At 42.1% G+C, this 104237-nt stretch overlaps 2 protein-coding genes and 1 pseudogene across 7 annotated transcripts; 2 read left to right on the top strand and 1 right to left on the bottom strand.

Moving 5' to 3' along the window:
* Nucleotides 1-3805: 3805 nt before the first annotated feature.
* Nucleotides 3806-70063, bottom strand: DMGDH (dimethylglycine dehydrogenase). 4 transcript variants are annotated; one of them, XM_049108346.1, is made up of 16 exons: nucleotides 69946-70063; nucleotides 67530-67704; nucleotides 61853-61951; nucleotides 60063-60227; nucleotides 56866-57070; nucleotides 50386-50634; nucleotides 48438-48636; nucleotides 41336-41505; nucleotides 40050-40203; nucleotides 37365-37530; nucleotides 36757-36887; nucleotides 35288-35505; nucleotides 33542-33699; nucleotides 30433-30492; nucleotides 16165-16299; nucleotides 3806-5159 (listed from the first exon to the last, which is right to left on the bottom strand). In XM_049108346.1, the coding sequence occupies exons 2-16, from the start codon at nucleotides 67587-67589 to the stop codon at nucleotides 4944-4946; spliced, it is 2385 nt and encodes a 794-aa protein (XP_048964303.1). In that variant the 5' UTR covers nucleotides 67590-67704; nucleotides 69946-70063; the 3' UTR covers nucleotides 3806-4943. The 4 variants fall into 4 exon arrangements, with proteins under 4 accessions (XP_048964303.1, XP_025293059.3, XP_048964302.1 ...); XM_025437274.3 differs by lacking the exon at nucleotides 69946-70063 and adding an exon at nucleotides 68847-68991; XM_049108345.1 differs by lacking the exon at nucleotides 69946-70063 and adding an exon at nucleotides 68199-68236.
* BHMT2 (betaine--homocysteine S-methyltransferase 2) lies at nucleotides 68248-83340 on the top strand. 3 transcript variants are annotated; one of them, XM_035714316.2, is made up of 8 exons: nucleotides 68248-68378; nucleotides 72817-72949; nucleotides 75247-75338; nucleotides 76721-76912; nucleotides 78759-78906; nucleotides 79344-79526; nucleotides 79753-79981; nucleotides 82160-83340. In XM_035714316.2, exons 3-8 carry the CDS (start codon nucleotides 75261-75263, stop codon nucleotides 82239-82241), a joined length of 912 nt encoding a protein of 303 aa, XP_035570209.2. In that variant the 5' UTR covers nucleotides 68248-68378; nucleotides 72817-72949; nucleotides 75247-75260; the 3' UTR covers nucleotides 82242-83340. The 3 variants fall into 3 exon arrangements, with proteins under 3 accessions (XP_035570209.2, XP_025293061.3, XP_025293062.3); XM_025437276.3 differs by lacking the exon at nucleotides 68248-68378 and adding an exon at nucleotides 69048-69205; XM_025437277.3 differs by lacking the exon at nucleotides 68248-68378 and adding an exon at nucleotides 69296-69465.
* Nucleotides 83341-92401: 9061 nt separating this feature from the next.
* Nucleotides 92402-92845, top strand: LOC112653998 (proteasome maturation protein-like; annotated as a pseudogene).
* The last annotated feature ends 11392 nt before the right edge of the window (nucleotides 92846-104237 follow it).

The following is a 104237-nucleotide window of genomic DNA, read 5'->3' as shown; positions in this document are numbered from 1 at the left end:
GTTCTCTCTCTCTCTCTCAAATAAATAAAATCTTAAAAGATTTTTGTTGTGTATTTTTATTATATAGGGTTTTTCTTCATCTGCTAAAATCAGAGAAAATGGATGAATGATAACGGTGTGCCAATATTTGATCTACTGCTTTACAAGTGCCCAACCATTGGTGAGAAATATCAAGGCACTCAAATACTGCTCTGCTGATTCCTTCCAGCAGTGTAAGACCAGCACATTTTGTTGTTTCTCCCGGCGTTTTTGAAGTTGGATTGTTCATTCTGAATAAATGACCATTTCCTGATATTTTGTTATTGCATGATTAATAACCTCCTCCACAATTTCTATGTATTGCTCCTTTGATTGGAGTCTGATATATTTTATGTAAATAGTTTGTCCAGTAACTAACAAGGTACTGAAAAGTCACAACTTAGGTAGTGATTAAACTATGCCATTGATGATTACATTTTCTTAACATTCTTTCTTTAGTTTCAACAAACATTTAAAAAGAATAAATATGAATTTTAGAGATACTGTTCAAAACCAGTAAGCTATTTCATGTATGAACTAAAATCTGCACTTACTGAGCACGATGTTATACCTCAAAACTTGCCCTCTGTTTCATAATAAACATCAATAGAAACTCTAAGTGATCACATAGAATGACAGGATTGAGCTCAACTTCTGCTTCTTCATATTTACAATTGCTCTACTGTTTCATTGTGAGCTAACTAGCTCCGCAGGGATTGAAGACCCAAATTATGCATGAAGTAAGCTTGAATGATTCCAGCAGTTAAAGAACTTGCTCTTGAAATGAATGCATAAAGCTGAGCCTGCTAGTGGTAAGGGCCGGCGGTATCACCCAGGGCCTCTCTAAATTGATTTCCATATGGAACACAATATTTAATAAGGTTAGCAATAAAGATGGTGCTAATTTGAAGTAGATAGATGGTCGAAACATCAACAATTGCAACAACAAATTATTTAAACTAACAAAGTGTTTTACAGGCAGGAGAGGAGGATTTGACATAATGAAATAAAGAGAACAGAGATACTTGATGGCATCATTGAATCTACCTCCAGATTTAGTAATTGCTTAAACTGCTGTTGATGGGATATTTTCTTACCCGCAGCTGAAAGCTTCCTAACTGCTACCCTCTAGCTTAGTAGGAAGCTGCTCCCGGACAGTTAGAGTCTATGTTCCCTGTCTCCAACTCCTTACTTCCTAGTCGTTTTTCAGTAGGGCCTGCCTTTGCGCCCTCCCCAGTTCCCTGGAAGAGCCCATGCCCATTGCGCCCACAACACTCAGGTGCTTCACCTCAGAGGCACTGCTCAGCCCTTAGTCTTACGTGACATCTCTTAACTTTGGACACAGTTTACCATCCTCTCATTCTCAAGAACATTCTCTCCCCTTGGTTTACATGACACTTCACTTTGTAATGAAATATACTCCACTTTTTTTTTCATTAAATGCTTGACTACTCTGGGACCCCTGAGTGGCTCAGTGGTTGAGCATCTCCCTTGGGCTCAGGTCGTGATCCTGGGGTCCTGGGATCGAGTCCCACTTCGGGCTCCCCATAGGGAGCCTGCTTCTCCCTCTGCCTGGTCTCTTTTTCATGAATAAGTAAATAAAGTCTTTTTAAAAAAAAAAGCTTGATCTCTCTGGTCTATAAACTCCACAAACTCAGGGAACATGTCTGTTCACTGCTTTTCCAGTGCCTAGACTGTTGGAAGTACTCAAGGAACATGTGTAGACTAACAAACATTTCAGTAATGAAAGCTATTACTCAGAGAACTTTAAACACAGGAAAGGCTTTAGTGGATGATTATGTAGTCCATTCTTGGCTGGCAGCAGAGCTGGGAAAAGCAAGTCTTCTGGCTTTCTTTCCGGTAGCTTTTTACTACCCTGTCACTCCTATGCTTCATGCTAATACTCCCAAAATGTATACTTGAAGGAAATATAATTGAGTAATGTGTTAGCCTTTTATAATTCATAAGGTTGCTTCTATAAACTACTGAACTATCCTGGGGATTCATTAATGGCAGACAGATAAGCAAAGGCAGGGGGATTTTCACCTTGATATGATGAAAGAGTAAGACACAGGTTAGAGGTGAACATCAGCAACATAATTACATAAATGTTTCAATAATATGTAGACTAGAAAGTGTTTTTGCAGTTCTAAGAAGATTTCCTAACTCAAGAAAGTACCCAGCATTCACCATCACATTCTTGAGAACGTTTTTCCTAAGCCAAAGACACGGGCTTCTGCGCCTCAGTAGAGTACTTCTAGACATACTGGTTGTTTGCTCTTCATGGCTGACACTAATCCTGAGCCCCATCCCTGTGTGGCCTCTCTCCAGCCTGGTGGTTTTAGGGAGGCTCTTTTGAGTCAAGCTTTTCAGCTAACAACTGGCTTATAGGCCATGGGGAACTGAAAGCTTCAAGAACTGGTCTTTCTCTCAAGGCTTCTCCCTACTTGTCAGGAGTTCTTGTTACCCCAAGGCTTCTCTTCCATCTTTTGTCCATCTTCTCAGCTTCAGTTTTTGGGGCTCATCAGTCAGTTTACTCTGATATTTCACAGTTCACATTCCCATGGGATGAAGTCTGGTTAACTTGGTCCATCTTTTATTGGCTAAGTTGTATAATAGGTCATTAGTCAGCCTCTGCATTGGCTGATGCCAAACTTCGTACCTAGGCCAGGTTCACTGGCTGGGAGGGCATGGGAATGCCAGGGTGATTAATAGCACCCAACAAAGCACAAAAGGAGGAATGAGTACAACTTCTTAAGGAAATTAAGAAGTATATGTCCTTCATACTACGGGTAGGACTTCTTTAATAGTCATCTAAATGTTCTATGTGTTTTATTGATCTGTTGTAGTGCTCTATTAAATGGAGGAGACGAATTCAATGTTGTGCTTTCATTATTGATTTCGGTATCAAAAAACCTGGAATTGTCTATGTTGCAGATAAAGAATTCAGAAATGGTAAATAAGTATCTCAACAGTTATAGGGCTACAGAGAGGCAGAGAATGAGAAATGGGGCCTCCAGGCAAAGGCTTGAACCAGCACCTACCTGAAATGAAATAGTAGATATGGAGGATTCTTTTATTAAGGGAGGTAGAACTGATTTATAACATTATATTAGTTGCAGGTATATAATTAATGATTCCCTGGTGTAAAATGATCCCACCAGTCTAGCTACCAATCATTACCATATGAAGTTACATTTTTTTCCTTGTGATGAGAACTCTTAAGATTTACGCTTAAAAACTTTGAAATATTCCATACTATATTAACTATATTCGCCATGATATATATTAGGTCCCCAAAGTGTATTTATACCTGGAAGTTTGTACGTTTTCACCTCCTTCACCCATTTTGCCCACCCACCAACACCGCTCCACCCTGGCAATCACCAATTTGTTCTCTGTATATGAGTTTTATAGTGTTTGTTCATTTTGTTTCTTTGATTCTACATATAAGTGAAATCATATGCCATTTGTATTTCTCTAATTTCACCTAGTATAATGCCCTCTAGTTCTACCCACGTTGTCACAAATGGCATGATTTTTGAATTAATGCTTTTGTTTCCTTCAGATAAATACCTAGAAATGGAATTGCTGGATCAGATGGCACTTCTATTTTTACTTTTTTTGAGGAACCTCCATACTGTTTTCCATAGTGACTACACCAAGATAATATTCTTGATAATTAGGAAATTATCAAGATGATCAAATTTTATTACCAAGATTTTGCTCTTTTCTCATACAAAAAGATACATTAAAGAGAAATGAAGGGCCTGCTGGAATTCTAATATATGATTGCTTTAATGAAGTATTTTATTTTTTTAATGAAGTATTTTAAATATAAACTTGGTACCTTTGTAAAACATACAAGAAATTATTTTAAAATTCTGTAATTAGAATACATTTTATGTTTCACATTCAACTTTAATACCTAGGAAAGATTCAATAAATGTTTAACAAATGTGTATATAACAAATTTTAAGTGATAAGCCACCTTTTACCAAAGGAAAAAAAAAACATTTGATTTGTTCAGTCAACTAAATTCAATTTTGAAAAATTTATCAGAGAATTACTTCTAAATAATTTTTTTCTTGCTGTACACAGTACTAAGGGCAATCCTGTCAGCTCTTAAGCTCGTTTGACCTGCTTTGTCAAATGCTTTGTGAAATGATATTCAGAACGGCACATGTGATGTCAACTTGCATTAATTCTTTCCCAAAGAGAGGTGTTCAGTATTCAAACTGTGTTTTTACTGGCACAATCTATGTTTCAGCTTCATTTCAAAAGGTCTGCAAGCACTGCTTCCTTTGGAAGACTGTTCTTTTTTGCAATTACTCTTCTAAAACAACCTTTCAAAGGACAATAATGATGCTCCATAATACTGCATTCAGGGAATTCATTAGGAAAATAAGCATTTTGGAGAACTGAATAAAAATTTATGTATCAATATTAAATTTTACTATTTTCACTGTATATATATTATAAAATATTAAAACTATCCCTTGTTCAACTACTGCTTCTCAATGAAACAAATCCATCAATAGTACTGCATTTATTTTTATGTAAAACAATTTGTTTTCAGGTCACAAGAACCATATATTCCTAAAATTACACAATGTCCTCTAATTGAGTTATAATAGTGATTATATACTAGCAAACACCTAAATGTTTTGCTGAGTTTCATTAACAATATAGGTTAATAAAAACATTCATTTCCAACGTCTACATTTTAAAGAACAATGTTAATCACTAATCCATTATTGTTTCTCACTTAGGAAAGAGCTGAGAAAGGTTTCATCAAGATTATAAATCTAGATTTTGAGGGGTTGAATGAATTCTTGATTTCTTATATTCTCCCAAAAAGCAGTTATGATTTTTAGTACAGTCATAGAGCTAACATAATTCAGTTGCCTGCTGAAGGTCTTTTTTCAAATTTTGTCCTTTCTGCTTTTCTTCCGAAGTCGGTTTCTGGTTGGTTCAGTCAATACCAAGGGCTCCTGTATGATGCTTGCTGGATAATTTCTGCCTAACAGTTCAACCTCCACCTGTTGTCCTACTTTACTTAGTTCTATAGGGACATAGGCAAACGCCAGACTCTTCTGTATGCTGTAACTGTAGGTTCCAGATGTCGTGTTGCCAACCACCTGAAAAACAAGAGCCAGTAACCCTCAACATCTTGGCCATCAGCTTTATGGTCCTCTTCTCCAGATTAAACACTTAAAACATAGGTTTGATTTACAATCTGCAAGTTTTAGGGATTATTGCCCATGGGGCTAACGCCAGGAAGTAAACTTTACTTTTGTGAATATTAGGTTTAAAAGTTATGAAAAATTATTTTCAAAATACATATCAACCCCCTCAAACTTCTCAGTTTTAAATAGCACCTATTTTTTTTTAATAGCCGGCACTATTTTGCTCACTTTCATGCCAAGAGATCAGAGAGGAAAAGACTCAAATACTTTCATTTTAAACTAAAAAAAAAAAAAAAAAAAATCCTCTTTCGTCATGGTAATAATAGACACCAGGGGAAAAAATTCTAAATATCCAAATGTAAATGTAGTCAACTGTTCCTGCTGGGGTTGAGGAAATGGCTTGCCAAAAGAGTGCTGAAACTATTGACATATCAATAGTCAATGTGAAGTGAACATTCTATGAATATATAGCATTTAGCAATTCCTGGCATTTGTTAGGCACTTAATGTTAACTTTACCCTCTCTAGATCTACCTCATACAAAACACCTCTCTGGACATTCTAGAGAACGAGTGAGGTTTAGTTCCTACCCTCTGGTACTTCCAACCTGGTTGAGGAATTAGCATAACATACAAGAAAATAGAGCCGGGGGTGGGGGGCAAGATGGCAGAGGAGTAGGGTCCCCAAGTCACCTGTCCCCATCAACTTACCTAGATAACTTCCAAAGCATCCTGAAAACCTATGGATTCGACTTGAGATTTAGAGAGAGAACAGCTGGAACGCTACAGAGAGAAGAGTTTGCGCTTCTAACGAGTACAACTTGTTTTTAGCCACTCTGCACTGAGCAAAATGACTAAAAAGAACTCACCACAAAAGTAAGAAGCAGAAACAGTACTCTCTGCCACAGAGTTACAGAATTTGGGTTACAATTCAATGTCAGAAAGCCAATTCAGAAGCACAATTATGAAGTTACTGGTGGTTCTGGAAAAAAGCATAAGGGATTCAAGAGACTTCATGACTGCAGAATTTAGATCTAACCAGGCTGAAATAAAAAATCAATTAAATGAGATGCAATCCAAAGTGGAGGTCCTAATGACGAGAGTTAATGAGGTAGGAGAGAGTGAATGACATAAAGACAAGTTGATGGCAAGGAAGGAAGCTGAGGAAAAAAAGAGAAAAACAAAAGACCAAGAGAAAAGGTTAAGGGAAATAAATGACAGCCTCAGAAGGAAAAATCTACGTTTAATTGGGGTTCCAGAGGGCGCCAAAAGGAACAGAGGACCAGAAAGCATATTTGAACAAATCATAGCTGATAACTTCCCTAACTTGGGGAGGGACACAGGAATTCAGATCCAGGAGATAGAGGTTGCCCCCTAAAATCAATAAAAACCATTCAGTACCTCGACATTTAATAGTGAAATTTGCAAATTCCAAAGATAAAGAGAAAATCCTTAAAGCAGCAAGAGACAAGAGATCCCTAACTTCTATGGGGCGAAATATCATATTAACAGCAGCCCTCTCCACAGAGACCTGGCAGGCCAGAAAGGGCTGGCAGGATATATTCCAGGTCCTAAATGAGAAGAACATGCAGCCAAGAATACTCTATCCAGAAAGGCTCTCATTCAGAATAGAAGGAGAGATAAAGAGCTTCCAGGACAGGCAGAAACTGAAAGAATATGTGACCACCAAGCCAGCTCTGCAAGAAATATTAAGGGGGACTCTGTAAAAGAAACAGGAAGTCCAAAGAAATAATCCACAAAAACAGGGACTGACGAGGTATTATGATGACACTAAATTCATATCTTTCAATATTAACTCTAAACGTGAATGGGCTAAATGATCCCATCAAAAGACACAGGGTTTCACACTGGATAAAAAAGCAGGACCCATCTATTTGCTGTCTACAAGAGATTCATTTTAGATCTAAGGACACCTCCAGTCTGAAAATGGAAGGTTGGAGAACTATTTACCATTCAAATGGTCCTCAAAAGAAAGCAGGGGTAGCAATCCTCGTAGCAGATAAATTGAAGTTTATCCCAAAGACTGTAGTAAGAGACAAAGAGGGACACTGTATCATACTTAAAGGATCTATCCAACAACAGGACCTAACAATCATGAATATTTATGCCCCTAATGTGGGAGCTGCCAAGTATATCAATCAATTAATAACCACAGTAAACATACTTAGATAATAATACATTTACACCAGTAAACTTCAACACGGCGCTTTCTGCAAATGACAGATCTTCTGAGCACAACATCTCCAAAGAAACAAGAGCTTTAAATGATACACTGGACCAGATGGGTTTCACAGATTTTTACAGAACTTTACATCCAAACGCAACTGAATACACATTCTTCTCAAGTGCACATGGAGCTTTCTCCAGGATAAACCACATATTGGGTCACAAATCAGGTCTCAACCACTACCAAAAGATTGGGATTGTGCCCTGCATATGTTCAGACCATAATGCTTTGAAACTTGAACTCAATCACAAGAAGAAAGTTGGAAGAAATTCAAACACGTGGAGGTTAAAGAACATCCTGCTAAAAGATGAAAGGGTCAACCAGGAAATTAGAGAAGAATTAAAAAGATTCATGGAAACTAATGAGAATGAAGGTACAACCATTCAAAATCTTTGGGATACAGCAAAAGCTGTCCTGAGAGGGAAACACATCACAATACAAGCCTCCTTCAAGAAATTGGAAAAAACTCAAATACACAAGCTAACCTTACACCTAAAGGAACTAGAGAAAGAAAGGCAAATAAAACCTACACCCAGCAGAAGAAGAGAGTTAATAAAGATTCAAGCAGAATTCAATGAAATAGAGACCAGAAGAACTGTAGAACAGATCAACAAAACCAGGAGTTGATTCTTTGAAAGAATTCTTAAGATAGATAAACCAGTAGCCAGACTTATTAAAAACAAAAGAAAAAAGGCTCTAATTAAAATCACAAATGAAAGAGGACAGATCACAACCAATATCAAGGAAATTCAAACGATTTTAAAAACATATTATGAGCAGCTATATGCCAATAAATTAGGTAGAAGAAATGGACACATTTCTGGAAAACCACAAATTACCAAAACTGGAACAGGAAGAAATAGAAAACCTGAACAGGCTGATAACCAGGGAGGAAATTGAAGCAGTCATCGAAAACCTCCCAAGACACAAAAGTCCAGGGCCAGATGGCTTCCCTGGGGAACTCTATCAAACACTTAAAGAAGAAACAATACCTATTCTACTAAAGCTGTTCCAAAGATAGAAAGGGATGGAATACTTCCAAACTCATTCTATGAGGCCAGCATCACCTTAATTCCAAAACCAGACAAAGACCCCACCAAAAAGGAATTATAGACCAATATCCCTGATGAACACAGATGCAAAAATTCTCAACAAGATACTAGCCAATAGGATCCAACAGTACATTAAGAAGATTATTTACCACGACCAAGTGGGATTTATCCCCAGGATGCAAGGCTGGTTCAACACATGTAAAACAATCAACGTGATAGATCATATCAACAAGAGGAAAAACAAGAACCATATGATCCTCTCAATAGATGCAGAGAAAGCATTTGACAAAATGCAGCATCCATTCCTGATCAAAACTCTTCAGAGATAGAGTAGGGATAGAGGGAACATTCCTCAGCATCTTAAAAGCCATCTACGAAAAGCCCACAGCCAATATCATTCTCAATGGGGAAATACTGGGAGCCTTTCCCCTAAGATCAGGAACAAGACAGGGATGTCCACTCACACCACTGCTATTCAACATAGTCCTAGCCTCAGCAATCAGGCAACAAAAAGAAATAAAAGGCATTCAAATTGGCAAAGTCAAAATCTCCCTCCTTGCAGGTGACATGATACTGTACCTAGAAAACCCAAAAGCCTCCACCCCAAGATTGCTAGAACTCATACAGCAATTCAGCAGTGTTGCAGGATACAAAATCAATGCCCAGAAATCAGTGGCATTTCTATACACTAACATTGAGACTGAAGAAAGAGAAATTAAGGAGTCAATCCCATTTACAATTGCACCCAAGAGCATAAGATACCTAGGAATAAACCTAACCAAAGAGGTAAAGGATCTATACCCTAAACACTACAGAACACTTCTGAAAGAAATTGAGGAAGACACAAAGAGATGGAGAAACATTCCATGCTCATGGATTGGCAGAATACTGTAAAAATGTCAATGCTACCCAGGGCAATTTACACATTTAATGCAATCCCTATCAAAATTCCATGGACTTTCTTCAGAGAGTTGGAACAAATCATCTTAAGATTTGTGTGGAATCAGAAAAAAAAAAAAAAAAACAAAAAACAAATAGCCAGGGCAATATTGAAAAAGAAAACCAGGGATCCCTGGGTGGCGCAGCAGTTTGGCGCCTGCCTTTGGCCCAGGGCGCGATCCTGGAGACCCGGGATCGAGTCCCACGTCAGGCTCCCGGTGCATGGAGCCTGCTTCTCCCTCTGCCTGTGTCTCTGCCTCTCTCTCTCTCTCTCTGTGTGACTATCATAAATAAATAAAATTTAAAAAAGAAAGAAAGAAAAAGAAAAAGAAAACCAGAGCCAGGGGCATCACAACGCCGGATTTCAAGTTGTACTATAAAGCTGTGATCATCAAGACAGTGTGGTACTGGCATAAAAACAGACACATAGATCCATGGAACAGAATAGAGAACCCAGAAATGGGCCCTCAACTCTATGGTCAACTAATATTCAACAAAGCAGAAAAGACTGGAAAAAGGACAGTCTCTTCAATAAATGGTGCTGGGAAAATTGGACCGCCAAGTGCAGAAGAATGAAACTAGACCATTCTCTTACACCACACACAAAGATAAATTCAAAAGGGATGAAAGATCTAAATGTGAGACAAGAATCCATCAAAATCCTAGAGGAGAACATAGGCAACACCCTTTTTGACCTTGGCCACAGCAACTTCTTGCAAGATACATTCATGAAGGCAAGGGAAACAAAAGCAAAAATGAATTATTGGACTTAATCAAGATAAACAGCTTCTGCACAGCAAAATAAACAGTCAGAAAAACTAAAAGACAACCTACAGAATGGGAGAAGATACTTGCAAATGACCTATCAGATAAAGGGCTAGTATCCAAGATCTATAAAGAACTTATGAAACTCAACAGCAAAGAAACAAACAATCCAATCATGAAATGGGCAGAAGACATGAACAGAAATCTCACAAAAAAAAAAAAAAAAAAAGAAATCTCACAGAGGAAGACACAGGCATGGCCAACAAGCACATGAGAAAATGCTCCACATCACTTGCCATCAAGGAAATACAAATCAAAGCCACAGTGAGATCCCACCTCACACCAGTGAGAATGGTGAAAATTAGCAAGGCAGGAAACAGCAACTGTTGGAGAGGATGTGGAGAAAGGGGAACCCTCTTGCACTGTTGGTGGGAATGTGAACTGGTGCAGCCACTCTGGAAAACCGCGTGGAGGTTCCTCAAAGAGTTAAAAATAGAACTGTCCTACGACCCAGCAATTGCACTGCTGGGGATTTACCCCAAAGATACAGATGCAGTGAAATGGCAGGACACCCGCACCCCGATGTTTCTAGCAGCAATGTCCATAATAGCCAAACTGTGGAAGGAGCCTCGGTGTCCATCGAAAGATGAATGGATAAAGAAGCTGTGGTCTTTGTATACAATGGAATATTCCTCAGCTATCAGAAATGACAAATACCCACCATTTGCTTCAATGTGGATGGACCTGGAGGGTATTATGCTGAGTGAAGTAAGTCTATCAGAGAAGGACAAACATTATATGGTTTCACTCATATGGAGAATATAAGAAATGGTGAAAGGGAATAAAGGGAAAAGGAGAGAAAATGAGTGGGAAATATCAGAGAGGGAGACAGAACATGAGAGACTCCTAACTCTGGGAAATGAACAAGGGGTGGTGGAAAGGGAGGTGGGCAGGAGGTTGGGTGACTGGGTGATGGGTACTGTTGGGGGGGCACTGGATGGGATGAGCACTGGGTGTTCTGCTATATGTTGGCAAACTGAACTCCAATTAAAAAAAATATACAAAAAAAGAAAATAGAACCAGGAAGCCAGAATTTGTTCTACATTTGGAAGGTGGATGGAATTAGGGAGGTGGAGAAGGGGGATGAAACTTCCCAGGATGAGTGGAGACATGGAGTCAGGCATGAGCAATCAAAATTAGGGAAGATGAAACAGAATCACATGGGATGGCCAACTAGAGAAAAGTACTGAGCAAAGAAACAAAACCGAGGAGATCAAAACAAAGGCTTTATGGCAGCAAAAAATCTAATCAGTCTTGTTACAAAGATAAGAGGACGAGTTGAAACCAGATCTAAAGGAAAAGATGAAAGAGAAACTGTAAAACCGCGCACACACACACACACACACACACAAGCGATAGAAAATGTCAAGTTAAAACACCGTACTTAAAAATTGTAAAAGGAAGACAACAAAAGCAAGATATGATATATAGCCCTACTCCTGCCGGCTTCTCCTGGCTACACAACGCTGCACTAACCCTTAGAGCCGCACTGTTTCCCACAGCAAGCAGCTTGTAGCTGGTGCTCAAAAATATTCATGGGCATGAATCTGCCTGGTGATCTTTCAGCTGCCTCAGCAAAGAGTCCCCTACAGTCAACAGTCTTATTACAGCATTTCTCATCTTTTAGAAGCCGACACATTTATAACAGTAAATATAGACTCCTGGCTCTATAGCCTCAGTTTGTAATTATCTCATTGAAACTCCACATCAGAAGCTCTCCATATCATTTCTGAACTCATTTTTTTTTTTAAGATTTTATTTTTTACTCATGAGAGACACACAGAGAGAGGGAGAGACACAGGCAGAGGAAGAAGCAGGCTCCATTTAGGGAGCCCGATGCAGAACTCGAACCCAGGACCCCAGGATCCCGACCAGTGCTGGAGGCAGACCCTCAACTCCTGAGCCACCCAGGTGCCCCGTCATTTCTGAACTTGTTATGAGGGTTTGATGAAAAAAAAAAAAAAAAAAAAAAAAAAACAACCACATAAATGTATTCATTAGTAGAGGCTTCTCCTCTGGCAGATTAACTACCAAAGTGTTGCTGAGACAAGGCATGTGCTTTAAAGTGGTTTATCTCCTCTAGATCATTGTTAAGGAACATAAGGCAGGGATTTGGGTCAGGAAGGTTGGAGTTTTAATCACAGCTTTTGGAAAGACTTTCTTGGTAATCTTGGTTTCATGCCTTCGTCTGTAAACCTGAGGTCTGTATTTGGAGCCCTGGAGAAGTAACCCGATTTGCTTGCGCAAGCGTCTTAAGAAAACAAGAAGAGGCCAAAGCAAGGCTCTTGGCTAAATCCCCTAACTCACTGGGTCAAAAATCTGCCAATGGAAATGAACCATTTCCCCAGGCCTTCCCATCTCTTAAAACCCTAGCAGTGATTCATCTTGCAGTTATTTTTGCATCAGTAATGTAAAGAAATAGCATATTTATTTTAGGAGTGTTATTTTTAATATATTTAATATGTTGCTTTCTGCTAAATTACTTTCATTTCTCCTTCGATTTCTCTCTAATGCAATGCTGAGTAGCCCAGAGTATTTTAGAAGGCCAGCCTTTCCTTTTATCTTATTACTAAATTTCTAAAGAAAGGTTTTCCCTAGCAACAGCCTTATATCATTCTACCTTAAAATCTTCCAGATTCAATTAAATCCATTTCTTCTTTTTGCTCTGTGAATCACAAGAACAACCTGTGCCTACCCTCTGCCTAGACGTTTTCAGATCCTGTTTTAAACACTGGCTTTCCCTTTACCAATATAAGCAATCCTCACTCGTGTTTAGCCTCTTCTCATTCCTCTCTTTATGAGAATTCAAGACCCCTCTGACTTTCGGAGCTGAGGGTAGATGGCTTTGGAGGAGAGAATGTAATTTAAGTCGGATGATATATTGTGTTTCTTTGGCTGTCCTGTTTTTGTTTCTAAGTAATAAAAAGGAGACCTTCCTCAACTCTCCAAACACATTCCCACAAAACATCTTTCAAAGTTTCCAGCAAAGCTGCTTTTCTAACAGAAGCCCTTTTCATACCCACCCTTATGCCTTGATTTTTATGAACTAAACCTTATTTAAAATTGTAATCTACCCCGGAATCACTGCCCATCTCTCCATTGGACTTTCCTTTTCCTCAGGGCACTCACCACCCTCAGATGTGCCATTTCTCTTATTTAGTATGTTCACGGTCTAGCTTTCTCTCCCCTGGAACGTAAGATACATGGAGGCAGAGATGTTCATCTGTTTGGTTGACTGCCGCACCTCCAGTGCCTAGGGTATCTTTGTCATGTTGTGGTAAGATTTGTTGAATAACAAATTTGTACCTTATAAATTTGTACCGTATCTCTGCCACTCACTGAGTATTTGCAAGAATGGAATATCAAAGGTAGTACAAATCCCAACAAAGTCAGGAAATAAAAGCACAAAGTATTTCCTATCATTCCAGAGTATATAGAGGATCCAGAAAATTCATCTGCATCATAAGATGATGATCCTACTAAGCATCAAAGAACAGACAAGCGGGTATCAGGAAATTCAGGGGTTATTTTATTTATAAAGGCAACTACAACTGGAGTAACAGCTCTGTAAGCAGATGGCATATGGGAGGAAAGATGAAAAATATAGCAGGTAAACTCAGCACACTGATACAGCAAAAGAAGGAAAAAGTAGAACTCGGGTTTTCAGCAAATCCCTTCCCATCTTTGATACAGTTGGCATGGAATGTTCTGTAAGTTTAAGATATAAGTTCCAGGCTTTTCACTTAAATTTGGGAGTCAGGTGTATACTGTGTTCATCAGGGTTGGTGTGGGGTTGCATACAGAACATGATAGCATAGGGGAGCCTGGGTGGTTCATCGATTAAGCATCAGACTCTTGATTTTGGCTCTGATTGTGACTTGAGGTCATGGATTGAGCCCTGTGTAAGGCTCTGCACCCAGCGGGGAGTGTGCTTGAGGATTCTCTCTCTCCCTCTGCCCCTGCCCATCCCCCTCCTCCTCCACCACCACCACCCCCTCCCCACGCCCCCACCCCCACCGTAGCCCCTTGGCTCACACATTCCCTCTCTCTCTCTCTCTCTCTCAAGAAAAAGAAAACAAAACAAAACACAATAGCATAATGTGTCATCCCACGGCCAGAACAGAAAGCCAGTGCAAGGGCTGGCGTGGACCATATTAGAAAGCAGGATGAGAACAGAGTAAAAAAATGAGAACTAGTAGAAAGAGGAGATGGGGAAATTTGCTGACTACAGAAAAAATTAATTAGAGGTGCAAAGAACCTAAGACATGATCTCATCATTTTGTAGATGAGAAAATGAAGGCCCAGAGAGGCTAAGATCAGGTCAAGTCAAGCAGCTGGTTACTGACAGAGGTGCTTATCAGTGGCAATTGTGGGCAAAGGTGAAGTATGAGGAAAAGCCTATTAAGAAAAGAGGTCTGACCCAGGGATTTAGAACAGAAAGGAAGGGGAGACAGTGGGGTAAGAGTCAGGATGGCTCAAAGAGAATGAACTCAGCACAATTAAGGGTGAGATACTTAAGAAAGAGCTTGAAATCTGAGAAAAGTCTGTTACCGTCACGGTGTCTAATAACATCCACCTGCTTCTGGGGATGTAGAAAACTGTGGGTCTACGATTAGTGGCTGAAGAGAAGACAGTAGGACATGAACAGAGACAGGGAGGAGAGCCAACATGGCTTAGAAGGAAGGTTAAGCAATTCAGTGGCCAACTATACCTGGGTCAGAAGTCAGTTCTGTCCATCACTAGCTGTGCAACCTCAAGCAAGTTACTTCACTTCTCTGAACCCCAAAGCCTCATCTCTAAAATGGGATGATCATACCTATCTGGGAAGGGGGTCATAAAATTAAATGGGTACATAACAACTATCCAGCACATAGTAGAGCCTCTGCAGATGTTAGTTCTACGTCGGGCAGATCCATGCCTCAGCCCACATAGCCATTTCTTTAGTCATCCAAAGACTGAGATGTGATGCCACTGGCCTTCCCCCACGTCCAGGGCTCTTTCTGCCACTGAAGAGAAGAGGGCAATGGAAACAAGTATCAAGTAGGCTGCAGTGTCGGAGAGAAAACCCAGGCTCCGAATCTCTGAGTCTTTGGGTAGTGGTTCCACAGGGACCAGCTGTTCAGACGAGACCTGAAGGCCACGTGCTCACCCCCAGCCTAGGCAGAAGGTGCACATCTGCCTCCAACACCAACCAAAACACAGCAAAATCGTAAGCCAAACTGGGTCTCACAAATAGTCATAAAAAGTCAAACACCCGAGGCTCTGCTGGTGAGTTATCTGGTTTTACTGGACACCGACAGGCAGACTAAGATACAACATCCCCAAAGGGGAAGAAGGCACATTTACTTTCTGAAGAACTAAATGGTTTCTACCTTTCACACCACTTTCTAAGGCTCTGCCCTCTGTTGTCATGGAGATTTTCATTTGGAATTTTTTTTTTTTTCTGAAGATGTGCTAAGGTTAGAACTACTTCCTTCTCAAAGATCCCTTAAAAGCGCAACCAGAATGCCAATTTTTTAAAAAATAAAATCCATCTCCTGCATTCACAGATATCAAAGTGGTGGAAAGGAGATCATTTGATCCTCTCAATTATACCTTCCTCATTGTCCATTGTATTTTAAGCCTTGGTTTTATTTTCTTTCATCAAGGCATAGAGAAGTTTATGTTTTTAAAAATGAGCAGCATTTCATTTTCCTTTCAGTTAACTGATTTCTGCTTCTTGAATGTCAGCTCAGGAATCAAAGTGTGTCACCCAACCAGTAGATAAATAAGTAGCAAAACAAAACAAAACCCCAAACCCCAAAACACAGGATTCCAAAAGGAAACAGGGACAAGTAGGGTTTCTGGTGCAGAAAAGCTGCGCTGGCCCCTGGCCACAAGGTCCTCAGCACTCACCTTGCCATCAAACCAGATGCTTTCATTTCCCTCCGGATCAACATCATCCGTTGCCAAGGTGAGGCAGACCAGTCTCCGTTTCAGCCCCTTGGCTTTAATCTGTTTCAGTGCTTGCTTTCCTATGAAGTCTGCTGGCTGCAGGAATCCAAGATAATGATGATGAATGAATGCTCAGACACTGTGACAAGGTTAGAGATGCAAGCATTTAAATTTGTCTTTGTGATTTTCTCGCCAATTACACATCAAATAAAAATACAGATTAGATCAAACATCTAGACAAATATTTCTTAGTCCTCAAATGACAATATCTGCCACCCTTTCCTTCATAACAGGTTAGACCTAAACGTAATAACTTGTGATAACAATTTTACCAGAACCACCTGGGCAGAAAACCATAAGGCACGATATTGCGATGGTAGATTACAAAAGCGACCCTTATATCTAATGGCTCTGGACAGCAGTACTGAATGGTAGTGAGCAACGTACTACTCGATTTCTACCTTTAGTAAGCTTCTTCCAAGAAGGAAACCTGGGTTTTTGAAATGTGATGTCAAAACAAGCCCAAAATGTTGCACTTTTCCCCTCTTCTTCAGAATAGTGCTCCAATAAACGAGTCAAACCTTGGATTGCACTCAGTTCACTCAGGAATGTATTGACTGCCCTACTATGTGTGAGGTATCATGCTAGGCCCTGTGTGGGTTCCAAAATTAGATATAGACATTTTGATCAAAGAGCTTATTCTCTAATACTACGGTTTTCAACCTTGTTTTTCCTCCTTCTATCTAACACATGATGGATGACGTTCCTATTCCTAATATGTTCCCCTGGGCACACTCAGGGTTATTCCCAACGCAACACAAGTGAGAGTGACATTGCTCTAGTGATAACCTTGAGTCCATTCTTATGTGTTTTAAAAAAAATTAGGAATCATGCAAACTACAGGACTTCTACATTTATTAGTCACACACTTTACAACAAACAGGTGAGTGATGACTCCTCAGTGGAGACACTTAACTAATAAAGGAGGCTCAACAGATCTATCTAACCAGGATGCCAAGGATACGGGCTAGGTAAGTGTGAGAAGCTAGTCAGAGGCCAGGAACAGGATCCCTGGGTGGCGCAGCGGTTTGGCGCCTGCCTTTGGCCCAGGGCGCGATCCTGGAGACCCGGGATCGAATCCCACGTCGGGCTCCTGGTGCATGGAGCCTGCTTCTCCCTCTGCCTGTGTCTCTGCCTCTCTCTCTCTCTGTGAGACTATCATAAATAAATAAAAATTAAAAAAAAATAAATTCAGAGGCCAGGAACAGTTAGAGTAGGAGGGAAGGCTGACCCCAGAGGGGTATGGGTAAGGCTCTACGTAAAGAAGCCAAACAAGCATCTCTCATCTTACCCAGGAAATGGGGGATCTGTGATATACAAATCACATCTCTACAGAGGAGATTTAATTAGAGATTACAATATGAAAAAATAAAATAATTGAAAAAAAAGAGAGATTACAATATGATGGGGGAAAATTCTCAGAAGAGTTCTCATGAAAGAAGAAACAACTTTAATTTCCTTATTGGCCAAAGAAGAAAGGAAACAGTATCTCATGCCAAAAATGTCCTCTGCCACCAACATTTAGGAATTATACAGCTCTTTCTGCACACAAAACCTTTAGGATTGAGAGCAGTGAGTCCTCCTAACCTCTCAGTGAAGCAGCGGGAGAGATCCTCACATACCCTCTGTTTGACATCTCCCAGTTCACTCCTTTACTGGTTCAGACTGCCTAGGCTAAGCCCACAATGAAGTATGATTTCTACAGATATTACAACTTGAAATTACTGACCTTCACAGGAAACTGAAAGTTTCCATTGGCCAAGGTTAAAATAATTGCAAAATGAAAGTCCGATTATCTTCCCCAGTGTGATCCAGATGGTGAGAACAAACTATAAAGTTTTATTATGAAGCCAGATAAAAATTCAAAGACAGCTGGACTTGATGTTATTTAAGACAGGACTGCTGGGGAAAAAACAAAACCACCAACCCATAGAAAAGGCCTGATTGATTGGAATTCCTACGTAGGATAAATTCATGATAACAGAAGTCACTAACTTACTGTTACTGCATTCCAACAGGTATTAAGGGTTAATTGGCTTCAAGCTTACACACTCCTTGCTTGCTGACTTATGTCCCTTAGTCTGTAGCCAAACTAACTTACCTGAGATCTGCAGATCACCAGCCTTGAGGACCAGACTTTCCCAGAAGGTAAGGCCTGACCACATTCATAAACAGCCACCACTGATGCCAACCAATCTCCTCAGGGTCATGTCAATGTACAATAAACCACCAGGGCACCAGCATCAGCCACAGGCAACCCATTCACCCCACCCCCCAGGTCCCTCACCTTCCCCTTTAAGCTGTCTACCTTTGCCAAAACAGGGAGATGGTCTTTATAATGTTAGTCCACCATCATCCCAGGCTGCTGGCTTCTTAAATAAAACAGGCATTTTCCTCTCCCATCATCCCTTATCTCTCCAGTATTAATTTTCCAGTGGCAAGCAGCCAAACCTGACTGCAGAACCAGTTCTAATAACAAAAACAAAATTCATTATAGTTAAAACATGTATACCTAAATACAGAAAGAACTTTAACAATAATAAATTTTGCTATCTTTTTAAAAAGACAACTTGCTATCATGGATAAATGGTGATGAGGGGTGCTTTTTAGAGTTATCTATATAGGAATCAATATAAAATGAAAAAAAAAGTTTCACACTTTGTGTGGAAAAGCATTTTATACTGAACGGCCAATGGGCTATTTTGTGTGATTTGTGGAGTGCTAGGAGATGAGGAGATTGCTTCAGAATGGAATCTGGATCTTCCCCATTAGAAAGCCATATAGATCTTGAAGGTTTTGGGTCTTTCTGAAAACTATTAAAGAACGTTATCAATTATCTACTCAATTATCTACTCAACCATTGTTATGCCCCTGGCTGTGTTCAAAAACTGTGTTAGACAGGAAACATTTGGAGATAAGTAGACTACGTTCTTATGGCTTCTAGGAGATTTGACTCCTTCCCTCCACATCACAACATGCCAAGTCCTGAATCACTTAAGGCCAGTGTCTGCTCCACCTGTGCCAAAAGCTGGTCACGACCAAAGCTTTCAGAAATGGGTCCCTTCATGGGGAGCCTGGGTGGCACAGTTGGTCGAGCATCCTACTCTTGATTTTAGCTCAAGTCATCATATCAGGCTCATGAAATCAAGCCCCATATCAGGCTCCATGCTCCTCTCAAAGTTGGTTTGGGATTCTCTCGCCCTCCCTCTGCCCCTCCCCACAATGTGCACACTTGCACTCTCTCTTTCTCTAATAAATAAATACAAAGAAGAAAGAAGAAAGAAGAAAGAAGAAGAAGAAAGAAGAAAGAAGAAAGAAGAAGAAGGAGAAAAGAAATGGATCCCTCCAGAAGAAACAAGCTTGACCACGATGCCATCATCAAGTTCCCCCTGACCATGAGTCAGCTGTGAAGAAAATAGAAAGCAACACTCTTGTGCTCACTCTGGATGTCAAGGACAACAAGCACCAGAGTAAGCTATGAAGGAGCTCCATGACTCTGATGTGAGCGAAGTCAAAACCCCCATCAGGCCCGATGGAGAGAAGAAGGCATATGTTTGACAAGCTCCCGACTTTAATGCTTTGGATATTGTGAACAATATTGGGATCATCTAACCTGAGTCCAGCTGGCTAAATCTAAGTTTTTCCACCCTGTTTTAAGAAAAGAAAGAGAAAGAAAGAAAGAAAGAAAGAAAGAAAGAAAGAAAGAAGAAAAGAAAAGAGAAAAGGAAAGAAAAGAAAAGAGAAAAGAAAAGAAAAGAAAGAGAAAAGAGAAAAGAGAAGAGAAAAGAGAAGAGAGAAAAGAAAAAGAAAAAGAAAAAGAAAAGGAAAAAGAGAAAAGAAATCCCTTTGGGATCCTAGGCAAGAGCTACCTGGGCATGTGCTGTGGGGTGAGAGGAATAACATGTGCTAGAAGGGGGACCTAACTCCACTTCTGCCAAAAATTACAATTTAACCCAAGTCTAAGCAGGAACATAAGATATCAGCTATGCATAAGAAATAGGAAAAGTGGAGGAGGGACCTCAGAAAATTTCTTCAGGAGAGAAAAATTAATAAACTCAGGGAAAATAAATATAAAGTACTATTTACAACTTATTAGACACTTGCTATGTGCCAGCCACTCTGGAGGGATAAACATTCATGACCTCCTTTAATCTTCATGACATTGCTAGGAGATAAGTAATTCTCTGCCGAGTTTATGGAAGAGAAAGACCCAACCAAGTTAAGGGTCTCTCCAGAACCTTAGTTACATAGACACCAAGTCACCACCTTTAGATTTTATCCATACATTTTTTTCAAGTGACTATACCTAGAGTCTATCATTGGAAGGCACAGTTTATATAAATACTCTCAAGAATGTTTCTTTTAAATTATTTCTGGCTACTCTGAACCTGTTTTGAACCTGTTGTGAATAATGTTCATGACACAGAATGTTTGTACTATGAAGGAGGATTCAAAAACACTCTGAAGGTTACTGTTAATGAAATCTGACATCTCTATCTGCATGTCCCAGAATTAGGAAGTGATCCAGTCAGCATTACTGCCCTCAGGCCTGAATGAAAACACTCCAACAACAACAAAAACCTAATTGAAAGTAAGGAACACCTACTTAAAACGATAAAAGCTAACACCTGCCCCTGGAGACCGCTCTCCCTTCTCAAGCTAACTTTGTGCCTGACATGGAAAGATTTCAAGTGGGACAAGGCCATTTCACTCTCCTTTACTTGGCTTTTCTTCCAAGATTGTAGATTTTAATCTATTACATAGCTTTTAATTACAAATGAGACAGCTGAAAATATGTCTAAAGTTAAGTGCTGTGATTAAAACTGGTGCTATCAGGATGACCTGAGAGCAAATACATTTAATGAGTCACAGCCAAATTAACTGCAAAAATAGCTTTTAATATATTTGAGAAACAAACATTTCTGGGGCACTGAGACTATAGCTGAAAAATAGTCTTGGCTTATTAATTTTAAAAAGCAGTAAGAGCCACTAAAATAGCCATCTGTAATATATTCTAAATACAACATCCACAAAGATGATAAATTAAGATTTTAAGTGAAATATAATTACTCATCTTATTAGCTCTGTTAGAAGCACTCATGGTGCACCCGAGTGCCTCACTCAGTTGAGCCTTCAGTTCTTGGTTTTGGCTCAGGCCGCGATCTCAGGGTCGTGGGATCAAGGCCTACACCTTGGAGGAGGGTCCGCTTAGGATTCTTCTTCTCCCCCCTCTTCCCCCTCTCCCCACTTGTGCACTGTCTCTCCCCCCACTAAGTAAATAAACATATCTGGGGTGGAAAAAAGATACTCATATTCCCTCAAAGCACATAGAAATGAAATAAACAGTCTATTTTTGGTTGTGACTCTTAGGTCAAAGCTAATTTAACCGGAGCTGAATTTAACTGGAGTAGTGTTAAGAAGGTTCTGATATGCACAGAGTAATGGGTTTTCATAGGCCAGGTGGGACTTCATAAAAACCTAGTTCGGAACATTTTCTATATCATTTATTTGGAGTCAAAACCCAACAGAAAATTCACGGAAGTCATCAGTTTCATTTAATTATCCAAAATCCTTTTAACCTAAATATCAAAAGTATCCAAAGGCATAAACAAGACAATCATTGTAACATCCTGGGTCCCAAGAGAGCTCCCCTTAGAAAAGAGGTAAGCCCCAGTGGGAGAATCATGCTTCTGTGCTGACAGGTGTGGAGAGAGTTGGGAAACCAGCTAGTCACCTGTCACTATTGGCAGAGTGGAGATGGAAATCCAGGTGACAGACTTCTGCCACTTGTCCCCCAATACTTTACTCAAATGTTTCTTATTTTTCATTTTTAGATAAGGTTTATTTTAGAGCACACACAGGAGTGGAGGGCAGAGGAAGAGGGGAGACAGAGTCTCAAGCAGACTCCCGCTGAGCACAGAGCCCATGCAGGGCTCCATCTCACAACCCTGCCATCATGACCTGAGCTGAAATCAAGAGTTGGACCCTTAACCGGCTGAGCCACCCAGTACCCCAAAACATTTATTTTAAATGGGGCTCAGGGATCATCATTTAAAAACAGGGATAGGAATGCCTCTGTAAGCATGTGGTCAATACTAACCTACAGTCTATGTAAATCTTAACTTTCTTTGGTCAGTTGATGAATACCAGGTACGTCTGTGCTCATCTTACACTCAAACTGATAAAGCCGTACAGGGGTTCACTTATCTAGGGGTGAATCAAGTGACCCACCACCCCATCAAGACAGAGTAGACCATCATTCATTTCATCTTCACATCATTAGGATCACAGCTTTTCAGCAGGCAGGAAACTTTAGGGCCTTGCCTGGAGTGATGAAGTGAGTTTAGCACCAAACCTTGAGCCCAGGCTTCTCAATTCTCCATTCCTTTTCCACTATGCAGAGCTTTAGAACATTCCACATATGTTTATAATGACTACAACTTCAATATCTTTTTATTAGCAAAATATTAAATGATTAGTGTAGCAACTCAACTCTTATTATTGGCTGGAAACCAATACTCTCACCTACCAGGTTTTCAATCTCTGCTCTCAGCAATGTCAAAGAAACAATTCATCTAGCATTTTCTAACCAAAATTACTCATCAGTTAAGTATTATTTCTCAAAGAAGTCTTTAATATAACTAGAAAAGTGACCCTCTTAACTAGAAGAATCCCGGGGATAAACAGAAACCTGGAGAAAATATTTAAAATACTATTTCAAAGTCAGGCCAAGAATTAGGTTAGTATTCAAACCAAACCAGATTTTTCAAAACTAAAATAGCCTCCATTACATGTGTGTTATGATTTTTATTAGATTCTGGGTTTTTTTTGTTTTGTTGTTTTTTTGTTTTAGATTCAGTTTTAAAGAGAATATTTACTTTTCAGTTTTTGAGTCTAAAATCTAATGGAAAGCCATGGACTGGAACAGACCTGTGGCTTTAGATGTACTCAATGTTTAACTGCATTACCAACAATTACAATATACTTTTCATAATAGTTTTCACCTCTAGACTAGAGTGAGGAACAAATGCCCATTTGGTGTCTTAAGTATAGCAACTCAAGCCTAAATGCAAAGTCAATAATTATAAAAGGAAACAGGAAAATCATAAAGAAATGAGGCTTCAGGGGGTACCTGGGTGGCTTAGTTGATTGAGCATCTGACTCTTGGTTTCTGCCTAGGCCAGGATCTCGTAAGTCATGGGATCTAGCCCCACATCACACTCCATGCTCAACGTGAAGTTGCCTTGGGATTCCCTCTTCCTCACCCTCTGCCCCAACCACTCATGCTGTCTCTCAAATCAAGAAAAGAGAGAAAGAAAGAAAGAAAGAAAGAAAGAAAGAAAGAAAGAAAGAAAGAAAGAAAGAAAGAAAGAAAAAAAAAAAAAGAAGGCTTCAGCAGTTCAGCAGGGACCCAGGATCTATCTTTCTGGGGTCTTCAAAAATCTCAAAGGGTTTTTTTTCTATAGCTGTTTTTCCCTAGGTAGTTTTAGATTCAATTCAGTAAGATGGAAGAGACTAACTTGTACTGAGGTACCAGATGTTCTCTATCTCACCTAAAAAACTTATGAGATGGGTATTTTCTTTTTACAGATGAGAAAACTGAAGTGTTGATAGTTAAGCACCTTGTTTACTTCTAGAACAAGTGGCAGAGCCATAACTCACATTCTTCAACAAATACTTACTGAGATCCTACTAGTTATCAGACACAGTGCTAGCCCTAAGAATTCTCCACCTGTCCTCAAAGAGCTCACAGGCTATAGCTGAGGCAGCCAGTATTATGGAATGTGCCAAGGACCACAGTAGATCTAAGTACAGGGTGCTCGAGGAGTGGGGTTCCCAACACACCCCTGGCTTTAATTACTACCACATACGAATGACCTAACCTAAATCCATGCTTTCGGAGCAGAGGTCCTCAAACCCATGTACTCAGCTGTCACTTGTCTGCCCCATAGCCCCTCAACACCACAACTCCTTCCAATCTGCCAATTACACCCTTTGTGTTTCCCTGTTCATTATCAGGATCCTGGATCCTCCTCGTCATTCCCTTCACAGACACTCCCTCATGTGGTCTCCATCCTACCTTCTTCCTATCACTCACACCTCTTTATTCTCCATCCTATTTGGCCACTGCCTCAGTTGAAGCCCTCATCTCTCCACTGGATTTCTTCAGTAATTGGGAAAGTGCTCTCCCAGTCAGCAGGCTAATTTCCTTTCAATTTGTTTTCAATCATCTGAGTGTCACTCCTTTCTCAAAATTCTTCAGTGGCTCCCCAGTGCCCCGAGGACACACTCCAGACTCCCTAGCCTGGCAGACCAGACCCTTCATGGTGAAGTCTCAGTACTCTCAACATCAGCTCTTGATACTACGTTCAACAGCAAAGTATTTGCTGGGCATCTGTTCATGCCAGCCTGAGCTGGGTGTTAGGGATAAAAAAGTAAACATCTAATGTACACTGCCAAACTTGTACTCCAGAAGCTTCCATTCCTTTCAGAAGAAAACGAAAAAAATAATTGCAAGCTGTGACACATCCAAAAGGATGATGTAGCTGCAAAATTTCTTCTAAAATTTATCAAATATGGTGCATGCCTGGGTGGCTCAGTCAGGCAAGTGTCTGACTCTTGATCTCAGCTCAGGTCTTGATCTCAGGAACAGGCGTCAAACCCCATGTTGGGCTCTGTGCTAGGTGTGGCACCTACTTAAAAAATTATCAAATAAAGTCCAACAATATAGAAAAAGATAGCACATCATTACTAAGTGGATTCTGCCCTTAAAATGAAAGTTGGGTTAACATTTGAGTATTAAATGTAATTTATCATTTGACAAAGTAAAAAAATAAAAACCATACGATCGTCTCTGCAGATGTAGGAAAAGCATTTGCCAAAATCTAATATCCCAATTAAAAACAAAACTTTTGGGGGCATCTGGGTGGCTCAGTCGATTAAGAGTCTGCCTTCAGCTTAGGTCATGATCCCAGGGCCCTGAGATTGAGGCCCCAGACAAATGTTTCAGGAATGATCAATTCTCTCTCAGCCTAGATTTTACTTCCTCTTTTTCTATTTCCTTTTGTTTTTCCTTTATCATTTAGCAATGGAAATGGGTAACAGAATAAGGATGGCTTAATTAAAATGCACAGTTATGTGGCTCATATGGATAACAGTACCACGGTCTTTCCTTAACTACTCTGCTGGGTGGTACTTCATAGGATTTTAGACCTATATGGGAGCCCTTGTTTTATAGACCAGCAGCCTCAGGAGTAAAATTAAATTAAATGGCTTTCCCAAGGCCACACAGCTAGAATTTGGCAACTTTTTAAAAAAATTCATTTACTGCCCATTAATAAAAATAAAAAAAGAGTGCACACGTGAGAGAGAGGTATCTGAGGCAGAGTATATTAACTCTACCCTAGCCATAGTAGGTCACAGGTTTACTTCCAATTGATTCACTACTGACTCTATAACACCTTCCTCTGACCCATCCACTTGTCTTTCCATTCTCCTGTTTACTGACAAGACCACAGCAGACAGAAGGCTGAAAGAACTAAGAGTGAGTAGTTCTTGATCTTCATTGTATAATAAAACCAAGAAACCCAGACCCTACCCCCAGAGTTAACCCAATTGGTTCGGGGTAGATCACTGTTCTAAAACTGGAGTGAGCACCAGAACCACCTGGAGGGCTTGTTAAAACAGGTTATTGTTATTAGGCCCCATCGCCAGTTTCTGATTTGGGGATGGTACTCAAGAACTTGCATTTCTAACCAATCCCTAGGTAACATGGATGCTGCTACTCTATGAACTACACCTGAGAACCACTGGGGGTGGGGGGGTGGAGGGGGTGGGGGGGTATGATAATTTTTAAAAAGTTCTCCATGACAGTTAAATACACTCAGTTGAAGAGCATTGGTCTAATACAATCACTCTCAACTTTTTTTGGAATCATCTGGGGAATCAAAAACACAACACAACACCACTGTTGCCTGAATCCCTACCTCCAGAGATTCTTTTTAAACTGCTCCACGTTGCAGCATGAACCTCAGATTTTTTGAACATATGATTTTTTAAACATATGATTTAAACTGCTCCATGTTGCAGCATGAACCTCAGATTTTTTAAACATATTTTCAAACATATGATCCAGATGATTCTAATGTACAGCCAAGACTGAGAGTCATTGACAATTTTATGCCTCAATCCCTATTACCATAATACTTAAAATTTCCCCAGAGGTAGGTACTTATACATCTTGAAAATCCCTTCCTAACTTGTCTGTGAACAATGATTTATTTCCACTTTGATGTTTTAATAATGCTAACGTGTATCGAATACTTAGAATCTAGTAAGCCTGATGATTCTTTGCCTGTTTTGCTTACCAGTTATGCTTTAAATAATTTCTCAAAAAGAAACATTGTCTTCTACCTTGTGGTTATTATCACTTTATTCTGCTTCTACTGGCTAGAAGCCCATGATACAGTAAGAGAGGGAAAGAAAGAAATTGGGAGTATCCTTAAAAAATTCTCCTTATCTGCTTAAATATGGTTACATTTGTACTTCAGTCTCTGAATCTTGGTTCTCTCCAAATGGACAAAGATTCAGTATTTCCAAGAGGAAAACTCCACTACTACTTATGATTCCACCCTAAGGCAGCTGATTTTCCTTTTGCTTGTCGTTAGTGCACTTTGTTTCTACCTAAACACACACACACAACCATTAATTTTTCCCCAAAAGTAATTTTTGTAATTTATAATACCATTAATAACAGTGATATAAGTTGTTTCAGATAAAGGAATTTTAGTTGAGATTTTAAAGTCTGTATTTAATTATTTTTGCCTGTATCAGCGCTCTGGTTAACGGTTCCTTTCCAGGCTCCATGCTCATTCTCCACGAGATGGCACTGTTGTGTACTGCTCAAGACCCTCCCGGAGCCGACTGGTATTTTCAGAATATTGAGGTTTCCTACAGTTTTGTTTCAAGCCTCATGAGATCAGAGACCATCAGGAGTTATGTCTTTAACTGGGAGACCTGTGGCCTAGCCAGGTGTTTGATAAATTGTACTTACTGTTGCCCAGGAGGAGAATGACCCTGTGCACAGCTCTGTCTTCCACAGAAGCCAACGCCAGAGGCTCAAACAACTCTAGGAAGTCAGCGAGGCAACTACCATGCACTGCTCTTCCTTTGCCATCGATGATCTCTCAATACTCCACTTTTCTTTTCCTTACTTTCCTATGGGTTTTTGGCGAGAACACAGTTCTCTCCTAAGAGGCCTGATGGCCCATCTCCTCAGCCGCTCATTTTCCTTCTTATTATGGCTAAAGCAGCTCTTCTGATCCTACCATCCAGTACAAAATCAGTTACAACAAAAACCATGTCTGTGGGAAGCATCAATGAATAAAATGTTGTCCATGCATATCTTGGGGTCCTGTTGCCAGAAAAACCTTCCCGGGCAATTATTCAGGGCTCATTAGCCCGTGAAGGGAAAGGAGCTTGTTGGGGGAACTGGTGGGTGAGAAAGCCCCCCAGTGAGGTCAGAGCCCCTTCACCACTCTCTGCTGGTTTCCTCACCCTCAGGGGGGTACTGAGCCATCCCCGGGGCCCTCCCTGCTCCCACACAACCTGCGTCCTAAAATACTTCCCTTCATGTTATGGCTTATACAATTGCTGTGTAAATGTTTAAGGGCCAAGCAGGGAATTTTACATGTTTGCTTCAAAGGGAAAGAAAGAAAAGGTCTTTAAACAATTGTAAAACACCAGGATTTTTTTTCTTAAATTTTGTTTTTATTGCTATATTTATGGAATGTAAACATTCCTCTGTCTTAGCTGCTTCAGTTTTCATAGACCATCAACTTTCCAAAGCAATTTGAAGTGGCATGATCTATTCTTTAAAATGTAATATGAGGCCAGATTGGTACCATTTTTGTTTTTAGGCACAGAATGTGAATTATGAAGTTACACAGTTTAGCTTGTAATGTTAATCAGGTTTTCAGAAACCTGTTTCATACTATAGACTGCTAAAAAACAGAGATGAGGTTGTTGTGAAACCACATACAGGATCTGGACAAAGTTGATTTAAACTAGTCACCGGTCCTGGAAATAGGGTAGCATCACTAGGATATCCACTAACTAGCTCAGGCCCAGCTCCTGCTACATGGACCCTCACCCAAAGAAAGCATTAGAAATTAACTCCATGACACCAAAATGAGAACCAACAATTCAGAAATCAATAAAAAGCCTACCACAAATCAAAATCATCTGTTAAACGACTTAGTTCTGAGCTGGGCTTTGGTTATTGAAATAATTTAAAGGAACTAATAAATACACAATCCACACCTGCTTATGATCATAAAGAGAGTTTCAAAAACCCAATTTCAACACAAAGAGCTCATTTATCTATGCCTTCTCCCCAAACAATAATACCCAAACACTGTGAAGCAAGAGAGTCAGTTACCTATTTACCTATTGGTGACCAACCACAGAACTTTAGTGCTTTCAAGAGTCAGGCCATTTTTAATCCTTATTTTAACAGCTAAACCAAGACTTCTGTTATCAGAAGGAGCAATCTGCTGCAAGGGTCTGCCCAAATTCCAAGCACCTGCTTTCTCTGGTCTGGAGGCAGATGGTACACCATAAAAATAAAAGTCATAGGGAAAACATACAGAAAGATATTCCCTTTAAAACCCTTAAGGAGCTTCTTTTTCCTAAAATCTAATACTATAAATATACATGTTTATGTTAATATCTTAGCTTAGAATTTGGGAACTTGAGGCAGGGGCATTAAAAAAAGTTTCCTTAGCCTGATTCATATGCATGCGTTCACATATTTCCATAGAATGGGAAAACGGCCTTTAGCTTATTAGCACCTAAACAGGGCAGTTTATTTCTGGAATTCTAACAAGTAGCCTACACAGCAGCAGCTGTTGTCCTATCCTTCAATATTACCACTAACTGCATCACTATTAAGTTCTTTTCCAGTAACTAAGACACTAGTAGGTGGGTGTCTGAGTCAGCTCGAGCTGCTATAACAAAATCTCACAAACTTGGTGGCTTTAACAACAGGAAATTATTTTTCACAGTTCTGGAGCCTGGGAAGCCATAGATCAAGGTGCCGGCAACTCAGCTGACCTGTGAGTGTCCTCTTTCTGCCTTGCAGACAGCTGCCTTCTTGCCACGTCCTCACAACCAGAAAGAAAGTGAGCCCTGGTGTCTTCCTGTTCTCGTAAGAACACCAATTCCATCATCGTGGAGATCCCACCCTCATGAGCTCACCTACACCTGATTACCTCCCAGAGGCCCCACCTCCAAAGAGCATCGAATGGGGGTTAGGGCTTCAACACAGGAATTTTGGAGAGATACAATCATCCAGTCCATAACAATGACATCACTTCATTTATAGCTGTAGGATGTGTATAGGTGATCCGGGCTGTGATAAATATGGTTTTCCACCATAATTATTTAGGATGGTGCTTCTCAAACTTTCGGTGCATCAGAATCCCCTGCAGCTTCTTATAACAAAGGTTTCTTGGCCTGAGCACCAGAGATTCTGACTTAGCAGGTCTGGGATGGGATCTGAGAATCTGCATTTCTATCAAGCTCCCAGGCGATGCTGACTTTATCTGTGTGAGGCCCACACTCTGAGAACTGCTGATATAGGGATTCCTTCTGGAATGCTACTATCAGTTATCATATTTGTACTGGCTTCTCAACAAATAACCATTTTACGCGGAACACATTTGAAACGCTGCACTTACATACAATAGGGCTTCATAAGCAGATGGATAGATCTGCTGAGGGGAGATTGTCTACGCTGTGAGCACGCAGGGAGAGTCGATTAATGCTGTATGTTTGATTAGCTACTGTGTGGCTCCACAGATCACCAGGATTTCCAAGGTCTACTGACATCTTATCCTTAGTAATTTTTATCTCAAAATTTACATTTAGCCTCAAGTTGCTGGATTCTGCGATCTTACATCTATAAGCACACTGCAATATTTTGAACCGATACCCAATTTTGACAAAAGCTTAATACAAAGCACCTGAGCAATGATTAGTATTTATGTTCATTTGTCCTATAATCACACTTGGTTAAATTTTCAAGGATGGCTCTGTCCATGCTTGAAATTTTCAAATAGCCCCTAATTTTAAGATTCACTGCAAGTACACTTTGGAATGTAAACATACCTTATTTAGCTTTATAAAATAATCCAGCCCAGCTTCCAAGGGGTTTGTATCGCAGTTCATCTAAAAGGGAAGCACACATTTTTTTTTTAAGATTTTGTTTTCCAATCACCTCTACACCCAGTGTGGGGCTTGAACTCACAACCACTAGATCCAGAGTCACATGTTCTACTGACTGAGCCAGCCAGGAGCCCCCCGAAAATATCCATTTTAAATCTTAGATGAGTGAAAATCATTTCAGTAACATCACCTTCCTATGTTATTTTTTTAGGGAAGAGAAACACTTTTGGATTTTGAACATAGATTCTGAAAGGAAAGTTATAGACTGGTCTTTAAAGTAATTTTTTAATCTAAAATTGAAATGTAGCCTGTCAGCAAATATTATCTATCATTTGAGTAGCATATTAGATCCTAAAATTCAGTTTGTTCCTGTGGCTCTTTTACTGACAAAAATATCTGAAAGACACCACAACATGCTGTTCCTCTCCGAAATGACTTTAATATGCTTTTATTTAATCGTTTTACATAGCTAGGTTTTGAAAAGTTATTAGGTAATTTACTTATTTTACAATTAGCCAGGAATCAGGACAGGTGGAAGAGAAAGCAGGTGGTAGCAAAGTGGCTTCAGTAGAGTTCAGGAACGATACTGACTCTCAGCCCTGTCATATGTGGTCGAGTAATTACAATACACTTTAAGTGGAAGCTAAAGCCACTCTTTGGGACCCAAGTCACTGGGTTTTGTTTGTTTTGTCATTGTTTCCTTTTGTACCAAGAGAACAGTCTCAAGTCCATGAAAGGTAGCCAAACTTTTTAAAAAGACAACATAGCACTCATATAAACGAGATGAGTAATATAAACTTGTTTCATAGGATGTCAAATTTGATCAATTTGAGCAACTCTAAACTTCTCTTTTATCTGCTCAAAATTTCAGAATCTTCTCCAGGAAAGAAATGAAAGCACCGAGACTGCTAGCGACCGCTAGAGGGCGCGCGGGCGCCGCCGGGAAGGCGGGGAAGCTGGGGGTGCGGGGGTGCTGGGGGAGCTGGGCGGGGGCGGGGGGGCGGGGGGGGGACGGGGGGGCGGGGGGGGGGGCGGGTAACGCGGGAGGGCTGCGAGGGGCGGGGGTGCTGCGGGAGGCGAGGGGTGCTGGGGGTGCTGGGGTGCTGGGCGGGGGTGCTGGCGGGGGCGACACGGGAGCGCTGCGGGGGGCGGGGGGATGCGGGGGGCGAGGGGTGCTGGGGTGCTGGGGGTGCTGGGCGGGGTCGACGCGGGAGGGCTGCGGGAGGCGGAGGGTGCTGGGCGGGGGGGACGCGGGAGGGCTGCGGGGGTTGAGGGGTGCTGGGCGGGGGGTGCTGGGCGCGGGGGGCGCGGGAGGGCTGAGGGGGCGAGGGGTGCTGGGGTCTGGGTAGGGGTGCTGGGCGGCGGGGGGACGCGGGAGCGCTGCGGAGGGCGAGGGGTGCTGGGGGTGCTGGGCGGGGGGTGCTGGGCGGGGGGGACTCGGGAGGGCTGCGGGGGGCGAGGGGTGCTGGGCGGGGGGCGCGGGAGGGCTGAGGGGGCGAGGGGTGCTGGAGTCTGGGTAGGGGTGCTGGGCGGCGGGGGGGACGCGGGAGCGCTGCGGAGGGCGAGGGGTGCTGGGGGTGCTGGGCGGGGGGTGCTGGGCGGGGGGGACTCGGGAGGGCTGCGGGGGGCGAGGGGTGCTGGGGGTGCTGGGCGGGGGGGACGCGGGAGCGCTGCGGAAGGCGAGGGATGCTGGGGGTGCTGGGTGGGGGTTGCTGGCGGGGGGGGGGACGCGGGAGGGCTGCGGAAGGCGAGGGATGCTGGGGGTACTGGGTGGGGGGTGCTGGGCGGGGGGGTACGCGGGAGGGCTGCGGGGGGCGAGGGGTGCTGGGGGTGCTGGGTGGGTTGCTGGCGGGGGGGGACTCGGGAGGGCTGCGGGGGGCGAGGGGTGCTGGGGGTGCTGGGTGGGGGTTGCTGGCGGGGGGGGACGCGGGAGCGCTGCGGAAGGCGAGGATGCTGGGGGGTACTGGGTGGGGGGTGCTGGGCGGGGGGGTACGCGGGAGGGCTGCGGGGGGCGAGGGGTGCTGGGGGTGCTGGGTGGGTTGCTGGCGGGGGGGGACGCGGGAGGGCTGCGGGGGGCGAGGGGTGCTGGGGGTGCTGGGTGGGGGGTGCTGGGCGGGGGGGACGCGGGAGCGCTGCGGAAGGCGAGGGATGCTGGGGTACTGGGTGGGGGGTGCTGGGCGGGGGGTACGCGGGAGGGCTGCGGGGGGCGAGGGTGCTGGGGGTGCTGGGTGGGTTGCTGGCGGGGGGGACGCGGGAGGGCTGCGGGGGGCGAGGGGTGCTGGGGGTGCTGGGTGGGGGGTGCTGGCGGGGGGGACGCGGGAGCGCTGCGGAAGGCGAGGGATGCTGGGGGTGCTGGGTGGGGGTTGCTGGCGGGGGGGGGGACGCGGGAGGGCTGCGGGGGGCGAGGGGTGCTGGGGGTGCTGGTGGGGGGTGCTGGGCGGGGGGGACGCGGGAGCGCTGCGGGGGGCGAGGGGTGCTGGGGGTGCTGGGTGGGGGGTGCTGGGTGGGGGGTGCTGGGCGGGGTGGGGGGGGACAGGGCCAGCTCTCCAGCTCTGGCCCGGGCCTGCGGGCGCCGCCGGCCCCCCGCACCCCCTCACCCCCCCCCGGGGGCTCAGCGCCCCTCCAGGCCTGCCGCCCCCCCAGAGCCCAGGCGGCCCAGCGGCTCCAGGAGGCCGCCCCGCCCCGCCTCAGCCACACCCGCTCGGTTGTGATTTCCCCCAAAGGTGCAAGAAGGAAGCGGGCTGGGCGGCACACGCGGGAAGAACCTGAGGGGCAGCCGCCAACACTGGGGGCCCCCCGCCCCCCTGCGGAGATGCTGCCGGGGCCCTGCGCCCCCGGGGGAGCCCAGCAGGGTGAACGGGGTCGTAGTTCCCCCGACTTTCAACTGGGAAATGAATGAAGGGGGGAAACATCTTCCCCTAACGAAAGAGTCATCTCACAACACGGAATTTCTCTGACAGCCAGAGCCGGTGTTAACGCGCTTAGAACGAGCCTTTATGCAAAACTCAGATACAATACAGAAAATTTGGGTGAAGACGCTGGCGTTTCAAACCTCTGACCCCCAGGCTCTGAAAGCCTTCTCCAGTCTTAGGGCGTTCAAGGCGTACGTCCCGAAGTTGTCGATTCCCTCCTCCTGGCCTGCGTCCATGACAATGTCATAAAGGGCCGCAGAATCTTCTCGCCTATGGTACAGCTCCCAGCCCAGCTCACCTGCAACAAACCCACAAGGACCGCACTAGGCAAGACCAGTGATGATGAGGCCTAACGGGCATTAGCTAAGACACGTAAAGAAACGGAGAGAGTCCACTTACAAAACAGGGACACGGCTGAGTTTTAAAAGATGAGTTCACAAAAAAGTTGCAACAAACTCCTGCTACTCCAAAGACACTGCTGTATCCCACGGGCGGTGGGTCGTGCCCCATCCTGTCTCCCACAGGGTGGTATCTAGGATACCTCCTCTCACCACGCAGAAAGATGTTAATACAGGAATTAACCTGCACTCTTGACCTCAGCTTCATGATGCTAAGCAAGTCATCAGCATGGCATAGTTAATCACGATCAGGGTTTTTAGAGACCTGGGTGGCTTAGTCAGTTAAGCGGCCTCTTAGCTTCAGCTGAGGTCTTGATCTCAGGGTCCTGGAACGGAGCCCCAGGTCAGGCTCTGTGCTCATCAGGGAGGCTGCTTGTGGATTCTCTCCCTCTCCCTTAGCACCCCGCCCCCGCCATGCTCTCTCTCGAATAAACAAATCTTTATTTTAAAAAAGAAGAAAGAAAGAAACCTCAATTCCCACTCATTACCCTCAAATCACAAGGCTTAAAAATATAAGCAACTGACAATTATTCAAATGGTCTTCAGTGTGGGACAGCATTTATCTCTAATACTCTTCTTCCCCACTTTTATTCACCATTAGAGCTGTGGGCAAAGACCAAAGGAAATGAAACCCAACTCAAATAGTTGGTTTATTACTTATTCCGCTTATGTTTTATTCTAGTCACCATTTTGCCAAGGTCAGGTGAAAGGACAGGGAAGTGTACAGCGGAAGCCCAGGGAGGAACTTTAGCCTTCATACTCTATGTACGTTCTCCTCGTTCCCTTGTTGAGGGCTGACGGTGATCGGTTTCTCCAGGACACTGCCAGAACCTGAGTCACATGTAACTGAAGGGATGCCTGAGCACCGAGGACTCTTTCTATGAAAGAACAAGGAGGGCTAGAGGGAAGTTGGAAGTGAGCTCACGGCACCAAGGCGGACTGAGAAGCATTCATTCATCTCTATTTCAAATACCTTCTATGCACAAGGTTAGGTGCTATATGAAGACTTCCCTAAAAGAGCCTTAGTGGTAATGCTTTAAGAGAAGGGCCTGATACATTTAAGAGATTATTATGAGAGATTCCATGAGAGACCATCTTGAATGTTGCTAGATAGAGTCAGGCTGGCCTGAATAGGCTGTCAAGCCTTCCAACTATTCTACAGCTGGCCTCTTCCAACTTTTTAATCCACCCTTCCAACTAGTAAGCAGCTATGGGATTAAAACAACAATTGGAAATCTGGGAAATGACCCTCCCAGACTAGGAGGGAAGAGCCAGAATTATTGTAAGAGTTGGACAGGAGGAAATCTTCCTCTAAAGTTATCCTGACAAGACTATGTGTGTGCGCACACATGTGTGTATGTGTGCACGCACCTGTGAGTGTGTGTGTGCACAGGCGTATATGCATGTGCACATGTTCATTTGTGCTAGCTTCTTTTAAATTTTAGAGACTTTCTCTTAAATTTTAGAAAATTGTTTTCCAGTTCTTACCAGTATAAGATATCCTAATAGCAGTGACAGGAATGTCTGAAACCTTTAGAGACTTGGTTTGAAGAAACTTGAAAACATCATCACTAAGATCTTCAGCAGTCAGTTTCTGCAGAACCTTCCTTGCATGGGGCCCTGCAATACCAAGGACTCCAAGCTCATCGGTTATGTTTTTAATTTCAACATCATATCCACCGTTGACTGCCTCTTCTTCAATCCATCTGCATTTGAGTCATAAACATTGTGTTAAATCTTGCTTGAATAATGCATGGTGGTAACATATTAATTCTCGGAAGACATGCTCTGTGTCTAGAATTACCAGGAAGCCCCAAGAGTGTCATCTCATATAATAACCTAATTTTTTAAGTTGAGGAAACTGAGTCCCAGAGATGTTAAGTGATTCTCTTTAAACCACTCACTTATAAATTTGGGGATAATTTTTCATAGTACAGAAGGATCCTTCAATTTAAATAGGCTCTGCCACATAATTCTTTCCAACAGTGACATCCCTATTGCATTTAAACTAATGATTCAATCTTCAAAAATTAATTTAAACTCAAATTTTCTCTAATACCTATACACGGAAGGCACATTTGTGCTGCTACAGGTTAATAATGTGCCTGCCACCAGACACTTAATTGCTTTGACAATCACAAGGAAATGATAAAAACTCTAAAGACTAGTTTCAATTCCTAAGGCTTGATGAGTTATTGGAACCCAGTTTTAGGGTTTGTTTATCATTTACTGAGCAGTCCCTGGAGCTACATAAAATGATCATCTGGATTTACCAAAGCTAAGCTACTAAGACACATCTTGGGTTGGAGGATATAATTCGCATCATTTTACAACCATAGTGAGAATTTCAGAGTACAACATTTATTAAACAATAACATTCCAAATGTTTTTGGAATGCTAAAGACTACAGATTTTATAGTAGACTAAATCATAGACCAAAGATTCACGTGAAGGATTGTCTTGGCAAGTCAACGATTTAAATCTTGCAGTGGGCCAGAGAGCACAAAGCATCAAAAAGGAAGATGATAACCCCAGGTAGGCAGCTTACTCAAATGTACTGAACATGGGCATCAGAATCAAAAGGACTGGCTTAAGCAAGTTACTCTAACTCAATCTTCAGTTTTCTCATATGAAAGTGGGATTATAGACCTTGCAGATATATCTATTAGAATTAATTAAGATAATGTCTAAAAAGAGTTCTGACACATTGGTGTTATCTAATAATTGGGAATTAATATTATTAGAACCAATAAACCCTATGGATGGACTACCTTTTGAGGAAGTGGGGACAGGGTCCCCACTTCAAATAATTTCCTATAAAAGATATGAAGTTTATTTGAAATGAAAAGGTTTAAGAATTAAAGTTGTAAATTCAACTCTTGGTAAAAGAAAATTTCACTGTAAGATTGAGTCAATACCTAATCAATATAAAATTTTCTTATTAGGTGTGCACTTACCTAAGATCATGAAGTTCTGATCCAGAACCAGTTATTAGTAAGAACTCCCCAGGAGTTTGGTGAGAAACAGTCAACTCAGCATACACTCGACCTTTCGGCGTCAACATGTGACTTATATTTGTAAAACCCACCTATGCAAAACAATTTAAAATTACCTCAGGATGAAATAAAAATTTTACATATTCTTTTAACACAACATGGAAATAAAAATGCAACTGTCAACAATGAAAAAAATCTGAATCTTATCATTTGTATCAATTGTGTGAACTATTTTTAAACCTAAACACAAAATTAATTTTGAAGTTCTTGGTTTAAATGATCATTATAACTATTCGTCATAAAAAGTACACTTCAGTGAATTTTGCAGTCCCCTATTGACACAATTTAGCAAAGTCATAAGGTCCTTGGATGATAATTTGTTCAACAAAAATTTAAATTAGAAAATTAGTTAGAATATTCATGGTCGGGTGAGGAATTCCAGCATTCATACAGGAATCATTAGGCGGACTAAAGTAACATGCTAATTATGCTAATTGAAAAAAAAATAAGAGGACAAAGAATTAAGCAGGCCAAAATCCTGAACCTTGTACCCGTATAAGGTTATTTACCTTTGGAATGACATTTGCAAAGAGATGGTCCAACAATCTAACAGAGTCTTGGCCTTTGATGTTAAACTTGCCAAAGGGAGACAGGTCAATAACCCCTACTTTTTGCATAACCTGTTTATACTCAGATCCTACAGGCTCAAACCAGTTTGTGCGGCGAAAACTGGGCCTGAAACACAATATTTGTCATAAAATAACTCATTCATTTTCAAAAAATTACAGAATATTTATTAAATGCTATTAATCAGGAAATCCCATGGGGGGGGTACCAACCTAAAGTTCTGTTGTGTGAATCATACACATATGGTAGAAACTGATTTTTGTTGTTGTTGTTTCTTTTTTTTTTTTTTAAGATTTTATTTATTCATTCATGAGAGACACAGAGAGATAGAGAGAGAGGCAGAGACACAGGCAGAGGGAGAAGCAGGCTCCATCCAGGGAGCCCGACGTGGGACTCGATCACGGGTCCCCAGGATCACGCCCTGGGCTGAAGACGACACCAAGCCGCTGCGCCACTGGGGCTGCCCTAGAAACTGATTTTTTAAAGTTACTCTTCTATTCCTTTGACCCATTTTACAGTGAATGAAGTAGTATTAATTAACTAGAAATTAAGATAGGACATATGGGCTCTCAAATCTGGAAGAAAGCATAGAAATCTACCAGTCCTGAGGTTTTCAACCTTGATGCATATTAGAATTGCTTGGGTGGGACGCCTAGGTGGCTCAGCAGTTGAACGCCTGCCTTTGGCTCAGGGCCTGATCCCAGGATCCAGGATCGAGTCCTGCGTCGGGCTCCTTGCATGGAGCCTGCTTCTCCCTCTGCCTGTGTCTCTGCCTTTCTCTCTCTCTCTCTCTCTCTCTGCCTCTCTCATGAATAAATAAATAAAATCTTAAAAAAAAAAAAAAAAGAATCACCTGGGGAGCATTTAAAAAATACCAAATCTTTTTTGGACCTAATTAAATCAGAATGTAGTGAGGTAGAGCTATCTTGTCCAGTGCTTCTCAAACACTGATGCAACTACAAATCACTTCCACTTGTTAAAACGCAGATTCTAATACAGCAGGTCTGGGTTGGGACCCTATATTGTGCATCCTAACAGCATCCCAAGTGATGCTTATGCTGTTGGTCCACACCTAGAATAAGCAAGGACCTGGTCCAACATCTTCATGTTTTAGAGAAAAGGCACAAGGTGATTTCCAAGGCTTTTGCCTAAGTAAATGACAGAGCTTGGGCTGGAACAAAAGTCTACTGGCTCATTTAGGGTCCTTTCTACCTGACAAAGTCATCTTCTAATGTGGTATTTTAAATGCAGAGCAGAATATTGTCTGCTAATGAGTTTTTGGCTGTTAATTATTAAAATAAAAGAAACAGGTCAGATCCAAAGACCAAAGGTGATCTGGCTTCTACCCGAGTCATTTAGAAAAAAATGAACCAGTGTTTTGCCCCCAGATATTGTAGGCTGTCTACTGAGCCCAAATTCATTAATCAACAACTGAGCCTCTACTATGCTTTCTACCATTTCTACCATTTGGATCTGGTCTTAAAGTAGACATCAAAACCTATTTAAATAAGCAAAATGACAAGACCAAAAAAAAAAAGAGGTAACAATTTCTAGATTTTTAAAAAAGATTTTCATTTATTTTTGAGAGAGAAGGAGAGATCAAAAGAGAGAGCTGGAGCTGGGGGAGGAGCAGAGGCAGAGGGAGAAGCACAATCCCCGCTGAGCAGGGAGCCTGATGTAGGGCTCGATCCCAGGACCCTGGGATCACGAGCCAAGCTGAAGGCACTTAACTAATTGAGCCACCCAGGAGCCCCACAATTTCTAGATTTGCTATTTGTTTTCTCTTGGTTTATGAATTCTTATGAGAAAAAATACATAATCACTATTAATCCCAAATGACAACAATGGCATATAATCCAAATACAACAATGACAACAACTTTAGAGGAATTCGGAGAATTGTTTTAGTGACATGGTTTATGCTTTAGCTTAATGTAAAATGCTAAGTAAACGATCTTTCCCCCTAATTTATCAACAGTACGTATAGTTTGCATGACTCAGTGCACACACATTTGAAAGATGTTGCTATGAGCTCTTCCTTGATAAACAGGAAATCCATATATTTTTAAAAATTTTTTTATTTATCCATGAGAGACACAGAGAGAGGCAGAGGCAGGCAGAGGGAGAAGCAGGCTCCCTGCGGGGAGCCTGACAGGGGGCTCGATCCCAGGACCACGGGATCACGCCCCGAGCCGAAGGCAGACACACAACCACAGAACCACCCAGGTGCCCAAAAATCCATGTTTTCATACTATTTCCATATGATGTGATTTGAGCAAGCATCCCAAACCAGGACGCATCTTTAGGAGCCAACTGAAGCCATGTAGGGGTTTAGAGGGGATGGGGAAGGGTCCCCTGAGCTCCTGGAAAAATGCCAAGTGGAGGCTTCACCTGAGCTGGCTGTAGGACTCTGAAAGCCACATGGGGCCTAGATGCGAACCAATATCACGTGGGAAAGATTAATGCTTCCACTGCCAGAAAATAATTTTTATAGGAAAGGCTCAATGCTCTTTGGAATGGGGTGAAGTGACTTGGGGAGGGGGAGTAGCATTTCTCTTGTCCCTCCATTCTATCTCTAAAATTTCATTCTACATTCAGAGCCACAGGCAGGTTACGGCATTTGCTTACCTGTACTGAGTGTCCTGACCCGGTTTGTAGAACCAGTGTGGCTGCTCCCAGCCTGCATGAAACCCCATGGAACACTTAGACTCCAGGGTTTTATAAAGCCCACTGACTCGCTGAGTTGGTCTCCCCGCAAATCGTTCTTCTTTAGGATAACCAACTGAAAGAGGAAAATTAGTACCTAAATAGCATATAACCAAAACTATAAACAACTTTGAAGGGAATCAGAAAATAGAAAACTCAGTTCTTAACATCCAGCAGCATTTATTTATGAAATTTATGTAAAAGATAGTAACTACAGGGTCTCCTGGGTGGCTTAGCGGTTGAGCATTTGCCTTTGGCTCAGGGTGTGATCCCAGAGTCCCAGGATCGAGTCCCACATCGGGCTCCTTGTGAGGAGCCTGCTTCTCCCTCTGCCTGTGTCTCTGCTTCTTTCTCTCTTTCTATCTCATGAATAAATAAATAAAATCTTTTTAAAAAAATAAATGAAGTCTTAACTTAAAAAAAAAAGATAGTAATTACACTTTTGTCGTGACCATTTCACAATGTATACAAATGTCAAGTATGTTGTAGACCCGAAAGTAACAATATCATATGTCAACCACACTGCAATTTAAAAAATTATGTAAAGAGTGCTTGGGCAGCTCAGTCAGTCAAGCGACGGACTCCTAGTATCAGCTCAGATCATGATCTCAGGGTCCTGAGTTTCAGCCCCAAGTCCAGCTCTGGGCTTAGTGCATGTCTGCTTGGGGTTCTCTCTCCCTCTGTCCCTCCCCACTTGTCTCTCTCTCCTTCTGTCTAAAATAAATAAATAAATATTTTTTAAAAATTATGTAAAAAAAGCCAAATGGTCATTTATATTACTGTCCAAGGATAAAGTAAAAGCAGGTTTAGAACTTAAAATCGCTGACGCACTCTACAAATCAAATATACACATTCATATAGATTCTTTGTCATGTCTTAAAGTCATAATGCTTAAAGATTTTTTACTCAATTCATTTGATAAACAGAGAGAGAACAAGCAGTGGTAGAGGCAGAGGGAAAAGGAGAAGCAGACTCCCCGCCGAGCTGGGAGCCCAACACGGGGCTCCATCCCAGGACCTAGAGATCACGCCCTGAGCAGAAGGCAGATGCTTAACAATCTGAGCCACCAGGCGCCCCAAAGCCATCATGCTTATGAGAACCCCTAAGTACTCCTACCACGACGCACAGAATAACAAGCATCCAAACTCAGAGGCACTGCAAGTCGATTCTGTACCCACTTTGTAGACAGCGGTGAACCCGCACTTTACCGATATTGTTGAATCCATAGGACTCTCTTGCTTTGGCCTCAGTGTACTGAGTAGTTGTCCATTTGCCATAGCGATTGGGATCCAATTCTATGAGGTCAAATGGAGGCTCTCCATGCAGGATCCAGTCACTGAGGTATTTCCCTACCCCACCAGCGTGGATTATGCCGTACCTTTCAAATACAGAGATGAATATACTGTTATTAACATACATAGTTTTCAAATAATGGGACCCATCCAACTATTTTACAGGTCTGCCAAGTTGGAGTGTTCTGTGCTACTTAGAACCCTCAACAACATAATGTTTATACTATAGTTTTTTTCCTTAAAAATACATATTTAGGCATAAAAGAAGCTAGTTTGCACCCATAGTTTCAAGAGATGCATACCTGCAAAATAGCTTACGATTCTCAGCTAGGAGAGATGCTCACTTTAGGAAAATGGAAGAAAGGAACAAAAGAGGAAGACTTAGTTGTTATCTTATCAGCCCTCTGGAGCTAGGATTATCTTGACTGATAGGAGCCTTGCAGGAGAAACTGTACACTGCAGAGTGGCACATCCTTCTCTTCTCAGCCTCAGTTTAGCTCAGGTAACCTTGGGCTATGACCTCTGGGCAGGAACCTGGAACCTTTCTCTTAGAAGCATTCAGAGGAAGAGGCACTTACCCAGGGACTTGTGGGGAAGGGAGGGAAAAGAACATCCCCTTATGTTTTGCAACAAATAGGTCACTTGGTGGCAAGGGTAGGCTTGTTTTCTAGTTCTATATGAAGATGCTTTAAAACCAAGAACATGACTGTGGCAAATAATCTGATATGAGATGAAGGAATCACAGTTTACCATTGGCCCTATGCAGTTAGTTCTACACACTCACTCTTGTCTAATGAAGGACTCTCCTGTAGGTTTATCTGAGGTTTAAGTCAAGAGAAGCTTCTGAGTAATTGGACGAACAGAAAGGCATTGGGGGATGACCAAGAAAAGGAGCTACATGAGCAGATCTGAAGATACAAGAAATTCCGGTACCCAGAATGACCACAGTCTAACGGCAGGAATCACTCTAAGAGCTTGAGAGGACCTTAGCAAAGACTGTAAATGTTAACTAACTTTTCTCACAAGATACCAGTTTTGCTATCTTATAAAAAATGAATGATTGAGGTGCCTGGGTGGCTGAGTTGGTTAAGCGGCTGCCTTTGGCTCATGTCATGATCCCAGGGTCCTGGGATCAAGCCCCACATCAGGCTCCCCACTCAGTGGGCAGCCTGCTTCTCCCTCTCCACTGCTTGTGCTCTCTCATGTTTTCTCTCTCTCAAATAAATAAATAAAATCTATTTAAAAATGACTAAACCGGGCAGCCCGGGTGGCTCAGTGGTTTAGCGCCACCTTCAGCCCGGGGCCTGATCCTGAAGACCCGGGATCAAGTCCCACATCGGGCTCCCTGCATGGAGCCTGCTTCTCCCTCTGCCTGTGTCTCTGTCTCTGTCTCTCTCTCTCTCTTTCTCTGTGTGTCTCCCATGAATAAATAAAAAAAAAAAATCTTTAAAAAAAAAGACTAAACTTATGAGGATATTTCTCAAGTAAAATAAAAAGGCAACAATTTATACTTCTCTGAATCTTCTAAAAAAGAGACATGGGTCACCTAAATCACCCATAAACAAGTTCAGTAAATTTCAAGAAGGCAATAAAAATTATTAAATATATGCTTAAAATTCATTTTACCAGGTGCAGGTAGGATATATAAAAAGCTGTCATTTTTGAAAGCTAGATATACTCTTTATAAGATCTGAATTTGTGTAAAGTCTTATTGACATTTATTGAGTGCTTGCTCTTTGCCAGGCATTGTTTCCAGCTAATATGTACCAGCTGATTTATTATTTAACAATTTTATTTTCCCAATGGGAAAGTCAGCCCCCACATAGGGGTTGAATAAGGTCACACAGTAATGAAGAGCAGATTCAGGATACACACTCAGACATTTGACCCCAGTGTACACTTCCTATTACTGGACTTTACTTCTTCAGTGTTTCTCAATTTTTTTCAACCAAGACATACATGACAGACAGTATTCTCATTCTTGACAGACTCTGAGCAAAGCCAGGACTGTGCTTTGGTTTCCTTTGGTCTCACTGCTACACCATAATGTTCTCTCCCTATTACTGTGTATGAGCTAACAAATGGGGCAGAGTGCTGTTAATTGGAGATAATTCTGAATCAAGTCTAATTTATTTTCAAATAGTAAATCCTTTACAAACATCAGTTCCCTAACCATTAACAAGTTATATATAAAATGCCGTACAACTGAGTGTTATGAAACATCTATTGAGAGCCTCTGGCTTACTAGCTAAAAATAAGCATGGAGTAAGAGAGATCTGGGTATAATTTTTCTTTTGCTGGTATTAGCTGTGTGACCTTGGACAAATTTTGTAACCACCCTGAGCTTTAGTCTTCTTTTGTGCACACTTTCTTTATGGTGCTGGTGGTGAATTCATTGACATGGCATTGAAAAGCACATAGTAGGCAAGCAATACATGGTGGCTGTTGAGCTCTTATATAACCAACAACAGAGTATGCCTAAGCCCAGTTGATAAGATTTTCACAAGGAACTAATGTATGAAGTGGAAGTGGAAGGGAACTTGATGAGGAAAGGGAATTAGGTTCTCCTGTTGCTAGCATTAATCTACAAAGCCCACTACTTCTAAATGGCCCAGCTACTATGCTTTTTGAGTGTTTGCGTCTGCTTTTTATGATAGCTCTGTTAAACTGTCAGATGTTATATCTTGTAGCACTCTCTCCTTCTTAAATTTGCTGTTTACAATCTGTTCGAAGCCAAGAAAAACTACATTCAATTCAATATAATCCAATCTAGGGATGCCTGAGTGGCTCAGTGGTTGAGCGCCTGCCTTTGGCTCAGGGCGTGACCCCGGGGTCCTGGGATCGAGTCCCACATCGGGCTCCTTGCAGGGAGCCTGCTTCTCCCTCTGCCTGGGTCTCTGCCCTCCTCTCTGTGTCTCTCATGAATAAATAAATAAAATCTTTTAAAAGAAAAGTAAACAACTACTCTATCTGCTTGTTCAGGATGTTTCCGATCATCTATATATAATTTCATGTTTATCTCTTTAAGATCCACACAGGTTTACAACACCAAATAATCTGGCCCTGTCAGCCCAGCTGCGTCCCTCTGGATGAAAAACTCCTTCCCCAGCTTCTAAAAGAAGCAGGCTACACTACCCATATGGTCGGAAAGTGGCACCTGGGAATGTACCGGAAAGAATGCCTTCCAACCCGCCGAGGATTTGATACTTACTTTGGTAATGGAAATGCACATGTTCGTTTTACAACTTAGCCGAGCTGCAACCGTCTCATAAAACACACCCCAATGTAATCAAATGAAATAACTGGAAACTTGAACACAGAATGAATCAGCCAGCACTGCTGTGGGCAGCTTCCTAGGACCACCTCCACGCCCGGCTCTGCTCAGCGCACGGTGGGCAGCCGCCACAGGGGGCACTTCCCTTTGCCAACATATTAAATAGTGTGCTCAGGGTGTGATCCCAGGGCCCTGGGATCGAGTTCTGCATCAGGCTACCCCATGGGGGAGCCTGTTTCTCCCTCTGCCTATCTCTCTGCCTCTCTATGTCTTTCATGAATAAAAAAGTCTTAAAAATATATATATAATCCAAACTATTAAACATTTGGGGGGCATGGGTTAGTCACCTAAAAGCAGAAAACCTTATTAGAATTGTGACTAAACAAAAGTAAAACAACTTTGACTGAGAGTGCTCTGCAAGTAAGGTAAAAGAGCACTGGCAGGGATCCCTGGGTGGCGCAGCGGTTTGGCGCCTGCCTTTGGCCCAGGACGCGATCCTGGAGACCCGGGATCGAATCCCACGTCGGGCTCCCGGTGCATGGAGCCTGCTTCTCCCTCTGCCTGTGTCTCTGCCTCTCTCTCTCTCTCTCTCTCTCTGTGACTATCATAAATAAAAATTAAAAAAAAAAAAAAGAGCACTGGCATATATGTAGACAGTTTGCAAATTACCCAAATTCTCTGAACTGATTGTACTAGAATTACAGACAACAATGAAATGCAGATCCTAGGCCCCTATCCAGACCACTGAATCAGAAGCTATAGGATCAATAGCTATAGCTATTCCCAAATGTCTGGGAATCTGTTTGCTTATTGGTTTTCTGACTCAACACAACTTCACGGGTTCTCCTGACAAATAGGAATTTCACAGATAGGATGTAAAGAAGGATGAAACACATGCAAGTGACTAATCACAAGGCTGTGATTGTTTTTTTAAAAGATTTTTATTTATTTATTTATTTATTTATTTATTCATGAGAGATACAGAGAGAGAGAGAGAGAGAGAGAGAGAGGCAGAGACACAGGCAGAGAGAGAAGCAGGCTCCATGCAGGGAGCCCGACATGGGACTCGATCCCAGGTCTCCAGGATCACGCCCTGGACTGAAGGCGGTGCTAAACCGTTGAGCCACCCGGGTTGTCCCTGTGATTGTTTTTTAACATGCCCATTGGATGATTCTGCTGCTCAGCCAGGCATGAAAACCACTGGCCTCCAGAACCAGGGAATGGATCACTGATGTAAGCCAGGAGAGGCAGCCAAGGTGAGCATTCCATATTACATAAGAAATGTCTTAGCAATCTTAACTTTTAGATAACAAGAAGTCCTTTTCAGTTCAGACCAAATCTGTCAGAGAGTGAGGCACTTTGCCTGTCCCCCACCTGTCATCTTTCCTATCTACATTTCAATGTCTACAATCAGAGCAGGATTGCAATCTCAGCCCCATGCAAGTAGATACAATTTCTAGGTAATCAGTAACTGGTATTCTAAAGAATGCACTTCCTAATTTCCTTGGCAGGAAATAGGCAATAGGAAAGAACAATCTTCCACAAATGGTGCTTGCCCAAGAGAATGAAGTTGGACCCCTACCTCACATTTCATACAAAAATTAACTCAAAATTGATCAAAGATTTAAATGTAGGAATTAAAATTATAAAAATCTTAGAAGAAAACATAGTTTATGAAATTGGATTAGAAAATGATTTCTTAGATATGGTACTAGAACTACATGCTAAAAAAGAAAAAAAAACACATTCTAGACTTCATCAAAATTTAAAACTTTCATGCTTCAGTGGACACTATCAAGAAAATGAAAAGATGACCCATAGAATGGGAGAAAAAATTTGCAAATCATGTATCTGATAAAGGTCCTGTATCTAGAGTATATAAAGAACTCCTCAACCTAACAATAACAATACAAATAATTTGTTAAAAGACTTATTAGAGAGAGAGACCATGTTGGGGGGGGGGGGTCAGTGAGAGACAAAAGAAGAGGGAGGGAGATTCTTAAGCAGACTCTGCACTGAGCACAGAGATCCACAAAAGCTGGATCTCACAACCCGGAGATCACAACCTGAGCCAAAACCAAGAGTCAGACGCTTAACTGATTGAGCCACTCAGGCGCCCTGACAAATAATCTTTTTTTTTTTTTTAATGGGCAAAGAATATGACTAGGCATTCTTCCAAATAATATATTCAAGCCACACACACCAGAAACACTCCTACATGCACATGGCTGCATATGCATATGACTACCTAAACCCTCACTTACTTTATACCTTCCAGCCCTCTATCTCCTTCTGGTTTTCTCCTTCTAGATGTCCCATAGATGTCCCACTTAACACTTCAGGGACACATGTGGGGGCTCAGTGGTTGAGTGTCTGCCTTCGGCTTAGGTCTTGATCCCAGGGTCCTGGGATTGAGCCCCACATCGGGCTCCCAGGAGGGAGCCTGCTTCTCCCTCTGCCTATGTCTCTGCCTCTCTCTGTGTATCTCTCATGAATAATAAATTTTAAAAATATTAAAAAAAAAAAAACACTTCAAACCCAAACTTTCAAAAATGTAACTCACTGTTTTTCTGGTTTTCTCTCCCGATGGCCCCGGCATCCACCCAGGAGTCAAGTTAGATAGTTTGGCATCATTTGCTGTTTTTTTTTCTCTTCCTCAAGACATAATACAATCAATCACCAAGTCTAAAGAATTTTACCTCCTATCTCTCAGTACACTGCTGCCCCCTCAGTTCAGAGCACAGCTTCTCTGCTGTGTTGGCAGGACAGCACCCTAATCAGCCCTGTGCCTCTGGACAGACCTCACTGCCTTGTCTTCAGTGTAGCCCAGTGCCTACCAAGAGACCTGGCACTGAGCTAGTGATCATTAAATATTAGTGAATAAATGGCCAACTAAAATGGGAAAGAAAAATAGAATATTAGAAGCTGTGACATGATAGTAAAGTGGGGTTGACATTAATAGTCACCAAATTAATGGGACAAATATTAAAGATGAAGCATGAAATGGGTCACAGAATCATAAATAGTAAGCAACCTGAGGAATGATAAAGAAGCAAATTATGTTGGACAAACACGAACTATGGTGAAAAAGGCATCAGATACATTACTCATTTGATATTTTAAATTACGTTTGTCACATTGTGTTATGAAAACATCCTTGTAAAATTGGGGTAAATTGACCAATCTGAACTTATAAGACATGAAAAGAGACATGAATAATGAAAATGGCAGGAAATATGCAAAGAGAAGTTTCCAGGAAATCACTGCCCTATGTGTGATAAGCTTTAAAATCTATATAGGTGATTAAACCATGAATAATCCACAGTACGGATTTTAAAATTGAAACATTTTATTCCTCAGGGTACCTGGGTGGCTCAGTTGGTCAAGCATCTGCCTTCAGCTCAGGTCATGATCCCAGGGTCCTGGGATGGAGCCACGGGCTCCCTGCTCCATGGGGAGCATGCTTCTCCCTCCCCCTGCTCCCCCCACCACTCATTCTCTCTCTCTCTCTCTCTCTCTCTCTCTCTCTCTCTCTCGCTTTCAAATAAATAAATAAATAAATTTTTTAAAAGTATTTTATTCCTCATATCTCAATGGTCATGAAAGGAAGAAAACTCTCTGCCCCTCCCTCCATTCTCCATTTTGGCCTGAGATTATGAGACAAGACTTACTTAAAATACTTGACTCTATTAAAATAAGGAGAAAAAATTTTAAATAAATATTGAACTAAATGGAGATACTCACCCAAAGCCTATTGCCACCCAGTAGTTTCTGATTCCCTGATGGGGTCCCACCATAGGCAGAATGTCAGGAGAATAGGTGATAGGACCATTGACGATATTGATGATGTCAGCCTTTTTCAAGACTGGAACCATTTCCATGGCAACTTCAACATGTTCCATGATTCGGTCAAGATCAGACTCAAAGAGCTCCTTTCCAAACCCTGAAGAGACATACCACTGTGGTCAGGATGCTGCAGCTGCCCTGTCATGTACTCTAAAGTGACTTAACCCTGAATCAGCTCACATTTAAAGATGGTCTTTAGGAAGGTACTTCTTTAAAAAAAAAGTCTAAACTTAATATTCATTATCAACAGATAGGTCTCCATCACATTACTAAGAACAATGTTATTTTTGTTGAAACAATAAAATAATGAAAGTTAATCCTTTTCATTAGTAATAAATTTAAATCTAGGTATACTAACAGTTTCTAACATTTAATCCAATCATAATTTTAAAAAACAAACAATGATTGGCTTGTCAAGAGAGTTTTTATCCTTCAATAAACCATAAAAGTCTGCTCTGTCCTGTCCTCCCAGGTAAGGGCAAATGGGAGCTTACAAAGTCATGTCAGGACACAGGGGATTAATGAAAACTACTCCAGGATCTAGGATAATGGGTTCTAGATGCCTCTCCGCTCTCAGCAGAGAAGGAAAGGCCTGGGGCCTCCTTCCTCAAGCCTGCTCACACACGTATGGGAGGGCTAGAATTACAAGGGAAGGGTGTTGGAACACAATCTTTCTCTCAGTCCTCAGAGGTACTGTGATGGAAGGCAGGCCTGCAGATGAGTTTCTGAAGGAATTTCTCCACCAGGGCTGGTGACTTTCCCACACAGTAGCCAGCCAGGTGCTGTTCCTCCTGTGACCTGCATGTTGGGTCAGTTGCACGGAGACCTGGAGACCACTAGGGTTGGACCAGGACCAGCACCCAGGGCTAGCGGACAATCTGGCTCTCCCTCCAGCTGAAATTAAGTATCTGTTCAACATTTATTTGAAAGTGAAGCTGCCAGCATGAGGGAAGAGCAGAAAGGAAGGCTCTCAGGTGACGAACAGCCATACCTCGATCAGGAGCTATTTCCACAGGCCCAAATATGCAGAGCCCACTCAACAAAACAAAAGCCTAGCCGAACTAGGTGGGAGGCGGTTTAGCGATCATTTGCTGTCACATGGGCATAGGTGTACTGAGGAGTACAGGTTCACTCCCTGTCCCAAGATTTCCTGTATTTCTTTACATCCCCTATAATATTTTAGTGCCCCAATGACATTTTAGTACTTTCTATAGATTGCTTTGTTTACCTGCTTATGTAACCTCCATCTTTAATCTAGTTCTGTAGAAATATGTCATGAAAAACAAAAACAGGTCCATCTCCCTTACAGAACCTGAAAGAGACACTATAGTTCCTCCCATGTCAGCAAAGGGCTCTTCTAACCCATTTATGTAGTTTAGGGGAAGGCTTCAGTTTGCAGGACCTGCTCTGTGACACACTCCGAAGCTTTCATCCTTAGCAGGCTGGATGTCCAGTCTCTGATTCCTGCCACGTTTCCAACCATCAAATCACAATAGCAGCTACATCCGAATCTGGAAACTAGACCAAACAGGTGGGGGAGTGAGGAGACGGGGGTTAGGCAGGAGGTTGGAGTGGGCAGATGAACCTGAAGCCTTCCAAACCAGCGGAGGGTATGTTTCTTCAGCTTCTCCATCACCCACTGCCTCTTTTCCCTTTCCTCACTTCCTGCTGTGATTGTTCAAAGGGGCAGGAAAACAGAGCTTAGCTCAAACTGCTCACCTCCAAAGTCCCAGATATTGGATACTTTAGTATTATGACACCGGCTGACTCTACAGCCAGCCCCCAACCACAGAGAAGACGAGACGGATGGGCCTGACCCGCACACACTTGCACTCGTGGAACCCACCTGCAGGGACGCCACTGGTGACCCACGAGTCCTGCACTTTCATTTTCTCCTGACTTTCGTATGGACCAAACAAAAGCCCATCTCTTTCCTGTCGGAGATAATAGGATCCTTCCAGGTCACGGAGCACTGGCAGTTCTCGTTTCAAAGCTTTCACTTCAGGTATAGTCGATGTGACAACATATTGATGCTGGACGGGAATGAGTGGATGCTCTAGTCCTACCATCTTACCTACTTCACGAGCCCAAAATCCTTAAAGGAAAAAAAATCATTTAAAAATGTTACCACATATGTAAACATACCACAACTGGCATTGATAGGGCAATTTATTTTATTTTTATTTTTCATTTTTCAAAGATTTTATTTATTTATTCATGAGAGACAGACAGAGAGAGAGAGAGAGAGAGAGAGAGAGAGGCAGAGACACAAGCCGAGGGAGAAGCAGGCTCCATGCAGGGAGCCCGATGTGAGACTTGATCCCAGGACCCAAGGATCATGGTCTGGGCCAAAGGCAGGCGCTCAACCGCTGAGCCACCCAGGCTTCCAGCAATTTGTTTTAAAACAAAACATTTAAAAGACTTTAGTACTCATGGCAAAGTCAAAAGAATGTTGCAACGACTTTAAATTTTTTGTCATTGCAAAACTGAACGGGGGGAGAGAAGACCATATTCTATCCTGCCCCAGCGTTCTGAAGATGCCTATAATCTAAGGAAACTCCATTCCTGAAAAAGCATTTTGCCCATAAGCAGAAGCAGGCAGGAAAACAACAACAAATTTATTTGAAGGAAAAAATAAACAACCCAAATATATAAAAGGTACAAATGTTGCTAAGAAAGACAGTACTGGACTGACACTACTCCCGAAAGAGATGCTGAAGCAATAAAGGTTCCCCGTGTGATGAACATAATAATTGTGTATAAGAAAGCCCTGCAAGTCACTCCTGCATCTCCCAGGCACTCCTTTCTCCCATTTACTGATGCCGAAGATTCTACAAGTACAGAATTGTTTTGTTAACTTAAAATTTGAAAATGTGTATCTTTTGAGAGAGATAGCACAGCCAGTTTTATCTGTTATTGTAAAAGTTTAGTTAGAATGTGTTTGTAAGATCCTTTCTTGCAAAGAGCATGGAGAACCAGGAGTCCAGAGCAAGAGGGAAGAGGTGCCACAGCAAAGAGGAAAGGGCTCATAAGTAGGTGCAGGTTCCTACATGAGAATGTGTCACTTCACAGTGTGTCCTGAGACTCTCTTATTGGTGGGGACGAATGTTATCTTCACCTTTGCAAAAGAAGGAACCACACTGTGGCTGAATGTGCCCTCGCTTCTGCCCCATGTGACTTCAGTATACAGATGTGGAGCTAAAGGCCAGAGAAGGAAAGAGACATGCCCAAAGTCCCACTGGAAGACCCCAGAATCATCACACCTTATCGGTTTTCTTGCTACGGAAAGACTTCGTTTTAAAAATCCAAGACACTTTTACTTGTGTAAACGTATTTTAGAATCTAGAATGATTATATGGCAGGGAAGTGCTATCACCTGACCCATTGGTGGATTATTTGAGAGGAAGAGGTTCTATTTGTTTGTTTGCTTCATAACAATTTTAAGTAGTCATTCAAATGATTAGAGAATCTTATTCAAGTTATTTATTTAGAGGCTATGCTCTTAATTTTCAACCATTTCTGTTTCTGCTTTTTTAGGAATCTAATAAAGACTTCTGGAGCCTCTGTCATTATAAGGTTCAGAGCTAGAACCAGAATCATCAATTATAATAAACTATATAGTCTGGGAATCCAGACTATATACTCTTATGTGTCCAAGTTTATTTCTATTTAACTATCTAAACATCATCCTATGTTCTGTTGTTTTCTTTTGGCCTGATGCCTAACTGGCTATACTTGTTTAATAGTTCCAGAAATGGGTGTCTATTTGCAAACCAAAAATCTTACCTCTGGGCATTAGAGTCTCTTGTTGGCCTTTTAATAATTTACAGATTTAATTTATTTTTGTTAGTAGGAAGATGTGAATTTCTAATGTCAGGACTTTGTAGAAAAACACAGGAAAGCCATATATTCTAGTTATATGCAACTACAGCATATTTAAAATATTTTTTAAAAACCCAAAATATTTAGCCTAGCAATTCAAACCACTGCAGTATCCTCAATACACTTGTTTCTATTAAAAACAGAAATTGAAGAAATAAATTCTGCCCTATTCAAACATATTTATGAATTTCTGAGTCTAATTGCTTGCTTATTAATGCACTTGATCATTAAAATACAGTGGAAACATATGCATAAGTATTATAGAGCTACATGATTTCAAACTCCATAACAAGTTCCCTGCTGTTTTACCCTATGGTGGTGGTGTTTGTTGGAATTTTCTTCCTCTATATGTCAAGCAAGTTAACCTAAATCTGGAGGGATTATACTTCAACTCTTGTTACATCACTCACCCACCATGTTCAAAGGTAAGAGAGACAAATATGAAAGAATCACTAAAATCTACCACTGTGACCTGAGAAGCAAATGAATGGTCAATAACAATGTTACTGGAAATGGCTTCCATTAAAAAAAAAAAAAGGCAATGATTAATAGAAATGGAGTTAAAATGAAGAGTGAAGATTCATGGATAAGTTTACTCGTACACGATGGTTTATACAGTGACATTCTTTGATACAGAGTACCAGGCAAAATTAAGAAATTCTTTTTTGGCTGAACAGTGGGTTTCATGTTGGCATGATCCAATCATATTTCTCATTTACCATGTTAGGAAAATTCTTAAGTAAAGTTTACAGAGTTATCTCAGGTTTAATGAGTCGATTAGAAATGAGGTCAAGAGAAACATTCTTCACCATGCAGAGAGAAAGCTTACATCCTAATAAATAGCTTTCGTCCATGTCCCTGAACTATACATTAGGTTGCGAGGGGGGGGCAGGGTGGAATGAAGCAAAATTTAAAAGCTTCAGGTAACAAAGGCAAGTTAGTCTATTTCATCCCAAGACGTTAGGAGTGTATGAAACTGGTGTTCAGCAATGCTTGCTCAAGGATAAGGTTACTGCGTTCTCTCTCCTGTAGGAACATGTAGTAGCATTCCTCTAAAGATGTTTTACGGACCATGTGGAGCAGACACTACAGCCCCTGGAGTACTTATTTAAAGTACAGCTCTGAGTCCCCACTCAGACCACTTTATGTAGGATCTTTCTGAAGTCTGGGATACTGCCTATGGCGATTCTCATGCACATTAGCTTGAGAACCAAATGTACCAGCAGAATGGGTGCTGTATGACTATAGAGCAAGTGAAAGGAGGGGAGTAATCTTAAAGCCTGTACCAAGAAGTTATAGTAAACTGATCCTAGTGGCCCTGGGATAGGAGGTGGGGGAGGGTGTGGATAGGCTTTCAAAGAAATAATTATAATCATAATTATTATACTTAATTTTTTAGTGCTTACTGTGTGCTACTGGGTCTGTTCTGGGTACTCTACATTATTAGCTCATTACTGATCATAACAACTTTTTGAAATGGGCTTACTATCTCCATTTTACAACTGAATAATTTGCCCAGGTCATAGGACTGGTATACTATGTGTCTCCAGGCCAGGGAGCCTTACTGACCTTGCTAATGCTGGAGACACATCAGTAAACAGACACATTTTTACTTTTAAACTCTCCTTTTCTTGAATATCCTGAAGATTCAGCTGCTTTCTGTTATGATTTCATATAAAGAAACTTCTAGCAGGTTATGGTACAATTGAGTAGATAATAGTGGTGTCTGTAGCTTTTACATTGTGATCATATTTCCAACTCTATATCCTGGTTACTTAATTAGATTTCAGAGCTAGCCTGAAGGCCTTGCCTGAATTTGTGAGACATCCTGGTCTCACAGAGTAACTCTGGGATACATTCCATCAGCCACACATTCTCAAATCATGTTAGCATGATGCCTTCTGCTGATGGCTGCTCTATTCATAATACTGACGTTAGCTTCAATTCTAGAAGCTGGTATACTGAAACCTTTGCCCTCAGTTACAGAGGCTTGCCTTTAAATCAGATTTTTTTGAAAACAGACTCACAAATAATTAAACACACACCTTTCTACACTTTCCATGGACTACAACTATGCAATCAGTTAGATTTCATCCAGTAACTTCTTACCCAGTAGAAGAGTTGGAGGAAGAAAAGAAAAAACAAGACTATGGGCCACAGATATGATCTGAATGAGATAAAGAACTGAACGTTGAGACAGCATAGTTCTTCACACAGTTTCCAAGAAGCAGCTGCTTGGATTACCAAGAACTGAGGATGGTGAAGGGAGTAGATGTGGCTGGGTAAAAGGCTTCAGGGACAAAGCACAAAGAACGACATTGTGTAGAATAATCCCAGGAATCTGGTTCCATGGAGTGGTAAAAACATGGAAGACCACACTGTCAACCTAATTCCAGCGATTTGTTTTCTCAGGCCAGGACCAGAAAAGCTGTTTGCCAAGACCTCTTGCCATTGGCCTCCCCTACCGCATTCAGACCATAAGATTTCATAGCTGCATAGAAAACGGCACCTGGTAACCACTGTCCTGGGTTTAGGTGAGATCTCTTTGAGAATTATCCTATCTTTATCTTCAGTGATTCCTTATTCCTGTTTGTGGTTTAGAAAAAAATGAATTATGTAAATAAAAACTTACCATTTTAGGAAAATGATAAATAAATGTGTTAAATTAAGTTCTACATTATTTCTCAAAGTATCAGTTGAGAGTGGTTGCCTGAAGCGCTACGTTGAGAGAAATGGTAGAGCCCAAGCCCACTGGAAGTGAGTGATCAGTTAGTGATGTCTGCTCAGGTGCTGATTTTGGAGGTCAGAGTGTGTTTGTTTAGTTTGTTTGGTTTGCTATCACTATAAAAACAGTCCAGTATTTTTAGGAAATAAATTTGTGACACCGGAAGGTTGCAAGATTACAAAAAATCCTTGCTACATGGGAAAAAAATAGATAAAGATTTCATTGTCTTCGATCTTCTAACAGAATTTAGGTCAGTGGTGCCTAAGGATGATGATGAGTGGCAGGGGGAGGGGGGGTTATCAGATAGGGATTAGGGGAATGGGGGTGAGGCATAAAACAAAGCAGTGTTTTATGCCTTTGCTTTTACTTTTTAGGCAAGCCCTTTTACATTATTTTTGGACTTCAAAAGATATTGAAGAAAGCGTGAGATTTCTATGCTTTTCGAATGGGGGACAAGGATTAGAAAAATTCATAAATACTTATTTAAACTCTTAAAGATTAAAGACATGACTTTTCTAGAACCACCAACTGTTTCATTAAAAAAAAATTTAATAACATCGGGGCACCCGGGTGGCCCAGTCCGTTAAGCATCTGCCTTTGGCTCAGGACATGATCCCGTAGTTTGGGGATTGAGCCCCACATCACACTCCCTCCTCAACAGGGAGTCTGCCTTCTCCCTCTGCTCCTCCCCTTGTGAGCAAGGGCTTGTTCTCTCTCTCTCTCTCTCTCTCTGAAATAAATAAAATCTTAAAAAAAAAATAACATCAACCAAAAGTTACAATTTAGAGGAAAGAACTTAAGGGTCCATGGTTCTGACCTGTCCTTGTGACTTAGCATTTGACCTGATAAATAATAAGGATTGTTTTCATTTATAATTTAAGCAATAACTCAAAGAGCAGACCTCAAGAAAATCAGTTACTGCCTCCTGCTTACTTTGGGTTTTACATTAACCACTACCAACTACAGGTAAATACAAATTATTAGTCCAGTTTAGACTGCATAAGCATTTTCAGTTGCACGAGAACTCAATTTTGTATGTGTGATGGTTGAAAATGACTTCACAGGTAAATGACCTGTTATAAAGTGTATTAACTCTAGAGTCAAAAGACCCAGGTTCAAGTCCTAACTCCAATATAACTGTGTCACTTTGCCAAGTAACATGACCTTGGTCTTCACAATGGAAGATGAGTGGCTTGTTAGATCATCTCAAATATCCCTTCTGACTTCACTACTCTACGTTGTAACAGAGAAATTAAAAAAAAAAACAGGTTATGAGATATATTTAATAATATTCTGAAAGAAAAAGGGTTAAACATATTTAGACTGGAGTCAACTAATCAGAAATGGGTGAGAGAGAATACAAATGACTAAATCTGCCCCAGAAGCAAACTGAGAACAAAAAAGATGATTGCGAATTTGCACACTAGACTTTGGTTACTAGTATAAAGAAAGTAAATACAGAAGGGGAAAAGCATCATTAGCAAAACATGATCTGGAGTAAAAGAAAATAGAATGGAGAAGAACATGAACTTTCTATGAGTAACCAAGGGCAGGTGGCATCACACACCAAAAGCAAAGTGATGACTTTGTAGCTTAGCAACAGACAAAATGTTCATCTTGGGAACATTACAATAATGTGCACAGTGTAAGACGTTACTCTATGGCCGAATGTCTTATTTTTTGGCCACTTGAAAAAACTCACTAATAAATGATGCTTACCTGCAGCATTTACAATTCTATTTGCTCTCACTGATCCCTGTGGCGTTTCAACGTCCCATGTTCCATCTGACCTGGGTTTCAGAGAAGTCACCGGGGCGGGATATTTTAAAAGGGCACCATATTTCCTAGCCCCAGCAGCTAGGGCCATAGTTAGAGAGTAAGGATCAATGTGACCATCTCCAGGATTATATAGTCCAGCTAAAATCTAAATTGATCATAAAAGAGTCAATGTTTAGACAAAAACATACCCATTATTCAGTGTAATTATATCCTGCCAGGGAATGTTTAGTAAAACTGGACTTTAAAAGTGCATCATTGCATCAATTGATCAGTCTGTACTTCTTATTCCTTTATCAAAGCTCAGGCGGGGGCAGGACTCACACTGAGTGTTGAGTAGCCAGGCAACTGTCTCCAACATCCATTCTCTCCTCTACCCCCATAGCAATGGAAACTGAATGTTTCCATTTAGAAACTGAATGTTTATTCAGACACAGAGCCCCTAGGAAGAGTTTCCAATAGTTGGCAGTTATGAGTTCCCACTGATAGCTATAAGTATTACCAAGTTTTGGTCAGTGAAATACAAATTAAAGTGTCATGTGGCAGCCTTCATGAATCGTTTTGTAAAAACCACTGGCATGGGGCGTGTAGGTGGCTCAGTCAGGTAAGTGTCTGACTCTTGATCTCAGCTAGGGTGTTTTTTTTTTTTAAGATTTATTTATTTATTTAAGAGAGGGGGAAAACACAAAAGGAGAGGGAGAGGCAGACTTCTCACTGAGCAGGGAGCTCGATGCAGGGCTTAATCCCAGAATTTTGAGATCATGACCTGAGTGGAAGACAGACACTTAACCAATTGAGTCACCCAGGCATCCCTCAGCTGAGTTCTCAGGGTCTTGAGTTCAAGCCCTGAGTTGGACTCCACATTGGCATGAAAAAACAGACAAACCACTGGCATATGCCCTTTGTCCCTTCATCTTTGTCCTTCCTCCCTCCTATTGTCTGGAATGCAGACATGATGGCTGCAGCTCTAGCTGCTGCCAACTTGGAATAAGGACAGAAGAGTCACGCCCTAGGACTGACAGTGCAGTGATCTAGAAGGCAACTGGGTTCTAGCCACCATTCATGGAAAATAGCCACCACTCAAACCCTGGACTGCCTAAATGAAAGAGAAACTTGTATTGTGTTTAAGCATTATCATTTTGGTTTCTGACGTTTGCAGTCAATCTAACACTAATTGATCAATTATTTATATTCAGTTGTTCAATACTATGAACAACTTCACATGCTATGTGTATATAGGGGTCAAGAAGATGTATACTTGACTCAGTCACTCAACAGCTAAAGCTTGAACACCTGTGTCGTGCTAGGACTTCAGGCTAGGTACCACGGGGAAACCAAGAGTAACAGTCTGATGAACCAAGTTGATAGAGGGAACACTGTGCAGTATTATAGTTAGGTCTCATGCATTCAGTAGAAATCTGCTGAGCACCAAATATGAGCAAGGAGCTTTTGTCAAATGTCTTTTCTGCATCTACTAAAATGATCATGTGTTTTTTACCTTTATTCTATTAATGTGGCATATCGCATTAATTTTCAGATGTTCAATTAACCCTGCATCCCTGGCATAAATTCTACTTGGTCATACTGCATTATCCTTATAAGTTGCTAAATTCAGCTTGCTAGTTAAGGATTTTTGCACCAATATTCACAAGGGATACCCGTCTTTCTTTTATTGTGATGTCTTTGTCTGGTTTTGCTATCAGGGCAATACTGATCTCACAGAATGAGTTGGGAAGTGTTCTCTTCTATTTTTGGAAAAATTTGTGAAGGATTAGTATTAATTCTTCTTTAAATGTCTGGTAGGATTTACCAGTGAAGCCATCTGAGCCCAGTCTTCTTTGTGGGCATATTTTGATTACTAATTCAATCTCTTGTTATAGTTTTAGCACAAGAGACTTGTTTTGATTTTAACGGAATTCATATTACTGTAGACTTCCAAATGTCACATTGGTGTTTTATAATAGATACGTCCTCATTACAGTAATCCTGTATCTATTTGCTTTGGCACCCTGCCCCAGATCCAGAGAATATTCTTCCCACATATTTCCATTGCCTTTGAGAAAACTTTGTGATGGTAAGGACTTCCAGCAAAGCATTCCAAGAGTGACATACAAACAGATATAAGCATAATCTTACAGTGATGGAATTTCAGTGCAGACAATGCAACACCAGTCTGCCACCACACAGTCATCACACAGAACTAGGGACAGGAGAATGCCAGCAGCCGTAAAGACTCATGAGAGCAAACAACCCCAGCACCCAGATCAATGATAGAAGGTGCTGCGGCAGTTCAGGTACTGCAGTAGTTCCTAGGGAGAAATGGAAGCCCCCACATCCCTCACCAGCCCCTTCTGGTGGTGTACTTAAGTAGTGTGCACAAAGGGGTCAGAGAGCCTGGCTTCATCTCTTTCCAGCTAGATGAGCTTGAGACCATTATGTAATCCATCTAAACTGCAATTTCCTGTTTAGTAATAATATATAGTATATAATATTATTGTGAAGACTAAATAAAAATTATGTATAGAAAAAAATTCTGTATATAAAGGATCCAGCATAGTATCTGGTATGTAAATCTGTGCTATATTGTGGTTAATCATTCTTATTATTCAAATGAGATTATTGCCCAGCCAAAAAAAAAGGGACACTAAATTCCCAAGTGGATTTTCTGAGCCAAATTTGGTTAAAACTAGATCAATACCTGGTATAGAGCGTGTTGGAAATACAGTTATGAGCTAGACAATACTTGTGGAGCAACACAGCATGGCACTTCTAAATTTGATTTGGTAAAAAGTTTTAATTAGACAGCCCTTCTATATACATATTTATCATACTATGTAATTATTTTCTCTGCAGTTCTCAAGCAGAAGTTTATGTATGGAAACCCCTGGATGTGAGAGAAAATCCCTTCTCAATTGTCACAGGTGGAAAACCAGTAAAATTTTTTCATTATGCTTTTATATTTCATTTAGCACACATAACGGCCCACCTTGTTACACACCTAGATTCCAGCATTAATTATCTGATTTTGCCATTGGAAATGTGTGCACAAAGTTTTTCTACCGTTAATAAACTTCTTAAAGTAACTTTTTCTAATCCTAATTCAAGTCAACAAATGGTGAAAATACCCTTAAGATAAATACCTTATCCATGTTGAGTAAAGGGAACATCTCTTGAATTTTTTCAGGCCCAATAATATACTGTTCTGTTGCATGCCAGCCAGTCCGAGTCATCTGATATTTAAATTCATCAACCCTTACAGGAGTTGTAGCAATTCTGATACTACCTGGCTGATGGAATCCCACCACCTGTGAGAATAATGCCAATAAAAACACATAAATAAATCATTTGGTGTTCAAACATGATTCTTCAGCACAGTGAAAATGCGAGCATACAGAAAAGAGATTTACTATGCAGTGTAAAAGATAACTATATAAAATATTTACATCTTACAAAAAGACATTCACTCAGCAACTACTTACTCACTGCCACCTCTAGTCAAACACTAGGGTAAGCCCCAGAGATACTGCTATGAATGAGAAGCAAAGCCCCTGCCTGCATGGAGCAGGCAGACAGCTGAGAGCATAATTACAATAAAATGGGATAGTGTTAATGTAAGAGTAAAAGAAAACTATGTGAAAGAGAGGAAGACACAGTATTCGAGGAAAGAATATAAAGCATCAGAATGTTGTGGTGATGAGCTTAAGTATAAATGATAATAAACCTTTATTTGGCATTTATTGAAGTCCTTCCATTGGCCAAGCACTCAGCTAAGCCCTGGGTCACAGAAATAAAAGATCTCTTGCCCTTAAGTTTCTCATAGTTCCTAGGAAGACCAACCAGTAAAGCAACTACTAGAAGAGAGGAAGAGAGAGAGAGAGAAAGAGAGAGAGAGAGAGAGAGATTCATGTGATAAGAATGTTATATGTTGAGGCACCTGTGTGGCTCAGTCAGTTAAGCATCTGCCTTTGGGTCAGGTCATAATCTCAGGGTCCTGGGATTGAGCCCCTTGTGGGGCTCCCAGTTAACTCTCTCCCCACTGCTCATGCTTTCTCCCTCTTTCTCTCTCTCAAATAAATAAATAAATCTTTTTCAAAAATGTTATATGTTGTTTGAACCAAGAGGTGTACCCTCAACTGGCCTGAATGGTGGATGAGGAAAGTGAAGGACAATTTCTCAAAGGGGGGTGACCTCAGGGAAAGGTGGAGGGTAACTACTGAGATGGGATCTGAGACAATGTTGTTTCAGGCACAGAGCCCAGCACATTCCAGAAATATATGTAATTAAGAACAGCTGAAGCATATGAGCATAGCAAAGGAGCGTCAAGACAAAATGTGGGAAAGCAGGCGCACTGATGAAGACCCTCCTCCTTTGGCCTTCGGCCTACAAACTTCAGGGAGCCATCGTATAGTTACAGGCAAGGAAAATAGCATGAAAAATTTAAGTAAACTTTCAGCTAAGCCTGTGGATAGTTTTTGCCTGCCACTTTGAGGGTACTAATAAGTATGAAAAGAGATAAAAATAAAAGTGAGGGGCTTTTAGTGACGTACTTTTCGAAACTGACAATCTGGCAGGCACTGTGGTCAGATTCTTTGTAATCCAGATGCTGAAAGGCTCTGATTTCTTAGTTTCTAGATATGGTAACTGACTAAAGATATTTTTGAAAGCTGCTTTTATACTTTCCTTATCTAAAAAAATTAAGAAGAGTGGTTAATTACATGGGAAATGTACTTCAAGAAATTAAATTCAGAGTAAAGCGAATTAGGGGTTCTTACTTTAAATACTCATCAGATTTCTCTACCATGTTAAACTTTTCACATGCCATTAATGTCACTACACATGGCTTTAATGATGATAGGTCAAAATTCCTCAGAAATCCTACATATTTCTGAGAAATTGACCAGTTGGGCAATTTCAAGTTAAATGCACTTACCTGTCCAGTTTCCTCTTCCAATTTCTCATAAAGTTTGATGCTGGTATAATGTATCTTCTTCAAGTTTATTCCAGGATGAAAGTAAGTTGTTAAACCTGCCTTAAAAGGGGAAAGGAAAGAAAACACTAAGTCAATAAATAACATTCTCTAAATCTTTTTAAGTATGGTTGACCCACAATGTTACATTAGTCTCAGGTGTACACCATAGAGATTCAACAACTCTATACATCATGCTATGCTCACCACAAGTGTAGCTACCATCTGTCACCATATGACACTATTACAATACCACTGAGTAGATTCCCTGTGCTGGACCTTTCATCCCCAACTCTTATTCCATAATCTGGAAGTTTGTTGCTCTCACTCTCTTTTAGCCCTTTTGTCTATCTGCCCCAACTCCATTCCTCTCTGGCAACCATCAGTTTGTTCTTGTATTTATGGATATGTATCTACCTTTTGTTTATTCATTTGTTTTATTTTTCAATTCCCATATAAGTGAAATCACATGGTATTTGTCTTTGTCCATCGGACCTACTTTATTTAATATAATACCCTCTAGGTCCGTTCATGTTTTCACAAACGGCAAGATCTCATCCTTTTTTATGGCTGAGTAATATTCCATGGTGTGTGTGTGTGTGTACCACTCTTCTGTATCCATTTACCTGGGTTGCTTCCATATTTTGGCTATTGCAAATAATGCTGCAATTAACACAGAGGTGCATATAATATCTCTGTAAGTTAGTGGGGTGGTTTTCTTTGGATAAATACCCAGGTGTGGAATTATTAGATCATATGATATTTCCATTTTTAATTTTTTGAGGAGCCTCCATACTGTTTTCTAGAGCAGCTATACTAATTTACATGCCCTCCAACCATGCACAAGTGTTTCCTTTTCATCCACGTCCTTGCCAATAACATTCTCTAAGTTTTAGTAGTTTATCTGTTAAGCAATAATTCATTACTGGCAAGAAACTGAGAAGCACCAGCCATTCTTCTGGGATGAGAACACATCAGCTCCAGTTTGAGCACAGCGGGGCATAAGACTCATGGCAGGGTTATGAGAACCAATTTGAATCATGTAAGTAATGTGAAAGTCAGCCAATGAACATATACTTTTAAGTCCCTAAAAGTTACAAAGGAAAGAGTGTTTGTAGGTTCATAATGGGACAATTTAGATGAGAAGCTTATAAATAATTGCTATTAGGCAGACTCTGGGGGTGGGGGTGGCATACAACACGGACCCAAACCAGCAAATCATGTGTTCCCATAAGAAGACGGAGCATGGACTAGCAAAATTTTCCTTGACCCAGTCCCCACCATTCTCTTAAATGGAACAGCCCTCTTGCTCTCTTTCCTGAGATTTCCAAAATTAAAGAATTGAAAAATTCCTGAGAATTACAGTTAGGCTAATTGGTGAACAGACTTTTGTTAAAGCTTAACCCGTCTGATGAACACATAGGTTGTACCCCACAAATTATTGCTGAATGAACACTTATTAATTACTCTCACGAAAAGTATCTAAATAGTCACATGCCAAAACATCTTTTATTAACTCTCGCAGATGCAACATAGTAACCAAAAAAAGAATTCTAGGGACATCCTGTTCCTGGATCCAGTCTCACATCAGGCTGAGTCTATGGAGCCTGCTTCTCCCTCTGCCTATGTCTCTGCCTCTCTCTGTGTGTCTCATGAATAAATAAAATCTTTTTTAAAAATTATCTCAAAGAAAAGAAAAAAATTTATTGTTTTTGCTTTTATTATATGTGTATATATATGTTAACATATATATGTGTGTGTGTGTGTATATATATATATATATATATATATATATGAGTTTTTTTCTTGATGATACATATCATTTTGGCCAGAAAATCTAATAGTGATGCCAACATTTCCAAACATCCCTTTTTAAAATGTTCTCTTCCTAACAGGACTGTTTTGCAAAAAAGCAGTTATTTCTCACTTATAATATCATCTTTACTTTGAAAGGATAGATTGCAGTTATTTTTTTATATGGATCTGCTTCGCAGAAATGACTGGCAGCCATTTGCAACACTACAAAGGTCACTAAATTTAGGACATTTGTCTTTTTGTAAAAGAAAAATTTTGTTTCACAAAATTTGTATGAGATGTGGTATAACATTTCCAAGTTCCTTTCCTTTCATCACAAATTGTATTATTTAAAGTCCTATTTCTATAGAATTCATTACAGCAATGATAACCTGTAGCATGTGATCTGTAATATGTCATGGTAGACGAAAGACCAAAGGAAGTACGAGGCTGCCTGCTTTGTGGCGTGCCAACCTCTCTTTTAGTCAGCCTTGGAATCATACCCAGTATGGTTGCATCAAAGGCAGCGGCTCTTTATAAAGACCAGCAGAGCTTAATTTCTTTGTTACATTTTTAGATAAAAATAGACAGTTCTAATATTGTTTTCCTACACCCGAGGTGGATCATTGTGCATCTGTAGATCTTAGTCCTCCATTCTCCAAAACATTCACTTTGGCCCCAACCCCAGGGGCTGCTTCTCCTTGGGGGACCCCAGCTCCAAAGCTGCTTCTTGCTCCATCTTCTCCCCTTTCCCTCCATCCTACATGAGATGTTCTATATTGGTAGTAGTGGCTCATGCTGACAAAGCAGTCTTCTTAAAATAAAGCAAAACCTCAGGATTTTTGGATTTGTGACTCCATTTTTAATATTCACTTTGCAAGCTGTGCCTTCCTCCTTAAGTACTTGATTCCCGGGACACCTGGGTGGCTCAGTGGTTGAGTATCTGCCTTCAGCCCAGGGCGGGAGCCTGGGGTCCTGGGATCGAGTCCCACGTCGGGCTCCCTGCGTGGAGCCAGCTTCTCCCTCTGCCTGTGTCTCTGCCTCTCTCTGGGTCTTTCATGAATAAATAAATAAAATCTTAAAAAAAAAAAAGTGCTTGATTCCTGCACTTTACAGATATGTTTAACCTTGAGCACATGTTTTACTTCAGGGAGACTGCCTAGATTTTTTGTGGTCTGCCCCTTAGCTGGCTCCCCAGCCCTCCACATTCTCATATCTGCTCCCAATACTTCTCCATGTTAAGAACTCCTAATATGTGGAGTTTCTTCATGTTGCTCCTCAGAGGGAGGCCTCCCTGACTTGCAAAAGGTCCTAGGGTCCACTTCCTAGCACTCTCTTTCTTTATCCTTTATTCCCAGGGGTTCAAATAACCTGGCTCCTGATGCCAGAGTCCCTCTTGAACTCACACTGCCTAAATGTCATTTTATAAACCATATAGCATCATACCTCATGCGCAAAGCAGAGTGCCTTTCCCACTCGCTCTGGTAACTCTCCAGTTAAGGGAAAATTATTTTTGTACGGTTAACATTTAAACAAGAAGCTATCATCTTAAGAACTCTGGCAACTTTTCCTGAAAAAAACTAGGTTAAGAGTATGTTGCTCTTTTGTTTTTTTCATTCATGGGGTGTCTAAGAAGTAATAACGCAGGGAATCCCGTAATCTATTCTAAAATGTAGGCCACATCAAATCAATCAAATATAAGTGAGGGTATCTGGGTGGCTCAGTGGTTGAGCCTCTGCCTTCGGCTCAGGGTGTGATCCTGGGATCCTGGGATCGAGTCCCACATCGGGCTCCCTGCATGGAGCCTGCTTCTCCCTCTGCCTATGTTTCTGCCTTTCTCATGAATAAATAAATAAAATCTTTTAAAAAAATAAATGAGCAAATCTGTAAATAAAATGCTGAAATGTATGCCCTCCTTAACAATCCAAAAGTATTAGAAGGGTGTAAGCCTCTCTCTCAGGATATCTCCACTGCCCTAAATCTCCCGCTGCCTTTGTGGCCCCCTCACCCAGATGGCCTTAGCCCACCCACGCTCACTTCTTTGTGGTCTCTGCTGAGGTGTCACCTCCCCAAGTAGCCTCCTGCCTCCTCTGCCCCACCATTCTTCACCCCTTTGCCCCACTTTACTCTTCTTCGTGGCGTTGATGACTCTCAAGCACTGCTTGTGTGGTCTCTGCCTGCAGCACCAGATGTAGCTCTGTGAGGGCAGGCACAGAGGTTTTTTTTTGTTTTTTGTTTTTTTTTTAAGATTTTATTTATTTATTCATGAAAGAGAGAGAGAGAGAGGCAGAGACACAGGCAGAGGGAGAAGCAGGCTCCCTGCAGGGAGCCTGACATGGGACTTGATCCGGGGTCTCCAGGATCAGGGCCTGGGCTGAACGCGGTGCCAAACCGCTGAGCCACCCGGGGATCCCCAGACACAGAGTTTTGGTAACTGCTGTGTCCCCAGCTCTCAGCCTGACCCAATATAGGCTCTCAGTGAATATTCGTGGAAGGGCAAGTAAATGTTCCTGAAGGAGAAGTTACAGGAGAGCTACGGGAGAAATGCAGACTTCCTTTTGTGTGATGATGTGAAGCCTCCCTGGAAAGGAAGCCTAGTTTGGGGAGGGGAGAAGAGCCAGGAGTGTTGGTGGCTTCTCAGACTCCTGTCTCCAGACAGAAGGAAGCCAGCCGAAGGACAAGTGAGGAAACAAGAGACAGTGTGCCTGTAAAGGCTGAAATTACACTCTGGGAAGACCAGGGGCCCGCACCTCCTGCTCAGACCGAGGGACAAGGGGACTGAAGGGAAAGCAGGCAGGGGAGAGGAGCCGGGTTTGGTGTGACTTTTCTAGGAGCTTCCATCCAGCCAGTGGGGGAGGCCCAGGATACTGGGGCCAGCTGGGCTTAGGTCTGGGCTGCACTCTCCCTGAATGTCAGCTGGAGTGGGGCAGCCCTTTCAGTGCTTGACAACCCCCCAATCTAGAGTGAGTCCTAGATTCAGAAGTTCCCGAAAGGCAGGGTTCCCTCTTGTCTGGGCAGAGGAAAACTAATGACCGAAAGGGATAATGAGTAGTGGCTAACCCTGCCCAACTCTTTCTCCAAAACAAAAGGGTACCGACGGTCACAAGAGCTTCCTCATTCATCCTCAGCTGACTTCAGGAAAATTGGTACAGCAAACAGGTACGAGAGGAGTGTCATCACTTCATTCACCTGAGCAACTGTCCATGTCAGCCCAATTATCGTGTAGCACTGGAACAATTATGCGTATTATTAAATACAGCCAGCTGACTCGGTTGTGTGTCTATTCACCACAACCCGAAAGCACTGGCACATGTTCTCGGCCCTCACAGTTCTCAGCCTCAGGAAGCCACGCTGTTGACTCATAGTGCAGAATTAAAATCATAAATAAAAACCAAAGGATCTTGAAACCTAGGTGAGGAGAGTTTAGGCAAAGGTCTCTGTGTTTGAGATCAGCCGGCCAGTATCCTTCCACACAAAAGCTGACATTTGCTCAACATTTATCATGTTTAATAACTTTACACGTATTAACTCAACCTTCGCCACAACCCTATTAGGTAGGTGCTGTTAATACTCCCTATCTGCACAGCAGGAATGGGACTTCAGTACGTGGCCACAAGCCGGATGGCCAGAAAATGGCAGAGCCGGGGTTGAATCCAGAAGCCACATGTCCAAGACAGAGGAGACATTAGAAATGTAGATCCCATCCTGGAAGTACAGCAACTAAACTGTAATTGCACTTTCCAACATTACTGAAAGGAAACTCCCTCGAAAGGGCTCGAAGTGGGGAGATGTAGCTGCACTGGTGCACAGATCAGAGCGTATCACGGTTTTGAGGTGCTTTTCTTACTGCGTGCCACGTAGATCCAGCAGTGAGCTCTGATTTTTCCAGGAGGACCACATCTTTCATCCCAGCTTTGGCCAGGTGATAAGCCAGACTCACTCCAACGCAGCCGCCTCCAATGACCACGGTTTCTGCTCTGTCTTTCCATCTGGTTTCCGCAGATGCGGGTGGGTTTTCCTCTCTGGAAGACAATTATTTTAAATGGTAATTTTACTTGGCTGTGGTAGCTATAGCTTTTCTGAATAATGGGTTTCTCCTAGTTTCTCTAATATCTTAACAGTAGCTGTGAGGTCGGCATAGTGCTGCTTTAATCATATGGAGCGTAGAAACCCTGACTGTTGCACCCTGGTTCCAGGAGGCAAGGGGAGGCCTTTGAGCCCCTTCCATGTAATTCTGTTCCATTGTAGATAACTAAGAAAACTAAAGAATTGGGGGATCAGCGGTTGAGCAGCTGCCTTTGGCCCAGGGTGGGATCCTGGAGACCCAGGATCGAGTCACGACGTGCTCCCTGCATGGAGCCTGCTTCTCCCTCTGCCTGTGTCTCCGCCTCTCTACGTCTATCATGAATAATAAATACAATCTTTAAAAAAAAAGAAGTTAAAAAACTAAAGAATTGAACATGACTTTTTTTTTTTAATTTCCAAACGATATAGAGAATAACTTTTCCCAGTCTACCTAAAGAACACACTGACAATCATTTCATTCCATGAAAAGCCACAATCATCATGAAGTTTGGCTTCTATAAACCTTGGGTCACCTCCTCCCTGCAACGTTTCCCAGGCTGAAGAGAGTCAGCTGGAGCAAAGCGTACTCCCTCCCTCAACTGTCTCACGGCGAACGTTCTTCTCTAATTTTGTAAGTGTTGCTCGGGGTTTAATATACTTATTGGCATGACCTTCTCCCTTGCTGGATCCTGAGCTTCTCCCGGACACACTGTAAGAAGCAAGGTGTAAGGAAGGCAGAGAGGAATACCCAGGAACACACACACACACACACGCGGTCTCCGCAAAACACACAAGACCCTATGAACAGGCGACTGCGGGGAAGGACGCGAGGGGCGGCTTCGCGCTGGGACCCCGCGACCCGGCGCCCCCGGACCTGCGTGCACGTGGGGGGAGCGTGCGGAGATCCCGCGCAAGTCCATCGCCCCTCCCAGGCCACGGCGCCCCCGCCCCGCAGCCGCCCCGCACCCCGCCCGCCGCACCCCGCCCCCTCTCCGGACCCCCCGGACCCCCGTCCCTACCCCCGCTCCCCGGGCCGCCGCCCCCCGCCCCTTCTCCGGACCCCCGGCACCGCCGCACCCCGCACCCCGGCCCCACTCACCCTCGGCGGCCCCAGGCGGAGCGCGCGCAGCCCGGGGAGCCCCGCGGGGGGAGGCTCGGCAGCCGGAGGCCCGGCAGCCGCTGCGCGCCCGCACGGAGCATGGCGAGGCCGGCGGGCACCTGCCCCGTGCGCCTGCCGCCCCGTGCGCCTGCCGCCCCGTGCACCTGCCGCCCCGTGCGCCTGCCCCGTGCACCTGCCGCCCCGTGCGCCTGGCGCCCCGGGCACCTGCTGCGGCGGGCGGGCGTCCGCGGGGGGGCGCTCCCCCGGGCTCGGGGCGGGCTAGGGGCCGGCGCGCTCGCAGGCCGGGCCCCACAGGTCGCCGCGCCATGGCACCCGTCGGAGGCCCCGGGGCCAAAAAGGTGAGTTTCTGGGCGCCCGCGACGTATTCAGCCTCCCCGGCCGCGGGGCTCCGGTGCCAGGGGTTCGAGTCCCACCTCGGCCCTCGGCGGGGCCCGGGGCGGCGGCCGGCACCCGCAGGGCCCTGCGCCGCGGTTTAGGCGCCCGCGGGGGCCGGGGTGACCGCGGCCTCGGCGCAGGGTTGGGGGACTGGGGGGCCCGTTACAGAGCGCGGACGGCGGACGCACATTATCCCGCTTTCACAATGATGCCCGTTCTCCAGGTGAGGAAACTGAGGCCCAGAGAGGCAGGCGACTAGCTCAGGCGGGCGACTTGCTGGTCCAGGGTGAAGCGGAGATTTGGGGTCTAGCTTCAGATTCGGGGGCCAGGCTCACATCTTCTACCCTCAGCCCACCTACACCGTCAGGCCTTCGCCTCAACTCGGGTCCCACCTTCCCTGCAGGTGTCGGGCTGGCCTGAAACCAGTGTCGGTGCAGACACTCCCAGACGTGAGGCTGCCGAGGAGGGGTGGGGAGGGGAGGCCGCGGGGAGGGGGCGCAGGGTCGGTGCGGGGGCTCGGCCTCCCCCCACCACTCAGGTCTCCCGGGCTCCTTCTCTAGGCCTCTTTCCCCATCTGCCCACCGACTGCCAGCTTTGCCCCCCCTCCCTTCTCCCCTGGGTATGTGATGGAGAAAGGGTGACGAAATTAGGAAAGGTATGAGCTGAACGCAGGACATCTCCGGGATCCCCCAAAGCAACTCACGTGCGCCTGGAAGTTCAGAGGGAGCGCGGAGGGAGAAGCTGCAGGGACGTGCAAATATGCACCACTGATCTACTTACGCTAAAAACTTAGGACGACCAAGATGCCGCGGATGATGGGCTCCCTAAATAAAGGTGCACCCACTTAATACGTTATTAGGCAGCCAACGGAGAAGCCAAGTACGGGAACAAGCAAACTGCTTTGGCAAAGTTACAAAAGGAGTTACACCCTGTCACACACTGATTATGTAAAAATATTTATATACTTTATACGTGTAAGGAGGGAAATAATTATGGTAATTACATAGGACGTGGAATATGGGTTTAACATTAAAAAAATCTTTGGATACGTCTTTCTGCTTATAAAAATATGGGCATGGAAGAAAATGATCTTCATAAAAAGATAAAGACGTGCTGATTTCTTTGGGTAAACTTTCTGTAATACTCACCTTTAGTTTGTTTTTTTAAAAAGGTTTTTAAAATATGCTGTCCCTGTCCAATTTCTTCCCAGCCTCTGCTCTTGCAACACCAAGATTATCCTATGATAATCCATGTCAGTGTGTACCTCTGAGTTAAAAAGTTAGTGGGAAACAGCTACTCTCACCTCTCCTGTCAGCTAAGAGGTACATTATAAGAATTCATTTAATTGCCTTAGGGGGCACCTCCTGGAGCTTTCTTAATCCACAAGCGCAGTCCTGGTGGCAGTTTCAGGCAGAAGAGATCTCTGGCCAGAGGGAAAAGGTGACCTGCTCCAGGTGCGAACAGAGGTGCCCTGAAGCCAGACCTGAAGTCTAGATACTGAGATCTGCAAAAAGGAAGCACAACTGGCTCTCAGAGCTCACGACCAGATCCCAGGCAGATTCACTGCCACACTGAAGGGAGGATGGAATGAAAATATAAATGTACTGCAGATTAATTTACAGTGCTGCTTATTCAAATCTTGATAATGTAGTTAGTTTGCAAATGGCTGTTTAGAAAACTGGCACATTTTATACTTTTGGATAAACATCTAGATAACAGATCAAAATGTCTTTACTTGTTATCATGAAGATACAATTGAAATAAGCGCTATAATTTCTTAAAACCCTAACTGATGTTCTGTTAAAGACTATTTTTTTTCCCCTCCTCAGGACCAAACTTGTAGCTATATGAGACCAGTGACATTTTCAAAAGTCGTATCTGTCTGCTAACTCTTGGCACAGTTTATTAAGGGCCTGCTCTTTGTTAGGTGCTGAGATGGTAGGGATAGAGGCAAATAAGATTTGTCACCTGAGCCTCAAGCATTTTAAAGCCAACCGGAGGAGACCGGGAAGTAACCAGATACCTGAGAGAGGTAGAGGCAGGAATGGAGGGTGTTTGACCTTAGGCAGAACACAGAGGTGGAAGTAATCCCAGAGTAGGTCAGACCAGGCCTTGCTCTGCAGCCAGGGAAGATACAACAGAGGGGGCTGGAGTGGCTCGGAAGCCTTTTCAGTAATGGAGGGGGAGGGGGCAGTGCATGGCCTGTGGCTGTGAGGAAAAGGAAGAGGGAGGACATTTCTAAGAAGTGTTAAGTAGTTACCCTTGGCATAACCCTGTGAGAGATTGGAGGGGGAGGGGAGACACAATTCTGTAACATCCAAATTTACTTATTCAAGTATAGGTGGGCCGCATATAGAAGTGGGACTACAAAGGGACTAGATTAAGAATTTAGACGATCTAAAGTCTGCTTTTTTACTTACTTAGCTCTGTGGTCTTATACAAACCACTTAGCCTCTCTCAACATCACTTTCCTCATTTATAAAATGAGAATAAAAACTGTCTGGCCTGCCAAACTTACGGAGCTGTCCAGAATACCAAATGAAAACCTGTATGTAAACATGCTGGAAAATGCAGGGCATAGTTATGAAACTTTGTGTCCCTTAGGATTGTGTGTAGCGGTTTACACACACACAAAAGGGCTATTTTTGCCCTAAAATGAGGTTTTGCAATCCATGGCTACTGCAGCTGCCTAAGTTGTCATTATAAGACCCCGCCAGGGGTGCCCAGGTGGCTCAGTTGGTTAAGCTTCTGCCTTTGGCTCAAGTCATGATCCCAGGGTCCTGGGGTGGAGCCCCGCATTGGGCTCCCTGCTCCTTGGGGAGCCTGCTTCTCCCTCTCTTTCTGCCTGCCACTCCTGCTGCTTGTGCGTGCGCTCTCTCTGTCAAATAAATAAATAAAATCATAAATAAATAAATAAATACACCCAGCTGCAAGTTATACCAGCTGTTAGTTGGCTCCACCAGCCTTAGTGTGTGACTTTCAATGGCATGGCTGAGAGATGACTGCTATACCTCCAGGACTTACGGTGACATTACAGATAGAAGGAGGACAAAAATGCCTAGATGGAAGGGAGTGCCCATCTATATCAGGAAAGCAAAACTTTTCCAGAAATCTTTAACTGAGTTCCACCTATGCCTCATTGGCCAGCACCATGTCATATGTATAGCCACTCCTAGCCGCAAGGGAGCCCAAGGATTTTTTTTAAGTAGGGGACATTGTCTCCCCAAATGAAATACATGAACAAAGAAAAGGAGAGGAAACACATATTAATTAGGCTACTATCAGCATCTGCCACTGACATGTTGAAAAACCAAAATAACTATCATGGAATTAGCACTTTCACTATAATTTGACTCAGATTAAATGTTATTTGAGGAAAAAATACAGCACTATGCACAAAAATAACTGGAATGTCCAAGAAATATAAAAATTTTCAATCTTTCTGAAATATTAGACTGAGGATTTTAACAGAACTGGAGCAATAAGAACATGGTACCACCTTTCCTAAAATTGGAGACTGCTTTTAGGAAAAAAAGAGGTATTATAGGTGATTTTTTTTCTTTTTCTTCTTCAGGGTATTTTGGAACGTCTGGATAGTGGAGAGGTTGTGGTTGGAGACGGCAGCTTTCTCATAACTCTGGAGAAGAGGGGCTACGTGAAGGCTGGGCTCTGGACTCCAGAGGCCATAGTAGACCATCCCGATGCAGGTCAGTGCCGGCGTCTCCCAAGAGTGTTTATCTGGGTGACAATTTGCTTAAATTTGACTGAAGGAAGATTAAGAAATAATTTTGAGTGTTGTCCAAGGACTGTTTCACTTGCCAGAGTCACCAAGATGTAGAGACAGTGACAGTGCATGGCCTGAAGCATATGTAGGAAAATGGCCTCTCCGTGCCCAACCACCCACCTCCACACTTCATATACAGGGGGTGCTAAAACATGCAACTTGGGACCCCTGGGTGGCGCAGCGGTTTGGCGCCTGCCTTTGGCCCAGGGCGCGATCCTGGAGACCCGGGATCGAATCCCACGTCAGGCTCCCGGTGCATGGGGCCTGCTTCTCCCTCTGCCTGTGTCTCTGCCTCTCTCTCTCTCTCTCTCTCTGTGTGACTATCATAAATAATAAATAAAAAAATTTTTAAAAATAAAAAATAAAACATGCAACTTAATATTTGTTCCATGAATATTCACCCTGTGGATATTCAAGAGTTTCCTTAACATAGTAAAACTGTTATTGCTTCACATTAATCTTCCTGACTAATTTACATATTATACTGTGTCCATGTGTTTGGTAAAGATGATTAATAGTAACCACCAAATTAACAGAGCATAGACAGTAGACATTTGGGCTTTGTTGGGGGAGAGGGGTGTGAAGAAATCAACGCAGTTTTGCCTCATCCCCTGAGCTAGAAAAAAAACAATAAAAGTTGGAGGTAGCAACTATGATGGGATTGGCAAGGAACATCAAACTGGAACTTTAGGGATCCCTGGGTGGCGCAGCGGTTTGGCGCCTGCCTTTGGCCCAGGGCGTGATCCTGGAGACCCGGGATCGAATCCCATGTCGGGCTCCTGGTGCATGGAGCCTGCTTCTCCCTCTGCCTATGTCTCTGCCTCTCTCTCTCTGTGTGTGACTATCATAAATAAATAAAAATTAAAAAAAAAAAACTGGAACTTTAACTCTATTTTTACTCTTTTTTTTTTTTTTTGAGGGCAATCTCCTAAATTAAAGTGGAAAATAAAGCAAATGAATGAAATGAATAGAAGCCGGGAATGGGATTTTGGTTTGCTCTGATGGTATTCATCTATGCACCATGTGTCCAAGAAACCTGGGATGCTGTCTTGATTCTTCCACTGACAAGTCATTTGACTTTCCCAATGATCAGTGTCTTTTTTTTTTTAAAGATTTATTTATTTTTGAGAATGAGTGTGTGAGTGGGGCAGGAGTAGACAGAGAAGGACAAGTACCCCCAATGCAGGGCCCAATATTATGACCCTGAGATAATGACCTGAGCCAAAACCAAGAGCCAGTCACTCAACCGACTGAGCCACCCAGGATCAGATTCTTGACTCATGTCACAGGACAGGATGACATGGGCTAGTTGTTAGAACTTGTGAGTTAACCTGCATGAAAAGCCCAACACATCATACTGTACCCACTGGACAGTTTTATTGTTTCATTGGATACGCAGAGTTATATGGTAAGACCAAGTTTTGTTTCTCTGGCACTTAGCTCAAAGTTTTCATCTGGCCCATGGAGAACTTATTCTTAATTTTTTAAAAAGATTTTATTTATTTATTCATGAGAGACAATGAGAGAGAGACAGAGACACAGGCAGAGGGAGTAGCAGGCTCCATGCAAGGAGCCTGATGTGGGACTCGATCCTGGATCCCAGGATCATGCCCTGAGCCGAAGGCAGACGCTCAACCGCTGAGCTACCCAGGTGTCCCAACTTATTCTTAATTTTAGAAGATCTTTTTGCTAAGCCAGAAAGTGTTGAAATAGCAAGGATGAGGATTGGGGTTGGGGAGAGATGAAGAGAGAGAAGGGAAGGGTGTCCTGATAGGCCAACGGAAGCTCCCTGGCTGTGTCTCCCAAGCCGCCTGCTGTTGAATGAACTTGGTGGGGGCACCACTCACACACACCTGGTCCACTATGAGAATTTCCTCGTGTAAGGATTTCTTGACTGTAAGTGGAGCAACTACGTCTTCCACAACACAGGCAAACAAATAAACCCTCTCTAGACCAAAAGACCAAGGAGCAATTGGCCAACCAGGCCTTAATGTCTGCCGAAGACTGACAAGACCATTGAGGCCCATTGACAGGACAATATGAGGTCGCTCCAAACAGCCTCAATTTAGCATTGACTCTCCCATGTCCTGTCCTTGAACTCTACTGACCTTTATCTGCAATTTTTTACAAGTACTAGTGCTTGAAAGAGATGTTTTGCTACAAATGAGAGCTCTTATGATTTTTATCTTTTTAATCTTAATTTTTAAAATTACTTTGTAGTTCGTCAACTTCACATGGAATTTTTGAGAGCAGGATCAAATGTCATGCAGACTTTCACCTTTTCCGCCAGTGAGGACAATATGGGAAGCAAGGTAACTGTAATTTTGGTTGGGGTGGAGGTGGAGGCAGGGAGGGAGGATCTTAGGGTGGGGTGAGTGTTAGGGATTTATGATAAAACTAACCTCTTGACTGCAGGTTATGAAACTGACCTGATGTGTTCCTATAGTTTATTAAAAACTCTACATAAGATGTCTATTAGGAAATTAATTATTATGTAAATGAATATGTACTATGTAAATGAGCTTTTTTCTGCTCTTCAGCTGGGGTCGGGGAGGTGGGGAGATAGGATTAGGAAGGAATAGGCCATTGGAAGGACATGGTCATCCTTCTGTGCTACTTTTTTGTAGAGAAAGAACACTTTCTAGATGCCCCTTATTTCACCTTCTTCTACCTTCTTCTCTTCTGACTTTCCCATCTGGAGACAGGGTGGTCCTTGGGAACACAGCACTGGCCTAGGAATGAAAAGAATTAGGTTTGATGCCACCTGTAGGATGTGTGATTTTGTGCAAGACACTTGACTGCGTGGAGCACTGGGTTTCTCTCTGCAAAATGCAGATAATTTATGCTTAAATGCATAGGCTTGTTGAGAATAGTAAATAAGAGGAAGAATGTGGAAGGACTGTGAGATAGCCTGTACAGGTAAAGTGTTAGAAGTTGTAAACATTCATGCGCATTTATGCATGCCACCAACCAACATTTTTTGAGTACCAGTAATAGTCCAATCTATGCTCGAAACAAAGATGAAAGAAAGCCAAAGACCCTATTCTGAAGAGGCTCACGGTCAAGTGAGGGAGGCAAACAAACAAACATTTACAAAAATCCTGTGTGGTGGGATCCCTGGGTGGCGCAGCGGTTTGGCGCCTGCCTTTGGCCCAGGGCGCGATCCTGGAGACCCGGGATCGAATCCCACATCAGGCTTCCGGTGCATGGAGCCTGCTTTTCCCTCTGCCTATGTCTCTGCCTCTCTCTCTCTCTCTCTGTGACTATCATAAATAAATAAAAATTAAAAAAAAAAAAAGGCTATTCTATAAAAAAAAAAAAAAAAAAATCCTGTGTGGTGAGTACAGTAATGGAATTAGAAGCTCACTGGTAGTAGAGGAGAAAGTACCCAACTCTTCTGGTCCTCTCAGATTTTTAAAATTTCATTTTGATTTAGATTCAATCAATTAAGATACAGTATATTATTAGTTTCAGAGGTAAAATTTCATGATTCATCAGTTGCATATAGCACGCAGTGCTCATTGCATCCTGTGCCTTCCTGAATGCCCATCACCCGGTTCCCCTATCCCTCCTCAAATTGCAGTTTAAACCATGACTTGAACTCATCCTACTTGCTTATTGCCCCCTTCGGTATCTTACATTTTACCTCTACAATGCCGGGCTCGCCATCTGAACCCTTGCTCTCTAACCTCAGTGGGAAGATGTGAATGCTGCTGCCTGTGACCTTGCCAGGGAGGTGGCTGGCAAAGGTGATGCTTTGGTGGCAGGAGGGATCTCCCAGACATCAGTGTACAGACACCACAAGGATGAAGCTAGAGTTAAAAAACTCTTTCAACTCCAGCTAGAGGTTTTCATAAGGAAAAATGTGGACTTCTTGATTGCAGAGGTAAGCCTAGGATCTTAGGGAAAGGATTTGCTCTCTTCTGACAAATCCCACTGCATGGTCTTCAGGTTTCACAGGGGCATTGGGTTGCTTTGTGCCTTCATTTCCTCAGGGTACAGGGTCAAAGGTTTGTGCACACACACTGCAGTCAAGGCAAACATCCTCTCACTTGTACCTAGGTTCTAGTGAAGCCAAAGGGCAGACCCAGGACAGGCCTGACCGTGGCCTTGGTTTTCTTCTGGGTGGTTGTAGCAGCTGACTCAGCAGGGAGCCCTGCAATGTTGGGTGGAAAGGGGACAGTGCTTCCTGGAGGAACCTCTCCTGTGGAGGGGCAGGGCAGGAAGTCACTGGGCGAGGGCCAGAGGCTGCGAGAGAGCAAAGCTTAGGAGCCAGATGGCTGCTCGGACTCGTGTAGGCCCCACTAATAACACTCGGTGCCAAGTAGTTTCCTTGCCCTCCTCTGTCCATTCTTTGCTCACTCCCATCTGCCTGTTTCCACTCAAGCTATAGAATGTGAGTGACATTTTGAAAAAAGAATCAATGAGAATTGGTCATTGACTGGACATGAAGGCCCAGAACATTCTCTTTCTTCCAATTCCAAAAATTAAAAAGCCCTCATCCCCTATGTTCCACCTTTGCTACCACCTGGAGTCAAGCTCTCAGGCCAAGTCTCTGCCCCTAGCAAGGACAGCCACCTCCCAGCTGCTGTTCCCCTGGCACTCTCTGAATCCACCAAAAAGCTTGCTTTGTCAACCTTCCCGAGGCTCAAGAACACCAAAGCCTGTAAGACACACCTGGCAACAATCATCTGCAGGGATGGGCACAACTCCACCCAGTGGATTCTCCGGATGGGTGGGAACACAAGTTTGTTTTTTTAAGAACCTCTCTGTGGACCCTCTCTGCCATTCCTACAGAATCTAAGTCAAGGAGGAAGAACACAGGGAGACTTTAGCTGGCCTTTCCTTGCTTACTTAAGGTCAGCTTTTCAATTGTGGCCCTTAAGGGGGTTCCTGGGAAGACCCCTGCAAATGACCTGGGTTTACCAAACGGGGTGTCATGTCCACCCTCAACAAAGAAACTCAGTAGCTATTCCTCCTTGCTCTGTGCCTAGTGGTCTCATTGGGGGAAATCATCATATTTCTCCCTACTGCATGGAGCGCTTATGAACATCTAATGAGAAGTGAATAAAAAGCGCTTTGAAGTATAAAGCATAATAAACTAGTCATTGTTTTTCAGAGATTACCCCAGTTCTATAAAAGAAGGGTCTAAAATCTGTTAGCATTGGTGCCTCAGTGGCTCAGTTGGTTAAGCATGGGACTCTTGGTTTCGGCTCAAGTCATGATCTCATGGATCATGGGGTCGAGCCCCGAGTCAGGCTCTGTGCTCAATGTGGAGTCTGCTTGGAATTCTCTCTCTCCCGCTCCCCCTCTCCCCACTCACATACTCTTTCTCAAATAAATAAATAAATCTTTAAAATAAAACAAAATAAAATTTATTATTACAACTTTCATTCCTTCAAAATCATGATGATTTTTAAATACTCAATTACGTTAAAAGCCTTTGTGGGTTTCATTTTTGTTTTTGTTTCTTTTTTTGTTTTTTTTTTTGTTTTTGTAACACTCATCATCTTGCTGAATTGATGATCTCTGAATGAAAATCTATATATTATTCTTAAAGGAATTGAAATGTTAACTCAGAAAAGTATTCTTTAGTCTGCTAAAGACCTATTCCTCAGCAAGTTTTACTATATATACTTGGTCATTTTTATAACTGTTTTGCAACATTTGCATTCCACCTTTCAAAATCTGCTTTATGTTTGGACCAATAGAAAAAGTGAGATTTCTCTTAGTATTTTGAGCATGCAGAAGAAGCTGTATGGGCTGTGGAAGTCTTAAAAGAATCGGGTAAGCCTGTGGCAGTTACCATGTGCATAGGCCCAGACGGAGACATGTGTGGTGTGAAACCTGGAGAATGTGCCGTTAAGCTGGTGAAGGCAGGTAATTTGGACCCATAATGGGATAAGCGGTTCAGCTGTCGTTTATGAAATTTAACAAAGGTTCCTTAATCTTGCAAGAGCAGTTCAGAAATAAAAGAAGAACTGGAATTGGTTTCCCTATTTGTAAAACTTGGGAGGTGGAGAAGGATTGCCTAATCCTAATCTCTAAGGCAATTTCCAACTATTAAAAAATAAAGGATGCCTGGGTGGCTCAGTGGTTGAACTTCTGCCTTTGGCTCAGGGTGCAATCCTGGGGTCCTGGAATCGAGTCCCACATCTGGCTCCCCATAGGGAGCCTGCTTCTCCCTCTGCCTGTGTCTCTGCCTCTCTCTGCATGTCTCATGGATAAATAAAATCTTAAAAAAAAAAAAGTTAACTTTTTAAAAAATTTAAAAATAAAATAAGTAAAATACAAAAGTTCTGTATTTCTTTGCACAGGGGCTGCAATCGTGGGTGTGAACTGCCGATTTGGGCCGAGCACCAGCTTGAAGACAATGAAGCTCATGAAGGAGGGCCTACAGGCTGCAGGGTTGCAGGCACACCTGATAGTGCAGTCCCTGGGGTTCCATACCCCTGACTGTGGCAAAGGCGGGGTTGTGGATCTCCCAGAATATCCCTTTGGTAAGCTTAGGGCATATTAGAGGTTGTGTTTTCTTATGGTGACAACATGGAAATGGCTATCATGAATGGTTATGATCCCGTCTTACAGAAAGAGACTATGTAAGACAAAAAACATTCAATGCTAATGAGAAATGAGCATCACCTAAAGTTCATCATTTGCCCACCACAGCACCTATGATTTGAATATAGGGACAGTAATAGAAACGCTGTTATTATTGTGTTGCAGGGCTAGAACCCCGAGTTGCAACCAGATGGGATATTCAAAAATACGCCAGAGAGGCCTACAACCTGGGGGTCCGGTACATTGGCGGGTGCTGTGGATTTGAGCCCTATCACATCAGGGCTATTGCTGAGGAGCTGGCCCCAGAAAGGGGGTTTTTGCCTCCAGCTTCAGAAAAACATGGCAGCTGGGGAAGTGGCCTTAATATGCACACCAAACCCTGGATTAGAGCCAGGTAGGAATTTTTTTATTAACATACTATTTTTGTCTAATCTCATTTTATTTATTGTTAGAAATACTATGCATGCAATAAAAATTCAAAAAGTATCCGAGTATATAAAATTATTATTATTTTAAAAGATTTTATTCATTTAAAATGACACAGAAGCAGAGGGAGAAGCAGGCTCCATGCAGGGAGCCCGATGCGGGACTTGATCCCAGGACCCTGGGATGAACCTGAGCCGAAGGCAGATGCTCAACCACTGAGCCACCCAGGCATCCCTCAAGTATATAAAATTAAAACTTTAAGTTTCCACCCTCCTGACACCAGTCCCATTCCCAAAGGTAATGACCGGTTGGCCATTTGTGTTCTTCTTATACCTCATTTCTGGTTTATCAATTTTAAGCTGTAATTACTGGTAACCCTTTACAAAAGCAGAGGCATTTAAACCATGTAATATTTCCCTTCTCTCCCAGCTCCATTTTTCCCAATTTTGATTTATTACATTTTTATTTCTTCTGTTGATTATCTTTTAAGTTTGAATTTTCCATTTAACCATTCATTGATGTAAAGCAGTATCTCTTATTTTTTTTATTTTTTCTTTTTTTAACTTATATTCAATTTGCCAACATATATTATCTCTTACTTCCATTCTGTAAAATAAGAATGAACTTTTTGCTCCCCTCTAATCTTCCTCCCTCACCTACCTCTTGGCTTCTTTTTTTTTTTTAATTTTTATTTATTTATGATAGTCACACACAGAGAGAGAGGCAGAGACATAGGCAGAGGGAGAAACAGGCTCCATGCACCGGGAGCCCGACGTGGGATTCAATCCCGGGTCTCCAGGATCGTGCCCTGGGCCAAAGGCAGGCGCTAAACCGCTGCGCCACCCAGGGATCCCACCTCTTGGCTTCTTAACTTAGACCATTACTTTTTCATCATCAAGGTGTATAACCATTGTGTTCTGCTCTGAAATTATAACTAAGTCTTTCAAGCTTAGTCTATAAATTTATTATAAAAATGTAAAGCTAATAAATAACATTTACAAACATATTAAACAGGATTCATGAAATAAATTTGTCATATTAAACAAACAGGATTCATGAAATATAGTCGTCAGAATACAACTTTATTTTTGTCTCCCTCTGTTTCTTTAAGCCTGCTCATGGGCACAGTGTTTCCTCTCTCCGTATTTGAAAATATTCACATGCCTCAGGACTTTGTTGGATAGTCTTAGGCCATAGAAAGCTCCATGACCACCTTACTTAGCAAACCCAATTTTAATTCAGTAATTAATTGTGTTCAGTTCCAGGGGTACCTGGGTGGCTCAGTCAGTTAAGCATCTGACTTTTGGTCTTAGCTCATGTCTTAATCTCAGGATTGTGAGTTCAAGTCCTACATTGGGCTCCACACTGGGCATGGAGCCTGCTTAAAGAAAAAAAAAAGAAAAAAGAAACGTTCAGTTCCATGTAAAATCAAAACTGGAACCCATGAATCTTACATTTTTCTCTGGTTTTCCAGCAATTGTCTTTAATAGGCAGGAAACTAGGGAAGGCCAAGCTGATCCTTCTATTTCTCGGTCTTATGCTTGCAACCCTCCCTTCCCATCTTGCTAACCAGCATTTCTGACCTCTTCCAATTCAAAGGGAGAGAAGAGAGGATGGAAAGGGGAGTAAGCTGTCTGTCCTTGGCTGACAGCCTAGTAGGAAAAGCGCATTTTCTGGGCCTGGCACATTGTCACGGGTGCTGCCATGGTTCCCTCCAGGCTGCCACTGGGAACTTTTTGTCTGTGCTTCTCATGCCATGGGCATCACAGTCTCCTCTGCCTGCTACTTCCCTTTCGGATCCTGTCTTTTTCAGCAGGTCACTCCAAATATCCCCTATTTGGGAGTTCTGACTGTCCTTCCTGGTAATTTTAAATACCTCCAGATTTCAAACACATGGTTTTTATCTGAAAGGTGGGATGACACCCAATGCTTGTTTTTGACGGAAATGTGAGAAAGGCATTAACGGACATAGTTTTTCAGTCTGTATGTTGAAACTGAAGTTCTACTTTAGCCTGATTGTCCACCACACCTCTGTGTATTTGGCAAATATGTATACACATGCACATACATGCAAATATATATAAAACATATTGGATTTATAAAATAGGTATGCATTTTGAAACTAATTATTTTTTTTCAAACCCAGGGCCAGAAGGGAGTATTGGGAAAATCTGCTACCAGCTTCGGGCAGACCTTTTTGTCCTTCACTATCACAGCCAGATGCCTAAGGAGTAGTGAAAGAAAACACCGAAAGAACAGAACAGAAAGAAATCCCCCCTCGAGCCCCAGCCCCGTCTGGAACTCTTCCTCGCCTTTCCCCTCAGCCCGCCCTGCTATCTCTAGCTGCACAGCTAAGGTGCTGCTGGCCCTTCAGTTCAAGCCAGCACCTTGCACTCTTGTGGTAGACGAGCACCCAGCTGGATGCTGCAAAGATAAGGAGAAAGGCCCCTGGTCCTCCAGCTGCTTACTGTCCAGTAATGCTGTGGTACATTCTTTTGAAGTTCATTGAGAATAGCAAAATTTGTCTTTTAGGGTGAATCTGAGATTTTAAAATAACCAGAAGTCGCTGAACACCAAATCTAATGATTAATTCAGGCAACTAAACTGGGTGCTTGCAGAAGAAGGAAGAGCAATGAGTCTGCTTTTCTTATGTGATTTGTATAATGACTCCAAGGGCAATCCCAAAGGAAGAGATGCAAAAAATGTTTTTGAGCAATAGCAGGGTCATTGAAATAAGTTTATAACTTTCCAAAGTGATTACTTTCAAAGATGATTTTACTTAAGGTGTTAGGTCTTTAAAAAAAAAAAAAAAAAGATTAGGTCCTAGAATTTTTTAAATGTGTCTTATGAGGAGCACGTGGGTGGCTCAGTCTGTTAAACATCTTGATTTCCACTCAGGTACTGATCTCAGAGTTGTGAGATCGAGCCCTGTGTCCACACTGGATGGAGCCTGCTTGGCATTTTCTCTCTCCCTCTCCCTTTGTCCCTTCACCCCCAATAAAAAATAAATGTTAAAAAGTCACAAACAGCTAGATTGTAAACTACTTAAGGACAAGGACAATATGATGTTCTCATATTTTTCCTCAAAGTATTTAGCACTGTGCTGGGCCTGGTAATAGATGCTCAATGAAACACTTATTTTTGATTGTTAAATAAAAATAGATCAAGTTGTAGAAGATCTTTTTAAAAGTCAGAGTTCTAATCTATCTTGATCTAATATGTTCTTGACTGTTTGTGGTATTTGCCATGTGCCAGTATCTCTTTTTTTTCCCAAAACAATGTATCAATTTGTGACAATTGGTAAAATTAAAAATGATTTACCTGTTATCGTGTTTGGATATTTAAAATATCATGAACATTCTTGGGAAAATAATAACAAACATTTACTATTTATTAGGTTCCAGGCTCTTGCTTCTCTCTCATTCTCACACTCCATCCATCCATCCATCCATCCATCCATCCATCCATCCATCCACACTCATTTGTCCCTTTCAGGGATTAAAGAATGAGGGTTTGCCTGTTTGTCCACATATTAGTCTCTGGGCATCCATAGAAAAAGTTTATGGTTTCTTCCATATGATAGCTCTTCAAAAATTTAAAGGTAGGTATCATGTTTCCCTATACTGACTCTTCCTCATTTCCCCCAACCAAAGGCATAGACTTTTAAGATGTGCCTTACCATACTAGCACCATCATATTGGACAATTAACTTTTCAATCTTAATTTCCTCATCTGTTAAATGAGGATAACAATAGAACCATCCTCATTGGATTATTATGAGGATTAGGTGTAATAAAAAGATACTTAGGAAGACTGTCTGGCATATAGTAGGCCTTCACTGAACATTATGTAGTGTAATATAATTAAGTGACTTGGTTCCCAATCCCCTTATCCTTGTGGTGACTCACCTCTGGCCACACTCCAGCTTAAGTTTAGTACCTAGCTCAGAACCCTGCACTCCAGGAGTGGTTTCTTGCACAACAGCATGCTTGATAGATGATGTTTATGTGAAAAGGGCAGTGCATGGCATTGGGAGCAGAGCAAGAACTAAGAGGCTACAATCCAAGAAGGGGAGCTAGCTTTGGGTCTATACCAGTACAAACTAAAACCTTCATCTTATTTCACATCATAGAATCTAGAAGTGATATAGCAAGTAAACATGAATTATATATGGTAGATGGTAAAGAAGTGCTCACCTAGGTCCCTCAGTCCATAAAAAATGAAAGTCACCTGAGGACCATATCTGCTAAGAGCAGTTCATTTAGACTCTTTGAGAGAGTGAAGTCATTCATCTGCTTTTCAGATTAATAACTGTAATTTACATATCAAAATACATATATATATATATATATATTCTTCAGAATTTCCTAGTCACAGGAGTGACATGGATTTAAAGATGTGAATAAGGAAAGTAATAAGGAAAAATGATTTTGAAGAAGATCTGATGTGGCATCATGATTGGCCTGAGCAGTAACATAGGTTACACCCACTTGATGAAAGCATGTGCAGCTCCTGAAAATTGTGTTCAGGAAGTGTATTTCATAATATCACTGTGTACTGCCTTGCTCTGATGACTTGTGTTCTCAGCATTATTAATAACACAAAAGTCTTCCTATATTTGTGAAACACACAGGCTTCATTAGTAAGTGCAACATGTGGAACAGGATGTTGATGAGAGGGAAGTTGATAGCATTTTAAGAGACAAACAGGTAACCAAAGAAGTTTTCAAAAGATAGATTTCCTGCATTGAAAGACTCCAAAATTTATATGGTGATTGTATCACATTTTGGATAATAATAAAAATGTAATGGGAAAAGTATTTCATGCCATGCAATCCCAACTCCAATGTAATAATCATGCCCCAAAAGAAAGTCATGAAAGTATACTCAGTCCCCCACTCTTATGTGTCTTGTTTTGGCAATACTAGACAATACATTTAGGTAACTAAAAATATTGGAAAACTGAAGATTAAATTGTTTTTTATGGGGTATCCCGGTGGCTCAGTGGTTTAGCACTGCCTTCGGCCCAGGGCGTGATCCTGGGGACCCGGGATCAAGTCCCACATCAGGCTCCCTGCATGGAGCCTGCTTCTTCCTCTGCCTCTGTCTGTGCCTCTTTCTCTCTGTGTGTTTCTCATGAATAAATAAATAACAATCTTTAAAAAAAATTTTTTTATGAAGAAATAAAATACAACTAGAAATCTCAAGAAGATCATCTAAAAGACTATTATAGACAATAGAAGAATTTGGTAAAGTGGCTGGTAAAAATTTTGTATATAAAAGTCATTGCTTTTCTACATAGATTTGACAAGTATTTTGAAAGTAGAGCAGAATTAGAGATATCTTTTATATTTTCAGTAAAATGATTGTCTAGGAAAAAATTAATAAGAAATATACAAGAGGTGGGGCACCTGGGTGACTCAGTAGTTAGCTTTGGCCTTTGGCTCAGATCATGACCCCCGGGATCCTGGGATAGAGTCCCGCATTGGGCTCCCTGCATGGAGCTTGCTTCTCCCTGTGCCTGTGTTTCTGTCTCTCTGTCTCTCATGAATAAATGGATGGAATCTTTGAAAAAATAAAAAGAAATATACAAGAGCTGTTGAAGGAAATTTGAGGATGCTACTGTAGGATACAGAATAAGATGACTTAATCTACACATGCTTATAAAGAGAAAGACACAATTTTTTAAGGTGTAAAGTTATTCTAAATTTATTAATAAACGTATATACAGTGAAATTATCATCAGGATTGAGGGGAAATAGACAGGCAAACTCTTGGGTTCATACCAGGAGAAAAACCAGAAGGGTGATGGGAAAAAGAGAGGTAGTCAGGAAGGTATAGCCTTGCCAAATAATCACCATATGTAACATAGCTGGAGTGAATAAAGCCACTAGATATGTGCATTTAAAAAAAAGAAAGATCAATGAAGTTAATGTATGATAAAGGGGGCATTTCAGGTCAGTGAAGAAGAGCTGGATTGTTTAATAATGATGGACATTTGGTCAATTATATGGAAAGAAAATGTTAGATCTCTTAGGACAAGTTCAAGATTTTTTTTTCAAGTTCAAGATTGATCAAAGTTTTAAACATAAATCCAGAAGAAAAAAGCCATAAAAGAAAAAACATAAAATTTATCATACAAAACATTTAAATGTATGCACAAAACTCAAAATACTCTAAAGAAAGATGAAGTCAAATGGGAATAATGTGTAATAGGCTTAGTAACTGCTATTCCAAGAGCAAGTCTTGAGCTGTCTTAGCTCAACTTTCTTTCTGTGCAGATATGGGAAGGGGGGAAGTGCTCGCCTATAAGATTAGCATTCAGAACTCCATTCCACTGAATCTTCTTGGGCTCAAAAGTGTTATGAGAGGGAAATGTATGCAACTGGGGACCAAGCAAACCCTTGGAATCAGCAAAAGTGTCACCATTGCTCAACAATCACTATTCCACACTATTTCCGTATCTGGAAATTACCAAAATATCCATAATGAAACATTAGTTAAATGAATTAAGGAACATCAACAGGATGATAAACCATGGAGCCATTAAAAAGAATACCTGAGGTCAACAGGTACTGGAACGGAAGGAGCTCCTAGATATGTTGTTGAATGAGAGTGTGGTCCCATTGTGTCTGGGTAGAATATTTCTAGGAGGAATGCTTCCCTCCTAAGAGGAGACTGGCAACTGAAACTGTTGCCAGGTGAACTGAGAGATCCCAGGCTCTGAGGCCTTGACTCAACCCATCCCAAAGAATTTACCAAAGTTTCTTGGTCTCATCACGAGAAAGAATTCAAGGACATCTGAATTCACAAGTGGGAACATTTATGAAAACAAAAGTACACTCTGAAAATATGAGAGCTGGTGAACGAGAGAGAGAGAGAGAGAGAGAGAGAGAGAGAGAGATGCTGACCTGGGGTTCAGGTTTCCATCTTTTACTGACAGTCTTCAACTAGGGGGTGGAACATTCATTATTTGGGTCAGGGATTTCCTAGGAGGGTTTCATGCCTTTTCTTCCTTACGTCAGAGATTTCCTGTCATGGCACCCATCATCTTGGGCCTGTCTGGTTTGATCTGGCTTTTCGTGGAGTGCTGCCGTGACAGGCCTCTGACTTTCCAAAAGCTGCCCATGACTTCCTTTGTGCTGGCCTCCCAGTGTCCTGTTAGAACCTAACTAACTGCCTGCTTTAACAAAACTATGGTACAGTAGAGGGGGCGCCTGGGTGGCTCAGTTGGTTAAGCATCTGCCTTCTGTCTGGGTCATGATCACAGGGTCCTGGGATAAAGCCCCACATTCAGGCCCCACGTCCCAGGGATCAAGCCCCACATCCAGCCCCCATGTCCCAGGGATCAAGCCCCACATCCAGCCCCCATGTCCCAGGGATCAAGCCCCACATCCAGCGCCCACATCAAACCCCATGTTGGGCTCTCTCCCTCTGCCTCTGCCTGCCACTCCCCCTGCTTATGCTCTCGTGCTCTCTCTCATTCTCTCTCTCTCTCTTTCTGCCAAATTAATAAAAGCTTAAAAAAAAACCCAACTATGGTACAGTAGGAAAACTTCCTTTTCTCTGATACCTTTTTTGGTTTCTTAATATGGGTAGTTATTCAACAAAAAAAAAATTAGATTTAAAATTTATACCAAGATTTCTAATTTCAAGAGGAGAAATCATCAGATCAGGAGCTCCCTGTTGTGACACAGAATTAGAAATTCTGTATCATCAATGATATACACCAGGCAAAAGTACCTGAGTGAACTCTAATCCAATTTTGAGGAAATACAAGTGATATTGGAATAAACACCACCACAAGGAAGCAATCAAGAGAATCATATATTCTGTAGAAGAGCTGGTCGGGTCTATTCCATAGGTCAGTACCTTGGGACTGCTCATCTATATGTAAGAAACCGATGTGGGGTGCACGGGCGGCTCACTCTGACTCTGGGTTTTGGTCCATGTTGTGATCTCAGGTTATGAGATGGAGCTCTGCCTCCAGCACTCAGTGGAGAGTCTGCTTCTCCATTTCTCTCCCCCTACTTGCTCTCTCTTTCTCTCTCTCTCTCTCAAATAAATAAATAAAATCTTAAAAAAAGAAAGAAAGAAACCAATGCAATACAGTCTTGGATTGGATCCTAGTTTCAACAAACCTGACATAAAAGACTTTTTAGGTACAAACTGGGAACATTTGGATACAGACTGAGTGTTTAGGAATTGGAATTCATTTTGACTGTGTAGAAAAATGTCCTCACTTTTTAAAGATGCACATGAGGGGCACCTGGGTGGCTCAGTGGTTGAGAGTCCACCTTCGGCTCAGGGCGTGATCCCGGGGTCCTGGGATCGAGTCCCACATCAGGCTCTCCATGGGGAGCCTGCTTCTCCCTCTGCCTGTGTCTCTGCCTGTCTCTCTGTATGTTTCTCATAAATAAATAAAATATTTTAAAAATTAAAAAATAAAATAAAGATGTGTATGAATTTTTTGATGTGCACTAAAATGTTAAATTACTGTTTAAAATTTACTTTAAATGTTTTAGCAGATAAAAGTGAGGGTTTTCTTGAAGAGCAGAATTTCTACAGGTTCTGATCTGGTAGGGAGGAAATGAAGAACAAGGTAATCGTCAAAAGTTAGGAATGCTCAGTGAAACTGAGAAAAAACTGGCTTGAACCAGCTCTTTCCAGTTCCATAGCAGATGTTTACTGTACTAGGGAGTTACCCAGAAGGGGAGATGGCCCTCTGATAAACCCTACCGGGCTGCATGTAGAATCAACAGTGCACACCAGCGAACAGCTGTAAGGGATGAGAGATGTGAGGAACCTAGGGGCCAAAGTTCAGCTGGGAAAGCAGTTCCCTTCCCAGTGAGCACAGATGTGATTGGATTCCCTCCCGCAAAACCGTAAGCAAAGTTAAGCAACTCATTTTGGCTGTACAGTCAGCTGCCTTGAAGACCAGCACATACTTTGTTTAATGAGTAATGAAAATGCTGAAAAGAATTTCAGAAGGCTACAATTTCACCCAACATCGAGGTTGTTTTATTAAACAGTCCCAAGCAAAGTAGAGGGGCCGTGCTGACTGGCATCGCTGGCACTCTGCAGCCACCTCTCATTTCATTTGAGTCAGAGCAGAAAGGAGAGAAGAGGAGAGAAGGGGAAAGAAAAGTTGGGCTCTTCAGGATATAGATCCAGATGAGCTGTCCTCTTCAAAACAGGAAAATGGAAGAAGCATCCTTCCAGTGGATGGTGATTACCTACCCTGGGGGTTCTGTGCTCTCATAACAATTACACCCACTCTCAGTCACTTGCTCAACCATTCATTACTCAAATAATGTTTACTTAGTGCTTGACCTCTGAGAGTCCCCGCCCTCTCCCTATAAGCTTGCCAGTATTCAATATTTCTCATAAATAAGTACAATAAGGTATCAATACTCCCTGGACTGTTCCTAGTTATTTGCCTGTCCCTACTTGAGAGGCCAGAGGCAATATCTTATTAATTGCTGTATTCTCAGTGCCTGGCACACTGTAGGACTCAAAAAAGATGTTGAATGAATGAACAAATGGACAAAGCATGATAGGGTCAAGGGATACAAAGACACACCGTCTTATGCGGCCTTGCTGAGTTCTCTTGCCAAAAATATTTTGTAGAATGAGTACATGATGTATGACAGACCAGCATGAGATTGTGCTGATTCAAAGGAGTTGAAGTTGGGGAGACTGGTGGGAGGAAATAGGGGGCATCGGTAACTAGAATGGCAGGCTCTGTGTGAGCAGAATGACTAAGGGAGCAGCCCCTGGAAGGTCCAGGCTGCAACAGCTGAAGGGAGCATTAGGACAAAGGAGGGAGTTGGGACTCAGGATCATTAGCAATGGAAAAAAAAAAAAAAAACATTTAAAAATGCACCATTGCCATTTAAAATATGGAACCGTTTTGAAATCTAAAAACAGTAAAGCCAATCCAACCATGTTCATTTTCTCTAAAAAATGAATTTGGGACACTCTATTCCAAACCATTTTCTGTAGCAGCAAAATTGATAAAGTATACTTTTCTAATTAGGAAATTAAAAATAGGGCAGCCCAGGTGGCTCAGCGGTATAGCACCTGCCTTCAGCCCAGGGAGTGATCCTGGAGACCCGGGATCGAGTCCCATGTCAGACTCCCTGCAAGGAGCCTGCTTCTCCCTCTGCCTGTGTCTCTGCCTCTCTCTCTCTCTCTCTCTCTCTCTCTCTCTCTCTGTGTTTCTCATGAATAAATAAATACAATATTTAAAAGAAAAAAAACGAAATTAAAAATACTGGTACCTGGTTCATGAAAGTTGGGCTTCTTTCCATGCTGAAGAAGCCTTACAAGTTGCTATAATGAACATATGTCTATATATTCTGATTTTAGGTGCAATACATACCTTCCCTTCAGTCTCACGAAAAATATTTCTCTCTTTTACCTACTTGCTCATTTATTTATTCATTCATTCCTTATATTCAACAAATATTTATTAAGACTCTTATGAGCCAGGTACTGTTTTTGTTTTTGCTTTTTGTTTTTTTAAAGATTTTATTTATTTTTATTCATGAGAGACAGAGAGAGAGATAGAGAGGCAGAGACATAGGTGGAGGGAGAAGCAGGCCCCATGCAGGGAGCCTGATGTGGGACTTGATCTCGGGACCCCAGGATCACACCTGGGCCGCAGGCATGTGCCAAACTGCTGAGCCACCCAGGTGTCCCAAACCAGGCACTGTTCTAGGGGCTGGGACTATACAGGGTGACTAACTAGCCTGGTTTGCCCAAGACAAATCCAGTTTTAGCACTGCAAGTCCTGTGTGCTGGGAAAGCCCTCTCTCCTGGGCCAATGTTAGTCATTCCAGAGCCTACAGAGTTGAGATTTAAATAGAGAGGGCCCTAGGAAGCCCTTGCTAAAAGAGGTTATTTTCAGGAAAAGCCCTGGAGTAGATAACGACAATCACCACAATAGATTTTTTTGAGAAGAGCAGTTCAGAAAGGTCAAAGCCGGAGGCAGCTAGCTGACCCCATGTGCACTTGGAGCAGCCAAGAAGCCAAGCTTGCTGAGGACACAGTGAGAGGACAGTCACAGGAGATGAGATCTGAGAAACAAGGAGACTCGGATTATGTGAGGACATGTCAGTCCTAGCAAGAATTTCTGCTTTCCCAGAGTGATAGGAGAGGGCGCAGGAGGGTTTTTTGATCCAGGAAAGGACAGGATCATTTTGGCTACTGTATTAATAAGCCACAAAGAGGAAATAACAGGACAGGGAGAGATAGCATCTAAATGGCCTTTTTATTATTATTATTTTTAGTAATCTCTACACCCAATGTGGGGCGAGAAGTTACAACCCGGAGATGAACAGTTGGCCCTTCTGACTGAGCCAGCCAGGAGTCCCTTAAATTGTCTTTTTGAAAGTTCTATCTCTCTTAGCTGTGCCCAAGGAAACTGACAGAAAGATTTTGCTCCTTTTGGGGGCTCAGTTTTATCTTTTTATTTTTAAACATTTTATTCATTTATTTGAAAAAGAGAGAGAGCATGAGCAGGGGAAGGGGCAGGGGAAGAAGAACAAGCAGATACCTCGTTGAGCGTGGGGCTCGACATGGGGCTTCATCCCAGGACCCAGAGATCATGACCTGAGCTGAAGGCAGGTGCTTAACCAACTGAGCTACCCAGGTGCCCTCAGTTTTATCTCTTAAAAAAAAAGGAGAAATCTACTCTTTCCTGGTTCAGTGATGACTATTGATTCTTAATTTTATAATGAAAGAGAAACAGTTTCAAACATGAAGGATATAAATGGTGTCATCTAACTCAAAACTCTCATATGGCATGAATGTACCTCCATAGAGTGGTGTTAAGGATGTGTAGCCTGGGAGGGGCCTGGGTGGCTCAGTTGGTAAGCATCTGACTCTGGGTTTCGGCTCCATTCATGATCTCAAGGTCATGGGAGCCTGGAGGTTCTCTCACTCCTTCTCCCTCTGCCCCTCCTCTCATGCTCGCTCTCTCTCTCTCAAATAAATCTTAAAAAAAAAAAAAAGAAAAAAAGAATGTGCAGTCTGGGCCCAGACCACCTGAGTCTGTGTCTCAGTTCTGTGGCTCAGTAGCTATGTGGCCTTAAACAAGTGAATTAGCTTGAGGACAATAGCTGTCCCTACCCTCAGAGCTGTTAGGACAGTTCCATGAGTTAACACTTGTGCCTGGAGCAAGGTAAATATTCATTAATGTTAAGTATTATTATAATTATTAAGCTATACAAGGATAGATGCTCAGCTTTAAAACGGAGGTGAGCTTTCAGAGATAGGGCTTGTGTTTTAACTAATCATCAAATCCTTTTCAGCTCTGAGCGTAAGATTTATTGAATGAATAAATAACTGTTACTAAAGAGAGGCTGTTCACAGAGCAAGTGAAGATGAATGCCAGAGGACTTAGATCTCAGCCGAAGTCAGTATTCCAGTTACTGAACTTTCAGCAATGGACCTTTTGAATAGCATGATCTTCTTTGAAAAGGTCTTCCTTGTGTGAAAAATGAACTTTTGCCCAATCATCCTCTTGAATTATCAGAAAAAAATTTCCAGCTCAACCAAGATACAATGAAATTTTCTACACTAAGAAACATCCAAGGTCTGTTTGCTCCACTGAAATTACAAATGGAATTCAAGGCAATGCAGCAGATTCAGCGTCCTACATTTCTTCCAAGGTCAAACCTGTCACTGGACGTTTTGAGGGGTAATGATGAGACTATTGGATTTGAAGATATCTTAATGGCCTGTCACAAAGTGAACTAATGGGAGAACCACACTTGATGGTGAAATATAAACTCGGTTTACTGTACTCTTGTGCGTGTTGTTTATAGTCATCTTTTTACTATAATTTGATGTACACAACATTAAAAGTACTGACACACAAGAAAAAAATAGTTACTAAAGCATCAGTCATATTTTTATTGACTTTTTAGTTATAAAACACTGAGTTTAAGAACAGATAATTGGAAGATTACATTTTATCTTAGAAAGTGAAGTCAGGGGATCCTTGGATGGCTCAACGGTTTAGCGCCACCTTAACCCCGGGGTGGGATCCTGGAGACCCGAGATCGAGTCCCACATTGGGCTCCCTGCATGGAGCCTGCTTCTCCCTCTGCCTGTCTCTGCCTCTGTGTCTCTTGTGAATAAGTAAATAAAATCTTTTAAAATAAATAAATAAAATATGTACACTTAATTATTGAAAACCTCATCTGAAACTAATAATGTACTATATGTTAGCTAATTGAAATTAAATTTAAAAAAATGAACTATGAACTAGTTCTATAAGGACATATTCTAAAAAAGAAAAAAGAAAAGAAAAGATCTACATTTAACTCTCAGACCTGCTCAAGCTATTTTTCCAGACTTCTCCTGTACCAAGGAAAGTAGCCACTATTCTAGTTCATTCCACTATTGCTTCTGAGAGGACACAGAGGCCCAAGAAAGTTTAGTGATTTATTCAAAAGGTCTTTGTTGAAAATAAGTCATGTTGAAAGTCCAAATAGTTTCCTCGTTTTTTTCAAGAATCCTTTTTCAGAGCCTCCCACAATACAGTGGGGAAGCAGCATGCTTTGATCAAAAGGGCCTGCTACTAGGCTCCCTGCAACATCCAGCCAGACAGGCTACTCCAGCTTGCTGTGTTCCTCTGCAGAGATTTATTCCTGCCCCCTCCCGAGTATGCTGTGTACTGAAGCCTCAGGCGTGAAAAATGAGACAAATAAAACCAATTTCCACAGAGGCCATAACATAGAAAATATTGCTTCTTTTCCCTTGCTAAATCAAACAATTGAGCTTGCTTTTCCTATAAATCCTCCCCCCCGATTGTGGCATCGTGGCATTCATTTGACAAATGTTTATTGGACACCTACTTTGTGTCAGGCACTCTACTCAGCACTGGCCTGCATTTATTAGCATCAATGCTTTAGGACTAATTTGGAATAGATGGAAACTTCCTCCATCTAATAAAAGTCTCTTCTGTAAAATGTGCTTGAAAAACCCATCAGCTGTCTTCATTGTAACACATCAAGCAGTTATTAAAGTAAAAAAAATAGCCTTTGGAAAACATGTTCTGATTCCTAAAAACATTTTAAGGAGCAGAATAGAGCATTTTAAGGTGGATACGATGAAAACAATAAATTTAATTAGTTAATTAGCCAATTAAGATAACTAAAGTCACGCAGGTGTATTCTGTAGCGTCAGCACTAGATGATGGGAGAGGAGGACTAATTGGGGAGAACAGCAAGAGCCGGGGTCATCCAAAGGACCAGTTAAAATGTTATTACTTGGTATTTTGCCTATACAGGACAAACCACTTTTTATGTTGATGTGACCAAATGTTAGAAAGTGGAGTGAGACAGTGAAAAAGGGGACTAGATAAAAAGTACAAGACCCAGGCTCAAATCCCAGTGGCTCCAATATGATATTGTGTTTCTTACAAGTCACCAAATCACTCTAAGCCCCAACATCTTAAAAAGAAACAAAAGAGGGAAAAAGGTAAACAATGGAATGGGAGAAAATATTTCTAAATTATATATCTGATTAAGGGTTAATATCCAGAATATATAAAGAACTGCTACAGAGTTTTTCTTTAAGATTTTATTTATTTATTCATGAGAGACAGAGAGAGAGAGAAGCAGAGACATAGACAGAGGGGGAAGCAGACTCCATCCAGGGAGCCCGATATGGGACTCGATCCCAGGTCTCCAGGATGTCACCCTGAGCCAAAAGCAGACGCTCAACCACTGAGCCACGTGGGCATCCATCCTGCAGAGTTTAAAGAACTCAAAACAACAACAAAAAACAACCAAATCTAAAAAATGGACAAAGGACTTGATTAGATATTTCTCCAAAGAAGATACACAAATGGCCAACAAGCACATGGAAAGATGCCCAACATCACTAATCATTAGGGAAATGCAAATCAAAATCACAAGGAAATATCAACTGACACCCATTAGAAATAACAAGTATTGACAAGGATGTGGTGAAATTGGAACACTTGAGCACTCTTGGTGGGAAAGTAAAATGGTACAGCCACTGTGGAAAACAGGATAGTGGCTCCTTACAAAATTAAAGATAGAATTATCATATGACTCCACTTCTAGATGTATGCCTAAAAAAAGTGAAAGCAGACACTCAGATATTTGTATACTTGTGTTCATAGCAGCATTATTCACAATATTCAAAAAGTAAAAGTAAAAAAAAAAAAGTAAAAGTAATCCAAGCAAAAATCAACAGATGGGTAGATAAGCAAAATGTGGTGTGTACACACAATGGAATACTATTCAGCTTGAAAAAGGAAGGGGATTCTAACACATGTTATAATATGAATGAACCTTGAAGACATTATGCTACATGAAATAAGCATAGTTGGAAAAGGACAAATACTGTAGGATTCTACTTATATGGGGTACACAAAGTAGTCAAATTCATAGAGACAGAGAGAAGGGTGATTACAGGAAATGGAGGAAGAGCAGAATGGGGAGTTACTGTTTAATGGGTATAGAATTTCAGTTTGGGAAGACTAAAAAATTTCTAGAAATGGAGGGTGGTGATGGTTACATAATAATGTAAGTGTACTTAATGCCACTGAACTATACACATGGAAATGATTAAAATGGCAAATTTTGTGCTATGTTTATCTTACCACAATTTTAAAAAAGACTCAAGAGAATAATATCTGCCTGGAGTAGCTCACAGAGTTGTTATGCAATCAAATTTGGGGACTTGTACAATAAGTTAATAGTAATAAGCACCCAGAACCAGTTCCCCTATTTAAGGAGAGCCAGACCAGAATTCCAAGCCACAGCAGTGCCTACCATGCTGTGTACTCAATTCCTCACATGACTACAACAGGCAGCTCCAGGGCCCCGTGTCCCATTACCTCCACACCTCTGACCGAAATTCACCTGCGGCTCAAAGCCCCCTGGCACCAGTAGCACCCTTCTCTAGAGCCACCCCAGTCATCCTGCTGGTGGCCCAGGGCCCTCACCTGTGCAGGTGAATGACCAGAAATGTAAGGGAGTTGACATTCTCAAAGTAACCCCCAATTAATGGAGAACAGATCCAGTGGATTAATGCTCCAGCATATTGTTCTTCCAATTAGATAATCCCAATAAATATTCTGGATGATTCTCAGATGGTCCTACAGAAGAGGCAATGCAACCCCATCACTTATAGCTAGCAGCCTTTATAGGACACCACATATGGACCTTACTTCTTCCCTGTCTTACTCTTCCCACTTATTTTTTTTAAGATTTTACTTATTTATTCATGAGAGAGAGAGAAGCAGAGACACAGGCAGAGGGAGAAGCAGGCTCCATGCAGGGAACCCGACGTGGGACTCGATCCTTGGCTCTCCAGGATCACTCCCTGGGCCGAAGGCAGCACTAAACCACTGAGCCACACAGGCTGCCGGACTTTTCCCACTTCTTCATTCAGGCTGCCTCAAGTCATGTCTCAGATAAATACCTAAATCCAAAACCATATTTCAAGAAACCAAATAAAAACATATGATCTTAATTTTATATTAATTTCTTTTATATTTTATAGCTTACCAATTTTTAAAGATATAAACAACTTGTAGTTGTGTTCTAAAATATGTTTACAAATTTATAAATATTTTTAAACTTGAAACACATTTTCCTACTTGGGAATGTGATTGGGCTCCTAAGCCAGCACCAAGTTCCTACTCTGGGTGAAGTGGGAAGGAGTGGTCGCAGAAGGATTGACCAAGGAAAAATGTGATCTGAATCTTAAAGAAGAACCAACAATACAAGGGCAAGAAGCCCACTGCAGGTAGGAGAACAACAGAGCAGAGCACAGTTTCAGCTTTGAAACTGTATAGGGCCAACTGTAGAGGGCCTAATACAAGCACCTGGCTATTTATGTATGTATGTATTTATGTATTTAGAGTGAGTGCTGGGGGAGCAGGTTGCAGAAGAAGGGAGAGAGAGAGAGAATCTTAAGCAGAATCCAGGATATCTGTTGGGCATGGAGCCCACCATAGGGCTCGACCTCACACCCCTGAGGTCATGACTTGAGCCAAAATCAAGAGTCAAAGGTTTAACTAACTGAGCCAGCCAGGTGCCCAAGCACCTGGCTTTTTAAAACTTAACTATGGGGGAAAAAAAAACTTAACTATGGGGATTTCTGAAAGCAGACTTGGCAAGATAAAAAAGAATAACTCTTTTGTCACCTCCAGAAGACTACTTTTGGACACTCAAAAGTGAAGAAGCAAGATCACATTCATTTTATTTCAGAAGGAAATAAGACTAGATAGGTGAGCTGTTTCTAGATTTAACTTCTTGAGGGCTTTTGGCCCTCTGTGGCATAACAAACTAACCACAGAACCACCTGACCCAGCATGGGATGATGGTGAAGGGATTATCCCTAGGAAGCAGCTGTTTGAAGGAAAAAGAGAAGGAAGAGAGGAAATGCTAAGAGACAGCCCTGAAAGGAGGAGAGGAGGAGCTCTGGAGGCCCTGCCCAGGTCACTGGTGAGAGTGGCCATTCTTCTCTCTATCACCTGCTGCCTAATTTCTTCTGGCTGATTCAACAAATATTTATTTGAGAACCAGGTATTATGCTATGGTTTCATCTAACAATGATTACTTACTTACATCTAGAAATAGATAATAGACTTTCCATTAATAATTGTTGTACAACTGAAAATAATAGCAAGTGCCAAAGTACCATGTATTTGGAACCCCTATATCCCTGCACTATATATAAATTATCTAATTCAGTGAGTAAACCAAACTTCCCTTTCTCCCATCTACAGCCAAAATCTTTTTCGGGTAGCATGCAAAGGGAACAACATAAAGCCCAAGCCCAGCCCTGAGAGGCAAGAAGGGAATGATTTCAGGTGGTCTATTGCTACATCCTTATGTTTTCTCATATCCCTACAGGGCTCAGGGCTCCCCAGCTCAGAATGGGCTCCCCAGTTTAGAATGGAAGCCAGTCATTGCCTCCTCCGTGGTGCACTAGTTGATGGTGACCCCATCAACTCTACCTGGTAAGTTGCTTTTGCCCCTGTCCTGTTGACAATCCAGCGCCAGCCAGGAGCAAGGGCAGGGCTTCTAAAATGAATGTCAGTTGAGGTGTGGGCAGTACTTGGTGACAGGCTTCCAGAGAATAAAGAATAGGAAGGGGAAAATAGGAAGTGATAGTGGAGAAATCTAGCAGACCCACTTGAACCAACGACCAGGTTAGCCTCACGTCAGCAGGTAAGGTCAGCAGGTATCAGGCAGCCCTGATACGATGTAAGGAGAAGGGCCCTCACTTCTTTAGTATTCTTTCCCCAGATCCATCGCCCTAGTCTAGCCATAAAGAAAACATCAGACAAATCTAGCCTGAGGGACATCCTACAAAATACCTGATCCATACTCCCCCAAATTGTCAAGGTCATGAAAAACATGGAAACATGGAGAAACAGTCACAGATGAGAGGACCTAAAGGAGACATTAAGAACTAAATGCTATGTGGTATCCTGGATCAGGTTCTGGGACAGAGAAAGGACATTCATGGAAAACTAGAGAAAACTCTTTTTTTAATCTGGGGTTTAGTTAACAGGAGTTTCCTAATATTGGTTTCCCAGTCTTAAGAGAAGCACCACAGTGATGTAGGTAATACCTTCAGGAGACACAAAGTGGGAGAGGCAGCCTTCTTTTAGAAATCCTCACAGCTAAGTTATCAAGGGCTAGGTGCTTATGTTAGGACTTCTTTGATGAGGGTGAGAAGATGAGCTATCTGTGCTATCTTTGCACCTTTTCTATAGACCTAAAACTATTTCAAAATAAAAATCATATTTTTCAAAAAGAAAGGAAAAACATAACGGTAGGAAAACTCCTCCAACGGCTCCCAGCTCATGTGGGGAGCCAAGTCCTAACAGAGGCCTGTTGGCCCTGTTTAAAGCTGCGACACCCTTCCTGGAATGACCAACTCCCCATCCTTGCTGTAATTTTCTCCAGAGCATTATTAACCTTTCCTGACATATATATATAACTGAGCCATTTTATGTGTTGTCTCCTCTCCCCACCCTCCCTCTGCCACACACACACACACACACACACACACACACACACACACCAGGATGCAAATGCCAGGGCAGCAGGAAATGTTGTCTCTTTTGTGCACCCAGGAGAATAAAGTAGGACTCAATAATTATTTGTTGATGGAATTAATGAGTGCATGGGTCAATAAATCTCTTCTACCTGAAAACTCTTATGACTCAGAACTCTGGAACTCACTTTTGATTGTTTTAAGCTCAAAACAAAAATGATTACATGACGAAAACAAAGTTTGTTTGTAAATACAAAGTTAACTAGTCTTCTAGATTTACTAGATAGATATTTATTCAAAGGTATGAAATAACATAGGTAGAAAGCTGTTCATTTCAGTTTTATCCGAAGTGGTAAAGCATGGAAATAAGGTTACTACTCATCAAAATGGACAGGCTAAATAAATCCTGCTACATTATACAATAAAATATTAAGCCATTAAAAAAAGAGGGAGCTCCCTGTCTATTAATGTGAAATGATTGAGAAGTTATGCTAAGGGGGAAAAAAGCAAGCAAAATAAAGACTGTCTATGGTGCATGACTAGTTGGTTAAATGAAGGGCAAACATGTTTATATGTATTTGTTGTATGTGCATAAAATATTTCTGAACGGCCACAACAGAGCAGGAACATTGGTAGACTGGAATCCGGTACCTGCGGGACAGGATGCCCTTTTGAACTTTGGGCCAAGTGAATATCTCTGACCTATTTTAATTAACCTATTAATTAAAATGACATTAACTTAGAAAATGGATCTTCTATACATTATGCAATGCTGATCTAACAATCATTTAAAAATAAAGTGAAACTGACACCCTGAAATAGCGTTTTAATTTTTTCTTTTTATTGTTTATTCTAGATCATGCTAATACAGTTCATCTCATTAACAATTAATGACCTTTTGAATTTTGGGTACCATTTATATATATTAGGTACTGGATTTATTTTTCAAAATGGATTACTTTTATAATAAGAAAATGATTAGAGTTCATTCTGTCTGCCGAATCATTCCCTACCACCAGTAAAATGACTATATTCAAAACCTAGACTGGTTTATTTTAGATTTTTTAGTTTATTTAGTTTATTGGACTTTATGTGGGATACACAAAAACCCAAGAAGCTGTTTTATGTTTTTACTTTTGTTTTTAATTTTTTTATTAGAGCGTGAGGTACATACAAAACACAGTACATATGCTATGAGTGTACAGCTTAGTGAACATTCGCAAGCTGAACACACTTATGTGCATGGCACTAAGATTTAAAAAATGGACTATTACCAGCATCCCAAAAGCACCCCATTCCCTTCTCATCACTCTCCCCTTCCCTGAGGGTAATCAACTATGCCTTCTAAGAGGATACCTTAGTTTTTCCTGGTTTTGAACATTATATTAATGTAATCTTACAGTATTGCCCTTTTGTGTCTGGCTTCTCTAACTCAACACTGTGAGCTTCAACCATATTGCTGCATGTAGTCAGTTATAAGTGAATTATTTGCATTGGATACAGCATTCCATTGTGTAACCATGTCACAACTCACTCTTCTATCACTCATGGGTGTTTGGGTACGTTTCAGTTTGGGCCGTTTATGAATGAGCTGCTGTGAACATGTACATGTCTTTGGAGGAAAGCTTACACGCTTCTCCCAGCAGTGGAAATGCTTGATATAGGTAAGTGCAGCTCTAAAAGGTACCGGCCAAACATTTTTTTCTAAGTAGTTGTTTGGCCAGTATCTTTGATAATGGCAACAGCAATAAGAGTTCTAGTCTCTCCTCATGCCCTCCCAACATCTATATTTTTCATTTCATCTATTCTGGTGCACCTATACTAGCATCATTGGAAGATTTCTGGAAGTACCATATTTTGTCAAAAATTCTTTAAACTGGTAAGTTATTAAAAAGTTGAAGTGGAGAGGTGAAGTCAGAACCTTATTTTTTATGGATGCCCTCTTTGGGGTTCTTAATATATTCATATGTTAAGTTGAAAATATATATGTTCCAATATCCTTAAGGTTCAGAACCTGATGGGTGATGCCAATTTTGCTATTTATAAAAATGTTATTATTTTTCTGAATCAACTGAGGGCTGTATACTGGTAATAATCTTAACATACACCAAAGTCAAGTACCAGCTGACTGCAAAGAAATGTTTTACGTGGATAAAGATCATCACCAGCCTAAAAGCCCTTCCTAAATCCCCTTTAAGATGCAGCTGACTGGTCAAGCAATTATGTGCAAGCCAAAAGGACACAGAAATGAGAAAATAGCAAGGTTTTTCGTGAGAATAAAAGGGAGGAAGAGGAGTCTTTGGTTCAGCCGAGTAGTGAGCTTCCCATCAGTGTAAGGTCCTCAGCGAGGTGCTCACGTCTAACCTTCCCTGGGCTGAGCACCACATCTCACAGCACCACACCCAGATGTTCCCAGAGCCCCTATGATCTTTTCCTCCCATATGTCTGCGTCTCTTTTTTCTGCTCTCATAACACATACCCTGCAACCCGGTGCGATTTCCTCTCAGGTTCTCAACCAGGACATGGCATGGAAATGAGGAGCTACATTCAAGAGTTGACATCATGTGGCGGCTCCTCGGGAAAGGGGATCTGTGGCCTTTACTCCACATTGTTCCATTCAAGGAGGCAATAGATGTCTTCCTTCATCTCAGGCAATCATGGCTTTTCTGCTCTGATACCCATTTAAAACAAAGTTTCCAAATGACTGATCAACCCCGGGGGTTGCACACAATCCTAGAGTCATGGTGTCTTTGTGGCTGATGACCTGCACAGCCAGACTGTTTGCTGTGGGTAACAAACTGCATCCAGTGAGTCTGAACTTCTGACCAAGAAAAGGACCTCTGTGTTGGGCCAAGCCAGTGTCTACTGGTGGGAGGCTGGGAGAGGCATGAATTAGATGAGGTTATAAAGAGTTGAGAAGTTTTTCAGAAAAATAGCTTACTATTTCACTTACTGAAAAGGAAGCTTAAAGTCGCTCTGGAGAGTGGGATCTTTGGCTTCATTCTGCCCCGGCCAAAATTCTCCTCCCAGCCCCCATGCTTCTTATTGACATGATCCAGGGAAAGTTAGCATTTACTTTGTGGGCCCCAATATGGTCATCAGTAAAATGGGGATGGCCAAGTCCTAACTCCTGGGGTTACTGTAAAGGTCACGTAATGCCTCCGAAGCACTTAACCCAGCTACTCCACAGGGTAAGTGCTCATCAAGTTAGAGTTATCCAGGTTTGGGGTTTGGTTTTGTTTTTAAGAAAAGAAGCAAGGGCTCTCTCATTCTCTCTCTCTCTCTCACAAATAAATAAATCTTTTTTAAAAAGGGGGGGGGTGTCCCTGGGTGGCTCAGCGGTTTAGCGCCTGCCTTTGGCCCAGGGCGCGATCCTGGAGTCCCAGGATCAAGTCCCACGTCGGGCTCCTGGCATGGAGCCTGCTTCTCCCTCCTCCTGTGTCTCTGTCTCTCTCTGTCTCTCTCTGTCTCTGTCACAAATAAATAAATCTTAAAAAAAAAAAAAGAAGAAGAAGAAGAAGAAGAAGAAGAAGCAAGGGGACCCATGACTGCAGAGGACAGGCTCATTACCCTGTCAGAAAGTATTAAAGGAAAAACTGAAGAGAAGAGAGAATATTTCAGAGCTAGAAGGAAAATTCAGGTTGCAAGTACGATGCTGGAAGGATAGCGTGGGAAACTGGGCGTGCCCACAGTTCCCGGAGCCCTGGCTGGAGGACCCTTCTGTGGAACCCGGAGACTCTGTACAAGCTGGCAGGTCTGCGAGCTCGGAGACGAACATTTTTACCTGCAGTGGAAGGAAGCCCTGAAGAAGAGTCCAGGAAAAAAACAAGCAAAACACTGTGCTGCATCTCCAGGATGTAGGAATAGGCTAAAGCTGGAGTCATGAACAAGAGCCAGAGGCCCTCTCCCAGCCAACCTCATTGGGTGCTTGATGACCCCTAGGGGAAGGCAAAGTGAGCACCCTGGGAAAAGGCCATTTTACCCGGTAGTGCATGCCAGGCGAGGTTTATGCCAAGCCAATTGAAAAAGAAATCTGAAAAGTCACCCAGTTCCAACTTGAACTTTACATATGAATAAACCAAGGCTCTTCGGAGCGGGTATAATTGTGTGAGGTGATCTGTATGCTGAGCACGGGCAGGGGGAACAGAGTACTCCCCGAAATGATCAAGAGGAAAGGCCGGGCACCCAGGGAAGAAGCTTGCCGAGGCAAAGCCCACCACCGCCATCCCTTTATTTTGATCCTGGGCAGCGGCAACCAAAAATAGCTGGGGTTCCTGGCAACAGAAAAATATAAATGAAAGTAAAATCTTCAATGTGAGGGCGATTTGGGAGAATTCAAACCCAAGAACATCTCATGTGTCTTTAATTATCCCAACTCTAGGGACACCTGGGTGGCTCAGTGGTTGAGCGTCTGCCTTCGGCTCAGGTCATGATCCCGGGGTCCTGGGATCGAGTCCCGCATCGGGCTCCCTGCATGGAGCCTGCTTCTCCCTCTGCCTGTGTCTCAGCCTCTCTCTGTGTGTCTCTCATGAATAAATAAATAAAATCTTAAAAAAATAATAATGATAATCCCAACTCTACCTTCTATTTACAGCAGGAGTTGAAAACTCAAATACCTTCAAGACAAGGGAATTATATGAACCCGAAGAGTGTGGGACAACTGGATGTGGGGCAGACTGGCAAATGGGAAGGCCCCACATAAAGGAATTCGCATTTTCTAAAAACACTGGCCTTGCCAAAGGAAACACAGAGGTTCCCACCAGCTGATAAACACTGCTCCACATGGTGTTAAAACACAAAACATCTTGAAAGGTTCCAAGGCTAAAGGCAACGTTTTCAGTCTAAAAAAATCTGTGAAAAGCCAGTTTCATTTTAGAGATGATCCCAATTGAATGGAATATGAAAAGTCCTAACATTTTCCCATCTACATATTGATACAGGGGACATTTTAACTCTTGCATGAGAGGGTGTCTATCCCCCCTTGTAAAAAAAAAAAAAAGAAGGAAATACCTTTACCTCCTACAGCAAGCATGGTGTTTGAAACATTGTATGAATGAAACATTTAAAGGTTTATTTAGGGCAGCAGGGATGGCTCTGCGGTTTAGCACTGCCTTCAGCCCAGGGCATGGAGCCTGCTTCTCCCTCTGTGTCTCTCATGAATAA

This window comes from Canis lupus, chromosome 3, assembly GCF_003254725.2.
Source record: "Canis lupus dingo isolate Sandy chromosome 3, ASM325472v2, whole genome shotgun sequence".
Classification (NCBI taxonomy): domain Eukaryota; kingdom Metazoa; phylum Chordata; class Mammalia; order Carnivora; family Canidae; genus Canis; species Canis lupus.
The sequence above is the reverse complement of the archived record's forward strand: the minus strand, read 5'-3'. Positions and strand labels throughout refer to the sequence as shown.

Bases quoted from the DNA above. Each gene is read 5' to 3' on its own strand.
- BHMT2 (XM_025437276.3), top strand. From the start codon at position 69,173: ATGGCACCCGTCGGAGGCCCCGGGGCCAAAAAG. The intron at 79,527-79,752 runs GTAAGCTTAGGG...ATTGTGTTGCAG, and splicing joins TCTCCCAGAATATCCCTTTG to GGCTAGAACCCCGAGTTGCA. The intron at 79,982-82,159 runs GTAGGAATTTTT...TTTCAAACCCAG, and splicing joins AAACCCTGGATTAGAGCCAG to GGCCAGAAGGGAGTATTGGG.
- DMGDH (XM_025437274.3), bottom strand. From the start codon at position 68,947: ATGCTCCGTGCGGGCGCGCAGCGGCTGCCGGGCCTCCGGCTGCCGAGC. The intron at 61,952-67,529 runs GTAAGAAAAGCA...TCCCCTTTTAAG, and splicing joins CTGGATCTACGTGGCACGCA to GCAGGTTTAACAACTTACTT. The intron at 57,071-60,062 runs GTATTTATCTTA...TGATCAATTTAG, and splicing joins CTTTACTCAACATGGATAAG to ATTTTAGCTGGACTATATAA.